The following is a 144,179-nucleotide window of genomic DNA, read 5'->3' as shown; positions in this document are numbered from 1 at the left end:
CGAACTGTAACGTTCTCTTTAATTCGTCGAGAATTAGATCTCGTTCGAATATGTCTTGTGTAATACACGATGTGTCGGCTTCAGTATTGCCGTCTGTAGGGTTAGGAACCATTTTGCGAGACAAAGATGGCGACAATGACAATACTAAATTGAACTACAAACGTGTCTAAACGAAAAAACTGGGTACGAAATACCGCAAAAATCGCAAAATACAAGAGCAACACAACCAGAGAAAGAAAAATCCGGATCGAACGGATCAAAAAACTATGTAGCCGAGATAAATTGAGAGCAACTTACATAAATCCAGCAGCACCTTGGCGTACCACGTGGTGGTCTATGTATGATGATTGGGAAATCCTCTGCTTTATCGACAGCTGCATATATCCATAAGGGGCACTGGGTCACTAATTAGTCTCTGGTTGATTTTCACTTAGATCGCAGCGACGGGAACCGATATATGAATTATTTTAATCGGAGCGCGGATCGAACGCGGCCATTTAGTTTTAACGGCAGGCGAAGAGTTTTTTATCCTCGCTAGGTGGCGCGGTTGTGTCGCGCCGGAAGGGCTTTTGAGATAAATGCAGTTGCCAGTTCAAATAACTACTACACGAAAATATATTCTTTCCTAATTGTGTTGCTTTGTATGTAAGAAAAATACCTATTTACATATGCATAGAAAGTAATTAATACTAATCTGTTCCTCTACGGAACACACTAATTTATACGAACGAAGTAGATATAAATGAGTTTTACTTTGAAAATACTGACGTTTATAAATTATTATTTTTTTATGTTAAAAATATTAAATTTGATTAATTAATTTATTTATTTAAACTTTATTGCACAGTAAATGAAGAGTACAACTGGCGGACTTAATGCCAGAAGGCATTCTCTACCAGTCAACCATGGGCTAAACCGAAAGAATGTAATAATTTAATAGCCGTTTAAAATATTTTACGAAATTTAAAAGGAAAATAGGTAACAACAGGCGGTCTTATCGCTAAAAATTATATAAGTATACATTCTATTCATATAGACTATCGCTGGTTGAAATATACACGTTATATTTACAAGACAGCGCCATCAAATTAAAAGTTCCCGGCCCCGTTTAATCAGGGCGTCTTCATCGGCGCGCGATTAGCAAACTCGAGACATTTGTATGCTTATTAGAGCGGACACTTGACGGCTCCCCTCCTTGTGTGGAACTGGTCATGGGAGACAGCGGGGAGCCACGGGAGTCAGCGGAGAACCATATGAGCCAGCGGGGAGCCATGGGAGCCAGCGGAGAGCCATGGGAGCCTGCGGAAAAGTTTATAGCCTAAACTCGTTCAACTTTGATGCCAAATATCTCGAAGACATGAGCGGTATCCTATTTGGTGTAATTATTATTACTAATTACTTTGCTGTAATCGTGATTCATGTAAAATAATGTCAAATAAATGTTTTATATTCTATTCTAACTTAGAAGTAAATATATACTACCTACATTCGATTCGATTCCAATTTTGCTCAGGAAGCTTGAACTGTCAGGTATTCGAGGTACGGTACTCCAATGGTTTAAAAGCTATCTAACAAATCGTAGCCAATGTTTAAGGTTGGGTGCCTTGGTCAGCTCTCAGAGAAATATTCCTTATGGGGATCCACACACAGGGAAGCATTCTCGGTCCAACGCTATTTTTGATTTATATCAATGATTTAACAGACATTTTCATACGACGACGACACTGCCCTCATTTTTCACGAATCGTCTTGGGAAAAATGTTTCGCAGCTAGCAAGAGGGGGCTCGCTATAGTAACTAACTGGCTTGCAAATAATTTACTTACTTTAAATATCTCAAAAACCAAATATCTATGTTTTCATAAGACTGTAGCTTCATGTCCAAGCCACCGCCCCGAAATTAAATTAGTGACAGACCCCTCATCTAGTGGCCCGAGGAGTACGAATAACAATAGTGTCAATAACTGCCGCACAATAAAATACTTAGGCGTTACCCTTGACGAAAAACTTAATTTTAAAGCCCATATAAATTCCGTGTCCGCTAGGGTTAGAAAGTTAATAAATATTATGAAACTACTCAGAAACGCTGCCGGTAATAAAGATATACTTAAATTAGTATACACAGCCATTTGCCAACCAGTGGTCGCGTACTGTATCACAGTTTGGGGAGGAGCTGCTAGCTCGTACCTTATAACCTTAGAAAGAGCTTAACGTTTCATCTTAAAAGTAATGCTTAGAAAGCCTCGGCGATTCCCTACTGCTTCTCTGTATAAAGAGTGGAAGGTATTGTCAGTTCGGCAACTTATGTTTCAAAGGGTTACTCTCATGGTACATCGAAACACCATTGCTTCCCAAAATTATCCATACTTGTTAACCAGAAGAGTGTACAAAATTCCTGTTCCGAGCACCAATACCAGTTTTGCAAAACGTTTCCCCAGTCACCTCCATCCATATATATACAATGTGATCACAAAATATTGTTACATTAAGAACGCATCCCTGCCCGAAGCCAAGAGAAAACTTTTCAACTGGTTAAATAGTCTAAACTACCATGAAACTGAGCAAATAGTGAAACGAGTTATCTAAAAAGGTTGCATTGGTAACGCCGCTTCCTAAAACAAATAATGTCACAAGCTTTAAAGATTTAAGGCCGATTAGTATACTTCCGTGTCTGTCTAAAATACTTGAGCGCGTGGTATACATGCAATTGTCAGCATTTCTCGAAACAAATAAAGTTCTCCCAACCCTGCAGTCTGGTTTTCGCAAATCTCGTAGCACGACGACGGCACTCCTAGATGTAGTTGATAATATTCTGTCAGCACAAAACGAGGGTCATAGTACGATAATGGCACTTTTAGATTTTTCACGTGCTTTTGATGCCATAAACACCCAATTATTACTATCCAAAATGAGATACTATGGTTTTGAGTCAGATACGGTCGCATGGTTTGCCAGTTATCTTAGTGGCCGCACGCAAGTAGTTCAAATCTCAAACGATACTAATTTATATGCAAAATCAAAGCCATCTGTCGTCTCCAGAGGTGTGCCGCAGGGCTCAATCTTAGGTCCGCTCCTTTTTATTCTCTACACAGCTGATGTCAGTGGTATTATTAGGAATTGTAATTTTCACCTTTACGCTGATGACATCCAAATTTACATCTCTTTCGACCCAATTGACACTGGTTATGCCGTTGACAAATTAAACAAAGATCTTGAGAATATTACAGCCTGGTCCGAGTCAAACTGTTTAGTGTTAAACCCTAGTAAATCCAAAGTTATGTTTTTTGGTTCCAAGAAACAGATTAAACAGGTAGAAAACCATCAACCAATTATCATTATCTCGGGAAATGTGGTAGAACGTGTATCGGAGGCGCGAAATTTGGGAGTATTGATGGATGAGTCATTGCGTTTCGAAGGTCACATAGCTCAAATTGTGAAGAACACATTTTACAGACTTAAAGTACTTTATCGGATTCGCGATTTCCTAAGTGTTGACTTGCGAATTAAGCTTTGTTCTTCATTAGTACTCTCTAAATTTGATTATGCTGATGTCGTTTATGGCCCCCGTTTATTAGCTAGTACAGACCGGATGGTGCAAAGAGTGCAAAACGCCTGCGCACGTTACTGCTTTGGAGTCGCACCACGAGAGCACGTGACGCCATATTTGAACTCTGCGCGTATTCTTAAAATGTCACTACGCAGAGAATTGCATCTTTCATCTCTGTTATTTGGTGTTTTTAAAACGTCTAAACCAGAGTATCTGTTTAATAAGTTTAAATTTCGCGGTAGCAGGTCAAGCTTGTATGGAATCAGATCAGTTTGCAATGATTTGTTGTTGCCTCGTTGTCACTTCGCCGTTTTCAAAGGTAGCTTTAAATACTCAGCAACAAAATGTTGGAATAACATACCGCCACCTATCAAAAACTTAAATACAATTGGCACTTTTAAATTAAAACTCAAACAACAACTTCTAGAATTTCAAAGCACGCTACCTTCTGGTACTAGAGTAAAACCGACGTATCTGTAGTGGTCGAAATCGTACTTATGCGCCGTTCAACTTTGTTAATCTCAGTACCTATACATATAGTAATATTATTACATTCATGTATTTCCTCAATATATATTTATTACCCAACGTATTTATTAAACCTAAACATTAAACCTACCTTCACATATGTCATAGTATCATACAGTATAATCTTATAAATGTATCCACAAACAATCATATATACACATAACTATATTATCTTCTACACAATCTAAAATAGTGTTAGCCATAGTTTCCGACAAGCAGCAAGCAAATTCATATTGTACGAAGGGTCGGCCTGAAAACCAGCGTTGTAGTAGGCAAGCCTGCTGCAACACATGCTGAGGTTCGCTCCTTTTTAACATCATAATTTAAAAAATTATATCTACATGTAAACATAATATTTTTTGCCTATTTAAGTTTAATTCTAAGCTTATAATGTTTTGTAGCATTGCCTGTAAATATTTTTCAATGTGGTGTTAAATAAAATTTTTCTATGTCTATTCTATGTCTATGTCTATGTCTAAATTCTACACACAGTACAATTACTTTTTTCAGGCTCGCTCATACAGGTACTAAATCACATCAGACACAAACACTTCACATTATACTCACACACACATTACACACATCACGACTTTCTAGTACACACTTGAAATTGTAAATATAATATAAAAAAACTTTTACAAAAAGAAAGAAAACCGACTTCAAAAAGGATGAAATAAAATATTATCCGTTTTTAAGTATATGCGTTACCAACTGATATGTTTGAAGTCGGTGCCAAGCCAAATTTGAAGCATACCATGATTTTAGGGTGACTCGATAAGAATGTACGTGTAAGAATGTATGTGTGTATGTACGTTGGATTACCTACCTTACACCACACGACAGCAATGATCATACTTTCTGTAGATACCTAAGAACACCGTCAAGCCACCTTGGCGCAGTCCGTACCATGTTTGTCGGTACTAGTATAAAACCAATGCGATTACCGATATGTTTTTTAAAGAGCAATTTTTACAAATTTTCGAACTGTCCATAGTACTCTGGTGTGGGATTGGGACTGAGTTATTTCCCGCCTCTTATCCAGAAAACTTGATTTCAAAATATAAAACAATCCAAGGACCATCTACAGGGCTTTAACTTTTTACCTGCATGGCAAATTTCACCAGTTTACATGGCAGTTGTTTAGCCGAAAAGGTGACAAAGAGACAGACAGAATTACTTTCACCATTATAATATTAGTAAAGTTGTAATGTGAATTATAGACATAAACCTGATTATTTTTGACCGGTATTGTTACTATTTGTCGTGGCACCGACTTCAAATATATCAGTTGGTAACGCATATACTTAAAAACGGATAATATTTTATTTCATCCTTTTTGAAGTCGGTTTTCTTTTTTTTTGTAAAAGTTTTTATTTATCAATTTTTAGTTTTAAGGCATTGTTAAAAGCTTATGAGTGACTTGTGACGCATGAATGAAAAGCATAATAATGCGTATCACTAAATTCGAAATTATTCCTGTCACTACACAAACACAAAATCCATCCTCCGCCCCGCCACTGACCCAATCCCTCAACCCCCCAATCCCTCAACCCCCCGATCACTCAACCTCACAGCACATCAACCCCTCACCACGGAACCCCTCGACCCTGAACCACCAACCTTTCAACCGCCATTTCCCGACTCCTCAGTAGCCTTACCATAAGTCTTACACTGACATATTCGCTAGCGTGTGCGTAACTTACTTTCTATGCGTCGTGCTGGCATCCTATTAGTGCGAACGAGATAGTTACGAAGACGTTAGCGAATATATAGTAGTGTCAAACTCTTGGTAGGGCTACAGTTCTACTTCATCAAATTGGTGATTTTCGGGGGGAAATGCTTAAGTTACTATAGAAAACAACGATGTCGCCATACTCGTGCCTTTAAAAATTGAGGAGTTCCCTCATTTCCTTATGAATTCCGTCATCAGATTAGAACCAACAATGTTATGGGAACACCTTAGAGGTAACTTCGTTCAAACGAAAAAAGAATTACTCAAATCGGACCACGGGTTTCGGAGTAATCTACATTTATAAAATCATCATTATTATCATCAACAATCATCATCATCAGGTCCACTCTATCAAATTAGTGATTTTCAAGAGGGAATGCTTGATTTGTTTAAGACAATACCTAAATTACCATACATGTGCCTTTAACAATTCAGGAGTTCCCTCAATTCTTCATGGATCCCATAATCAGAACAGCACCAGATTAATGTGGGACCACCTTGGAAGTACCTTCTTTCGAACAAAAAAAGAATTTCTCAAATCGGATCACGGGTCTCGGAGTAATCGCTGAACGTCCTACATTTTAAGAAATCGTCATGATTATCATCAAAACAATCATCATCATCAGGTCCACTTCATCAAATTGGTGCTTTTCGAGAGAAAATGCTCAAGTTACTTAAGAAAACACCCAAATCACCATACATGTGCTTTGAAAAATTGAGGAGTTCCCTCAATTCCTCATGGATCCCATCATCAGAACAGCACCAGATTAATGTGGGACCACCTTGGAAGTACCTTCTTTCGAACAAAAAAATAATTACTCAAATCGACCCACGGGTCTCGGAGTAATCGGTGAACATACATAAAAAAAAAAAAAAAAAAAAAACATAGCCACAACCGAATACAGAACCTCCTCCTTCTATGAAATTGAAGTCGGTTAAAAATGAGCCTCTTAACTGCTCGCTATACTCTTAAGACTTAAGCCAATGACAGGGCATTAAAGTAAAAAAATACGGCCGAACTCTAATTAGCAAATCGCTTTATGTGCCCTCGGCCCTCCGCGTTATGGCGCTCAAACTTTACACAATGTCTAAAGTTTGGGATGCTGGTGCTGCTTGGAAAGTTGGAAAGAGTTTTAAGATACACATACAAGATGTTGAGCCAATAACACTTAAGATAGAGTCAGGCCAAGCTAACTACGCATGGCCTAGCCAACTGACTATCGTTATAGAAAAGTCAATAAAAACATAAATGTATGGAGATGATAATGTGGCTTTTTGTCAGCAATTTTGTCATACTCATATCAACACATTTTCACTTTTCGTTTGGCATTTATCAATACGACACGCGACGTGGGTTTCGTCATTACCAAACTAAAGTGTCATTCTATGGAACTTGCTAACTATGTAAACAAACCGCCATATTGAAACTGTCACTGAATGATGATTTCAGTATGGCGGTTTGTTTATTAGTTTTATTACATAGTTAGCAAGTTCCATAGAATGACGGCGCGATTCGGGATTATGGCGGTTGGCGCTTACGCTATTATTAACGCCGCTCGTTCCAATATTATTGCAGCCTTAAGGTACCTTTTGCCGTGGAACGTCACATATCTTTACTATTTCATATCTAGTGAATCTCTAATTCATTTCCCGAATCGCGCCGTGACACTTTACAATGGAGTTGGGCGGGACATGTTGCTAGGCAGAGTGGCAGGTGGACTAAAATGTTAACAGAATGGTGGCCGATTTCAGATGAAAGAAGCGCCTGGCGTCCGTTGGCTCGTTGGGTGAACGACAGCCGGAAAATTGCGGGTCACGTCTGGATGAGATTAGCTCAGGACCGGGACAAGTGGCGTTCTAGAAGAGAGGTCTATGCTCAGCAGTGTGGCGATAAATGGCTGATGTAATGATGATTTATCAATAACAGCTACGACCCCTGCGTACATCGACAACAATGCATACGCCAAACGAAAATAAAAAATATATCGGGTTCAACCGGGCTAGCACATGATTGGCGCGACAGTATCTCGCCGCGAGATAGACTACCCGTCCCTCTTTAATGAGTACAGTTAGAAAAAGACGGGTTGTCTATCTCGCGGCGAGATACTGTCGCGCCAATCATGTGCTTGGCCTACAGGTGCTACGAAAAGTAACAATCATTGATAAAAAAAGCCAAAAGGGACCGTGCGCGTTGGAGGGTCAGCCATCTTGTAGCCTGAATCGGAAACATATGTGCACATGTACATTGCCAAAGCAAGTGCTACTATCTACCGTTCTCGTCGGTACTTTTCCTTGTGCATAATAGGTTCTGCCATCTTGTAGGCTACATCGGAAGCATAAACGACACAACGCCTCGCGCCAAAAATCTGACGGCTCCTATAGTTCATGCACGGGGCCTATAGAAACTTAAAGGTTAGCTGGAAGAGATACCTTAACGGGATAAGTTCGCCTTTGTACACATTTACTGTTTTCTCTCTGTGTTATGTACTTGTTTTGTGCAATAAAGTGTTTACTACTACTACTACTTAAATAATGTATGGAAATTGTTACGTGACTTTGCGGAGCATCTGTCATCCAGATAAATTTTACCTTTTTGTTTGGCGTTTGTCGATGTGCGATTGTCTTAGCTAGGCCCCCTGGTCGCCTGCCAAAGGTCCCTTTTCCTAGACACATATAGCAGGATGTGTGGGATCACCATAAATCTATCGCCCGCGGACTACACCGATACGCACTTAAGGTGGAATTGAAGCGATCGCAGTTGGGGTTGAACGGACGGTACTCGTAGTTTCGAATGTGTTTAAATGTTTTGCAATTAATGTCTAACTGTGGCTGTGTGGTGTGGATGTGTGTGTGTGTGCTCGAGATATTATCCGAATAAGAGTTAGCTTAGACCATAGACTAGGAATCCTCTAGACCGAGTTTAGAGCAATTATTTCATGCAACCGATGATGCCAAAAATGCGGGGGTGCGCGGGAGGAGGTGAGCGAAGTCCCGTGCCGTGATTGGTCCGTTCAAACGACGAACGAGTTCACGGACGTCACACAAAGACACTTTCGACTCGAACATGGAGTAAAATTACCGTATGCGTGGCAGAGGGGGTAGCGCGGCTATGCTAAGTCTGGAGGATGTTTTGTCTGTGGCTTAGACCTGCCTCCTCTACACTATCGGCGATGATCGTTGATAGTATCATCGTCTATCATCGGCAAGATCATCGTGCGAGCAACCACACTATCGCCTGTAGCAACCACCCGGCCATTCCGTTTGATATGTGCCCAAAAACCGATAATTCACGGGTCGCAGGCGATGATAGACGATGACTGGTATGTTGGTAGGTAATTTTCTGGTAAGTTACGAAAACACCATACGTTTTCGTAATTAGAGTAAGATATTGTACGGCATACGTTGAAATTGCGCTTATATTAGGAACAGTGAACTCTAATTTTATCAAAATCTTAGGAAAAAAGAAAAACTTTAACTAAAAAAATGACCCAAAACAGACTAAGTTAAATAAAACCTGGTAATAAATACCATCTTCAAAACGTACTCGCAATAAATGTAGATTCGTTTCTTCCGCCATATATTCGGCGCGCACTATAATTTTATTCATGGCCATGGGGTTTCAATTTTACATACGATTATACGGGGCCTTTCCGATTACGCTTGGAAATGTATCTATTCTAAAACCTACAAAAACAGTTTGATGAACTAAATGGTTTAAAAATAAATTCCGTCCTGATTTTATCGTTTAAAACTGTCCCTTTCAAATATTATTGAACATTTGCATGGATTGAACTGGAGTTGCCTTTACGAGTAAGAGCTTACCCCTCTGCCGAAAAACTTGCAGAATTGTGCAAACTTTTGTATGGACTGACATGGCTATTTGTACGTTACGTAGAAATCACATGATTTGTACTAAAATACAAATAGCCATGTCAGAAATAGCAATACATTTCACGTCCCCTCCCCCGCAATAATCGGCAGACTGTTTCGTACAGAAAATTACAACCTTGACGTCTCCAGTTACTAAATTTAGAGCATTCAAGTAAAATATAGGCATCAAAAACAAATATGAAATGAGAGCCAAGTTTAACATGAAGAATATGATATCTATAAGTAATGAGTGCCAACTTCTTGTTCACTTAGGCTGTAATTAAAGTTCAGGTACTGACTTGGCTAAAAATTACAAAACTACGCTCATTTAGTTAAGGCTAAATTCAAATGTCTTTCAAAATCGTTTCATAGCTTAACTTAAAGTCTACGTCTCGTTTTTTGCGGTCGTATTGTTAATACACACTGGTATATAATAGATAGAGATAGACCAAGATAAGTCTGCAACGATTTTGATAGCACACGCAGTGCAAGTGTTATTTATACGTCTTAATTTCATAGAAGTTTGACGTTTAAAAGAATATATATGCTGTTTGTTTCCCTAATCAATAAAAAAACAACACTTGCCTGTGTAAAGCCGACAACTGATTAACAGTCCGCCGGACGATATCGGCCGGTCAGTTGTTAGGAACTGTCAAATTTTTGTTCTAGCTGACAGGCTGATATCGTCCGCCGGCCTGTTAGTCAGTGGTCGGCTTTACCAAAATCGTTGCAGACTTGTTTTGGTCTGACTCTAAAATAGCCACACTTGAGCGTATTCGTCTTGCAGATGGTACCGGATTGATTTATGTGAAACCGGTTATCCGGCGTCCGGATCCGGAGATAGTGGCCCGGAAACAGGAAGGCAGGGGTTGTAATGTATCTGCAGCGACACCGTCTTCAAGGTCTGTGGCTAGGAACTGGTTTAGATTGAGTGAAACGTTTGAAAGCGATATAACCTTTCATAAGTGTGTGCTGGCAGGGCCGTCTTAAACTATGCTGGGGCCCTTGGGCACATAAGAATCTGGGGCCCTTGGCCAGATAAGAATTTGGGGCCTTTTTGAAAGTAAAGAAAACAATTTAAACTAAGATTTTTAGGGTTCCGTACCCAAAGGGTAAAACGGGACCCTATTACTAAGACTCCGCTGTCCGTCCGTCCGTCTGTCACCAGGCTGTATCTCACGAACCGTGATAGCCAGACAGTTGAAATTTTCACAGATGATGTATTTCTGCTGCCGCTATAACAACAAATACTAAAAAGTACGGAACCCTCGGTGGGCGAGTCCGGTTTTTCTACTATGATCTTATGGGTAGTCAACTGTATAATACAGTACTGGGTAATACTGTTCCTGTCTGTCCTTCGGGGCCCCCTGAGGATGGGGGCCCTAGACACGGGCCCTGTGTGCCCTTATAGTAAAGACGGTAATGTGTGCTGGTCAAAAATCGTGGGTTAAAACTAGGAGATGCCACGAATGTTTGGCAACTATTCGGTATTCGGCCGAATAGTAGGCAACACTAGGCCGATCGCATCTGTATCTAAAAAAATTACCAAAAACTTGGTACATATATTTAATATTTAAAATGTATTCTTGAAAAATTGTTAAATACGAAGACCCTTTTCCACTTCATGGACCACTCGCTACGCTCGTTTTCAATCTTGGGGTATTAAATATATGTTTATGTATTTTCGTTAATTGCTTCAATAAGTTAATTTATTGACGAAATACCTATAGGTAGGTGGTACCTATAGCGCTGGTGGCCTAGCGGTAAGAGCGTGCGACTTTCAATTCGGAGGTCGCGGGCTCAAACCCCGGCTCGTACCAATGAGTTTCTCGGAACTTATGTACGAAAGATCATTTGATATTTACCAGTTGCTTTTCGGTGAAGGAAAACATCGTGAGGAAACCGGACTAATCCCAATACGGCCTAGTTTCCCTCTGGGTTGAAAGGTCAGATGGCAGTCGCTTTCGTAAAAACTAGTGCCAACGTCAAATCATGGGTATAGTTGTCAAGCGGACCCCAGGCTCCCATGAGCTGTGGCAAAATGGCGGGATAGCGCGAGGAAGAAGAAGAAGATACCTATAGATATATGTATATAGGTATACCGCAGCAAAACGCTACGAGTAGGTAGTGCTATCTGCTTATAGGTATGGTCAGGAAAGGACCATGGGCAACTTTGTATGGAGCCTTGCCCCAAAACCAACAGAGTCGAGAGTTAGGTCATTAGATAGGTATTTCTATGTAGTTCATTTCGTTCTATGGGCACCAAGCGGAATTCCATTGCAGAACTGAGATATTGGTATTTTAGCCAAAATGTCGTCACCCTTATTACCTAGGCAATAGGGTCCAAGTAAGTAAATTAATTGCTGCAGGGTAGATGTTCGATTGTTCGCGCACCGCCGGGCGAGCACACTGAATGATTTGCCGCGCTCGCCCTGCGGTGTACTCTACTTATTGCTTAGGTAATAAGGGTGATGACATTTTGACTAAAATACCATATCTCAGTTCTGCAATGGAATTCCGCTTGGTGCCCATAGAACGAAATGAAGTACAGAGAAATATCTATCTAATGACCTAACTCTCAACTCTGTTGGTTTTGGGGCAATTTTGACCCATAGTCCTTTAATTTCAGTACCATTTAGTACCTTGTCACAGTGACAATTGTCATAAATATACTTTCATAAGTGTGGGTACATGAATAAAGACTGTGTCTTACAACCAGTCTACGTGTTTTATTTATTCCTCCGTCACAATCTCACAATATCTAATCTATCTAATACCTATAAACGAGACATTCTTGTTTATTTATTTATATATATATATTGTGGGGATCACGGAAACGGCTCTAACGATTTCAATGAAATTTGCTATATGGGGGTTTTCGGGGGCGAAAAATCGATCTAGCTAGGTCTTACCTCTACGAAAATGCGCATTTTTGAGTTTTTATATGTTTTCCGAGCAAAGCTCGGTCTCCCAGATATTCTTATTTTATATGGCGCAGTCGGTAGGATCTTATTCCGAAGGACTATGTTTTCTATAATCCCACTTTTTCTGTTAAATGTTCATTCTAATTTTGAATATCGCGCCTTATTTGAATCCGTCTCGCACTTGACCATTCTTTTTACCCGACTACGGCAACGCAAAAGGAGGGTTATGATTTTGACCGGTATGTTTGTGGGTATGTATGTATGTATGTTCATCTGTTCCCTCATAACTTCTAAAGTACTCATTGAAATTTTACAAACGACATGTCATTCGAATCGTCTTAATCGTCCGCTGGTTATAGGTTATATGACGTCACAAAAAAATAAACACGGCGCACTCTAGAGGTCATAAAGTCACGAACCAAAAAAATAAAAATAAGTAATGATGACGTGTTGTATATCATTTGAAAGAGCTCAATTAGCACATTTCAAATATATACATATTGTTAGCTTTTGCACCCGGCTTTGCTTGCATGCACCCGATAAAACATTAATTTATCTGGTAGGTAATTCGAACTACGAATCTACAATCGCTCTGGATTCTATCTATCCGCGTGTTACGCGACTACGGCGATACAAGAAGGATTTTTCAAAAGAAATTTGTTTGGCCGCTATATACATGTTAGCGGCTTTCCAAAAATAAGAGTAATAATACCGCATTCTTATTTAAGACTTGTGTTCATTTATAAAAAGTAAGGTGATTGAACTTCCCAATTTTACTTTAGTTAAAATAATTAAACAATTGTGACGTCACTACCGGTCAGCCCACCTCACCTGACGAACAGGTGGAAGTGGTCGAGATTGGAGGGGCGATGGTCTAATAAAAGGCCTTGCACCTCATTAAAGCGACCATTATTATCTGAGCAACCTTAGGAGTAAGACCTTAACAGCCTATGCTGACAAAAAGTGTCCTAAAAATGTATTATTGTCATTTATTGTACGATGGTGCTACTAATATTACTGTAAATAGCTAAAGTGCTGATAGTTTAAAAAGTGTGCTGTGTAAAGTTATAAATAAACGATAAATATGAGTATTTTACAACGAAGTTTCTTTTCTACAACGAAGACCTCAGCCTTCCTACTACGAGTTACCACGATTAGCGCTCAAAAGGAAGCCGAGCCCTAACATACATGGTGTTTTTTAATGACCTGCAATATTTTATAACGTGAATAGGTATACAAGTCCAGATCAGCAATTTTTTTTCGAGAATGGGTTGGTCCCATGGTAAAAGTTGCTTAGTAATCTTAGTATATTCACCTCGTTCAAATTCGCAGTGGTCAGGCGAAGCATACTTAAACGTACCTATGTGAATTGTGACGCACCGGACTCGGTCCTAACGGCGACACTAAAGGGGTCAGGCGTAGCCCGATGTACGTGGCGCGCTGTACGCGGTCCAAAGCCGGGCGCCTTCGGCACCCTCATACTAAAAGAGTCGGGCGTAACCCAACGTACGAGGCCTGATGTACGCGTTCCAAAGCCGGGCGCCTTCGGCGCCGTCATACTAAAAGAGTCGGGCGTAGCCCAACGTACGAGGCTTGCTGTACGCGTTCCAAAGCCGGGCGCCTTCGGCGCCCTCATACTAAAAGAGTCGGGCGTAGCCCGACGTACGAAGCACGATGTACGGGTTCCAAAGCCGGGCGCCTTCGGCGCCCTCATACTAAAAGAGTCGGGCGTAGCCCGACGTACGAGGCACGATGTACGCGTTCCAAAGCCGGGCGCCTTCGGCGCCCTCATACTAAAAGAGTCGGGCGTAGCCCGACGTACGAGGCTCGCTGTACGCGTTCCAAAGCCGGGCGCCTTCGGCGCCCTCATACTAAAAGAGTCGGGCGTAGCCCGACGTACGAGGCACGATGTACGCGTTCTAAAGCCGGGCGCCTTCGGCGCCCTCATACTAAAAGAGTCGGGCGTAGCCCGACGTACGAGGCACGATGTACGCCTTCCAAAGGTTGGGCGCCTTCGGCGCCCTCATACTAAAAGAGTCGGGCGTAGTCCGACGTACAAGGCTCGCTGTACGCGTTCCAAAGCCAGGCGCCGAACGCGCCTTCATGCCAAAGGTTGTCGGGCGCAGCCCGATATATGCGACGCTCTGCGTGCATTTCTGTACTGAGGACGCCCTCGCAAAAGTAATATAAAGTGACTTCAAATATTATTGTAAGTAACGAAATCCTGACCCCAAAATTAATTAAATAAAAAATAAGTTCAGAGGATAGCCATGGTCGTATGCCACTTTACCTTAAAGTTTATAATCGTGGCATACGTCCACGGCGATCCTTTGAATATCTCTGTAAATATATAAAAAAATTAATTAATTAAAAATTAAAAAACACGACTGCGAAAAAGCGAACTGAAAAGACAAAAATAATTTTTAGTTGTGTTAGTTACTCAACTTAATGAATGTAAAAAATTATTAGAATATGAGTGTTTAGTGAAGGTTATAAACAACAAACGCAAAAGTTTTATGCTCATTTAGGATCGTGGCTGTGCCTGTGTATTTTATTTCAATTGCAGTCGGGGACCTTTTAAATGGGAAAATGTCAATACATCAAGGTCCCCGACTGCAATTGAAATAAAATACACAAGCACAGTCACGATCCTAAATGAGCATAAAACTTTTGCGTTTGTTGTTTATAACCTTCACTAAACACTCATATTCTAATAATTTTTTACATTCATTAAGTTGAGTAACTAACACAACTAAAAATTATTTTTGTCTTTTCAGTTCGCTTTTTCGCAGTCGTGTTTTTTAATTTTTAATTAATTAATTTTATTTTATACTTTCTAGATTTTTTTTATTTTATACTTTTTAGAATTTTTTTATTTTATACTTTTTAGAATTTTTACATTCATTAAGTTGAGTAACTAGCACAACTAAAAAATATTTTTATCTTTTCAGTTCGCTTTTTCGCAGTCGTGTTTTTTAATTTTTAATTTATTTAATTAATTTTGGGGTCATGATTTCTTTACTAACCATTTGAAGTCACTTTATATTACTTTTGGGAGGGCGTCCTCAGTACAGAAAGGCACGCAGAGCGCCGCATATATCGGGCTACGCCCGACTCCTTTGGAACGCGTACAGTGCGTCACGAACGTCGGGCTACGCCCGACGCTTTCAGTAAGAGGGCACTGAAGGCGTCTTGGTAAGCGTACAGCGTGTCACGTACGTGGGCCTACGCCCGACACTTAGTATGAGAGAGTCGAAGGTGCCTGGCTTTGGACCGAGTGCAGCGCGCCACGTACGTCGGGCTACATCCGACTCTTTTACTATTAGGGCGCCGAAGGCGCCCGGCTTTAGAACGCGTACAACGCGCCTCGTACACGCTCGACGCTTTGAGTAAGAGGGCGCCGAAGGCGCCCGGCTTTGGTAAGCGTACAGCGTGTCACGTACGTCGGGCTATGCCCGACATTTAGTATGTGTAGCAGCCAGTTAGCCGCTACACTAGTAACTTCAGGTGGGCTGGACCCTCGGGGCCGAATGTGGTTCCGAGGGTCCATGCTTCAGGTGGGTTGGTGGTGATCAGCACAGCAAAGAGCACTTGTAGTAATGACGTAGATATACTGTAAGTTAAGATACAAGTAAGTAAAGTGACCCTCCTTCTCAGGAACCTAAGATGCGTCTATATCTCTCTTGTCTGGACAGCAGTTTTTATATCGTTGACTATCTTGTTTCCGCCATTAGAGTTGCTGTTCGACAAGACGTGAAGAACGTGCGACTCTAATACGGATGATAATCACGTAATACCATGTACGATATGTACGTGCAGCTAATTAGGTAGATTCCGAAATGCATGTACAGTGATAAGACTGTACAGTATGAGAGAGTCGAAGGTGCCTGGCTTTGGACCGAGTGCAGCGCGTCACGTACGTCGGGCTACATCCGACTCTTTTACTATTAGGGCGCCGAAGGCGCCCGGCTTTAGAACGCGTACAACGTGCCTCGTACATGCCCGACGCTTTGAGTAAGAGGGCGCCGAAGGCTACCTTTGGTAAGTGTACACCGTGTCACGTAAGTCGGGCAAGCCCGACACTTTTAGTATGAGAATGTTGAAGGCGACTGGCTTTGGACCGCGTGCAGCGCGCCACGTACGTCGGGCTACGCCCGACGCTTTGATATGAGGCCGGCTTTGGTAATCATACAGCGTGTCACGCTACGCCCGATACTTTTAATATGAGAGAGTCGAAGGCGCCTGGCCTACGCCCGACACTTTTAGTATGAGAAAGTAGAAGTCGCCTGGCTTTGGACCGCGCACAGCGCGCCACGTACGTCGGGCTACGCCCGACTCTTTTAGTATGAGGGCGCCGAAGGCGCCCGGCTTTGGAACGCGTACAACGCGCCACGTACGTCGGGCTACGGTCGACGCTTTGAGTATGAAGGCACCGAAGGCGCCCGGCTTTGGTAAGTGGTGTCACGTACGTGTGGCTACGCCTGACCCTTTTAGTGTGGGGGCGCCTTTGGCGCCTGGCTTTGGACCAAGTGCATATACTTGGACAAGTTGCAGGAAGCGCACATCTTTCTTAAGCTCTGAGCCGTAGGCCCTACGTGGAGCTCACCCTTCGGCTTTAAAAAAATGTCATCATTATAAATGTTAAAATTAAATCAAACCTCCTTCTTTCTTTCCCCTGCCCTTATCCCACGTTATGTGGGGTCGGCACAACATGTTTTTCTCTTCCATTCTCCTCTGTCTTTCGTCTCCTCAGCACTCACTCCTTTCTTTCTCATATCCTCTTTCACACAATCCATCTATCGTTTTTTGGGTCTACCATACGCTCTCCGTCCATCAACATTCATCCCTAACATTATTTTGCCTATATGGCATTCATCCCTCCTCATTACATGTCCATACCACGCTAACCTAGTACTCCTCATTTTCTCCGTTACTGGAGCTACTTTCAAACTTCCTCTTATATAGGTACTTATGAAATTTTGAAATTGAACAACATTTGAAAATTAAATCAAACCATACGGTTATAATGATACTTTCACGATTTGTTCTGCCAAAGTCGGTGCAGAGTTAGCTTAGACGGACTCTGCATCGTATCTATTAATAAATAAAAGTTATATTTTAAACTTTTCGATTCCATAAGCGCAATTACGAACATGTTTTAAAAACTGTGAGTAGTATGTACCTAATATACATAATATAATTATATTTTTTTATGATCAGCGGTCAAACCCTTTCCTTTTATTTTAATAAGTACCTATCCCATTCAATAATAATATTTGGTTTTATGAGATTAGCTTCTCTTAACATATTTTGTCAATTCTTACTTTCTCAAAATGATACTTAAACCCACATGTTGCATATATATTATCAATCGGCTTTCAAAGCCCTTCATTTTGATACCCTACTCGATAGGTTTGGACGATATTTTTTTCTAAAGGTTGCGTAATATGACGTATTAAGTCCGCCATATTGTTTTTATAATGACGTCACATAGCCTATGTTTATATGTGTTGGAGGTCGAATGTTGCTTTACGTCCGTAGGAGTAACCCTAGAAACCCTACACGTGACCTCCGGGTGGTGCTAAAAGAGCAACAAACCTGGCAGCTGCACTGTTCCTTCTGAATCTCGCAGCACACACACACACACAAGTTAGCGAATATGAATAATAGGAATGCGAAAGGAGTGGCTACAAAGAGCCCTCAGACAAGAGATGTCGGACCTTCAGTCCGCATCTGCCAACTTAATATAGAAGGCATAAGCCAATCCAAATCTGACTGTATGTCTAAAATCATTAACAACTTGGACATTGACGTAGTACTGCTACAAGAGACACATACTGCAGATGCAATACAACTTACTCGCAGGGGGGAACTCTCTGGATACAACCTGGTAGCAGCCACATATCACGCTAAATATGGCACAGCAACATACGTTCACCACTCAATTGCGCAGTCCACTACTGTTATTTCCAATAACGCGGACCATGAGAACATTGCCACGACTGTAATCGAGTTAGGCGAAATCAAGATATGTAATATTTACAAACCGCCGAAAAGCCGATGGCCAAAGCCCGCACTACCAGAGCTGCAACACCCGTCAGTATATATGGGAGATTTTAACAGTCACCATACCTCCTGGGGCTATAAAGAAATTGATGAAAACGGCAAAGACGTTATGGAGTGGGTGGACAAAACTAATACATTTCTGGTCCATGATAACAAAACGAAAGGGTCTTTCAAGTCTGCTCGATGGGGCCGAGACTACAACCCTGACCTGATTTTCACCTCAAAGGATCAGAACGACATCCCAATACCCGCAAAGAAGTCAGTCCTCCACGATTTTCCGAATAGCCAACACCGACCTATTCTTCTAGAAATTGGGTTGAAAATTCCATTAGTCCAATCCTACCCAGGCCCACGATGGAATTTTCAAAAAGCCGACTGGAACCAATATGCTAAAAAACTGGACGAGAGGATTAGGTGGATCGAACCCGTAGCCAAAAATTACGATCGTTTTAAAAAGCTAATTATCTCGACAGCGAAACAGTGCATCCCTCGAGGGTACAGAAAACAATATGTTCCATGCTGGAACGGTGAGTCTGAGGAACTGTGGAAGGAATTCCAGGAAACGGCTGACAGAAACACGGCTCAACAACTGATAAGGGCTCTGGACGAAGCCCGTAGAGAAAAATGGGAACGGACAGTCGGAGAGATGAACTTCACGCATTCAAGCCGCAAAGCATGGCATCTTCTGAGAAGACTAACTGCTGGCCAGACACCCAAAAGCTGTCAACCGAAAGTTAGCCCAAATGCCATTGGAAACCGGATAATAGAGCTCTCTAAAGCACCGAGTCACAAACTTCACACTCGTGAAATCCGCAAGATGCTAAAACTTGAAAAGTCCCAGGCCATCCCGGATGACAAATATAGTGGCCCGATAACCATATCCGAGATTAAATCTGCAATCGCAAACATCAACGTAAACAAGGCCTGCGGAGAAGATGGCATTTTCCCCGAATTCCTAAAACACTGTGGTGCGCGGACCCAATTGTGGCTGGCGGCTTTCTATACAAACATAATTCAACTTGGAAAAATACCACCCAAAATGAAGTCATCTAAAATCGTTGCCCTCCTCAAGCCGGAAAAGCCCAGTGACAGGGCAGACAGTTACCGCCCAATAGCCCTACTTAGCGTTAACTACAAACTACTGGAACGCCTGATCTATAATCGTATATCGGAGACTATCTTCACGAAAATCCCACAGGAGCAAGCTGGCTTCAGACCGAAACGAAACTGCTGTGACCAAGTTCTTGCCCTCACAACACACATCGAGGCCGGTTTTCAATCGGGAACAAAGTCTTCTGCAGTCTTTATTGATCTAACGGCTGCATACGACACCGTGTGGCGTCAGGGTCTGCTGTATAAACTTTTGAAAACTGTTCCATGCCTAAGAATATTCAGACTAATAGAAGACGCCCTCACAAATAGACCGTTCCAAGTACATCTGGGCCAACAGTCAAGTAAAATAAGGATTCTCAACAATGGTCTGCCCCAAGGATCTGTGCTCGCTCCTCTGCTCTTCAACCTTTACATTCATGACTTACCTGCCACGACCTCGCGAAAGTTTGGCTATGCTGACGACCTGGCCCTAGTAACTCAGACAAAGCATCTAGAAATAGCAGAAGTCATCTTGGAAAGAGACCTGGAGGTGATGGACGAATATTTCCAGCGCTGGCGCCTGTGCCCGAACTCCAGCAAGACAGAAGTCTGTTGTTTCCATCTGTCAAATAGGCTAGCGAAAAAGCAACTGGAGGTTAGGTTCAGAGGTACAGTCCTACGGCATGATTTCTGCCCGAAATACCTCGGAGTAACCCTTGATAGGAGCCTAACATATAAGAACCACCTTGATAAGCTGTCTGGAAAGCTCAAGACTAGGAACAACATCATCCAGAAGCTCACAGGAACGTCATGGGGCGCCAGCGCTGCCTGCCTAAAAACCACTGCTATGGCCCTCGTTTATTCGACGGCAGAATACTGTGCACCTATATGGATGAACAGTGCACACGTGGCCAGAGTTGACGTCGAGCTCAACCATACGATGAGAATCATCTCGGGCTGCATCATGCCAACACCTACTTTCTGGCTACCGGCTCTAAGCAGCATTACACCACCAGGAATACGCAGACAAAAATGCCTATCAAGAGAGATCACCAAAATGTCTGGAAACTTATTGCTGCCCATCCATCAAGACCTGGACAACCTAAAAAATAGCCGACTCAAGTCCCGAAATCCACCAGCCAAAACCTTCCATACACATGACCTAGCATGGAATGATAGGCAAGCATGGGAAAAAGATTGGGAATCCCAGCAGCACAATGTAGACAAATCCATCTTTGAGTTTACCACACAGGAACGGCCCAAAGGATTTAACGAAAGCCGACAAATATGGTGTGCACTGAACCGTCTAAGGACTGGTATCGGCAACTGTGCGTACCTCTGGCACAAGTGGGGGTGGAGCGAGTCGGCGGCGTGCGAGTGTGGAGACCCAGAACAGACCATACATCACATGGTATTTCAGTGCCCTGTTACCAGATATAATGGCCCAGTTGAGGATTTTAAAAACCTGACAATAAACGCGAGTTTGTATCTGCGGAATTGTAAATTTTGATGTTAAGTGTAAATTTAATAAGTGTGTGTACCTATTGCCATACGATAAATAAATAAAATAGCCTATGTTACCCGGGATGACGTAAGGATTCTAATGATGTATCATACGTCTAAATCGGTTAAGGCATTCAGAAGTTAAGGTGGAATAAAGAAACTCACATACATACAAACATGAACGCTGAAAACAATACACTCTTTTTGTTTGGGCAGTCGTGTAAAAAATGATAACTCTTATAATTTTCCTATATGATAATTTCAGATAAGAATTCTATCTTGTTTCATACTTTTTAGAGCGCTATTTGCAGTAGCCGGGTTTTAGTTTTTGAACTTATTTTTTATGTCAATGTCATTTCATACTCCTCCGTGACCCATGTATTTTACGAGTGTTTTTTATAGAAAATTAAAGCAATATTTACTAGATTGCTGTTAATTTTCGTTTCATTTATCAGGTTATGGACCCAGGAACATTTTCCATAGGTCCACATTGGTCAGATAGTAGCAACAGGCACTCATATCAACAACATGTACCGGCTACTTCGAGCAACACCGGCTTCCGACACATCGGAAGGGAGGGGCCCAAGCGATATCTCACCGTACAAATCTTTCTGCCATTTTTCGCGGGGGGGAAGGTGCACACAGTCGCACTTCTCACACACTTACATACAAAATCCAATCTGTAATGACGACACAAATACATAGAAAATGACACACGTCAAAGACAAATCTTGCAAACCTCGATCTCTTTTTGTGTACGGACGAGTGACAAGTGTCACAACACATATATTATTGTATTCTGAGAGATGAGAAGTCGGATTTGTCGCTCGACCGATCCGCAATTTGTACTGAGCGAGCAAAATCGATAAATCCAACAATTACATGAGACTAAAATATAATAATTGTGTTTGAATGTAATTAAACGTATGATATGTAAAAAAAAATATTACATGTGAAATGTAACACTTTCTTTTTGTAAATTTGATGTCCTCGACCTCTTTTTATAACAAAAAACCGAGCAAACAGGCATTTTTGTGCAGCAGTGTTCACGCGCGCGTCTGGACTCGGTCTAGTGAAAAATCCAAGTGCAACTAGTTTTATTACCCGCGCTAGATTAGATTGACGCGCTAATCTTGTACCTCGGCAGAGGGGAAATAGTGCGAATGCCGCCTCCCTTCCGTGTTGCTCGAAGACCGGCTAGATATACCTGGTAAAGGCTATGCAAAAGTATTCGATCAATTAAGTTGAAATTTTGACAAATATGTAACTTTGTGACCCAAAGACGCACATCTAACGTAAACAAATAAATTTTAAACATGGAGCCCACTTTTAGGGGGTAAATGAGAAAATAAAAAAATAATGTTTTTTAAACCATAACATATAAAATACAACAAATAAATTTCGCTGTAATTTTAAAATAAATAGTTTAGAAGTTATTTAAGAAAATGACCACCCCCCTGCCCCTCCTTTACCTCCGAAACTACTGGGTCTATAATTTTGAAAAAAATCTACTAAATATTTCTTTACCTATAAATGACAGGAAACCCTATTAGAGATATGCAGTCAAGCGTCACAGGTGGTCATTTCCATATAATTATTAAACGGTTAGTTGAGGTCACTGTGGACAAAAGGGCTGAAAGCTTCCTTGTTCAACGAATAAGCGTCGAGATTCAGCGAGGAAATGCTGCCAGTATCCTTGGCACTATGCTCCAGGGGCCCTCTTCAGACATAGATTTTAAGTTTTTTTAAGTATTAGTTATAGTTTTGTAGGTAATTTAATTTTAGGTTACTAAAAATTGGTTACCCTTTTTTCTGCAGATTTTCGTTTCACAAAAAATTTTTCAAGTAATTTCAAATCGCAAAATAATGTTTACTTAGAATAAATATTTAGTTCAAATAATTTTAATTCTGATTAGGTAGGTTTCACCAAACATTTAAAACATTAGTTTTGTTCATGTTATTTCATTTGACAGAATCATAGATCTGCAGAAAAGTCACTTCTTATAAATACGGTTCACCAAAAATTTATATACATTTAGTCGAATTTTATTTATTGAGTCGTTAATTTAACGCAATCGGCTTCTCTGGAAGGAATTCGATTTTAGGGGTTGCCGTTCTAACCTAACCCACTTTTCTAGCAACAGTTCGTTTTCTTGGGGGTCGCAGTTCTAACCTAACCTAACCCACTTGTCTGGCAACAGTTCGTTTTCTTGGGGGTCGCAGTTCTAACCTAACCTAACCCACTTTTCTGGCAACAGTTCGTTTTCTTGGGGGTCGCAGTTCTAACCTAACCTAACCCACTTTTCCAGCACCGGTTCGTTTTCTTAGGGGTTGCAGCTCTAAAGTAACCTAAACTCCTTTTTTAGCAATTTCAATGAATACTACGAGTATGTGAAAGGTAATTTAGTAAAATAATAATTGTTGAAATTAATATTCTGTGAACTGTAGTGTCGCACAAATAATATTCAATGAATAATAATTCTACAGTCAGTCTTTAATTTTATTTAAAAATCTTTGAATAAATATTATGAATTTTAATCAAGTTACAAAATATGTTTTTTTGAAATGAATAATCGAAGAAACAGAATTAGTTGTAACAAAAATGTACGATTCGATTATTCTATGAATAATTTTCTGTATAACAAAATTCTGCAAAATAATTGGCGGTAAAATAAGGGCACACCGTAAAAATTAAATTTGTATTTGCAATCATATATTGATAAAATTTAATAACCTAGAAACGCCAAATCTCGCTAAATTGTAAACAATCAACAAACCTGTAAGAATGTGTACCTATTTGCAAAAAAAAAAAAACAGAAAAAACACGGAAAAACTCACCTTCTCGTGTGTTTTGACAGGCGGCTTGACAATATACGGGAACCCCGGCATGCCCCCAAATATGGAGGGCATCATGGCCGGCGCGAAAATCACTTTGACAGCCTGACAGCTACACTTGTCAACCACTTCCTCGCGCTTACAGCAGCATTTACAGCACTCAGTTTGTATGGATGTGGTTTTCATAGTATTGTCATTGGTTTCAGTTTCGGTTTCTGTATCGCACGTCACTACTACCTTTTTCACCGGCGTCGGTAAAGTACTTGAATCAACTTTTTTGGTTACCGTTTTGGTTTCGATAAACGGTTTTGTCGCTATAATGCTTGAATCAACTTTTTTGGTTACCGTTTTGGTTCCGATAAACGGTTTCGTCACTAAGCTTGAATCGACTTTTTTGGTTTCAATGAACGGTCTTGGTCTTTTAGTGAAGTCTTTAGGTATTTCTAGTAGAGGCGTTTTTCTTTTCAAGTCCTTTGGCAGTTCGAGTAAGTAGTTTTTTGTGCGTTTGTCTGTTTGGTTGTTGAATGGATGCACTAGGAGTGTTTTCGGCTTTGAGGGTTTAGGATTAGAGGCCCCTAATAGGGCCTCCGAGGACCTTAGTGCATCCAATTTGATAGTTTTTCGAAAACTTTTGTGGAAAGGAACATTTGCTTTTAAATAGGTGGTATTTTCGCGTTATTTATTCACTATGTCCAAATATAATGTGTTTTAAAAGTTATAAAAGTCTTTTTGTAGTTTTAATACACTTTTTTACTAGCGACGGCACCAAAGTTCTCAGATCATAACAATGCAATATTGTTAAATATATTGCTTTAAATTATTTCACTTACTCAATAACTTATTTTTTAAGCCAAAATATAATTAAATTATTAGTAATGAATAATTGGTCATCCCAATATTTTAATAATAATAGTTTAGTTTTATTTTTATACACACTTTTATTTAAAAAGTTCAATTAATTGTCTTTTTTTTTTTCACTTTAACCACCGCATTACTTACTCACTATGACACTTATTGTTTACACACACAAGTACATTTTAACACATACAACTACGTACGCACATATACCTAATTACGTACATTCAAAGTCAGAGTTCAACGACCTCTCACGTGCGCTTGTTGACAAACAAACAACAAACAAATAAAGATTTAAACCGAAAAAAACGCCCCAATCGGTTCCAATATCACCGCATCACTACAACTGTCAATCTGACATGTGTTTACGCGCGAAACGACCATAAACAAACAACTTTTTTTTACTTTTCGGGACGAAGGCAGCGCGCATACGTCCGCGCGGTATGGAGGGTCGTGTAACACTAAAATGGGAGGTAACGGTGGGCGTGGGTGGGGGCGTGGTGAATGCACGCCCACTGAGCATTTAGTTTTTTAAATTATTTAACGTCTAGACTGTAGAAGATGGCTGTGAAATCTAGATATTATGAATAGAATGAAGTGTAGGTAGGTCTTAACTTGACCGAAGGTAACTCGGTGGATTTACTTGATACACCGGATACACGTAGTAAGATTTTATAGAAACATAGCATACATACCTACACTGTTAAAAATTATGTAATTTTACATGCAAAAAAATTACATAATCCTTTAAAATTCCCGAAAAATCTGGGAAATTTACGGAAAAATATGACATTTTACGTAATTCTCGTAAAAATTTACGAGAATTACGTAAAATGTCATATTTTTCCGTAAATTTCCCAGATTTTTCGGGAATTTTAAAGGATTATGTAATTTTTTTGCATGTAAAATTACATAATTTTTAACAGTGTATAATATCTATAGAAACAACATAGATTAACTATGTATAACTACGTGCCTTCATAAGCAGGTACTATAGTCTATAGGTATGTAGGGTAGACCGAGGCGAATCGGATCACGATAAAAAATCCGTTAATATTTCAAATAGCGAGGCCACAACAGGCGAAGAAATATTTTAAATATCAAAGATCATTATACAATTAGCATCACATATTTAATTACACAAACGGGCATAATTATCGTCTACTTGGGGACCAGTGATTCAAATGTTGAAACCAGCGGATATATCTTCGGACCAGTGTACGGATACTGTGAGTGTTGCGTGTCGTGCCGTGGACAATAAACATTAAACTTTAACGGGTAGCTGCAATTTCTTTGTCTACCCCGAACATTTTTATAAACTAATTTCGGGTAGTTTAGTGGTGTTTTATTAATATCTCCGTTGACATTTGTTGGGACGTCAGTCTTTCCGTGACCACAGCTGGTGCAACTCAGCTGAAACGTCGGAATTATAAAGGTAAAAACAATGAAATTATATCGCGGTAGACCCGTTTGTGTAATTAAATATGTGTACAAAACGCGAGAGTTTAAAGTGTTATAATTAGCATCACTTCGATAATAATACAATATAAAATATAAAATATCCATAACTCAGGAACAAATATTTCTGAGACACACACAAATTAAATGCCCTACCCAGGATTCAAACCCAAGACCCCCTGCTACGTGGGCAGGGTCACTGCCGCCAGGTCACTACATAAGGCCTGTCACACGAGAACAATTTTTCGCCAATCTGATTAAATTGTCCGATCAAATCAGGTGGTGCGGACGCAAACGCCAATTTGGCCATTTTCACCAATTTTAAATCTAGCGTCACAAATTGGTATTCTTGCGTCCGCAGTCCGCACCTCATTTTATTGATAATATCGGTCATAATCGGCGGTTGAATTTGGCGAGACAAATTGGCGTTTGCGTCCGCACTGCCTGATTTGATCGGACAATTTAATCAGATTGGCGAAAAATTGTCCCCATCTGGACACGCCTGTACCTACATATATGCTTGGAGGCCGTCAAAATCCGTAGGTACATATTTATCACGGAAATCATCGTTCTACGAAGACGAACTCGCGGGCTCGTACTAGTCTTTGCTGATGGCGAAGAGGTTTGATTGGGAAATTAACCGTTATTAGCCTACCTGGACGGGCCAAGGGTTAACTTAATCAACGGTAAGTGTCCCCTAATTGTGCCCGAAATGGACAGGGTTTAACCCTTCATCCGCCGTGTAATGTGCAAATTTACGATATATTTATGTCTGGACCTGGTTATATCGATTTTGTTACTAGGCGCTTGCTGGTGGTATTTTTACGCTTTTTATTAACTTGCTACGTGTAGGTATATATCTAAATGTTTGTACGGGTCTAATTTTGCAAGATGACCCACTTTCCGACTTCCAATGAAGCTGAAAATTTGCATATGTAAAGGGGCCCAATGCCCATGCACTGATTACCAGTCCGCCGGACGATATCGGCCTGTCAGTTAGAAGCAAAATTTGACAGCTCCGAACAACTAACAGGCTGATATCGTCCGGCGAACTGGTAATCTGTGGGCCCCTTAAGTCGGGTAACAATGCAATATTATGGTACCATCGAGCTGATCTGACGATGGAGACAGGAGGTGGCCATAAGGCACTCTGTGATTTACACATGCGTTGTTTTAACAATGCAACCTAATTGTGCTTGGGGTTTTTAGAATTATCTCGAAGTGGAAAGCCAGCGATAAAAGCGGAATGATATTTTTACCAAAAACTTATTAACTTTTATGATATTTTTGCCAAAAACTTAAACAGACAGAAGTCTGATTAGGTCTCAAAAATGATACCACAGGAATAGTGCATAATTGTTTTCCATCTTATTTTCTCGGAAACGTTCGCGCGTTCGTATTTGTCATGCTATTCCAGTCAATGTCAGTACTACAGTACCGAGACTGACTGAAATAGCAAGACACGTTCGTACGTTTCCGTGAAAATACGACGGGAAATCTGTAATTTCTTTGAGTTACACTTATGTTCGTAAATAATTTTAATGGCATAACAAACTATTTTGTGAAGTTTTTTAGGGTTTCGTACCTCAAAAGGAAAAAACGGAACCCTTATAGGATCACTCGTGCGTATGTCTGTCGACCATTCCCCCTAATCTCCGCAACTACTGGGACTAAAATTTTGAAAAAAATACACAAAATAGTTCTTTACCTATAGATGACAGGAAAACCTGTTAGAAATTTAATGTGCAGTCAAGCGTGAGTCGAACTTAATTACTTAGATTTTGATCCGACCCCCTACGGGTTTTTTAAAGACATTTCATTCACGATCCACATAAAAAATACATTGTTAAAAATTGGGTACCTAATGTACTAAACCCTTGGAACGCGAGTCCGACTCGCACATGACCGGTTTTTTTTCTATTAAAGATTCTACCGGAAATGGTTGATTAGACTTTCGAAACCAATTTTAAGCTGCACTAATTGAGTGGTAATTTTTCTCCGAATCAATTCCCTCCCCTCGTCAGATCAGTATGCGGCGCGCGAGCCGGAAAATCAACATCAGTTAACTAGGCGATTGATTTTGCAAATCCTCTTTAATTTAGGGAGTTTCTTTTGTCATTCGAAATAAGACAATTTGAAGCTTTCGTTTAGATAGCTTTTTCACCGTAGAGACAAAGTATATGGAGATGAATATGGACCATGGGTCATCCATTAATTACATCACACGTTTAGGGGTTAGGGGGAGGGGGTCAAGAAAATGTGACATGTTGTGACAAGGGGGAGGGGGAGTCACGAACTTTGTGACGCCACTTTAACTTCGGTATAACAAATAAATATTTAATTTAATTTATTCGCTGTACGGTTAAAAACAAGCTTTTGGAACGATAATCGTTTTTATTCGTTTAATTTTCTGTCCCAATCAGTTGTGGGTTATAAAATTACTAATATTTCTACATCGCAAATATTTTGACATAATAATAAATAAATATTTGGCGATTAGGTATATTGAAAAAATGTGACGTCACACCAGGGGGGAGGGGTTTGCCAAATGTGAACAAGTGTAACAAGTGTGTGGGCGAGGGGTCAAAAAACCTAGAAATTCGTGTGATGTAATTAATGGATGACCCCTAATGTTGTCTTTAAAATGTTTGGTACAAGTCTTTTTATGAAGGAACTTAAAATTAAGACTAAATTAGATACAATTACCTACTTAACTTATTACTAGTATTACTATATTTCATAAGAAGCTAGGAACGGCGCAGGTTCGACCAGTTTTGCGACTATCGAGCCTGAGCAATGCCAGAGACTAGGGAAAAGCACCTACCTACTTATACTGTCGTATTCGAACTTCAAGATATGCACAAGAGACGACACGTACTAGATCCATTCTAGATACGTTATACATAGTTTAGATATCAACTAGTTCTCTTTTGCAGCGCAATTCGGCCAAGCAATGTCACTTTTACCTTAGATAGAGTAAGATATCTATTAGATGTGATTGGATCTCTAAGTCATATCCTGTGGAAATCGTTCAAGAGTATCTCCAGAATCGCGCAAATGTCAAATTTGACAGGTTCGATCTTAAACATATCGTTATCGTATCTTGGTGATGTCTAAAAGATATCTAATAGATGTCTATTGCAAAATCCGAATCGGGCCCATATCCTCTTTGGCAATGCTGAGCCGAACGGAGCCGAGTTAGCCCGAAGGGAGGAGTTTCGCACCGCTACGTAAAACTAAAAAGGCTTGTACCTACTTTGTAGAACTTGGGAACCCTTAATAGATTGGCATCGTGAAAGTTTGGTGAAAAGGGTACGCTTGGCGATGACAGCCTGCTTATGATAAGACGGACAGACAGACAAAAGGATTCTAATTCGAAAGCTTGATACAACTGATATCCGGAGCTGACAGCAGTTAGAAAATAGTTATTTAATTTCTCATGCTCTGAAAGAGGGTCAATTGTTGTTCTAGAAGGTGTGCAGAAAATGATATGATGATGATGAAAAACACCTGGCAACACTCGCCGGGACCAAACGTCAAAATTAGCTTTGCGTATTTAAATAAGTAATATAATTATTATAATGGAATAATTAACAAGTTATGGTGATAAATAGAACCTTCACATTGCAATTAAAGTGCTGTATTGTTATCTAAAGTGTTACATTAACATAAGAAGAAATATATTGACGACAAAAAATAAGGAAACTGTCAACGATGTAACGTTCCAGATTTAAAAATTACACCGTATTTGCCTGTATTTCACCGAAGATTTTTACAGATGAGTATTGTTTTCATAATTTATAAGCCTAGTCTTTAGTTTATTTGTCCAGGAATTTTAATTGTCATTACTTCCTTTTGCTACCTTTATACGTTTTGAGGAGAACTTTGTTTAAAACATAACAGGATTTTAACCTATTTAAATATCTTAATTCATTTTCAATCACCTCAAGAACAATAAAATCATACCCTGCGGTAAGCAGTTAACTTACAAAACAGTGAATTATAAAGTTTATTGTATAAAATCTAAGAAGCTTAACACTTATAAATCAAGTCAGTGTATTCATGTTAACATTTTTTAAATCACTTTATTCTGTCAGAAGCATTGAAATTCATTCATCTTTTTTGCTCAGATCTCATACACTATGAATATGTTTACAGCACAAACTACTAAGATGACTACACGCAGGGATGTCCTGGTTGCTAAAATGCAGCAATTACAGAAAGAATTGAAAACAGCCGATGAATTGAACAAAAGACTCCTTCAAGAACAGGAAGAGAGTGCAGAGCAATTTGAGCAAGTTATTAGAACAAACACAACCCTCAAGGCTCAGCTCGCTAACCAGGACGTTGAGTTCGAAGACATGCAGGGTCAGCGGGATGAACTTCAAACTGCCGTTGATCAGTTCAAGAATTGTCAGGAGATACATGAGCAGGCATTACAACGCATCCAGGACTTAGAACAGCAGCTGGAGGAGTCAGAATCAAAACATAGTTGCAAGTATTGTTCCGGCCACTCCGGACAGCCAGATAATAATTTAAGTATTTTTGCTGAAATTAATAGTTTTGATGTAGATTTAGTGGATGATAGCATAGGGTTCTCCCCAATGGTAGAAACAGTAGATTTAAAAAGTTCTGTGCACATTGAAGGCAGTAGTGATATTAAAGTCGCACTGAAAGGATCCAAAAAAATTAAAAAATATTTAAAACTTAGTAGATTCATAAAGAAATCTAAACTTTTGCTAAAACGCCATAATTCAATATTCAAAACAATACAATCCAAATGTAACAATGTCGCCTTAAGCGATGAACTTCTAAACTGCCAATACCAACTAGACCAGGCAGTAGAAGAATTGAATAATCGCTCCGATGAATTACAAAAATTAGAATTAAAGTTGAAAAACTTAAACAATAGAGACGAACTGTCAAGTAAAGCGTTACAGGAATACATAGCCTTTATGAATAATGTTCTAGAACCGGGGAGCGGCTACACTCTGCGTATGGACTCGCCGCGGCCACCGACCCGCCCCGCCGCGCCGGCGCCGGACTCGCCCGCGCTGCGCGCCGCCCTGGCCGCGCCGGGCTCGCCCGCGCTGCGCGCCGCCCTGGCCGCGCCGGGCTCGCCCGCGCTGCGCGCCGCCCTGGCCGCGCCGGGCTCGCCCGCGCTGCGCGCCGCCCTGGCCGCGCCGGGCTCGCCCGCGCTGCGCGCGCTGTTCGCGTCGCGCGCCGCCCGCGCGCCCGAGCTGCGCGGCGACGCCGAGCTCGCCGCCAGCCTCGGGGACCCGGCGCCCCTGCCGCCATCGTCACCGACGAGCCTCGTCGAGCAGGTTGCATCGGGGCCGGGCCTCGCTGAGCCGACTCCATCGCTGCCGTGCCGCGTCGAGCCGGCTCCTTCACCGCCGAGCCTAGTCAAGCTAGCTCTATCGCTGCTGACCTATGTCGAGCCTGCGCCGTCCCCGCCTCGCCCTGTCTCGCCAGCGCCATCATCGCCTCGCCTCCCCTCGCCGCCGCGCCGCCCGCGCACGCCCGGCCGCCGCACCGTGCTGTACTCGGACGAGGTGGGCGCCGGCCTCGGCGTGCTGCTGGCGCAGCGCTTGTCGCAGGGCGTCATCAACGACTGTCACCCGGGGGCCTCTGTCGATCGTCTGATCGAATGTATTTCTGCGGGCGAGTTTGACCGCGACTCGACGCTTGTAGTTTTATTAGGGAATAGTGTAGACTGTACTAAGCGAGATATCTTAAAATTATCCGCTACGCTGTCGGCGATTGACCGGGGAGAGGTTGCTAAAATAATTATCTGTGCGCTCCCTTATAGAATGTCGAGCAAGGTCAATAAGAGGGTATTTCATTACAATTCTTTATTGTATAACCTTTCCTTGTACAGTAGTACGATTTCGTATTTTGATACGAATAAATTTATAGAAGATTTTGTTATGCCCCATAAAAGAACCTACCTACCGAGAAGATGTCTAGTAGAGTGTGCTAACCTGTTAGCATATAATATTGAAGACCCCGTCGTGGCTAGCACGGCGTCTAATAGCCTTAAGTCACGTAGTATTATACGCCTTGGTAGCGTAGGGTTTGAAATGGAGCCGCCTGGTGATTTGAATTTAAACTAACCGCTACGACAACGTGTGCACCAGCCGGCTCCGTTCCTATTGATCACTGTGATGCTAGTATGTTTGGTAAAACCAATTTATTGAACTTAGTTCATCAAAATATCCAAGGATTTACCTGTAAGGAACACGAAATTGATTTGTTTATACAGTACTCGAATATTGACATTCTCTGTATAACTGAGCACTGGCTTAAAGGTCATGAATTTATGTTTAATTTCAATAATCATAGTATAGTAAGTTCATTTTTTAGGAGATCTTGCAATCGCGGCGGGTCATTGATAATGGTAAAACATAATTTAAAAAGTAAGGAGCGTAAAGACATTGTTGACATGTCTGTGGAACGCCTTATAGAACTTTCTTGTGTTGAATTGGAACAATTTATAATTATATGCGTGTACAGGCCCCCATCGGCAGACTATAACTTATTCGAATCAGTCATAGATGAAGTACTTAGTAGTGTTTTTGGAAGTCATAAAAATATAATTGTATGTGGTGATTTCAATATTAATTTGCTAGAAAATTCGTCATTATGTGGAAGGTTACTAAATACTTTCAAATCCTTCAATTTAGTCAATTTATTTTGTGAGCCCACTCGAGTCACAGCAACCAGTGCTACATGTATAGATAACATCTTTAGTAATAATGACGCGATTAGTAAATCTGTTATTAACAACCTATGTTCTGACCACTGTGGACTAAAAGCTTCTTTCAGCGGGAAAACTGAAGAAATTCCTCAAGACACTTTGTGCAGGCCGATTTCCGAAAGTCGCCTAGGTTTATTCAATCGTAATATTACTAAACAATTATGTTGTCTTTCATGTACCCAGGAAAACCCTGACTGTTTGAGTTCCGAGTTGTTTAATTGTATTAAAAAGGAATTTGATGCCTGTTTCATTCAGAAAAAGGTGCAAGGCAAGGCCAAGACTAAATTTAGCGACTGGGCTACACCGGATATTCACGAGAAAAGACGCCGGCTCTACGACTTATATGATTTAAAGGCAACTGATAAAAGACCGGAATTTCTGGAGTACGTCAAGAATTATTCTAAATCTTTTAAGATGTTGTGTGTCGCCGCTAAAGTCGATTATTTGTCGAAAAAGATCCTAAATTCCAGCGATAAAGTCAAAACTGTATGGCAAGTTATCAGCAATGAAACTGGAAAACGTAAACTGAAGGATCCGCACTACAACCTACGAATTGCTGACACTTTAGTAAGTTCCGACCGTCAAGTGGCAGATCATTTTGAGCGGTTTTTCTCGAATATCCCGGTAGAAACAACAAGATCCCTTAATTCATCGCCAGACGTCGCTGAAGAAATTTTGAAGACAAATGTGGCAGAATGTACAGAAATCTTCAAATTTTCGTATGTCTCTCCGAATATAGTTCTTAAGACTTTTAGGTCTTTAAATTTAAAGAAAACAGAAGATCTTTGGGGCCTGTCTGTCAAAGTATTAGATTCCATTATTGAGTCAATTACACCATACTTAGCTGAGATTTTCAACAGATGCATTGATGCTGGAATTTTTCCAGATATTATGAAACATAGCAAAATTATCCCTCTGTTTAAATCAGGAACAAGAACAGATCCCACGAACTTTAGACCGATTTCAATACTACCGGCATTAAGCAAAGTGTTCGAGAAACTTATTCTGAATCAACTATTGTCACATTTCAACAGAAACAAACTGCTTGATAGCAATCAATTTGGTTTCACCAAAGGTCGATCAACTACTGACGCCGGTGCGGTACTTCTAAAACACATCTTTGATGCCTGGGAAAAAGCTCAAGATGCTGTTGGAATTTTCTGTGATCTGTCAAAGGCATTTGATTGCGTTGATCACGAAAATTTAAAGAGAAAATTAAGCCGCTATGGGATAAAAGCTAGTGCCCTTGACCTGGTCTCATCGTACCTTTCGGATAGAACTCAGCGAGTAGTTATTAATGGAACTCAATCGGCGGGGTCCCCGGTAGCCCTCGGAGTGCCTCAAGGTTCAATTCTTGGTCCCTTCCTGTTTTTGGTATACATTAATGACTTACCAAAAGTTGTGCAAGATAGACATGATATAGTGTTATTTGCAGATGACACTTCCCTTATATTTAAAGTGGACAGAAAGGAAAATAGCTTCGAGAGCATTAATGACGCGCTATCTACCATAGTAAACTGGTTTACGGCAAACAATTTGCTTTTGAACGCCAAGAAAACCAAATGCATCAAGTTTACGCTACCTAACGTCAAGCAGGTAAATAACAGCAAGATTAAAATAAAAGGTGATACGCTGGAATTTGAGGATCGAACTGTTTTCCTGGGAGTCACTCTAGACTCCAAACTGCAATGGCATGCACATATAGGCACTCTAGCCGGAAAACTTAGTTCAGCAGCCTATGCAGTGAGGAGAATCAAACAGCTAACAAACGTAGAGACGGCCAGGCTGGTATACTTTAGTTACTTCCATAGTGTTATGTCATATGGAATTCTGTTGTGGGGAAAAGCGGCAGATATTCAGACAATATTTGTGCTGCAAAAACGAGCTGTACGTTCCATCTATGGACTGGGCGCTCGAGTATCCCTAAGAGAGAAATTCAAAGAAGTTAACATTCTTACCGTTACATCTCAATACATACTAGAGAATATTATGTATGTTCGGAAAAACATCCACGAATTCAAGGTTAACAGTGATATCCATAACTATAACACTAGAAACAAACATAAGCTTGCCGTGCCCGCCCACCGCCTCCGTAAGGTTAGTACGTCTTTCGTCGGGAACTGTACACGTTTTTATAACAAAGTCCCCACTGATGTAGTGAATTTACCACTTCACAAATTTAAGTCGCACATTAAGCGCTCCTTGTTAAGTAAGGCGTACTACACTGTAAATGATTTTATAAACGATAGAGATGCCTTTAAGCAGGTAGCTTGATTTCATTAGTATAATAAGAGCTAAATAAATATTGTTTTTTTTTTTTTACATTGTGAATTAAATATGCTAGTGTCCAGTAGAATTGACACATGAGACAATGATGTTCTCGCTTGATTAAATTGTTTAATTTAATTTTAGTTTTGGACACTTGGAGACCTTATACATCTCTAAGTATTTATTTATATATTTTATTTTTGATTGTACATACCTATATTTTTAATGTTTCTGACACTTAGAGACCTTTACATCTCTAAGTCAACTTAGGCTAGTAATTATGTGAAGCTATACTGTCTTTTTATGTAACATACGAGCACAAAATGCCGTGTCTTACAGCTACTCGTACATGTTATTACTATTTTAATATTATTATAGGCCGGTAGCTTGAACATGTCATGCTCGCTTAAAAGTCTTTGCTTACGGTGGCGTCGTTGATCGGGTCGCCACTTTCCCGAATGAAGGTTGAGGGAGGCGATGGCTGAGATACGCGTCATACTCGTGAACGGGTGCTGTTTGTGGAGACTGGTCTGTTTAAGCTAACACAAGCTATTATACTTAGTAACTTTATTTTTATTAATTAATTACAGTGAGACGCCTCATTCTGCTCTCGTATGTTTCTTTTCTCTTAATGAATGTATTAATTATACAGGATATTGACTCTTGGAGACCCTATACATCTCTAAGGATAACTTGATAAACTATATAATCTTATAGTTCTGACACCTAGAGACATTTACACCTCTAAATATTATAGTTTTTTTTTGTATTTTGTATCTGTATTTTTTATGTAATTCGACATTAAGAGACCATATACATCTCTTAGTAATTGTAATACGTTAGATTGAATTCTTAGTTTTATTTTATAAAATTGTTGATGTTATTATTTTTGCATGTATGTAAATTCAATGATGACGTGTAAAAGTGCCCTTGTGGCCTATTTCCTGAATAAATGTTGATGTTTGATGATGTTTGATACGTGCACTAGAGCATTTTAGGTTCCAAGTACGATTTTTTTTTTACAATAAGAAATTGAAATTTGAGTATAAGTTTATTTGTTATACAATTTCCATTCTGATATTTGACTCCCCACTCCATAAAAATAACGATACTTTTGCCTAAATTATTAATTGAACGTACCCTCAAAAAATACTATCAAATTTTATACTTAGTCATGCTTTTTACTTTCCTGGTATTCGAAATGAAAAGTAGAGTTTAATTCGGGTGAAAGCCATCATTTTCAAACTACCTCGGCAGAAATGAGTGCCTTTCATCCCTTGGTTAACAATCTACTATTTTCACATCACCTATTCGGAAAAGGGCTTACTGCTGTATTCGACCTTCAAGATATTCACAAGAGACGACACGTACTAGATCCATTCTATAGATCGTTTTTTTTAGCATTAGATATTAGGTAAACAATCTTGATGTGTCTTTTAATTGAAAAACACATTTTAAAAATAAGTTACGGCAAATATGTAACAATTATGAATCTAATACGATCATTTATATTCTTATGCTTTCATAAGTAATAGTTAATGATTTTTAAAAAGCGTTTTTCAATTAAAAGACATGTCAAGATCGCTTACCTTCTTGCAAGTTCTTTCTAATGCTAAAAAAAACGAACTATAGATACGTTATAGTTTAGATATCAACTAGTTCTCATCGTTATCGTATCTTGGTGATGTCTAAAAGATATCTAATACATATCTATTTCAAAATCCGAATCGGGCCCTTAGGGAGCGTTCAAGTATTACGTAACGAATTTGGGGGGGAGGGGGGTCTTGTAAAACGTTACGATGCGTTACAGGGGCGGGAGGGGGGGTTTGAACTACGCGTTACGTAACATTGTTTTTTAACCCTTCAGAACGGTCGCGTAGAGATTCTCTCACGCATTTTTTAAAACGTGATTTTTCTCAAAATGTTAGACATTTCAAATGTTAATTAATAATATTAACGCGATTAAAACAATAACAAAGGTATTTTAGCGACTTTCCGGTACTTTACACCACATAACCCAGGTAGGAAGGGGGGTGGTCAAAAATGTCCAAAAATTGCGTTACGTAATACTTGAACGCTCCCTTAGTCTCCCTGCTAAATAGTAGGGATCAAAGTGGCACTTTTCTGTTCTAGAACACATTTTTTGCATAACATTTTTTAGCTTAAATAATATTTCGAAACATAATAATTTCCTCATAGGTGATGCATGTGAAAAGCACAGTATGTGTCACATGGCAGCAAAATTATACGTTTCTATAGGGACCGTGCGCGTTGGAGGGCCTGCCATCTTGTGGCCTGAATCGGAAACATATGTCCACGTACCAATGAGTTTTTCCTAACTTATGTACGAAATATCATTTGATATTTATCACTAGTTTTTCGGTGAAGGAAAACATCGTGAGGAAACCTGCATACATCTGCGAAGAAATTCAAAGGTGTATGTGAAGTCCCCAATCCGCATTGGGCTAGCGTGGGGACTATAGCCCAAACCCTCTCGATCTTGAGAGGAGGCCTGTGCCCAGCAGTGGGACGTATATAGGCTAAATTATTATTATTTATGTGCACATGTACATTGCCAAAGCAAATGCTACCATCTAGCGTTTTCGTAGGTACGTTTCCTTGTGCATAGTAGGTTCTGCCATCTTGTGGGCTACACCGAAAGCATAAACGTCACATTTACGCCTCGCGCCAAAAATCTGACGAATCCTATGCCCCCTATAGTTCATGCACGCTCCCTTCTCACCTTGTGAGTTACCACTTGAATAATCATAGGTACCTTCATTACCTACATTACGCTCGATGCTGTTTTAAAGAATCCTTCACTTGGGATCATCGATTAATTACATCACACGTTTAGGGAGTGGGAGGGGGTCAAAAAAATGCGACGGATCGCTAGTCAATATATATGATGTAGATTTGGTTATTATGCATAGGAAAAAAAAAACTTTATTTAAATAAAATAGTTTATTCAATAATAAATACAGCAACCATAGCGCAGTCAGAATTGACTCAAATAGAATCCTTATCACTAGGACAAAAATAAGTGATTTTAATAAGACTAGTTAAAAACAACTTATATAACGTATTTTTTCATCACAAGGTACAGATGAAGTGGATAATTATTTTCCGTCGTATTTTCACGGAAACGTAATATACCATGTCAAGTAGCTGACGGTCTTTCCACCGCTATACAACCGGCTGACGATTTTTTTAATTTATAAAAGTATCTAAACTGTCATCTGACAAAGTATCAAATGATATTTGCTCCTGGCCAACTCCCGGCCCGCGGCCTATAAAGGGGCCCACTGATTAACAGTCCGCCGGACGGTATCGGCCTGTCACTTGTTCGGAACTGTCAAAACTTTGTTCTAACTGACAGGACGATACCGTCCGGCGGACTGTTAATGAGTGGGCCCCTTAAGACGTGTCTTGCTATTTCAGTCAGTCTCGGTACAAGCAGCAGCACTCCTAACTGTACATCCGTGGACCTATTACAGAAGGCGTAAGGTCCACCGATGTACAGTTAACATTGTGGGCGATGCTACAAGTACTGAGGTTGACTGAAGTACCATGACAAATACGAACGTTTCCGAGAAAGCACGATGGAAAACAATTATGCACTAGTTCGTTTTTTTAGCATTAGAAAAAGACTACGCGATCTTGACGTGTCTTTTAATTGAAAAAACGCTTTTTTTAAATCAGTAACTATTATACTTATGAAAGCAAAAACATATAAATAATCGTATATGATTCATAATAATTGTTACATATTTGCCGTGACTTATTTTTCAAAGGTGTTTTTCAATAAAAAGACACGTCAAGATTGTTTACCTTTTTTCTAATGCTAAAAAAACGAAATATAGGTACATCTGTATAAGATATTTTCCTATATAAAATACATAGCTGTCATGTTATAAGTAATAAGAACTATCTCATAATAAATGCAAAATTTAGTAGTAAAATACATGTACTAATTAAGTATATTGTTAATTGTCCTTAATAGTCGTTAAATTGAACAATTAGTAATCATAATAGCAGTTTATGTGACTGCTACATGGTTTATGAAACGAACGAAGTGAGTTTCATAAAAGGATCAGAGTATATCATTAAGTGTGATGATGACATAACATTGATATTAATTATATATCTAGTCGTGCCCTAAAGCGGCGAACTTATTAGCAACAGCGATGTCTTCCACCCCGCTGCTGTCGCTATCATCCGCGTCTGTCTGTGTGTCCGTCTCGTCCGAGCTCTCGCTTGTCGCGGGCTGCGGCTGCGCCGATTCCGATGTTAGTGCTTGGACCCATTTCACGTATTTCAGCTCGTCGGCGGTCTCGAACGATTCTGGAGATCAATTAAATAAATGTATTCAGAGTCACACGAACCCACAAATAAAAGCCGCTCCCATATAATCGAACTTACGATATCATTTTAAAACGGCATGCTTAAATTACATGAAGGCATGAACATTTACGTAATGGTAGAAGAGCCGACCGCAAAATTTCGAACCGACTTGATACTACGATGATGCGCAATGGTTTCCCATAAAAGTGATGCTAAGTCCGAATTTGATAGTCTGCCACGGCGGAACTTGCGAAAGTACGAAAAAGAAGGCCACTTCCGGTGTGACAAAAGGGGGGCTGATTTAACCCATCTGATACCGAAATAATAGTTATGGCAGCAGTTAGAAACTTATTGGTAGACGCAGAAAAGCGAAATCAGTCAGTATTTTTTTTGCCGGAAGTGCTTGGCAGACGCTCTCAAATGTGACCATATTTAACCCATCTGATACCACCATGAAACCAATTCCAGTCGGTAGGTATAAATCCTCATTTCAGCAATATAAGTCTGCCAAGGCTTTTCCTAACGAAACACCTTGACAGACGTGATTATCTTATCTGTGGTCGTGCACGCAAAAGGACGTCAAGTGGTGCCAACCCTAATAATTGCTCGGAGCAATGCTTAGCCGAACGGAGCCGAGTTTGCCCGAAAGGAGGAGTGTCTCCCCATTCCCCACTGGTATAGATAGGGAAATAGTGTATTGTATACCTTTATGAGCCGTGTAGCCGGGCGGGCGCAGCCACAGGCAGATCTTGCCGTCGAGCGCCATGCGCAGGAGGCTGTTCGCTGCTCGGTACGTGTCCAGTCTGAAAACAACAAGTCACAACCACACAGTAATTCACATGTGAGCGCAAAGTAATCAAATGCAAATTTTGAGTTGTTTTCTTATGTTTGCTGGTAGAATTGACTTTTAAATGATGATTTTGGATGATAAATATTTATTAACATTCATTTGAATTTGATTTGGTTTGACTTTGTTTCATATATTACATTTAATATTTGCTTCGGGTTGGTCTGGTGAAAAATATTGTGTTTCACTCGGGGGCAAATTTTGTTTAACCCTCGTGCTTTGAAACCCTCGCAACGCTCAAGATTCCATTTTTCGAACCACTCGCTACGCTCGTGGTTCAATTTTGGAATCTTTCGCTTGCTCGGGTATCAATATTAGCACGAGCGGTTAAACAACAACTTTGCCCCCGAGTGAAACAAATAACTATTTATTCTGATTTTAGTATTTGTTGTTATAGCGGCAACAGAAACACATCTGTGAGAATTTCAACTATCTAGGTATCGAGGTTCATGAGATACAGCCTGGTGACAGACAGACAGACAGATGGTCAGTGGAGTCTTAGTAGGTAATAGGGTCCCGTTTTACCCTTTGGGTACGGAACCCTAAAATAGTAGAATTTGAAAAAATGGCCGCCATCTTGAATATCTTCGCTTTTGTCCCGATCATAATGAAAACTGATGTATGGGGATCTGAAACGATTTTTTACACAAATCCAAAGTAAAAATTATAAAAAAACGGCAGCCATCTTGTATTTCCACATTTTTTATTCAATCGCGTCGAAAATTAGTTTTAGGCGAACCGCGAGTTCTCAGTTTGAGGTGAACTACTAGTTTATTTATTATTTTAATAAATATTTATTTTCCAAACTTCTATGAAATTATGACGTATAAAAACACTTGCACTGCGTGGGCTATCAAAATTGCTGCAGACTTATCTTGGTCTAACTCTTTGTTCCTGTGCGGTGTCGCCATTTACGCAAATAGCAAAGGCGTCGGTCCACTGTTACTTTTTACACTGTGAAAACGCTAAGGGCATACCTGGCAGCTTTAGCGGTGAGATAGCCCTTCTTCTTGGCCCACCCGTCGCAGATGTCTCTCGGAGACCACGTGTCATCGTTCTCTGGGTGGTCTATGCGGAGCAGCGATGGGAGGTCTAGCCTTTCGCCTAGATATCTGGGGACCATCGTAAAATACAACACATGATAAGTATTTGAGTGAATTTAGCAAACAATTTAGAGCATTAAGTCCGCATTTAATAAGATAAGTATTTCTTTTGTGCACTAAAAATTAAATAAATATTTTTGCGTTTGCAGCAAGATTGTAATAGTACATTACGATACACGTGCGAAAAGTAGGAAATTCGTTGCAACGAGTGGCTATAAATTAAAACACGACCGAAGGGAGTGTTTTAAATCGACACGAGTTGCGAATTGCCTTTTCGGACGTGTATTGTACGTTTTACTTTACATATGGCCCTTTAGATTTTTGACATAGGAACGTATTGTCCTTAATCCCGCCCTAGGGCGGTAAAGTAGCACCATATGTACTGTAATCAAATTAGCGCTGTTATAGTTCGTTTTCTTACTTAGTTAGAAAAAAGACTACCACCAAAGAGTACCATTAGGAAAAAGGTAAACAATCTTGACGAGTCTTTTTATTGAAAAACACTTTTGAAAAATAAGTCACGGCAAATATGTAACAATTATGAATCATATTATTTTTATTTTGCTTTCATAAGTAATAGTTACTGATTTTTTTAAAGCGTTTTTCAATTAAAGGACAAGTCAAGATCGCGTAGTCTTTTTGTAATGCTACATAAACGAACTATAGATATTTCAGATGATCATTATACAACCATTTAGTTAACTAAATGGTTGTATAATGATCTATGCGAGAGGCAGACCAAACCTTGGGCATGCTCTGCCATACTGGCTTCCACCGATGAACACCTGCCAGATGTTACTAACCTAATGGTGGTATAGGGTTCCCGCAACTGCGCGATGGGATACGCGCCTAAAGAATCTAATCAAGGGTATCTGAACGAAGGGAAGGCCTTCACAACCCTCCACCGACGAACAGCTGCCAGATTACTGTTACCTGATGGTGGTGTAGGGTTCCCGCAACTGCGCGATGGGATACGCGCCTAAAGAATCTAATCAAGGGTATCTGAACGAAGGGAAGGCCTTCACAACCCTCCACCGACGAACAGCTGCCAGATTACTGTTACCTGATGGTGGTGTAGGGTTCCCGCAACTGCGCGATGGGATACGCGCCTAAAGAATCTAATCAAGGGTATCTGAACGAAGGGAAGGCCTTCACAACCCTCCACCGACGAACAGCTGCCAGATTACTGTTACCTGATGGTGGTGTAGGGTTCCCGCAACTGCGCGATGGGATACGAGCCCATAAGTATCTGAACGGGCCGCGGCACCAGGGATGGAAAGACCAGACCGGGACAGTCGCACAGACGGACCTGGGGAAAGTTCAATTATTATTAGTAATTCAATATACATTACCTGTGGCGTAAGTTATGTGGTCTGAAAATGCTACGAGTCCCGGAGACCACCTTACGGCCCGTGATAGCGTTCATCAAGGAGGACTTTCCAACGTTGGAAAGATGGATGGATGGATGGATGGAAAGGTGGTTACATGGATGGAGATCAAAGATGGCGGCACTTTATTCAAACAGCTTGAGTATTGATCAAGTCTTACTCCCAATATTAAGAAGGTAATTCGCTTTTCATGCAGTGTGTAAGAAATATATCTCATATAAAGTTTCTGGAAATGCTTCGTGTGTCCCGGGGTCTTGGACACGGAGACCACCTTACGGCCCCTGACCGCCTTTATCAAGGATTTGCCTACGTTGGGCTATAGTTACCTACCTGTGGCGTCAGGACAATGGTCTGGAAATGCTTCGTGTGCCCCGGTGTCTTGGACACGGAGACCACCTTACACCCCATGACCGCCTTTATCAAGGATTTGCCTACGCTGGGCTATAGTTACCTGTGGCGTCAGGAATATGGTCTGGAAATGCTTCGTGTCCCGGGGTCTTGGACACGGAGACCACCTTACACCCCATGACCGCCTTTATCAAGGATTTGCCTACGCTGGGCTATAGTTACCTGTGGCGTCAGGAATATGGTCTGGAAATGCTTCGTGTCCCGGGGTCTTGGACACGGAGACCACCTTACACCCCATGACCGCCTTTATCAAGGATTTGCCTACGCTGGGCTATAGTTACCTGTGGCGTCAGGAATATGGTCTGGAAATGCTTCGTGTCCCGGGGTCTTGGACACGGAGACCACCTTACGGCCCATGACCGCCTTTATCAAGGATTTGCCTACGTTGGGCTATAGTTACCTGTGGCGTCAGGAATATGGTCTGGAAATGCTTCGTGTGCCCCGGTGTCTTGGACACGGAGACCACCTTACGGCCCATGATAGCGTTCATGAGGGACGATTTGCCCACGTTCGGCTGCCCGACGCAGCCGATGGTTAGGATTCCGCTTTTGTACTTCTCGTGCTTGTAGTATGACGTGTCAGCTTCTTGGAGGATTGTTTCGCCTGTGGACAATGAGTGGTAGAATAAATTAATATAATAATAATTTCAACTTCTATTTTTCACTACATGAGACAGACATAATAAGAATGCATCACCGATTTCGGCATGGTTGTTATTAAGCCATGACGCACATATGTCGTTATTGCTATAAAACTCGTGACGCATACGTGTCGTGATTGGCGTCTGGCTGTAATCTCACCTACTTCGGCCTTGTCATTGCAGAGCCATGACGCACATGTGTCGTTATTGGCATCAAACTCCTGACGCATACGTGTTGTGATCGGCATTAGACTTACCTACTTCGGCCTGGTCGTCATAATCGAACTCCACATCAGTCTCCTCGCGTATCTTCTTCTCCCAAGAGCTGAGGTCCACATCGGAGCCGACCAGCTCCTTGCACGCCTCCAGGAGTTTGGTGGCGCCTTCAGCGCACATCCGTTGGCGGCCGCGCCTTCGACGCACTTGGAGGCCTGAAAACAAATCCATACTAATCCCTACTAATATTATAAATGCAAAAGTGTGTCTGTCTGTCTGTTACCTCCTCACGCTTAAGCCGCTGAACCGATTTAGTTGAAATTTGGTATAGCGATAGTTTGAGTCCCGGGGAAGGACATAGGATAGTTTTTATGTCGGAAATCCCTGAAGAGAGTGCAAAGGGGGGTGGAATTGAAAGAGTTAATGAATTGCCTAATAATTGAAGTAAGCAATGCGCGAATTGAATGATTGCTATTAGCACTATCGAGGCGCTATACCTACTTAAGCTGCTGTTACTAATTCCACGCAGACGAAGTCGCGGGCAAAAGCTAGTTGTAAAATAAGTTTAAGTGACTCTTAACACTATCAGTGTCATGAGCTTCATTTGGAGTCCCTTTGTTTGACTATGATATGATAATACATTATGACTTAAAAATTTTTGGGAAACAACAGGGACCGTGCGCGTTGGAGGGTCTGCCATCTTGTGTCCTGAATCGGAAACATTTGTGCACATGTGCATTGCCAAAGCAAGTGCTACCATCTACCGTTCTCGTCGGTACGTTTCCTTGTGCATAGTAGGTTCTGCCATCTTGTGGGCTACATCGGAACCATAAACGACACATTTACGCCTCGCGCCAAAAATGCTGTCGGCTCCTATGCTGCCCCCTATAGTTCATGCACGGGGCCTATTACCAAATGAACCCACCTATCGGGTTCTTGACAGTGAATGTGTCAACTTACCCGCCTTATCACTAGTGGCCCCGTTCAAATTGTACCCCGGACACGAAGTGAAGTACACAACCCGGAGACCGGGGCACGTTTCAGTGAGGTACTTCTTCCAGGCGACCACCGCAGCCGCTGGCACTAAGTCCACCTTGTTGAGGACCAGGATCATGTCCTTCTGCTGATCCATCACGTGTTTGTAGAGGGAGGGGGGGAACATCATGCCCTGGAGGGGAAATATGAATGAATGAATTTATTACAGACAACATTAGGTACACATAATATGTGGTATTATCTATGAAAAGGGACCTTATTGTCGATGGCGCTTACGACACTAACATCGATGAGCACTAAACGTAGTAGTTTAAAATTGGTGATTCTGGCCCATTTTAGTTATTTTGATTTCCAATTTAGCAATTAAGTTTCTTTGATTACCACCACCATATTTACAGACTTTTACAAGGATTTCATGCATTATTTTCTAGTATGTATAAGTCCTTGAACTACGTTATTGCTTGTCAGAAACACGACGGCTCATTATTTTCTCGATAGAATCTTAAGTTGAAAACATGCCTAACACTGTCTTTATTTCCTTATGTTAGAAGTACTAGGACGATAATGTATATGAAACTTACTTCAGTCGATAGCTTTTAAGTAAATCTTCATTATTGCTTGTCCTTTTATCGATACGTTAATTTTTTCATTCATCATTTGATGAATTCAACATTTTGCCTACTAAATTACACCCTACGCGGCAATACCAAGGTATTCCTCACGCCAGTACGCCCGTGACCACTGTCAGCGTCGGACCTGTGCTAGTTTAGCGGACGTTTCATAAAATGGGTAATCACAGTATAAATATGCAAATATGTTATACACACAATGTTTTTCAACATACTTACGAAGAAAAGGAAAATAATTCTTAAATACGGTGACATTTCAGACATTCGTCCGTCATATTGTCATTTTATAACAAGTTGGGCAGCAAAGGCACACACCCATCTAACCAATCCGGAATTCAGTCACGATTGATAAATTGTGTAAACATATTTTAAAAGGCTATAAAATTAATCAAATTGAATAATTTAGACTGGTCACATTTTTGTAAAAATCGATTTCTACTGGCAAAACATATTACTTTTTGGCAACCGGGTTTTTTAACCTAATTAGACCCCGCTGAATCCGAATTTGCCGGTTGCTTGATCGAATTCTTGACTGGAAGTGAGATATGTGATATTAAAGGTCCCTTTTTTTAGTTTTTCGTAAATAACTCGTAAACGGTGGCCAATATAAAAAAAATGAACTAATAATCTACACAAAATTTTCAATAAAAAAGATTCAGTACATTTTTAGCAGGGATCAATATTTAAAAAGATAATAAAGAGGGAAAGTTAATTATAATAAATTCTAAGGTTCCTTGTTTTTATTTTTTCGTTAATAATTTGAAAAGTATGACTCATAGCAAAAACAAATCTTACACATAAATCATCATCATCATCATCATCTCAGCCATAAGACGTCCACTGCTGAACATAGGCCTCCCCCTTGGACCTCCATACGTGCCGGTTGGAAGCGACCCGCATCCAGCGTCTTCCGGCGACCTTAACAAGATCGTCTGTCCATCTTGTGGGTGGACGTCCTACGCTGCGCTTGCTAGTCCGTGGTCTCTACTCGAGCACATTTCGACCCCATCGGCCATCTTCTCTGCGTGCAATGTGGCCTGCCCATTGCCACTTCAGCTTGCTAATCCGGTGGGCTATGTCGGTGACTTTAGTTCGTCTACGGATCTCTTCATTTCTGATTCGATCACGTAGAGAAACTCCGAGCATAGCCCTCTCCATAGCTCGTTGAGCGACTTTGAGTTTTGAGATGAGGCCGGTAGTGAAAGACCACGTTTCGGAGCCGTAAGTCATCACTGGTAACACACATTGATTAAAGACTTTCGTCTTGAGGCACTGAGGTATGTCGGACGAAAAGACATTACGTAGTTTCCCGAACGCTGCCCAACCGAGTTGGATTCGGCGGTTGACCTCTTTCTCGAAGTTGGACCTACCTAATTGGACTACTTGTCCTAGGTAGATGTACGAGTCAAAAACTTCGAGTACCGAGTTCCCAACAGAGACTGGGATGGGCACAACATTGGCATTTGACATAAGTTTCGTCTTGTCCATGTTCATTTTCAAGCCCACCCGATGTGAAACTCGGTTGAGGTCATCGAGCATCATGCTGAGTTCCTCCATCGACTTTGCCATGACTACGATATCGTCGGCAAACCGAAGGTGAGTGATGTATTCGCCGTTGATGTTGATGCCAAGTCCTTCCCATTCCAGGAGCTTGAAGGCGTCTTCCATTACGGCAGTAAACAGTTTCGGAGAGATAACGTCTCCCTGCCTTACGCCTCTTTGCAATGGAATCGCCCTCGTGCTCTGCTCCTGTACTCGGACCGACATGGTGGCGTTACTATACAAACACTTCAACACTTCGATGTACCGATAGTCAATATGGCATCGCTGAAGAGACAAGCACCGCCCATGTTTCCACCGGATCGAAGGCTTTCTCATAGTCCACAAACGCTAAGCATAATGGCAAGTTATACTCTTCGGTCTTCTGTATAACTTGCAGCAGCGTATGGATGTGGTCTATGGTACTATAGCCTTTTCGGAAACCGGCTTGTTCGGGAGGCTGGAAGTCATCAAGTCTGTGTTCGAGACGGTTCGTGATGACCCTTGAAAACAGCTTATAGACATGGCTCAGAAGCGTGATGGGTCTGTAGTTCTTCAATAGGTTGTTATCACGTTTTTTGAAGAACAACACCACCTCGCCTCTATTCCATGTTTCAGGCGTTATGCCCTCGGACAAGGCGGAATTAAAGAGCTTCTGGAGGACTTTAAGTACCGGTGTTCCACCCGCTCTCAGAAGCTCTGAAGTGATTTCGTCTTTGCCCGGCGCCTTGTTGTTCTTAAGCTGCTTCAGGGCCATCCTAATCTCGTACAGACTGATGTCCGGGATATCTTCGGTATAATGTCGGGACAGCTTGGCTCTTGGACCTCCTACCAAGCTGTCAACGGGCTTTGCGATCGAAGTGTATAACTGTCCATAGAACCTCTCGATCTCACCTAAAACCTCCGCTTTGCTCGACGCTATGCTGCCATCTTCCCGTTTCAGCTTTGTCAGCTGGCTTTGCCCAATAGACCCTTGCTTTGCTTGCGTTGCTTTGTCCTTTGCGAACACTTTGGAGCCTTGGTTTCGCTCAATAGTCTCTTTAATACGGTTAGTATTAAAGAGACGCAGATCATGTCGCAAGGACTTAGATATACGTCTATTGAGCTGCCTATATGACTCCGCGTCATCGGGAGACTGCAACTGTAGCGAGCGTCGTTCAGCCATGAGGTTTAAGGTTTGCTCGGTCAATTTCTGAGGTCTATCTTTACGGCGGGGTCTAAAAAACTTAGACCCTACTGTGTGGATAGTTTCCACTAGCCCGTCGTTGATTTCGTCCACTGAAGCCAAGTTCTCTAGGCAAGCAAAGCGGTTAGAGAGCTCGAGTTGAAAGCTTTCGGGGTTTTGAACATGGGCTCGAGTAGGTCGGAGCGTAGACTTCATCAGGCTGGACCTTTCAAGTTTAATATTGATATTCAGTGTGCCTCTTACGATTCGGTGATCACTACCGGTCTTTACCCTGTTGATCACAGATAAATAATAAACATAAAATTTCCTACAAGAAACATGTAGAACACTTTTCGCTAGGATCAATATTTAAAAAGACAAAGCAGCCGGTAAGTTAATTACAATCAATTTTAAAGTCCCTTTTTAGTTTTTTGTAAATAACTCGTAAACGGTGTCCCATAGCAAAATAGGTTTTATGAATAAATAATCTACATAAAATTTCCTGCAAAAAACATCTGAACACTTTTCTCTAGGATCAATATTTAAAACGATATTAAAGGAAGAAAGTTCATTACAATCAATTCACATGTCACTTTTTTTAGTTTTTAGGGTCCCGTACCTCAAAAGGAAAAAACGGAACCCTTATAGGATCACTCGTGCGACTGTCTGTCTGTCTGTCCGTCTGTCACAGCCCATTTTCTTCAAAAGTACTGGACCAATTAAGTTGAAATTTGGTACACACATGTAAATTCGTGACCCAAAGACGGACATCTTACGTAAACAAATGAATTTTAAACATGGAGGCCACTTTTTAGCCAAGGGGGGTTAGTTAACATTAAGATCCTATTTTGCTATGGGCCACCGTTTACGAGTCATTTACGAAAAACTTAAAATAGGGACCTGGAAATTGATTATAATTAACTTACCCCCTTTAATACCTCATTAAATATTGATCGTAGCGAAAAAGTGTACAAAACCTTTTTTGTGGACAATTTTATGTTCAATATTTACGTATAATATTTTTTACAACTGCCCCCGTTGCAACCGTTTACGAGTTATTTACGAAAAAAAAGCGACCTGTGAACTGAATGTGATTAACTTTCTTCCTTTAATATCGTTTTAAATATGGATCCTAGAGAAAAGTGTTCAGATGTTTTTTGCAGAAAATTTTATGGAGATTATTTATTCATAAAAACCTATTGTGCTATGGGACACCGTTTACGAGTTATTTACAAAAAACTAAAAAGGGACTTTAAAATTGATTATAATTGACTTACCGGATGCTTTGTCTTTTTTAAATATTGATCCTAGCGAAAAGTGTTCTACATGTTTCTTGTAGGAAATTTTATGTTTATTATTTGTGTAAAAGTTGTTTTTGCTATGAGTCATACTTTTCAAATTATTAACGAAAAAATAAAAACAAGGAACCTTAGAATTTATTATAATTAACTTTCCCTCTTTATTATCTTTTTAAATATTGATCCCTGCTAAAAATGTACTAAATCTTTTTTTATTGAAAATGTTGTGTCGATTATTAACGTTTAACATTTTTTTTATGTTGGCCACCGTTTACGAGTTATTTACGAAAAACTAAAAAAAGAGACCTTCAAAAATTGATTATAATTAACTTTCCCGCCTTAATATCTCTTTGAATATTGATCCTAGCGAACAATTGTACGGAATCTTTCTTGTAGGCAATTTTATGCAGATTACTTATGTTTAAGAAAATTTTTGCTATGCGCCACCGTTTAAGAGTTATTTACGAAAAACTAAAAAAAAGGGACCTTTAATATCAACTATCTCACTTCCAGTCAAGAATTCGATCAATCAACCGACAATTTCGGATTCAGCGGGGTCTAATTAGGTTAAAAAACCCGGTTGCCCGGTTAATATGTTTTGCCAGTCGAAATCGATTTTTACAAAAACATGATCAGTCAAGTATACACTCATATTGTATACATATAATTAATAATTATTTAGGTACACTCACCGACCTCACCGTCTTACCTACCATTTTTAGGGTTCCCTACCCAAAGGGTAAAACGGAACCCTATTAGTAAGACTCCGCTGTCCGTCCGTTCGTCCGTCCGTCTGTCAGCTGGCTGTATCTCACGAACCGTGATAGCTAGACAGTTGAAATTTTCACAGATGATGTATTTCTGTTGCCGCTATAACAACAAATACTAAAAAGTACGGAACCCTCGGTGGGCTCAGTGGGCGAGTCCGACTCGCGTTGTCCGGTTTTTAATTTCATTAAGTACTCATCAAAATTCGAATTTACTAATAAATCTTTTTCAATATTAATTGCCGAACTAAAAATCCCGGAACTGACGATTCAGAATACCGATGTCGTCAGAATAAGGACGTAGACGTGCTGCGCGGGAATGGTGCGGTGCGCCGCGCGGGGCGCCCGCCTGCCCTCTTCTACCACTCGTCTGCTTCACCCCCTTGAAAACGTAAAACTCGAGTATAAGAGCGCCTTAAATATTCTATACACTTTTTCGCTAGGATCAATCTTCTTCTCCTTCAACCTAGCGTTTTAGCTAAGCGTCCGGTCTTCAGCATCCTCTGGTGTGAGTAGATTTTAAGTAGATTACTTATGTATCAGAACATTTTTTGGTACAGGCCACCGTTTACGAGTTATTTACAAAAAATATTAACAATTGATCATATTTAACTTTTTACCTTAAATATTTTTTTAAATACTGATCCTAGCGAAAAAGTGTATAGAATATTTAATGTAGACAATTTTACGCAGATTACTTATGTATCAGAACATTTTTGCTACAGGTCACCGTTTACGAGTTATTTATAAAAAACTACAAAGGGACCTTTAAACCCGATGACTGATAAGTTCATCAGCGTCACATAACATAAATTGACCTCCGCATTGGATAGACAGCAACATTGAATGTTCCAGTAATCAAAGAAACTTAATTGCTAAATTGGAAATCAAAATAACTAAACTGGGCCAGAATCCCCAATTTTAAACTACTACGTTTTGTGCTCATCGATGTTAGTGTCGTAAGCGCCATCGACAATAAGGTCCCTTTTCATAGATAATACCACATATGTCATTGTTAAATAATTAATTCAAATATCATCATCTTATTCGCGTTATCCCGGCATTTTGCCTCGGCCTGGGGTCCGCTTGGCAACTAATCCCGAGAATTGGCGTAGGCACTAGTTTTTACGAAAGCGACTGCCATCTGACCTTCCAACCCAGAGGGGAAACTAGGTTGAGTAACTAACTACACTCACCGCGAACCGAACGTCAACTATGAGTCGAAGTATATCGCACATCTCGAACACCCTCCACAGCTGCCTTCAGGTCTCCAGGTTGAGTAACTAAATAACTACACTCACCGCGAACCAAACGTCTACTATGAGTAGAAGTATATCGCACATCTCGAGCACCCTCCAGACCTGTCTCCAGGTTGAGTAACTAACTACACTCACAGCTAACTAACTACACTCACCGCGAAACGAACGTCAACTATGAGCAGAAGTATATCGCACATCTCGAGCACCCTCCACAGCTGTCTCCAGGTCTCCAGGTTGAGTAACTAACTAACTACACTCACATCTAACTAACTACAGCTCGAAGCTAACTAACTACACTCACCGCGAACCGAACGTCAACTATGAGCAGAAGTATGTCGCACATCTCCAGCACTCTCCACAGCTGTCTCCAGGTCTCCAGGTTGAGCTCGAAGTACGACATCTGCTTCCAGTACTCGGTGGCTTGGAGACTGTTTATATACTCCTGAAAGAATGACAAAAAAAAAACTCCGTGAAACGGATTGAACTGATTTTATTTATTTTATAGAAGCAAACAAGACTGGCCGCTAAAAATACTTCAGTCTTTTAAGTCCCGAGTTGAGTCCTATATTGAATCTTTTTAAGCACAAGTGAAAAAGACTCAAGCCTCTTAATAAAGTCTCCATCAATAATTTTGTATATTTTATAATTTTTATCTACATGCTAGAGTTAGACCAAGAAAAGTCTGCAGCGCTTTTGATAGCCCACGCAGTGCAAGTGTTATTTATACGTCATAATTTCATAGAAGTTTGACGTTTAAAATAACACTTGCACTGTGTGGACTATCAGAAGTGCTGCAGACTTTTCTTGGTCTAACTCTAGTAGCAGTAAAAGGAAATGAGCCCATAAATTTGAATTAAAAAAGTGAGTCGAGTCTTAAAGTAGAAGACTCAAGAACTCGAGTCTAAACTAGTGAGTCTTAAGAGCAACTCAAAAGGACTCGAGCCTCTGAATAAAGACTCTCAACTATTTTATAGGTATTTCCTAAATAACAGTAAATAAATTAAGCGTTATTGTATGATTTGTGGACGTAAACCACAAATTTTACATAATAACAATGCATTTCAAAATTGTAAATCAAGAGTTTTCTGAAAAGGACTTGAGTCTCTACAAAAGACTCGGGTCTGTAACAAGTTGAAAAGAACTCGAGTTTAAAGAGTCTGAAAAACTGAGTCGAGTCTTGAAGCAGAGGACTCAAAAGACTCTAGTCCCTAACCAACAATAGCCCAGATACATTGTCAGTTTTATTCCTTTATTTGTTCAAGGTAATAAGTCTCACCGTAAAATATAGTTTGTCAAAGGACTGTCTTATTTCAAACATAGACAGAGAGAATCATACTATCTTTGTCTTACACTAGGACCAGCACCCAAAAAAAAAGAAAAGTATAGTTTTTTTGTTCTTGTTTACTGACAATTTGGTTTGACCAACTATACTTATATTTACAACTGTCCTTTTTCGCCAATAAGAGTAAAATTTACAAAATGGCGGAACCGTCACAGAACATCAGAGCACTTAGTTAAAGCAAATACCGTAAAATATTTATGCTCCTGAGCGTCCAGCTGTGCAGGAGACATGCTGAAGTCCCACGGAGGCCGCTTGGGGAAGGCCAGGTCCTCAGGGAAGAAGACATGGGGGTCCACTTCCAGCTCCGACTCCGGGACGGGGTTCAGGGCTTTCCTGATGCAATAAGACGGCTTGTTAATACATTTATATGATACTAGGTTCTGCCTGCGACTTCATCTGCGTGGAATAATGATGATTATTGTCAAAAACCGGCCAAGTGCGAGTCGGACTCGCGCACGAAGGGTTCTGTACCATTACGCAAAAAAACGGCAAAAAAAGTTTGTTGTATGGGAGCCCCACTTAAATATTTATTTTATTCTGTTTTTAGTATTTGTTGATATAGCGGCAACAGAAATACATCATCTGTAAAAATTTCATATGCCTAGCTATCACGGTTCATGAGATACAGCCTGGTGACAGACAGACGGACAGCGGAGTCTTAGTAATAGGGTCCCGTTTTCGGCTCAACTGGCTTAAGCAGCCATTTGAGGGTAGATTTTGTAAACTTTTATTTAAATACCTAAAGATACAGAATATAGTTTCCTACCCCTGGCTAGACCGTACTTACAAAGCATCCTCCTTCTTCATCTTGAGCTCCGCATCACTCTCCCTGAAGAACTTGAGAGCATATCTGTTGCAGTTCCTGCCGCCCCTCGACGGCTGGTAGTTCACAGACATCACATCCTGGCCGGACTCTCCTGATGTGGCTGGAGGAGAGAAAAAAGTTGCAAAGGGATTCATCAGAAAACTTAATATTACGTAGCAACAGGCAGTCTTATTGCTAAGAAGTGATCGGACAATAAACTGTTTAGACAACAATGGTTTCAATCACTTGAATTTTTTTGTCGCTATTGGCGACATGTTTCGGGCTTGTCTGGGGTCCTTCTTCAGGCTTGAGTGCTTGCAGTGGCTGCACTTTGTGCACTCAACCGTTGTCGTCTAAAGAGTTTAAAATATGTCTCACGAAAGTTTAATTTCGATGATCTGACAATGTTTCATCCAATACAGCTTGTAATGTAACATATACTTTTGGTTGAGTGACCTGCTCTATAGCTATAGATATTTAACTTTTGTAAAGCTAGCACTTTTTTATCCACTGCGCATTGTTTGGTTTTGCTATCTTGTCCTATATGTGATAAATAGTGTAAATGTTTCTACTGTCCTTAGCTAGATACAAATACAGCGGTGGCAGAATAACAGCGTCCGTTGCTGTAAGTCTTTAGGGCCGCTGTGCCCCGAAGCCTTTTGGCACAGACATAAGCTGAGCCACTTTCCATTTCAATTAGTTTGTAAGCATTATCGTGTACTTTTATTATGTACCTATGTTCAAACTTCTTGAATAAACGTCTTTTATTATTATTTATTAATATTAATATTTATTTATTTATTTATTTATAGCCTTATTTCAAAAAAGGTACATTTTTTTATACTATACCTACAGTTTTCCTTATCTACATTCTACGGTAACCGCTTCTGTGTGCCTTTGGGCAAAGGCCTCCCCCAATCTTCTCCACTCTTCCTTATTATGAACTAATCTGGTCCACGTTTTTGTTTTTAATAATATTAATAAATGTAATGTAAATATTTGTTTCTGAGTTATGGATGTATAATCTATGTATCCAAGATGTATTTATCTACATAACTATGTAAGTATATAGTCACCTAGTACCCATAATACAAGCTTTGCTTAGTTTGGGGCTAGGTCAATCTGTATAAGAGTGGCCCCAAATCCTTATATATAAACGCGAGCGGCTTTGACGGTAGAAACAAATTAAATTATGCTCAATCGAAAGAGCTTGAAAAAATATCATTTTTGAATCGAGAACATGTATCCGCAAAATTCGTATTGTCGCGTATTTTGCATTTAAAAGTGAAAAAATTTCGACTATCAATGCTAAAGGCTCAATTTGTTGGTTGAGATTTGACAGCTATGGATGCGTTCAGAATTCAGTTCAGAATATGTTGCATGTTAGTTAGCTGGATTGTAACCGCGAACACCGAAGTTCGCAAATTATCTCTGTCATTCTTTCTAATTACGCCTAAAAAGGCATCGACGGGATGATCAAATCGACCGAAAAGAAATTGGCGTCAATCTCATCTTGCACCCATCCCATTTATTGTGACATTGAAGCGCTCTAAAGAGGAGTTTGAGTTTCCGAACGGTCTTCTGTCACGTCAACGTCATTACATTGTGTTGAATAATTGAGTGTTGAAATGTTGAAATCTAAACTAAATAAAATCAGTTAGGCCTGAAATCACCCTGAAATGTGTAGTTTGAAGTGTAAAAATTGTATAAATAACGATAAACAGTGATTTACATTACGTTTTGTACTTACCAGCCTTTGTAGAAACCGAAGTTACAAGTTTAACGGATGTTAAAATTTGGATTTAACCTGGGCGAGTAAGTATGTATTTGTTTTATTATTTTGTTAGTTTATAAGACAATAGTTCTCATTGTATTGCATATGTGAGACACATTAGCATTACATGTTACAAAGTTCATAACTTATAGCGTCGTGAGCAACGTCCAATTTCTCTTTACTTAACGTATGAGATAGTTTACACCTACATACATTACCTTATAATCAGTATTATGTATGTAGTGTCAACACTTTAAATATATTTGACAAATAAATAAAAATAAATATTATAGGGACATTCTTACACAAATCTCAGTCTCTTTGGAAGTACCTACTTAAATACATAGAAATATCCATGACTCGGGAACAAATATCTGGGCTCATCATACAATTAAATGCACTTACCATGATTCAAACCCAAGACCATTGGCTTCATAGGCAAGGTCACCATGCACTAGGCCAGACCGGACAAACATTTTATATTGAATATGTCTACTAAGTTGTATTTAATTTCAGAAAGGCTTCAAACATGGCACTGCTAGCCACCTGGACGGAAAGCAACCTTGAAGGAGTTTGCATGACAAACTAATAAGTGAGCGAGATGAAAGTGAAGTGAGAAGAAGTCACAAAAGTAATTCAAAGAAAGTCTCGAGTTAAAGAACCGGCTGACTCCACTCTGATTATATGGACAGTGTAAAACAGTGTGAACAACTACAGTGTATGGTGGACATATTTGATATGTGTGCTTTAGACTAGCTTCAAAGAATCAAACTTGAGGCGTATCAGTGAATCGGAAAGTGAATTGAATGAAGCTAATTTATTAATAAGTGATCTCCGGAGACAATGTAAGTTGAATATAAGGTTAAAAGATAATAAGATATATACATAGATAGTATATATAATAAGATATATTTTATGCTTATTCAAATAAAAGTGTAAATAACAACTTCAGAGTTTGACTTTAATAAATAGTCAGGTGACAACTAAAACAATATACTGCTAAAATTTCAGAGTCATAGTGAAGCTTAGTACATAGTAAACAAGGTTGATTTTTAGAGTTCTGTACACAAAAGGTAAATACGGGACCCCCCGGGAGACGGGACGGGGAGGGCAATGGGACGGGACTAAGACTTCACTGTCCTATTAACACAAAACAAATTATTTTCAGAAAATATTTAATTTAGGCTCAGGGATGGCCAGGGGGCACCATAAGCCTTCAGTAAGTAGTGCATATACTTGGAAAAATTCGACCTATGCCGCTGGGGCCCGGTGGCCGAATGGCACAGGCACCTGCTGCTATAGCAGGGGATGCTGGTTCGTTTCCAGCCTGGGGCACTGGAGGCCATGATCACTTTTTAGGGTTCCATACCCAAAGGGTAATAACGGGACCCTATTACTAAGGCTCCGCTGTCCATCTGTCCATCCGTCTGTCTGTCACCATGATCTCATGAACCGTGATAACTAGACAGTAGAAATTTTCACAAATGATGTATTTATGTTGCCGCTATAACAACAAATACTAAAAACAAAATTAAATAAATATTTAACCGGGGCCAATGCTAGACTGGATATGACAAATGAAATGAGTAAGTTTTTATTCATATGTTTTAAAATGCCATGTTGGTGGCAAACAAGCATACAAGGCTGTTAGTGCCGATGGTAAGTGGGACTTTAGACTAGATCTCTGCATCTCCAAGGGACTTACATTGCTGACGGGTTACAAATCTATACACTCTTATTAGGGTTCCATACCCGAAGGGTAAAAACGGGACCCTATTACTAAGACTCCTCTGTCCGTCTGTATGTCATCAGGTTGTATCTCATGAAACGTGATAGCTAGACGGTTGAAATTGCCACAGATATTGTATTTCTGTTGCCGCTATAACAACAAATACTAAAAACAGAATAAAATAAATAAAGTGGGGCTCTCATGCAGTAAACGTGATTTTTTTGCCGTTTTGTGCGTAATGGTACGGAACCTTGCGTGCGCGAGTCCGACTCGCACTTGGCCGGTTTTTCTTAATAGGTATATGACATTTATTCAGTTTACTTCACTGTCCGTCTGTCTGTCTGTCACCAGGCTGTATCCCATGAACCGTGATAGGTAGCTAGGCAGTTGAAATTTTCACAGATGATGTATTTCTGTTGCCGCTATAAGAACAAATACTAAAAAGTATGGAACCCTTCGTGCGCGAGTCCGACTCGCACTTAGCCGGTTTTCTTAGTATATGACATTTAAGGCTCCGTCACACAGGCGCGTTTTGCGGGCGGCGCATGAGCGGGGCGCGCCGCTTTTTCATATAAAACGCTCACGCCCCGCCTGGAAAACGCGCCTGTGTGACGGAACCTTTATTTCAGTTTACTCCACTGTCCATCTGTCTGTCTGTCTGTCACCAGGCTGTATCTTATGAACCGTGATAGCTAGACTGTTGAAATTTTCACAGATGATGTATTTCTGTTGCCGTATACTAAAAAGTACGGAACCCTCCTCGGTGGGCGAGTCCGACTCGCACTTATCCAGTTTTTGTTTATTTTTTTTTGTAATCGAATTTAATATTTAACGGACAGGCTTTAATATTAAAGAATGAAATCGTAGTCATAATTTCCATATGTACTTTTATTTTAGTGCCATGAAGGGTAGGTACAAAAGGGTTCCCTCTTTTGAGATTGGAAAGTGGGTTAGGTTATAAATGCGGCTTTTACAGAACCGATCTGCGATCAGAACAGTGGGTCAGGTTAGAGCTGTAATCCTTATAGAACCAAACTGCAACCAGAAGTGGGTTAGGTTAGGTTAGAACTGCGACCCTTACAGAACCGAACTGAGGGGCTACCGCGAAAACCGAAATTCGCAAATTGCGGGGATCTTACTCTTTTACTCCAATGAAGGCGTAATTAGAGTGACAGAGAAAAATGCCCGCAATTGACGATTTTCGATATTGGCGGTAGCCCCCCTGTTACCAGAAAAGTGGGTTAGGTTAGGTTTTTTAATTACATATTTGTTTTTAGATATATCGAAATAGTAAGTTTTTAGAGTTATAACTGTATGTTACGGATTTAAAGTTTTCTGAGATGAGATAGGTATGTAACCGCCATGATGAAGGTTTGAAGTCTAAAAGTAAATAATTACTCAATTCAAAATGAGTATCTATTATTATTATTTATTTTACCCGAGCGAAGCCGGGTTTTCATCTAGTATTTATTTATTTGTAAAAGAACTACATACAAAAGTAGCTGAATTTGTAAATGTTATCTATGTATCCAAGAATGAATTTATATTCATAAGTATATTTATCGCCGCCTAGTACATTCGACGACTCTACTCTTTCCAAACAGACTCTACCCATACTACAAGCATTGCTTAGTTTGGGGCTAGGTCAATCTGGGTAAGATTGGCCCCAAACATTTATTTATTTATAAAAGAACAGATGGCTCCACACATAAACAAGCTCCACGCATTGCCACACCACCACCTCGTCACCACCGAGCTACTTCGCGCGGCAATTTCCTCGCGAGGCGGCTCGTAATGGACCCGCCTAATTACGTACAAAAGTAGCTACATTTCTAAATGGGAATCTACTTACTGGAGAGTAATAGCGTTTTATTCTGTTTCTTAGACTGCAGTTGCTGCTTCTTCGCTTTGCCGCTGAACGGCGTCTTCCGACGCGCCTGAGGCATCTCGAAACTTCCTCTGAAAATACGCCAAATTACTTTTCTTAACCTTGAAACAAGCCGGACTGGGCAATGAAATGCCTGTGTGCCCGGTATTAGCGTGTCTGGATGGCTAATTTACAGTTAACACGCGAAAGATAAGTATAAAAAGTATAGTAAATTATGTTAATACACCGCGTGGGATTTGGCGGTTAAACGAATAGATGATGATGTTTAAGACTATAATATAGGATATAAAAGAATCAAGAAGTTGATTTAAAAGAAAACACATTGTACTCACTCTAAGTAATTAATTTGTACAGTTATTAGCTCAATGCGGCGAATTCTCGAAGTATATGGAAAGGGATAAACGTCAAAAATTTGACAACACAACTGTCATGTTTTTCATAACATTTGTTTGAGCTACATGTATAAACGCTGATTTTTGTTATCAGAAAAACGTAAATTGCGAAAAACGCTTTAAAGATGTCAAACTTTAAATATTAAGTCATTTATAGGGCCAATATTGCTAAATATATATTAAACAAAATATAAAAAACCCTTTTTGATTAAGTAAATAAATTATAAAAAATACTCAGTGCTACATACATATATACAATAATTTCAAGTAATTTAACTTAACTTTTAACTCAAAATATGCTACGTCAAAACAATTAATTGTTCGCGTTAAACCGATCACAGTTGCCGCTCCTATTAAACACCTAAATTTCTAACCTATTTTAATGACGCTACGTTTCAACTGCGAAATTTAGCATTGTATAAAATTAGTAAATTTATCTGATCTAGGAAATTCAACGGTACCTTGCTAAACTAGACCTTTCAAAGCTATCAAGATGCTTCCATTATCGTTACTGCGGACCGCTCAAAACCATCCAATGCTCGTAGAACTTAAAAATGGCGAGACGTACAACGGGCATCTGGTTTCTTGCGATAACTGGATGAATATCAACTTAAGAGAAGTAATTTGCACATCACGAGACGGTGACAAGTTCTGGAGGATGCCAGAGTGCTATATTCGCGGTTCTACTATCAAATACTTACGTATTCCTGACGAAGTTATTGATATGGTCAAGGAAGAGACGCAAGTAAGTTTTTACTATATATCGTAGTAAATTTAAATCTGAAAGTTAGTTTAGCCACTACCTACTATAAACTAGTTAAGAATTTAAGATATTGTTAAGGTAAACTCTCTTATTTGTATGCATAATTGGCTCAGACACAGAAAGGAAGAGTTTCGCTCCTTCTGATCTACCGACCGTCGGTAAGTAGAGTATGTGAACAGCAAACGCAAGAGTTAGTAGCAACAGAATAGCTCATATATCGGATGTTCCTAAAACCAACACCAAGACTCATAGTTTTTGAGATATTGGGACTTTTATATACCATTTATAACCAGGATTCTTATAAAAGTGCCAATATCTCCAAAAAATTAGAATTTCATTAATAAGGGTAAATTTGCTTAATGTTGCCCATCAGCTGATAAGCCCATTAAGTCTTGGCATTGGTTTTAGGGCCACCCTGTAACACTTTAAACTCTCGCATTTTGTACACATATTTAATGACACAAATGGGTATACTTATTTAATTATTATTTGTGAAGCAGGCAGGCAGTTGAAATAACTGATAATGCCTGTATCTAGAGCCATCAACCGAGTTTTCAGTGTTGAGTAGATTTTGCATTGTGCTTGTCTAGTTTATTCTTAAACCACAGAACACCGCCTCTAGAAACCTAATATTGGCCATTTTGTTCCCGACGCAAATCACCAAACTGTGAGGTGCGGGAGGGGTGCTCACGGCATTGCGATTGGTCGATCCAAACATGGCGCGCTGACACGTGTAAGCGTAGGGATGGGACATGTTCATTACAGGTAGTGGGTACTGCTACCAGTGATACCGAAATTTACTGTGGTAAAATTGTTACCAATTTAGAATACTTAGAGTAAACTTACTTAATAATTATATTGATTAATTTAATATTTCATTAAGTAATTTAACAATGTACCTGAAATGTTTACTTAACATATTAGGGCATTTCTGTTTAAAGTACCCAGAACATGAATTTTAAAGTTTAGAATTTTTATATTATTTCCACTCAGAATCGCAACCTCTTTCGATACGAGAAAAGGTGTCGCCAAAATCTCATACAATTATTTTCTTTTGTCCGTTTTATTAAGGTCATAGAAGGTTGTATTGAAAACATATTCAAATGGACCAATAACATATGCCTATTACAAATCAACTCCGAGTTCTCTCGCACTTCTTTGAAGTTCATCATCAGGTCCATTTCGTGACATGAGACCTAACTGCTCACCTAGAGGATTCTAAAAAACCCATACAACATATGTCTATCACATACCAACACCGAGTTCCCTCGCACTTCTTTGAAGTTCATCATCAGGTCCATCTCGTGACATGAGACCTAACTGCTCACCTAGAGGATTCTAAAAAACCCATACAACATATGTCTATCACAAACCAACACCGAGATCACCTGCACTTCTTTGGAGTTCATCATCAGGTCCATCTCGTGACATGAGACCTAACTGCTCATCTAGAGGATTCTAAAAAACCCATACAACATATGTCTATCACAAACCAACACCGAGTTCCCTCGCACTTCTTTGAAGTTCATCATCAGGTCCATCTCGTGACATGCGGCCTAACTGCTCCGCTGGCCTAGAGGATTCTAAAAAACTTACACAACATATTACCTATATATTATGTCTAAAATGGTACAATACGGTACGACGAAGCACGAAGTTTCCGCAACTGAAAAACCATCATCGTCACATCACTAGTCGAAAGGGAAAGGGATAGCGCATTGCATTTTCAAGTTGACGAAAAGGGACGGACATACTTCGCCTCTGCTTACGACCAGTATAAAATGAACCCCGCGGACAAGAAACATTATTCAATGAAATAATGAATTTGACTTTCCTGTGGGATGTTATTCCATCTGTTTCGTAAGTAGATGTCTTAGATGACTTGCCACACCATTTTACGCTGCAATATCCCATGGTTTCCCAACGAATTCAATAGTTTACGATTTATTTTCTTAGTCTCGTGCACACTGCCAACAGGTCGTAACCTTGGGCGCAACTGATCGGAGCGGCGCGCGAACAACCTTATATTTGACCTATACACCATACGGGCGGTGACCGCGAGTCGTCCTATAAGCTCGGTCTATAGGGGTTGGTCGGTGTCTTAAACTCATTGACACTTTGGGCTGATACTACATCCTCTGGGAGTTTGTTCCAAGCTTTGACCACTCTGTTGCTAAAGAAGTGTCTATGAGGATTATTGTAGGACCTGCGTGACACCAGCTTATACTGATGACCTCTCAGACGGTTGTTCTTATTGCGTTCTAGCATTTTATGGAAATCTTTGAGGTCATAGTGTTGGGTTAGTATTTTGTATGTCTCGATCAGATCTCCACGCTCTCTGCGCTCCTTCAAGGTTGTGAGCTTTAAGAAGTGTAGTCTTTCTTCATAGGACATGTTTTTGAGTTTCTTCGGTATCTTGGTGAAACTACGTTGAACTTTCTCCAACATCTCAATATCCTTGATAAAATAAGGGCTAGGTTAGGTTAGGTGGATTTTTAGCATCATATCTGGCGTCAGATTCCCAAAAGCTTTTCTTATCAGGTAGATAAGGCTCTGCTTTCTTAACAATTGTAGTTATATGTTCTTCCCATTTCAGGTCCTCAGTGATTTTGACGCCCAGATCGATTTGTAACTTGACAGCGTTTAAGGGAGTGTTGTCCAAATTATATGTGTAATGAGGGTTGTTAATTTTTACCTATACAGTACATTTTGTGGAATTCAGGTTTATGAGCCATTCTTTAGACCAGTTCCATACTTTGTTCAGGTCGTCTTGTAGCAGGTTATAGTCAAGCAATGGGTTGGCAAATAATTTGGTGTCATCTGCAAAGGTACTGATGTTGCAGTTTAAGCAGTGAGGCAAGTCAAAAGTGTATATTATATACAGAACAGGGCCCAAAACTGACCCCTGTGGAACTCCGCTGTGTATGACTCGTTGCATTGACATTGAATCACCCACTCTCTTCTTCTTCTTCTTTATTAGGGGCTATATAAGGCTCCAAAGCCTATGTATCACTGCGACCATTTCTGATCTATTGTGATCGCCACCTATTACAACTCTCGATCCAACCCTGCAACTTCGAATAGCTGCAGGATCCTTTTGGTCTCGAGAGACTTTACCTCCTCCGGGCGTAATATGTGTCCGCCCAAGATTAGGTCACGAGTACGCATTAGGCAAGGGCACTCTGTGAGGATGTGCAAGGGCGTCTCCTCCGCCTCCATGCAGAGTCTGCACCGCCCTATGTCACGTTTCCCCATGGTGTGCATGTGCTTATTTAGGCCGCAATGCCCGGTAAGCACCCTTACCAAGTTGCGCAGTTGGTTCCTAGACAGCGCTAAGGCGTTCGAGGACGCCTTTTTGCTGAAGGCCTTGATAAGCGCTTTGGAATGGTTCAAACCTGTTGTTTCTCTCCAGAGTTGAATGGTTTTGTAGTGACAGTAGGTCTTTAGGGTGAGCCGCGTTAGGCTTTTGGGGATACCACAAAAGGGCTCAGGACTGTAGTTCTTCCCCTTAGCCCCTGCTCGCGCGAGTTCGTCGGCCTTCTCGTTTCCTACGATACCCGCATGCCCCGGGACCCAACGTAGAACAACCTTGTTCCTGGCTCCAAGGTTGTTCAATAGTTGCCTGCAGTTCTCAACCAGCCTCGATGTGGTGACATCGGAGGTTAGAGCTAAGAGTGCCGCCTGGCTATCCGAATGGATATAGATAGTATGGTTGCCGTAGTTGCTTTGCAGATTGATTGACGCACATTCTAGAATGGCGTATACCTCTGCCTGGAATATAGAGCAAAAACGTCCTAGGTTTAAGCTGATGCTTTTCCTAGGCGCTTCACCGTATACTCCGCAACCTACTTCAGATCCGGATTTGGAGCCATCAGTGTACCACCTCGGGCTTCCTTCTTTCCACTTAATTTGACTGTTTGACCAGTCCTCCCGTTTGGGGATTTCCACTGAGTAATCACCCACTCTCACTTTGAGTGTTCTATGACGCAAAAACGCCTCGATCCACTGTAATAGCTTTCCTCTAATGCCCAGGTGTTCCAGTTGAAAAGAAGCCTTGTTATGGCAACCTTGTCGAAAGCTTTTTCGTAATCTAAGTAGATTACATCAGTAGGCTCTCTTACATTAAAGCTATTTGTCCACGAGGAAAGGCAGGATAGTAAATTGGAGACAGTCGAGCGGTGAGGACAAAAGCCATGTTGTTGGTCGCCTATAATAATGTGCTGGGTAAGGAAGCTTCTGATATGTTTAACTATTAATTTTTCCATGACCTTGCAGATTACGCTGCGTATTGGTCTATAATTTGACGGTTCCAATTTGTTCCCTTTCTTAAAAATCGGGGTCACGTTAGCCGTTTTCCATTGTTCCGGTAAGATACCAGTATTGTACGATAGCTTAATAATTATATTGCAGTAGACCTATGTAAAATGTATGAATATAGGATAAATGTATGGCACCATCTTTTCAAGCATACATTTTTCTTGTTTTCAGAGGCACGTTTATTTCTTAGACTTTATTTATCCTATACGGAGTTATATATATATTTGGTGTTAGACAGTCCTTAATCTTCCACAGGTGAAGTCCAGAGGCCTGCGCGAGGTCTCCAAAGGCCGAGGAGGCGGCAACATGCGCTCAGCTCGCGGCGGCGCCCGCGGGGCCTTCGGAGCGCGTCGCCCCGCCCCGCCACCGACCCGGCAACCGAACCAGCAACCACGACCCATGAAGAAGAAGTAGATAAAATCTAAACTAGTTTTCCATGTTTCTTAAGTACGGAACAGATTAGCTCTGACCTGGGGGCCTAGCCAAGATGACAATTGCTGATAGAAAAATACATCAATCATTGATATGTACAGTCAGGAGCAGAAGTTGCTAAGGGGCGAGGTGATCAAAATTGCCTTGAAACACTCTTATTCTCTTTACAGTAAAGTCGCGTCAAGATCATTTTAGAACACCTCGCCCGCTTAGCAACTTCTGCTGCTGACTGTACAGTCGCCATCAGATATATCGGAGCGGCCAAGGTGTTCACAATATCTGAACACGCGCTCTAACGCCCTGACAATAGAGGCGTGTTCCGATATTTGTGAGCACCTTGGCCGCTCCGATATATCTGATGGCGACTGTACTTATGCATATAATGTGCCGAAAGTCACCAAATTTTTTGGATGACTTCCTATTTCTTTTCATTTGGCATTTGTTGATATTATGATTGTCGTTTCCTTGGCTAGGCCCCCTGATATCTCCAATGCAAGTCCAAAATCCAATGCGAATGTAACCATTTATTAAATGCAAAGTTATGATATATTGTGATCTTGTAAGTAAGTAACTGTTAGTCGACTGGTTACAATTTTTTTTGGATTGAGTTAACTTTGCCTGGAATTTGCAATAACAAAGTGTAATAATGTCATTCTATGAAAATATGATATTTATAATGGCATTCTCTCACTTCAGTGCAAAGAACAATGTGACGTCATTCAACTGACTATAGAGTTTAATTAAATTATTAATATAAGGTTTTTGATTATTACGGTAGTTTTATTCGAGTTAAATATACTTTACAGTACATATGGTCCTATTTTCCCGCACTAGTGCGTAAAATAGCACTTTTCGTGCGTATGTCAAAAGATTAAAGGGCCATATGTACTGTAAAACTTTGTACGATACACGTGCGAAAAGGTAATTCTCAACTCGTGTCGATTTAAAAGACCACCTTCGGTCGTGTTAAGTTTATCGCCACTCTCTCGTCTTTTCGCACTTGTATCGTAATGTACTATTTCATTTCTCATGCTCTGAAAGTAGCTCCTTGTTTATCTGTGAAGCGGGTTGAAAGTGATACCTACGTGGTGAAACTAACAAAGATTTTTTAATTGACTACGTACTCGGACTAGACGTGTGCGCCGCGCCGGCGCGCCGCCGCCGCCGGGCTTTTTTGCCACGCCGCCGCCGCCGATAAATGATCGGCGTGAAATCGGCGTGACCTTGAGTGTTGTTAATTAGCTATTCCAAGTTGGTATTTGCATTACAATATGGATATTTTGTATTATATATGTTACGGTTGTCAAATATACATCAATTATTAATTAAATGAAACAGAATAGCCTGTTGCACAAACTATTTGACACACCAGTTAAAGTAACGGAGTATCCTAAGTATTCACCGTCAAGAAAGATAAGGAAGCGATAATATGAAGTAGGATTATTTCATGTTATTGTGAATTCACATTGCCTCACATACGAAGGCAGAATGCTTCGTCATGAAAATACTTACAGTTAACTAGACAACTAAAACACATGGCTCAAGTAGTGGAGTTCGGTATAAATTTGAGAACATTGATGTGCGAAAACTCTCGAGACCCTGACTTTCCTAAAAAAAATCTTGTGCCAAAAATGTCGAAGTACAAACATTCGTGTAAAAAACTGTGCTACTATTGTCGCCTGCCTGACGGGAATAACAAAAAGAAATACATCGAAATTGCGGCTCTTCTAAAGAAAATTGAATATGAAAGTTCTAGAGAGGTTTAAGATCAACCATTCCAAGACCAAAGTAATGGTTGTAAACAGGGCAAACATACACCCAGTTACCGACGCACTCAGCGATTATACGAAAAAGCGAGCTAGTTTGCTTAACTTGGGTTGATGCACTGGAGTGCCGGTGGTTGCACCGCCGAGATACGCCGCAGAGCTGGCTTGGCGAAGAGTGCTATGGCTAACCTCGACAAGATCTGGAAGAACAGAGGTATTCGGCGGGCAACTAAAGTACGCTTGGTACGAGCTCTCCTCTTTTCAATATTCCGGTATGGTGCCGAAACGTCGAGCCTCAAAAAGGGTGAAGTGGCAAAGGTTGGCGCTTTTGAGATGTGGTGTTAACGACGACTGCTGCTTATACCTTGGATAGGTAGAAGAATAAACCCATCCATTCTCAGAGAGCTCAATATCGCCACAGCTCTTCACAACATGCCATGGGTGAACCCATAGATTCTTCGGACATATTATCCAACGCATGATGTGGAGAAACACATGAATTTAGGCCGAATTAATGTTTGCTAGTGCTCGAGTTGGAGCATGTGGGCTTGCGGCAGTCTGCACTGTGCAGTCCACACGGCTTAGGAGTGACCGCACGAAATGAAGCAATAAGCCTGGCGCTTGTACGACTAGAAAACCCTTAGAAGGAAGCCATAGCAGTCCACTATGTCTAGCAAATTTCAAGGATATTTGGAGTTTTATTTTGTTAAAGTACGTAATTTTTAATAGGATAAGCCATGGAAATCGTCAGAAAATTGAGAGTTACCGATCGGATCCAGTTACTACGGAAATCAAGCTATTTTACCTGTCCTATATTCATTTACAAACCCCTTTTTTACTCACAGCCTATTCAAAACTATAAGTAGTTCACTGACCAGCAACCTAGATTGATCAAATTTTCAAGAAAAAGCACAAATTAATGATTTTTCTTAAGAAACCCGAAAGTCAAGGTCACGCCGATTTCACGCCGAAAACACGCCGCCGCCGCCAATTTTTTGGCAAACGCCGCCGCCGATCATTTTTTAATCGGCGCACACGTCTAACTCGGACATACTCGGAAGAGGAATTATTTTCGCTGTTTCATAGTTGAGCAATTCTCAAAAAGTTTGTACATTTCGATCACATCTTAGATTTCTATAAAAATTGGTATGCTGGTAGAGTATACGAAGCTGAACAACTTCCACCACATTTCCCAAAATGTCCCAGAAAGTTTCTAAGAAACATTCCTTTTTTGTTACCAAATGTGTAAGGAAATCTGGTAACAAAACAGGAAAGTTTTATAATAACTTTCTGGGACATTTTGGAAGTTGTTCAGCTTCGTATACTCTACCAGCATACCAATTTTTATAGAAATCTAAGATGTGATCGAAATGTACAAACTTTTTAAGAATTGCTCAATTAATTATCAAACAAGAATTTATTATCTGTTTTCGTAATCCAACAAATAAAAGTAGTCGATTCAAATAAAAAAAAACTTTTAATTCATTATATACACGACAAATTAAAATTTATTTATTTTATTATGCTTAGGTATTTATTACATTAACTTAAATATATTTCAGTCTGATGAATATCAATAAATAATCATCACAATTCGTAATATTACAACTATTACTAAAGTAAAGACGCGAAACACAAAGAATTTCGTAGTTTGACCGACCCGTTCCTAATAGGGGATATTACTGCAATGTTCTGCCGCCAGAGTGCAGCACTACCGACTCTAGTAAATTCATAGACTAACTTATACATACTGTGCCTTAAACTGTTTTTTGACAAGTTTTCACAGACAATAAAATATGATATTGATGCACCATGGCGGTTTGTTAACAAGGGCCTACCGGTAAGCGCGAAAATCGAAATTTAGTTATCTGCCTCTTTATCGCTCGAATATGCAAGAGTGATAGAGAGGCAGAAACCGAACTTTCGATTGTAGTGTTTCACGGTAGGCCATATGATTGACATAGTGACGCATGATGTGTCATTGATGTTTGTTTACTGTATGTGTACTAGTTTAGCGAATGGTAGCAAAATACACAAAGGCCCATTGTTGGGCATCAGTGCCACTGCCAATGTTTTTAAATGCGATATATGTCATCATTGGGCCAGCGAATATTATCGTTGTTTAGCCAACGGTACTAAAATACACAAAGGCCCATTTGTTGGGCATCAGTGCCACTGCCAATGTTGGTAAATGCGATGGTGGGCCAATACAAATTTTAATGTTGGCTACGGAACGAACCTCATCCCCACGTTTTCCCTACCGTTGGCACGTGGGCCCCAACGAAAATGCTACTAGGGACGCAGAGCTTTGCCTAATATTCCCTATTATATTACATACTATCCCGCCCATGATGCCGGCGGTCAATGCCGCTGTGCGAGCATGACAGCAATACAAAGCGCAAGCGATAGAGATAGAAAATGGCGGGGCAATGTACGAAATTATTTGTGTTATAAAACTGTAGTTACATTTATCACAATAATAACTGTAGTTAGACCAAGAAAAGTCTGCAACGATTTTGACACCACACGCAGTGCAAGTGTTATTTATACGTCATAATTTCATAAAAGTTTGACGTTTAAAATAACACTTGCACTGCGTGGGCTATCAAAATCGTTGCAGACTTATCTTGGTCTAACTCTACGAATAGTTATTACATCATATTTTTCCAATAATTATTAAACACAAAGGTCTGTTTACAACCAAAAACATAAAAAATACAAAGACTCATAAAATAATAAAGAATTGGCTTAATTTTACCAAATTAATTGTCTGTCTGCCTGTCTGTCTGTATGTAGGTATGTTTAAGCGGGCCCGGGCAGCGGTGGCATCACATCCATATCTTCTATCTTTTTTCCCTTCTTCGACTTCTTCGGTTGCACTTTCATCTGAAAAATAGTTATTTTTGTCAAAAATTTAATTTTTGATACAAGTTTTTATCGCTGACTCTACTTTTCTTTCAACATGACATTACAGATCTAATGTCCAATCCAATCTACGATGAAATAAATGTTTTATTTTTATTTCAGGCAACTAGTGGCCCATACATAAATACCTTAAAACTAGCATACATATTATAAAAATATATTTACAATGTCCATAACTGGTGTTTGTCAGTGTCCATCACTGGGTGTAACGTTGCCTTATGCAGGACTGAGGTGCAGACTGGAGTACCACCCGAAGGCGCCGCACTGGTAGGGGGTGTCCATAACTGGTATGTGTCCATGACTGGGTGTTACCTTATAATGCTCCTCGCGGATGTGCCTGTATAAGCTAGAGTACCACCCGAAGGCGCCGCACTGGTAGGGGGTGTCCATAACTGGTATGTGTCCATGACTGGGTGTTACCTTATAATGCTCCTCGCGGATGTGCCTGTATAAGCTAGAGTACCACCCGAAGGCGCCGCACTGGTAGGGGGTGTCCATAACTGGTATGTGTCCATGACTGGGTGTTACCTTATAATGCTCCTCGCGGATGTGCCTGTATAAGCTAGAGTACCACCCGAAGGCGCCGCACTGGTAGGGGGTGTCCATAACTGGTATGTGTCCATGACTGGGTGTTACCTTATAATGCTCCTCGCGGATGTGCCTGTATAAGCTAGAGTACCACCCGAAGGCGCCGCACTGGTAGGGGGTGTCCATAACTGGTATGTGTCCATGACTGGGTGTTACCTTATAATGCTCCTCGCGGATGTGCCTGTATAAGCTAGAGTACCACCCGAAGGCGCCGCACTGGTAGGGGGTGTCCATAACTGGTATGTGTCCATGACTGGGTGTTACCTTATAATGCTCCTCGCGGATGTGCCTGTATAAGCTAGAGTACCACCCGAAGGCGCCGCACTGGTAGGGGGTGTCCATAACTGGTATGTGTCCATGACTGGGTGTTACCTTATAATGCTCCTCGCGGATGTGCCTGTATAAGCTAGAGTACCACCCGAAGGCGCCGCACTGGTAGGGGGTGTCCATAACTGGTATGTGTCCATGACTGGGTGTTACCTTATAATGCTCCTCGCGGATGTGCCTGTATAAGCTAGAGTACCACCCGAAGGCGCCGCACTGGTAGGGGGTGTCCATAACTGGTATGTGTCCATGACTGGGTGTTACCTTATAATGCTCCTCGCGGATGTGCCTGTATAAGCTAGAGTACCACCCGAAGGCGCCGCACTGGTAGGGGGTGTCCATAACTGGTATGTGTCCATGACTGGGTGTTACCTTATAATGCTCCTCGCGGATGTGCCTGTATAAGCTAGAGTACCACCCGAAGGCGCCGCACTGGTAGGGGGTGTCCATAACTGGTATGTGTCCATGACTGGGTGTTACCTTATAATGCTCCTCGCGGATGTGCCTGTATAAGCTAGAGTACCACCCGAAGGCGCCGCACTGGTAGGGGGTGTCCATAACTGGTATGTGTCCATGACTGGGTGTTACCTTATAATGCTCCTCGCGGATGTGCCTGTATAAGCTAGAGTACCACCCGAAGGCGCCGCACTGGTAGGGGGTGTCCATAACTGGTATGTGTCCATGACTGGGTGTTACCTTATAATGCTCCTCGCGGATGTGCCTGTATAAGCTAGAGTACCACCCGAAGGCGCCGCACTGGTAGGGGGTGTCCATAACTGGTATGTGTCCATGACTGGGTGTTACCTTATAATGCTCCTCGCGGATGTGCCTGTATAAGCTAGAGTACCACCCGAAGGCGCCGCACTGGTAGGGGGTGTCCATAACTGGTATGTGTCCATGACTGGGTGTTACCTTATAATGCTCCTCGCGGATGTGCCTGTATAAGCTAGAGTACCACCCGAAGGCGCCGCACTGGTAGGGGGTGTCCATAACTGGTATGTGTCCATGACTGGGTGTTACCTTATAATGCTCCTCGCGGATGTGCCTGTATAAGCTAGAGTACCACCCGAAGGCGCCGCACTGGTAGGGGGTGTCCATAACTGGTATGTGTCCATGACTGGGTGTTACCTTATAATGCTCCTCGCGGATGTGCCTGTATAAGCTAGAGTACCACCCGAAGGCGCCGCACTGGTAGGGGGTGTCCATAACTGGTATGTGTCCATGACTGGGTGTTACCTTATAATGCTCCTCGCGGATGTGCCTGTATAAGCTAGAGTACCACCCGAAGGCGCCGCACTGGTAGGGGGTGTCCATAACTGGTATGTGTCCATGACTGGGTGTTACCTTATAATGCTCCTCGCGGATGTGCCTGTATAAGCTAGAGTACCACCCGAAGGCGCCGCACTGGTAGGGGGTGTCCATAACTGGTATGTGTCCATGACTGGGTGTTACCTTATAATGCTCCTCGCGGATGTGCCTGTATAAGCTAGAGTACCACCCGAAGGCGCCGCACTGGTAGGGGGTGTCCATAACTGGTATGTGTCCATGACTGGGTGTTACCTTATAATGCTCCTCGCGGATGTGCCTGTATAAGCTAGAGTACCACCCGAAGGCGCCGCACTGGTAGGGGGTGTCCATAACTGGTATGTGTCCATGACTGGGTGTTACCTTATAATGCTCCTCGCGGATGTGCCTGTATAAGCTAGAGTACCACCCGAAGGCGCCGCACTGGTAGAGGGTGTCCATAACTGGTATGTGTCCATCACTGGGTGTTACCTTACATTACAAACTCGAAGACCGCGCCACACTTGTATTACTCGTGTCAATAACTGGTATGTGTCCATGACTGGGTGTTACCTTATAATGCTCCTCGCGGATGTGCCTGTATAAGCTAGAGTACCACCCGAAGGCGCCGCACTGGTAGGGGGTGTCCATAACTGGTATGTGTCCATGACTGGGTGTTACCTTATAATGCTCCTCGCGGATGTGCCTGTATAAGCTAGAGTACCACCCGAAGGCGCCGCACTGGTAGGGGGTGTCCATAACTGGTATGTGTCCATGACTGGGTGTTACCTTATAATGCTCCTCGCGGATGTGCCTGTATAAGCTAGAGTACCACCCGAAGGCGCCGCACTGGTAGGGGGTGTCCATAACTGGTATGTGTCCATGACTGGGTGTTACCTTATAATGCTCCTCGCGGATGTGCCTGTATAAGCTAGAGTACCACCCGAAGGCGCCGCACTGGTAGGGGGTGTCCATAACTGGTATGTGTCCATGACTGGGTGTTACCTTATAATGCTCCTCGCGGATGTGCCTGTATAAGCTAGAGTACCACCCGAAGGCGCCGCACTGGTAGGGGGTGTCCATAACTGGTATGTGTCCATGACTGGGTGTTACCTTATAATGCTCCTCGCGGATGTGCCTGTATAAGCTAGAGTACCACCCGAAGGCGCCGCACTGGTAGGGGGTGTCCATAACTGGTATGTGTCCATGACTGGGTGTTACCTTATAATGCTCCTCGCGGATGTGCCTGTATAAGCTAGAGTACCACCCGAAGGCGCCGCACTGGTAGGGGGTGTCCATAACTGGTATGTGTCCATGACTGGGTGTTACCTTATAATGCTCCTCGCGGATGTGCCTGTATAAGCTAGAGTACCACCCGAAGGCGCCGCACTGGTAGGGGGTGTCCATAACTGGTATGTGTCCATCACTGGGTGTTACCTTACATTACAAACTCGAAGACCGCGCCACACTTGTATTACTCGTGTCAATAACTGGTCTGTGTCCAGTACTGGGTGTTACCTTATAATGCTCCTCGCGGATGTGCCTGTATAAGCTAGAGTACCACCCGAAGGCGCCGCACTGGTAGGGGGTGTCCATAACTGGTATGTGTCCATGACTGGGTGTTACCTTATAATGCTCCTCGCGGATGTGCCTGTATAAGCTAGAGTACCACCCGAAGGCGCCGCACTGGTAGGGGGTGTCCATAACTGGTATGTGTCCATCACTGGGTGTTACCTTACATTACAAACTCGAAGACCGCGCCACACTTGTATTACTCGTGTCAATAACTGGTCTGTGTCCAGTACTGGGTGTTACCTTATAATGCTCCTCGCGGATGTGCCTGTATAAGCTAGAGTACCACCCGAAGGCGCCGCACTGGTAGGGGGTGTCCATAACTGGTATGTGTCCATGACTGGGTGTTACCTTATAATGCTCCTCGCGGATGTGCCTGTATAAGCTAGAGTACCACCCGAAGGCGCCGCACTGGTAGGGGGTGTCCATAACTGGTATGTGTCCATGACTGGGTGTTACCTTATAATGCTCCTCGCGGATGTGCCTGTATAAGCTAGAGTACCACCCGAAGGCGCCGCACTGGTAGGGGGTGTCCATAACTGGTATGTGTCCATGACTGGGTGTTACCTTATAATGCTCCTCGCGGATGTGCCTGTATAAGCTAGAGTACCACCCGAAGGCGCCGCACTGGTAGGGGGTGTCCATAACTGGTATGTGTCCATGACTGGGTGTTACCTTATAATGCTCCTCGCGGATGTGCCTGTATAAGCTAGAGTACCACCCGAAGGCGCCGCACTGGTAGGGGGTGTCCATAACTGGTATGTGTCCATGACTGGGTGTTACCTTATAATGCTCCTCGCGGATGTGCCTGTATAAGCTAGAGTACCACCCGAAGGCGCCGCACTGGTAGGGGGTGTCCATAACTGGTATGTGTCCATGACTGGGTGTTACCTTATAATGCTCCTCGCGGATGTGCCTGTATAAGCTAGAGTACCACCCGAAGGCGCCGCACTGGTAGGGGGTGTCCATAACTGGTATGTGTCCATGACTGGGTGTTACCTTATAATGCTCCTCGCGGATGTGCCTGTATAAGCTAGAGTACCACCCGAAGGCGCCGCACTGGTAGGGGGTGTCCATAACTGGTATGTGTCCATGACTGGGTGTTACCTTATAATGCTCCTCGCGGATGTGCCTGTATAAGCTAGAGTACCACCCGAAGGCGCCGCACTGGTAGGGGGTGTCCATAACTGGTATGTGTCCATGACTGGGTGTTACCTTATAATGCTCCTCGCGGATGTGCCTGTATAAGCTAGAGTACCACCCGAAGGCGCCGCACTGGTAGGGGGTGTCCATAACTGGTATGTGTCCATGACTGGGTGTTACCTTATAATGCTCCTCGCGGATGTGCCTGTATAAGCTAGAGTACCACCCGAAGGCGCCGCACTGGTAGGGGGTGTCCATAACTGGTATGTGTCCATGACTGGGTGTTACCTTATAATGCTCCTCGCGGATGTGCCTGTATAAGCTAGAGTACCACCCGAAGGCGCCGCACTGGTAGGGGGTGTCCATAACTGGTATGTGTCCATGACTGGGTGTTACCTTATAATGCTCCTCGCGGATGTGCCTGTATAAGCTAGAGTACCACCCGAAGGCGCCGCACTGGTAGGGGGTGTCCATAACTGGTATGTGTCCATGACTGGGTGTTACCTTATAATGCTCCTCGCGGATGTGCCTGTATAAGCTAGAGTACCACCCGAAGGCGCCGCACTGGTAGGGGGTGTCCATAACTGGTATGTGTCCATGACTGGGTGTTACCTTATAATGCTCCTCGCGGATGTGCCTGTATAAGCTAGAGTACCACCCGAAGGCGCCGCACTGGTAGGGGGTGTCCATAACTGGTATGTGTCCATGACTGGGTGTTACCTTATAATGCTCCTCGCGGATGTGCCTGTATAAGCTAGAGTACCACCCGAAGGCGCCGCACTGGTAGGGGGTGTCCATAACTGGTATGTGTCCATGACTGGGTGTTACCTTATAATGCTCCTCGCGGATGTGCCTGTATAAGCTAGAGTACCACCCGAAGGCGCCGCACTGGTAGGGGGTGTCCATAACTGGTATGTGTCCATGACTGGGTGTTACCTTATAATGCTCCTCGCGGATGTGCCTGTATAAGCTAGAGTACCACCCGAAGGCGCCGCACTGGTAGGGGGTGTCCATAACTGGTATGTGTCCATGACTGGGTGTTACCTTATAATGCTCCTCGCGGATGTGCCTGTATAAGCTAGAGTACCACCCGAAGGCGCCGCACTGGTAGGGGGTGTCCATAACTGGTATGTGTCCATGACTGGGTGTTACCTTATAATGCTCCTCGCGGATGTGCCTGTATAAGCTAGAGTACCACCCGAAGGCGCCGCACTGGTAGGGGGTGTCCATAACTGGTATGTGTCCATGACTGGGTGTTACCTTATAATGCTCCTCGCGGATGTGCCTGTATAAGCTAGAGTACCACCCGAAGGCGCCGCACTGGTAGGGGGTGTCCATAACTGGTATGTGTCCATGACTGGGTGTTACCTTATAATGCTCCTCGCGGATGTGCCTGTATAAGCTAGAGTACCACCCGAAGGCGCCGCACTGGTAGGGGGTGTCCATAACTGGTATGTGTCCATGACTGGGTGTTACCTTATAATGCTCCTCGCGGATGTGCCTGTATAAGCTAGAGTACCACCCGAAGGCGCCGCACTGGTAGGGGGTGTCCATAACTGGTATGTGTCCATGACTGGGTGTTACCTTATAATGCTCCTCGCGGATGTGCCTGTATAAGCTAGAGTACCACCCGAAGGCGCCGCACTGGTAGGGGGTGTCCATAACTGGTATGTGTCCATGACTGGGTGTTACCTTATAATGCTCCTCGCGGATGTGCCTGTATAAGCTAGAGTACCACCCGAAGGCGCCGCACTGGTAGGGGGTGTCCATAACTGGTATGTGTCCATGACTGGGTGTTACCTTATAATGCTCCTCGCGGATGTGCCTGTATAAGCTAGAGTACCACCCGAAGGCGCCGCACTGGTAGGGGGTGTCCATAACTGGTATGTGTCCATGACTGGGTGTTACCTTATAATGCTCCTCGCGGATGTGCCTGTATAAGCTAGAGTACCACCCGAAGGCGCCGCACTGGTAGGGGGTGTCCATAACTGGTATGTGTCCATGACTGGGTGTTACCTTATAATGCTCCTCGCGGATGTGCCTGTATAAGCTAGAGTACCACCCGAAGGCGCCGCACTGGTAGGGGGTGTCCATAACTGGTATGTGTCCATGACTGGGTGTTACCTTATAATGCTCCTCGCGGATGTGCCTGTATAAGCTAGAGTACCACCCGAAGGCGCCGCACTGGTAGGGGGTGTCCATAACTGGTATGTGTCCATGACTGGGTGTTACCTTATAATGCTCCTCGCGGATGTGCCTGTATAAGCTAGAGTACCACCCGAAGGCGCCGCACTGGTAGGGGGTGTCCATAACTGGTATGTGTCCATGACTGGGTGTTACCTTATAATGCTCCTCGCGGATGTGCCTGTATAAGCTAGAGTACCACCCGAAGGCGCCGCACTGGTAGGGGGTGTCCATAACTGGTATGTGTCCATGACTGGGTGTTACCTTATAATGCTCCTCGCGGATGTGCCTGTATAAGCTAGAGTACCACCCGAAGGCGCCGCACTGGTAGGGGGTGTCCATAACTGGTATGTGTCCATGACTGGGTGTTACCTTATAATGCTCCTCGCGGATGTGCCTGTATAAGCTAGAGTACCACCCGAAGGCGCCGCACTGGTAGGGGGTGTCCATAACTGGTATGTGTCCATGACTGGGTGTTACCTTATAATGCTCCTCGCGGATGTGCCTGTATAAGCTAGAGTACCACCCGAAGGCGCCGCACTGGTAGGGGGTGTCCATAACTGGTATGTGTCCATGACTGGGTGTTACCTTATAATGCTCCTCGCGGATGTGCCTGTATAAGCTAGAGTACCACCCGAAGGCGCCGCACTGGTAGGGGGTGTCCATAACTGGTATGTGTCCATGACTGGGTGTTACCTTATAATGCTCCTCGCGGATGTGCCTGTATAAGCTAGAGTACCACCCGAAGGCGCCGCACTGGTAGGGGGTGTCCATAACTGGTATGTGTCCATGACTGGGTGTTACCTTATAATGCTCCTCGCGGATGTGCCTGTATAAGCTAGAGTACCACCCGAAGGCGCCGCACTGGTAGGGGGTGTCCATAACTGGTATGTGTCCATGACTGGGTGTTACCTTATAATGCTCCTCGCGGATGTGCCTGTATAAGCTAGAGTACCACCCGAAGGCGCCGCACTGGTAGGGGGTGTCCATAACTGGTATGTGTCCATGACTGGGTGTTACCTTATAATGCTCCTCGCGGATGTGCCTGTATAAGCTAGAGTACCACCCGAAGGCGCCGCACTGGTAGGGGGTGTCCATAACTGGTATGTGTCCATGACTGGGTGTTACCTTATAATGCTCCTCGCGGATGTGCCTGTATAAGCTAGAGTACCACCCGAAGGCGCCGCACTGGTAGGGGGTGTCCATAACTGGTATGTGTCCATGACTGGGTGTTACCTTATAATGCTCCTCGCGGATGTGCCTGTATAAGCTAGAGTACCACCCGAAGGCGCCGCACTGGTAGGGGGTGTCCATAACTGGTATGTGTCCATGACTGGGTGTTACCTTATAATGCTCCTCGCGGATGTGCCTGTATAAGCTAGAGTACCACCCGAAGGCGCCGCACTGGTAGGGGGTGTCCATAACTGGTATGTGTCCATGACTGGGTGTTACCTTATAATGCTCCTCGCGGATGTGCCTGTATAAGCTAGAGTACCACCCGAAGGCACCGCACTGGTAGGGGGTGTCCATAACTGGTATGTGTCCATGACTGGGTGTTACCTTATAATGCTCCTCGCGGATGTGCCTGTATAAGCTAGAGTACCACCCGAAGGCGCCGCACTGGTAGGGGGTGTCCATAACTGGTATGTGTCCATGACTGGGTGTTACCTTATAATGCTCCTCGCGGATGTGCCTGTATAAGCTAGAGTACCACCCGAAGGCGCCGCACTGGTAGGGGGTGTCCATAACTGGTATGTGTCCATGACTGGGTGTTACCTTATAATGCTCCTCGCGGATGTGCCTGTATAAGCTAGAGTACCACCCGAAGGCGCCGCACTGGTAGGGGGTGTCCATAACTGGTATGTGTCCATGACTGGGTGTTACCTTATAATGCTCCTCGCGGATGTGCCTGTATAAGCTAGAGTACCACCCGAAGGCGCCGCACTGGTAGGGGGTGTCCATAACTGGTATGTGTCCATGACTGGGTGTTACCTTATAATGCTCCTCGCGGATGTGCCTGTATAAGCTAGAGTACCACCCGAAGGCGCCGCACTGGTAGGGGGTGTCCATAACTGGTATGTGTCCATGACTGGGTGTTACCTTATAATGCTCCTCGCGGATGTGCCTGTATAAGCTAGAGTACCACCCGAAGGCGCCGCACTGGTAGGGGGTGTCCATAACTGGTATGTGTCCATGACTGGGTGTTACCTTATAATGCTCCTCGCGGATGTGCCTGTATAAGCTAGAGTACCACCCGAAGGCGCCGCACTGGTAGGGGGTGTCCATAACTGGTATGTGTCCATGACTGGGTGTTACCTTATAATGCTCCTCGCGGATGTGCCTGTATAAGCTAGAGTACCACCCGAAGGCGCCGCACTGGTAGGGGGTGTCCATAACTGGTATGTGTCCATGACTGGGTGTTACCTTATAATGCTCCTCGCGGATGTGCCTGTATAAGCTAGAGTACCACCCGAAGGCGCCGCACTGGTAGGGGGTGTCCATAACTGGTATGTGTCCATGACTGGGTGTTACCTTATAATGCTCCTCGCGGATGTGCCTGTATAAGCTAGAGTACCACCCGAAGGCGCCGCACTGGTAGGGGGTGTCCATAACTGGTATGTGTCCATGACTGGGTGTTACCTTATAATGCTCCTCGCGGATGTGCCTGTATAAGCTAGAGTACCACCCGAAGGCGCCGCACTGGTAGGGGGTGTCCATAACTGGTATGTGTCCATGACTGGGTGTTACCTTATAATGCTCCTCGCGGATGTGCCTGTATAAGCTAGAGTACCACCCGAAGGCGCCGCACTGGTAGGGGGTGTCCATAACTGGTATGTGTCCATGACTGGGTGTTACCTTATAATGCTCCTCGCGGATGTGCCTGTATAAGCTAGAGTACCACCCGAAGGCGCCGCACTGGTAGGGGGTGTCCATAACTGGTATGTGTCCATGACTGGGTGTTACCTTATAATGCTCCTCGCGGATGTGCCTGTATAAGCTAGAGTACCACCCGAAGGCGCCGCACTGGTAGGGGGTGTCCATAACTGGTATGGGTCCATGACTGGGTGTTACCTTATAATGCTCCTCGCGGATGTGCCTGTATAAGCTAGAGTACCACCCGAAGGCGCCGCACTGGTAGGGGGTGTCCATAACTGGTATGTGTCCATGACTGGGTGTTACCTTATAATGCTCCTCGCTGATGTGCCTGTATAAGCTAGAGTACCACCCGAAGGCGCCGCACTGGTAGGGGGTGTCCATAACTGGTATGTGTCCATGACTGGGTGTTACCTTATAATGCTCCTCGCGGATGTGCCTGTATAAGCTAGAGTACCACCCGAAGGCGCCGCACTGGTAGGGGGTGTCCATAACTGGTATGTGTCCATGACTGGGTGTTACCTTATAATGCTCCTCGCGGATGTGCCTGTATAAGCTAGAGTACCACCCGAAGGCGCCGCACTGGTAGGGGGTGTCCATAACTGGTATGTGTCCATGACTGGGTGTTACCTTATAATGCTCCTCGCGGATGTGCCTGTATAAGCTAGAGTACCACCCGAAGGCGCCGCACTGGTAGGGGGTGTCCATAACTGGTATGTGTCCATGACTGGGTGTTACCTTATAATGCTCCTCGCGGATGTGCCTGTATAAGCTAGAGTACCACCCGAAGGCGCCGCACTGGTAGGGGGTGTCCATAACTGGTATGTGTCCATGACTGGGTGTTACCTTATAATGCTCCTCGCGGATGTGCCTGTATAAGCTAGAGTACCACCCGAAGGCGCCGCACTGGTAGGGGGTGTCCATAACTGGTATGTGTCCATGACTGGGTGTTACCTTATAATGCTCCTCGCGGATGTGCCTGTATAAGCTAGAGTACCACCCGAAGGCGCCGCACTGGTAGGGGGTGTCCATAACTGGTATGTGTCCATGACTGGGTGTTACCTTATAATGCTCCTCGCGGATGTGCCTGTATAAACTAGAGTACCACCCGAAGGCACCGCACTGGTAGGGGGTGTCCATAACTGGTATGTGTCCATGACTGGGTGTTACCTTATAATGCTCCTCGCGGATGTGCCTGTATAAGCTAGAGTACCACCCGAAGGCGCCGCACTGGTAGGGGGTGTCCATAACTGGTATATGTCCACGACTGGGTGTTACCTTATAATGCACCTCGCGGATGTGCCTGTACAAGCTAGAGTACCACCCAAAGGCCGCCCCACACTGTCCGCACTCGTACGGCGTCTCACGTGTATGCATCGCCACTATGTGGTACTTTAATTTCGCTGCGTTCTGGAAATGGAAATAAAAATAAGAGTAGGACCAAGTTAATTCTACGTGCCATGATAAAGTATGGCAATGTCATTTATGTCAATTCTATGAAAATATTAATAATGACACTCCCTCATTTTGTTCCATTCAAGTCGATGCAAATTTAGCTTATACGGACTCTACATAAATACGTAAAAGATCTGCAAGGCTCGTAACCGGTTTAACAAATACCGGTTAATTTCGGTTTTACTCCAAACTTGCATAGAATGGGAACGTTTTAAGAACTTTGTTGTAAAATAATGACATTTAATCGCGTTAGACCCGTTAATGACATTAATTAACTTTATTGTAACCTAAATAAACCGGTTTATTCGACGAGCGTCGAGATGTCCGGGGGTTACCGCGTAAACAAAGATACCGTGCGTAGCAATAAACCGGTTTAAAAATAAAGGTTTTGCGCCAAGTACAATAACGGTTTGGAAATTTAACCGGTTTCCGAGCCCTGCTTTATAATACCATTGATGAAAAGACTGCCATTTTTTCTTGTACGGTGGGCCGCTAGGCGTCTACAGACCTGATAAGATTTCCCGCAGACGTGACACAAGTTGTCCTTCTTCTCCTTATTGCGGTGGACGTTCTGTAGGTGCACGTACAGCGACGTGTGACATTTGAAGGGCTGCAAACATAATATTTGGGTCCAAATCTTTTCTTAGTATATGACAGCGCGTAGCTTGAGTTATGCGTTTTTTCTGTGGTCATTACAAAATAAATCAACTTTAAACCGGTCCCTTATAGAGTTACAGCAAAGAGAATTTAGTATAGAAACGTATTGTCAAAGTAAATTTTGTAGTCACAGTTTTACTGCCATCTTTCGACACATGATGAAAAGTTTTAGAACGACATTTGACTTCGATCCTTGTTTTTACACTGACATGTGTTAAATTTGTTAACTATCAAAAGGTGTCGCCATCTACACGAGTATAATCCAAAAAAATATATAAGTACAGTCGCCATCAGATATATCGGAGCGGCCAAGGTGTTCACAATATCTGAACACGCGCTCTAACGCCCTGACAATAAAGGCGTGTTCCGATATTTGTGAGCATCTTGGCCGCTCCGATATATCTGATGGCGACTGTACCTACAGTCAAGTGTACAAATATGGGTGCATACAACTTACTCAAAAAGATGTCCCATAGTTCTTAATTCGCTGACATAAGAGCTATGGGACATATTTTTGAGTATGATGAGTGCACCAAGGCTCGGAACCGGTTTTTTTTTTTAACTCCGAAATAGTCCAATATTTTTAATTACCTATTTTATGCTCTTTACGTAGGACTGAATTATGTATTTAGGTAACAACTTTGTATTATTAGATTGTCCCATTAAAAATGGAATAACCAAAGAACGTAATAATACCGGTATTTTTTGTATGAAGAAAAAACCGGTTCCGAGACTTGGAGTGCCCCCATATTTGTACCCTTGACTGTACCTTATTACAGAGCTGGCACCGGAACTTGATCTTCTTGAGATGCTCCCAGTCCACGTGGTCCCTCAACCGGGTCTTGTTCACAAACTTCTTACCGCACTCGTTGCAAACGAAACTAGAGAGAAGTCGGGGCCTGCTACAAATCGACAGAGTATACCTTGTTACAGAGCTGGCACCGGAACTTGATCTTCTTGAGATGCCCCCAGTCCACGTGGTCCCTCAACCGGGTCTTGTTCACAAACTTCTTACCGCACTCGTTGCATACGAAACTGGAGAGAAGTCGTGACCTGCTACAAATCGACAGACTATACCTTGTTACAGAGCTGGCACCGGAACTTGATCTTCTTGAGATGCTCCCAGTCCACGTGGTCCCTCAACCGGGTCTTGTTCACAAACTTCTTACCGCACTCGTTGCAAACGAAACTAGAGAGAAGTCGGGGCCTGCTACAAATCGACAGAGTATACCTTGTTACAGAGCTGGCACCGGAACTTGATCTTCTTGAGATGCTCCCAGTCCACGTGGTCCCTCAACCGGGTCTTGTTCACGAACTTCTTACCGCACTCGTTGCATACGAAACTGGAAAATATAACAATTCAAAAAACCGGTTAAATGCGAGTCGGACTCGCCCACCGAGGGTTTTGTTATAGGGGCAACAGAAATGCACTGTGAAAAATTCAACTGTCTAGCTATCACGGTTCATGAGTTACAGCCTGGTGACAGACAGACAGACGGACGGACGATAAAGTGATGCTATAAAGTGTTCCGTTTTTTCCTTTTGAGGTACGGAACCCTAAAAAATACCTACAGGCTCTATAACATATGCTTAATCTTGGAAGCTAAATTTGACCCAGTTCCCGATTTCCGATTAAGCTCAAAATTTGCATGACACACATCATTTTCATTTCATTTCATTTATTTCAGCATATATAAGCATTACAGTGTCATACCAAAGCGCTTACATACTAGTCACGTCAATTTACTTACATAAAAAATAAAAACATTTAATACACATTATCAAGACACCAAATTAATTCGATAGCAATTCCATAATAAATCCCATAATTTCATGGTACCATCGAGCTGATCCGATGATGGCCTCAGGAAGCGGCCATAGGAACCTTGATTAAACAAATCAACCTAATTGTGTTTGAGTTTGTTAAAATTGTTTCGATGAGTACTAGTTGCCTGTTGAATGAAAAGTACAGTCAATGACAAAATATTGTATGAAAAATGAAATTTTTGACAGAAAGATTTTATTTAAGTACCTGTACTCGCTCTCGGACACGTGTCGCCGCGACACGCGCAGATGTTGTCGGTACGTCGCGACGGACGCGACCCGCTTGTCGCACAGCGCGCAGTACAGCCCGCCGTCGTCTCGAGCCTGGTACACTTATGAAGCGTTATATATCTGATAGTGACTCTACCTGAACTCGCTCTCGGAGACGTGTCGCCGCGACACGCGCAGATGTTGTCGGTACGTCGCGACGGACGCGACCCGCTTGTCGCACAGCGCGCAGTACAGCCCGCCGTCGTCTCGAGCCTGGTACACTTATGAAGCGTTATATATCTGATAGTGACTCTACCTGAACTCGCTCTCGGAGACGTGTCGCCGCGACACGCGCAGATGTTGTCGGTACGTCGCGACGGACGCGACCCGCTTGTCGCACAGCGCGCAGTACAGCCCGCCGTCGTCTCGAGCCTGGTACACTTATGAAGCGTTATATATCTGATAGTGACTCTACCTGAACTCGCTCTCGGACACGTGTCGCCGCGACACGCGCAGATGTTGTCGGTACGTCGCGACGGACGCGACCCGCTTGTCGCACAGCGCGCAGTACAGCCCGCCGTCGTCTCGAGCCTGGTACACTTATGAAGCGTTATATATCTGATAGTGACTCTACCTGAACTCGCTCTCGGACACGTGTCGCCGCGACACGCGCAGATGTTGTCGGTACGTCGCGACGGACGCGAACCGCTTGTCGCACAGCCCGCAGTACAGCCCGCCGTCGCCTCGAGCCTGGCACATTTAGTAATATATCTGATGGCGACTACCTGAACTCGCTCTCGGACACGTGTCGCCGCGACACGCGCAGATGTTGTCGGTACGTCGCGACGGACGCGAACCGCTTGTCGCACAGCCCGCAGTACAGCCCGCCGTCGCCTCGAGCCTGGCACATTTAGTAATATATCTGATGGCGACTACCTGAACTCGCTCTCGGACACGTGTCGCCGCGACACGCGCAGATGTTGTCGGTACGTCGCGACGGACGCGAACCGCTTGTCGCACAGCCCGCCGTCGCCTCGAGCCTGGCACATTTAGTAATATATCTGATGGCGACTACCTGAACTCGCTCTCGGACACGTGTCGCCGCGACACGCGCAGATGTTGTCGGTACGTCGCGACGGACGCGAACCGCTTGTCGCACAGCGCGCAGTACAGCTCGCCGTCGTCTCGAGCCTGGTACACTTATAAAGCGTTATATATCTGATAGTGACTCTACCTGAACTCGCTCTCGGACACGTGTCGCCGCGACACGCGCAGATGTTGTCGGTACGTCGCGACGGACGCGAACCGCTTGTCGCACAGCGCGCAGTACAGCCCGCCGTCGTCTCGAGCCTGGTACACTTATGAAGCGTTATATATCTGATAGTGACTCTACCTGAACTCGCTCTCGGAGACGTGTCGCCGCGACACGCGCAGATGTTGTCGGTACGTCGCGACGGACGCGAACCGCTTGTCGCACAGCGCGCAGTACAGCCCGTCGTCGTCTCGAGCCTGGTACACTTATGAAGCGTTATATATCTGATAGTGACTCTACCTGAACTCGCTCTCGGAGACGTGTCGCCGCGACACGCGCAGATGTTGTCGGTACGTCGCGACGGACGCGACCCGCTTGTCGCACAGCGCGCAGTACAGCCCGCCGTCGTCTCGAGCCTGGTACACTTATGAAGCGTTATATATCTGATAGTGACTCTACCTGAACTCGCTCTCGGACACGTGTCGCCGCGACACGCGCAGATGTTGTCGGTACGTCGCGACGGACGCGAACCGCTTGTCGCACAGCCCGCAGTACAGCCCGCCGTCGCCTCGAGCCTGGCACATTTAGTAATATATCTGATGGCGACTACCTGAATTTGCTCTCGGACACGTGTCGCCGCGACACGCGCAGATGTTGTCGGTACGTCGCGACGGACGCGAACCGCTTGTCGCACAGCCCGCAGTACAGCCCGCCGTCGCCTCGAGCCTGGCACATTTAGTAATATATCTGATGGCGACTACCTGAACTCGCTCTCGGACACGTGTCGCCGCGACACGCGCAGATGTTGTCGGTACGTCGCGACGGACGCGAACCGCTTGTCGCACAGCCCGCCGTCGCCTCGAGCCTGGCACATTTAGTAATATATCTGATGGCGACTACCTGAACTCGCTCTCGGACACGTGTCGCCGCGACACGCGCAGATGTTGTCGGTACGTCGCGACGGACGCGAACCGCTTGTCGCACAGCCCGCAGTACAGCCCGCCGTCGCCTCGAGCCTGGCACATTTAGTAATATATCTGATGGCGACTACCTGAATTTGCTCTCGGACACGTGTCGCCGCGACACGCGCAGATGTTGTCGGTACGTCGCGACGGACGCGAACCGCTTGTCGCACAGCCCGCAGTACAGCCCGCCGTCGCCTCGAGCCTGGCACATTTAGTAATATATCTGATGGCGACTACCTGAACTCGCTCTCGGACACGTGTCGCCGCGACACGCGCAGATGTTGTCGGTACGTCGCGACGGACGCGAACCGCTTGTCGCACAGCCCGCCGTCGCCTCGAGCCTGGCACATTTAGTAATATATCTGATGGCGACTACCTGAACTCGCTCTCGGACACGTGTCGCCGCGACACGCGCAGATGTTGTCGGTACGTCGCGACGGACGCGACCCGCTTGTCGCACAGCGCGCAGTACAGCCCGCCGTCGTCTCGAGCCTGGTACACTTATGAAGCGTTATATATCTGATAGTGACTCTACCTGAACTCGCTCTCGGACACGTGTCGCCGCGACACGCGCAGATGTTGTCGGTACGTCGCGACGGACGCGACCCGCTTGTCGCACAGCGCGCAGTACAGCCCGCCGTCGTCTCGAGCCTGGTACACTTATGAAGCGTTATATATCTGATAGTGACTCTACCTGAACTCGCTCTCGGACACGTGTCGCCGCGACACGCGCAGATGTTGTCGGTACGTCGCGACGGACGCGACCCGCTTGTCGCACAGCGCGCAGTACAGCCCGCCGTCGTCTCGAGCCTGGTACACTTATAAAGCGTTATATATCTGTTAGTGACTCTACCTGAACTCGCTCTCGGACACGTGTCGCCGCGACACGCGCAGATGTTGTCGGTACGTCGCGACGGACGCGAACCGCTTGTCGCACAGCGCGCAGTACAGCTCGCCGTCGTCTCGAGCCTGGCACAACATATGTCAAGTGATATAAGGGTTCATCCACATATTACGTCATAATACGTGTGTGGCGTTATGTTGTGGGTACTAGGTGACGATATACAGGGCGTTTTTGAACAACTAGCCATATTGTGCAAGGTGATTAGGTAGGTCATACTGAACAACTTTTTCTAACCACCCAAATCCAAAAAAAAATTTTGGCGCTCCCATAGAAAACGTCGACATCTACTTGACCAAAATCTATGAAACGGCCAAAAAAAATTTTGTGATTTCGGAGTTGGTCCCATAGAAAAAGTTGTTCAGTATGGCCTACCTAATCACCTCTCACGATATGGCTAGTTGTTCAAAAATTGCCCTGTATTATAACAGATCTAAATAAATACTTACACATAGCAAAGAGGATTTGAAGAAGAGAGTTACTGTCATGGTAAATTATGTAGCTACAGTTCATTTACTGCCATCTTTCGACAGAAGATTAAACCTGTTTGAACGCCATTTGATTTTGATACTTATTCTATAACTGATATGTGTTAACTTTTTAAATATTAATATTCACGCCATCTACTCGAGCATAGGCTGAAGGTTGTGGCGCCATCGCTCGAAAACATGGAACTATACCTTTGGCCTATAGTCGAGTAGATGGCGTGAATATTAATATTTATAAGTTAACACATATCACTGAAAGAATAAGGATCAAAGTCAAATGGCGTTCTAACAGTTTTATGTTCTGTCGAAAGATGGCAGTAAATTTACAGTGGCTACATAATTTACTTTGACAATCCGTCTCTATAGACTTTATTCTCTTTGCACATAGAAATCATGCATAACTCAGGAACAAAATGTGTGATGTGAACACACAAATTAATGCCCTTACCGGGATTCGAACCCGGAAGCTCCTGCTTCGTGGGCAGGGTCACTACCGACTAGGCTAGGAGGCCGTTGTGCTCCTTATGTGTCCTAAGATGGCGGTCATAGGTTACTTACTCTTCCACTGGTACACCTTCACAGCGAACTCTATCTAATATCTATTGTCCTTTAATATAGCACACTGGAACTAATCATTTGTGACGTTCCACGGGAAAAGATACCTTATGGCGGCTGGCGCTTACGTCGCATAGCACTGTAATAATAACGTAAGCACCATAAGGTGCCTTTACCCGTGGGACGTCACATCTAGTTGTGTACCTTATGTGTTCGAAGATGGCGGCCGAGATTGGACTTCCATTGATACACTTTACCGCATCGCGGACACGGGTATCGGTTCTGTCCTTTGTGCAGCACACTGGAATATAAAGCGATGTGACATCCCACATCCGAACCATCCATACTTCCGAACGTTACAACTGGTTTGTCTTACAGATGACAGAAAGTTACCAAAAAGCTGAGTTATTGGAAATTTCATGAAAAATTCACAAGAGATAAACAAAGTGGAAATTTCGGAAATGAACTTTCATATCTCATGCAAATTTGTTAGAAATTTTTGAGTTTATTCCATGTGGAAATTTCACAATATTGGAAACTTCCCGACAGTGTATCTATGTACACAACACACGAGACATCGTAAATTTTATACCATTTTTGGTGCAGCGGAGTGGTGTTAACGGAATTGGTATAGATAATTCCAACTGAAATGGTAAATTAAGGTTAATATTAACGTAATTAACGCTAATTAATCATTAGGGTTAAAATTGTTTATACCAATTCCGTTAACACCACTCCGCTGCACGAAAAATGCTATGAAATTACGATTTCTGGTAAACACACAAATAAATGCCTTTACCGGGATTCGAACCCAGTAAGTACCTACCACTAGCAGGCCCCAATTTCACATCGGTGACAGGTGCGACGAATTGTAAAATCACTGTTGCTGACGTCACAGGCATCCATGGGCTACGATTACCACTTACCATCGGGTGGGCCGTACTCCTGTTTGCCACCATCATTGTATTATTTAAAAAAAACTTTATTATATCGGATAAAAACAGATATTTCTCCTGCGAAGTTTCTGACAATTGTCAAAGATTTAGAAGAATTGTAGGTAATTCTTGACAGGTAATGAGTTATATGTCGGAATTTCGTGACAATTGTAGTGTTTCTTGTGACAATTGTCATAAACTTAGCAAGAGAAATATCTGTTTTTTTCCGATATCATAAAGTTTTTTTTAATAATACAATGATGGTGGCAAACAGGAATACGGCCCGCCCGATGGTAAGCGGTAACCGTAGCCCATGGATGCCTGTGACGTCAGCAACAGTGATTTTACAATTCGTCGCACCTGTCACGTTGGTGAAACAGGGGCCAGGAGCTACCGAAAACTTCTATAAAATAGTTTTTCTTAGCTCTTATAATAATAAAAAAAAATTAACGAAGGGGTATAGCCATAGTAAACATACATATGTATATAAAATCGTGCAAAAAATCCATAATGTCAATATCCAGAGAGGAAAATGGGGTATACGTTTGTATGTGGAAGCGGTTGTCCTAAAATGTTATGTACTCACTTTAGATGGTATCTGTAGGTCTTTCTAGAGCTAAACACCTTTCCACACTCCGCACACGTGGGTTTCTCTGCCAACACCTCTTTACTCCGGGTCCTAACTTTCCCCGTCACACCCTCCTCCTAGTAACAATAAGACACCTTCAAAATATATTCTTCATTCAACCATTTTTGCGTACATAAATAAATAAATAATTATTTGAGGGATAATCTTACACAAATTGACTTAGCCCCAAACTAAGCAAAGGTTGTACTATGGGTACTAGGCGACGATATACATATTTACATAATTACATATATAGATAAATACATACTTATATACATAGAGAACACCCATGACTCAGGAACAAATATTTGGTCTAAAGCATTTGTAAACTCACCTTTAAATGTTCCTTTTTAACATGTAAGTCCATCTCTCTTCTGGTATCAAAGGTAAGACCGCACTCAGAACACATACATTTAGCTTCTATCACATTCTCACCAGGTTTGTCAACATTGTCAAAATTGACAACTTTGTCAAAATTGTCAACATTGTCAAAGTTGGCAACATCTGCACCCACATTGTCAAAGTTGTCAACATTGTTGGCGACATTGTCAAAATTGTCAACAATGTCAATTTTGTAATCACAGTCTCTGTCGCTAAATCCATCTGACAATGGTTCCTCTAGTTTCTTTTTCTTCTTTTTGTTACCTTTTAACTTTTTCTTCTTTTTCTTGCTTGGCTGTAAATAAAAGAAGGAATATAACTACTACTAGCACCCTGACTTCGCACGAGTTACACAGAACCTTAACAATTATATACCTAAACCTTCCTCAAGAATCACTCTATTTATAGGTGAAAACCGCATAAAAATCTTTTCAGTAGTTTTTGAGTTTATCCCGAATATACATACACACAAACAGACGCGGCGGGGGATTTTGTCTTATTTATAAGGTGTAAATAAGGATTCCGTTTCTGCCATTTTGGAGTAGGTATCTCATTAAATTCTAAATTTAGTATTTCAGGTGACAATGAAAATTACCTTCTTTAAATCCTCACTCTTCTCGAGATCCTCAGTTTTCTTCAAATCCAGATCATTCACAAATGTCTCTGGTTCACAATGCTCTATGGTGTCATCTACTTCCACCTGAAAAAATTTACCCTCCCATAGAAAACGGACCAGCCAAAATGTGAAAAAAAGCCAAATTTTTTATCGCGATTTCGGTGTTGGTCCCATAGTAAAAGTTGCTCAGTATAATCCCAAAACCTCCCTGGCAACGGAAATGCAGTTATTTTTTAGCCACCGCGTATATCTAATATCAATGGATTAACAATAATACTATTTTATACAATTGTTATATAATGGAGAGCTTTTCAGTAGAGTACCGCGTCTAGGCCAAGAAGCGTGCTAAGTGGCCTAAGTAAGGTACGAGATTGAAAAGCATGATTAATTTATCGAATCTATTTTTTATCAAGCAGGTATGTCTGCAAGCAAAGTTGTGATTTTTTTTTTCTATTTCTCCATTAAAGAAACATTGCATTTAAAGGCGGGATTCCACCAGTGTGCGGCACTGTGGGGCACAAGCATTATTGTACTGAATATGCTTGTGCCGCACAGCGCCGCACACTGGTGTAATCCCCCCTTAACTAGCACATTGTTACTGGTGAATTCTCAATATATAACTCGAGACTCCAGTGCCGTTAAGATAGAACATTCTTACAGTAGATGTCACTAAGCACCACTCTAAGGTAAACAAAAGGAATGAATGGTATAAGAATCGCACGCTTCTGGTAAGCATCGGTAGCTTAGTTGCTTAAGATCGATCGGATTGCTGTTCTGAAGTATCTCATATTCTGTCGTCTACCAAGCTGTCAAAAAAAGCGCGCCTCTATCGGCCCCGGCCGGATTTCTCCGTCAATTATTCTGTACCCCATATTTGTTACGGACAGAGATGTCCGGCCATTTTAACCCCAGTCGAAAAGCAGTTTTTTTAAATGAAATTAAAGCTTTTCACCTGCTAATTATCTCGGGTGCAAAAAGAAATCGATCGTAACAAAAGGGTATGTCCCTACTAGTCAAATCAGTTACTTTTTTAGAACTGTCAAAACGATTTGCTAATATGGAATTTATATGAAACATTACATCGTGACGTCACGGTCAACTCGCTCACTTTTTATATTTCTATCCGATTTATTAAATTGAACTTGTGTTTAAAAATAACTTCTATCTGTGTTTTTCTAATAATTATCTGGTGCTTTATTCCATGCATTGTGTAAAATAATTTATTTTAAATACAGTATAATACCCTAATACGGGGTGTCCGGAGACTGTAGGGAGCGGGAGACAAGGGTAACGAACAATTGGCCGGAGATCTCCGGCCTGGGTAGACAGGATATTCGAGTGATTTTTTTCCATTTTTCTTTTAATATATAATAATATATTATTTAGACTTCAGTATTTTAAATTACCTTTATGTTATCAATAATCTCCACATTGGTTGTGTCTGTGGGCTCAGCTTTCACATCTAGCGGATAACTGATGGTGTTCACGGGTTGAATACTTAACCGAGGCGGTTGGCAGAGTGCGTATTTTGGAGTGCCCTGAAAACACAAATAATAGTTATTACAACAAATAATACACACAACAAATAATAGTTGATACAAGCGGAAAAGAGGAAATTCGAAACGAGTGGCGATAAATTAAAACACGACTGACATTATGTATGTACTTTACAGTACATTATGGCCCTTTAATTTTTGACATATGCACAGAAAGTGCTGTTTCCCACACTAGTGCAGGAAAGTAGCACCATATGTACTGTAAATAATATTATAGGACAATTATACAGATCAACCTAGTCTCACAGTAAGCTCAATAACGCTTGTGTTGTGGGTACAGTCTGCATCAGATATTTCAGCAACCAAAGTGCCCACAAATTATATGAACACGCTTCTATTGTCAAGGGTGCATGTTCAGATATTTTTGAGCATCTTGGCCGCTCCGATGTATCTGATGACGACTGTACTAGATGACATATAATTTAGAGATGCAATGGATAGTTGTTTGGCCGGATACCGGATATTCGGCCAGACCATAGGCCGAATATTCGGTATCCGGCCGCCGAATATTCGGCCTGCGGAACTATACCTACATTTCGGTTTTTCAGGTGCGCATTGTGCACCTGTTTCGTAGTGAACGTCCGCGCGGACTCATTTCTAGGTTCGAAATGAGTGCACATGCAAGTGAGTGGGATGTTTAAATTGTTTTAAAATAATAAACGAGTACGATTACGACCGACACTGTTTCTTATTCCAATTTTGTTTACTCCGAAATCAAGCAATGTTACTATCCGGTATACGGCCGGATAGTAGGCCACTATCCGGTATCCGGCCAGATATCAAAATAAAGGCCGGATAGTCCGGATACCGGATAGTAACCGAATATCCAGTGCATCTCTAATATAGTTATTGACTAAGCGTTGGTGTAGTTCTCCAATTCAGCTTGGACAAAAATCCTTTTGTATGACCGGTTATCATCTACAGGTTGTATTTCTCAACTGATTCTGGTGAAATTTTGTGAGCAGGTTCAAGAATTTAATAGAATTGCCTTGTGATTAATTTTTGGAAAATTTTCAAATTGGAGGGCTAGGGGCAAGGTCTACTAAGCTACTGTTTACTTGCTTGTTCAGTCAGAAGCAGCTGGCAGCGGCGCGCCTGCCCCTTGAACTGCTGGAAGCGACGCAGCAGTGCACGGCACTCCCAGCAAATGCGGACCCGCAGTTCCGGCTGCAACAAATATTAGGTGGTGATGTCACACTCAGTCAAACTATGAGTCTATCCAAAATATATTTTATATTACTTCGACTTTTCTTTCAGTTATTCTTATTAGTTGTAAATGGAGATGGACAGGGCATATGTTAAGGGAAAGAACAGAAAAGTGGACAAAAATAATAACGGAATGGTACCCGAGGGACGGGACAAGAAAAGAAGGAGGACAATTTAAACGTTGGGAAGACGACATAAGAAAGATAGCTGGCCCTACATGGAGATGAGCTGCAAAAGACAGGATTAAATGGAAAGGTTTAGAGGAGGCCTATGTCGAAAGACAAGCTGTAAAAAGGAAGAAGCGAAAACCGGTTGCCGATTCACTTAGTTAAGGAATTAGATATATAATTGTGGTATTTAGACTAGGAATCGATATAGAAACACGGAGCTCACGTTAACAGTTTAATCTCTAATTACAGACTGCCTGAGGGTAGGTGGTACAAATCCCAACTACCGACAACATATACCATAATCCCTCCACCAATAGTTACAAAAATAACAAGTTACAGGAAAACAAAATAACTAAGTCTTATAAACAGCGTTCCTATTTCTAGTGGATCGCACACCCCGTCCACCAGCAGGCTCGGGTGGAACGGGTACCGGTCCGCTCGTGGCGCTTCCCGCGGGCAAGGCGCCGGGCTCCTCGCCCCCTTCTGCCCGGGACAACTGGCCCTCAGGGCGGCCCTCAATGACCTCATTGTCAAACTGAGCACTTCCTTCCATTACTGCAGGGGTCTGTGGTGATGCAGGTTGGCCATCATCTGGGAGTGAACAGAATGAATCGTTTTCATTGAGTCCTTCGAGCTCGGAGTCACCGTCATCTTCGTCTCCGTATAGGCTCAAGTCGTCCACGTCAATTACAAGCGGAGCCCCTTTGTATGCCAACAGCTGATCTATGTGTTTTTTTATTGTTATGTTTAAGTCCGGCACACATACCTCGTATATACTTGACCCCAGTTCCTTAATAATAATCCCTTTTCTCCACTCATGTTTATTTCCATTTGAAAATATGTGTTTCACTAATACGGTATCATTTCTATTAAAATTACATTTACGCATTCCACCATAATGTTTACTGTGTAAGATCTGTTTCGCGCACACATTAGTCAGCGGATTAGGCGCTGCGGATGAGGACGACACCGCGGCGTCGGCGGCGGCGCCGGCGCTGGCTGCGGGCGGCGGCTTGCGCAGCAGGTCGAGCCGGCAGCGCAGCATGCGACCCAGCATCAGTTGGGCGGGCGCGTAACCGGTCGTGCAATGCACTGAGTTTCTGTAGTCGAATAAAAATTTGTTAAGTTTCCGCGTTATTCCTTGCTGGCTATTATTCTGCTGCATTATTATTTTAACGGCCCGTTTTACAGTTTTTACTGTATTTTCTGCCTGTCCATTTGATGCTGGATGGTAAGGCGCGATAGTAACATGTTGCATGCCGTTTATGTTACAATATTCTTCAAATTGACTCGAACAAAAATTACTCGCGTTGTCGGTAACTATGGTTCGCACTAAACCGTACCTACTAAAAATTTCGCATAATTTATCTATAATGGCGCTAGTATTTGTAACCGTTAACAAAAAGCATTCCACCCATTTTGAGTGAGCATCAACCGCAACTAAAAACTGTTTCGCTTGCCACGAAAACAAATCCAAATGCACGCGCTCCCAAGGGCGGGCCGGGTAGGGCCACGGTGCTAGCGGCGCGCGGGGAGGATCACTGCGTAATGCAAGACAAATACTACATGTACCTATTTTGTCCTCAATATCCCTATCTATATGTGGCCACCACATTCGCGCTCGGGCTTCCGCTTTAGTTTTTACGATTCCGAAATGGGAGCTATGCAATTCTGACAGTAATTGCTCTCTGTATACCGAGGGAATTACGACCTTATGGCCTCTTAAAATACAACCATTTTCCAATGACAGCTCTAAACGACAAGCGAAATATGGTTTTAAATCAACATAAGGCATCTTAGCCGGCCAACCGTTAATTACGTAATCTTTTACCTTATTCAGAACTGCATCGTTCGCGGTTTCTTTTTGAATGTCAACAACACTAAGCGGCATTAAAATGGAGTCCGATATAAAATTGATGTACATTGCATTATCATGTTCGTTTTGGGGTTCTAGGTTATCCTGGGCACAACTGACTGAGCGGGACAAAAAATCGGCTACATTTTGTTCTCCTTTAACATATTCTATATTAAAGTTATAGGCAGATAAGAACAACGCATACCGCTGCAAACGGTTTGCCGCTAGTTCAGGTACGCCCTTTTTGTTACCAAAAATTGATAAAAGCGGTTTGTGATCCGTGCGTAAGGTAAATGGAACCGATCGACCATATAAATAATGGTGAAATTTCTTGATTGAAAAAACGAGAGCTGCGGCCTCTTTCTGAACCTGAGCATAATTACGTTCTGCTTTACAAAGCGAACGCGAAGCGTACGCCACTACACGCTCGGTGCCGTCGCGCTGACGCTGCGCTAGCACGCCGCCCAGGCCGCGCGGGCCCGCGTCTGCGGTCACCACGGTAGGCAGGTCGGGGTCGTAGTGCGCCAGCACCCGATCTGACGCTAATTCGCACTTGATTTTGTTAAAAGCGTTCTGTTGCTCTTGGCCCCAATTCCACTTTTCGCCTTTTTTTAGTAATAAGTGTAAGGGGTCAAGTATACTGGACGTGTTTGGAACAAAACATCTATAAAATCCCATCCTCGTCGCCAAATTGTGGTATTTAGACTAGGAATCGATATAGAAACACGGAGCTCACGTTAACAGTTTAATCTCTAATTACAGACTGCCTGAGGGTAGGTGGTACAAATCCCAACTACCGACAACATATACCATAATAATATATAGTGTAGTATAAAAGAAACATAGTGCAACTTATGACGACCGGTCTGGCCTAGTGGGTAGTGACCCTGCCTACGAAGCCGATGGTCCCGGGTTCGAATCCCGGTAAGGGCATTTATTTGTATGATGATACAGATATTTGTTCCTGAGTCATGGTTGTTTTCTATGTATTTAAGTATTTATATATTATATTATATTATATTATATTATTATATTATATATCGTTGTCTGAGTACCCACAACACAAGCCTTCTTGAGCTTACCGTGGGGCTTAGTCGATTTGTGTAAAAAAAAATGTCCTATAATAATATTTATTTAATATTAATATTTATTTATTTAACTTAATACTTATATGTATGTCTTTCCCATCACGGAACAATGGTGTTCCGGACCTTTGGGAGGCATGCGCGGAGCCGAAGCCAACACGTAGAGGCCCTTTTGACACTTTAATGAAATGTAAGGGGTACACCGAGCGGATGCTGCCCTTGCCCGTGTCATGGGACGCACGCAGAGGCAGCACCCGCTAGGGTGTAAGGGCTATTGAGAGTTGATGGAATCTAAAATGAACTAGGTTATTGGGTGAAAGCGATGGACTAATACTGAGCTATGGGGTAAAAAAACCGGACGCCTGCCTAATAAAACGGTATGCAATTTTATTTCCGGCAGACGGTGACTCGCCCTCACAAGATGGGCCCCCACAAAAAGCGACATCTAGGATGGCTCAATACTATGTTATTCTTATTATTATGTTACACAGCAATAAAGGCTTATTTTATTTTATTTATTTTTATTTTATTTATTAGTTGTAGATCAGTCAGCTTTATACCATGTAAACGCTTTGGTTGTAATTACTGTGCTAGCGCAACTTGCACCATCCCACTTAGCTCAGGTTAACCAGTTAAACCGTTAACACAGTGTCAAACTGTACTTGTAAATATGGTAACTCCTGGTTTAACCGGTTAACCCTGGGTTAGTGAATGTTACAATCAAGTGGCCCTATGTCAAATAAATAACTTTGAAATTTTAATGTTTGGAGTTCCAAAACGATTACATAGTTCCAAGAAGAGTACGGACATATAAAGCGCCCTGACGGGATGTCCCCTGGCGGTTGGGCCGCGCACTGGTGTGGGACGCCACCTGCGCAGATACGCTGGCGGCATCCTACATTTCAGCCACCAGCAAACAGGCCGGGGCGGCGGCTGACGTCCGAGAACGTTACAAGGCTAACAAATATAGTTGTCTCCACGCACACTACGAATTTGTAGCCTTCGGCGTCGAGACACTAGGTCCGTGGGGTAGAGGGGCTCGGGGGCTCCACAAGGAGCTCAGCAAACGCCTAAGGCAGGCCACGGGTGACCCTCGCGCGGGCAGCTTTCTCGCGCAAAGATTGGCCATAGCAATCCAGCGCGGGAACGCTGCCTGCGTGATGGGCACCTTACCAAGGGCGCAAAATTTTGATAGGTATTTTTAATTTTTTAGCTTTAGTTTTTAGTTATAGTTAATTTTAGTTTTGTATTCATTTTATACACTTATTATACAATAAATGAGTTATAACTATAAAGTCCCACTCGAATTGAGGGGAACCTAAAGTTTATTATAAATTTAAGTAAGGTACGTATTATTTTCTATAAAAAACAAGATGGTACCAGAATACAAAATATAGAATTTTGCACATCCGATAAATAACAGTTACAGTATAAACTTAGTTAAAGGCAGAAATCACTACACTTACTTGTATTTCGTTTAATATCTGCAAATACATGTGATAGTATTCCGTGTCCTCAAGAAAATGAAGGCTTCGCCCAGGACACAGGCAGGTTGTGCACAAATCGTCCATATTTGAGCCTAAAAATACCTTCGTGTCTGTTCTTTTAAACTTTTTAGCACAATTTTGTAATTTTATTGATTATCGTTTTCAATAGTGCATCAAATCAAAGCTGGAGAGCGTAGCGTCTCTTTTGAGAAGTTGACACATAGTTGACAATGACATTTGACTGACATCTGACATACGTTTGACAAGACATGGGAGCCCATAGACTACAGAATACAATGATACCATAGATGGTAGGATCCTATGGAAGTGCTATATGCGTACCTCCGTGAGGGACAAAACATACGCAATGCGACGCTATGATTGGTCGAATTTATTTGTTGCCTACCATGATCCATACTAAATTTACGGTGGGGAATAAAAACAATATGAGACTGTGACAAGGATAAACAATAATAGCTCTTTCGCTGCTACTCCTACTGAAAGATATGAGATAGAGATGGTCAAGCAAATCTTGTCAGTAGAAAAAGGCGCGAAATTCAAATTTTCTATGAGACGATACGACGATTGAGATTCTGGGAAAAATAGTAAAAAAAATATAACATCGATTATTACTGCGAAATCAGTGTTAGACTTTGCATAAGCTATATGTAAATCTCTCTCTTCTTCGTCGTAACCTCATGACTGAGGGTCGTGACCGCCATAAGTTGCGTTTTCTTGGATTGCTCTCCAACCTGGCCGATCTTCTGCCTTCCGCATAGAGCCCTGGAACTTGACGCGTGTGACTGCCTCAATGGCATCAAACCAGCGTGTGGGTACTCTGCCTGTGCCTCTTCTGCCCTCAACCTGGCCACCGATCATCAACTTCTCTAGACTGTCGGGTTCCCGCCGGGCCAAGTGCCCAAAGAACCCGAGAATTCTCCTGAGACAGATAGTAGATAGACTGGTTTTTATGTTGAGCTCGTTCAGAATAGACACGTTGGTGCGATGCGCTGTCCATGAGATGCCCAACATTTTGCGCCAGCACCACATTTCGAACGCGTCTATTCTTGCCCTTGTGCGAGCTTTTAGGGTCCAAGTTTCCGCTGCATAGAGAAATATGGAGAAAACGAGAGTGCGCATGAGGAGTATTTTTGTGTTGCGCTTGATGTTTCTGTTTTTCCATATTTTCCCCAGCCGGTTGACAGCTGATTTGGCCATTTGCCCACGCCTTATCACTTCCTTATCGCAGTCCCCGTTATTACAAACTAGTGACCCCAGGTACACAAATTCCTGCACCGTATCCAGGTCACGCAGTTCGTAAGTCCTCTGCATCTGGTCTGCTCGGTCCACAAACATAAGTTTGGTCTTGCTCCTATTGATGAGAAGTCCATATTCTGCGCTGACATCCTCGATCCTGCGCAATAACTCCGAGAGTTCGGCTTCATTGGTGCCAATAATGGTGGTGTCATCGGCAAACCGAAGGTTGCTTATTAATTGGCCGCCAACCCTTACACCTCTCTTCCAGCCGTCCAGTACACGGCGCATTATATGTTCTCCGACCAGATTAAAAAGCTGAGGGGAGAGTATGCAGCCTTGCCTGACGCCTCTTTCTGTTTTGAAGGGATGGGAAATGTCGTCATCTAACCGCACTCTAGTGCTACCGTTCAAATAGAGGTTCTTGTGCAGAAGCACAAGAAATACTAGGTGTTCTGGTATACCCATTTCCTTCATTACTCCGAACATTTTGTGCCAGCTGATGCAGTCGAAGGCTTTTGCGTAGTCGATGAAGCAGAGCACCATCGGTACATTCAATTCTCTGCATTTCTCTATGAGCTGCCTTATGTTCAAGATTTGCTCACGCGTCCCTTTGCACTTAACAAACCCGGCCTGTTCTTTCGCGATTTGTTTTTGAATGAAGTGCTCCATATATGTAAATATGTATATATAATTGTCAGTAAGAGATATATGAAAAATCTTACTACCATCAGAAAGGTGCACTATTTGTGATATACCTATGATAAAGTTTATAAATATAAAACAATTACAAACTCCGAAAAAAACGCCCAAAATCACATACTAAAAATCATCAACTGCTGGGTTTTTCCAAATTTTCCGATATTTAGTCTTTAAACAAATGTGAATTTTATAAATTAAAATACTGCGTAAATTTAAATAAAAAATCGGAAAATGGATAAGTGTTGAAGGTTGACAGCCTCAAAAATAAATATCAATCACCTCCAAAAGTGCCTTTAATTCGTACAGACAATGTTGTGGTGGAAATTTCCATCACCATGCAAAGAAGGGTTAAACTATATTCGCGCTCGCGAGCCAAAACCACCACCAGTCCACACCGAACGAGCAGCGCACACCGAGGCACCTTTGAGCATGTTGCATTTACCGACAGCGGACGGCTCCACCCCGAGGCACGCTCGGCCGAGCCAACGTGCGCCCGAACGGCCCTGAGGTCCTTCCACACATACCGATCATTTGGCTCGCGAGGCTGCCTCGCGGGCGCGTGCGCTTGGTGGAGACGCGGCTTTATGTATCTTTCAGTAGGAGTAGCAGCGAAAGCGCTAATATTGTTTGTCCTTGTCAGAGTCTCATTTTTTTCCCCACCGTAAATTTCGTGCCACGATTCGCGCAAGAGTGTGGAGCGGGCTTAAGGTACGTTTAAAAACAACGAGCTGTTAAACAATTCATAATTACAATAAAATTGCTGCATTATTCGGATGGACACTATACTATTATTAGAAAAATAAACAAAAGAAGAATATTCAATGTTTACTTGGCCTAGGTATAATAAGGGTAGGTACAGCTTGGCAAAAAAGAGTAGAAATAATTAATTGTACAAAAATAATGTCTTATTCTACAAGGACGTAAAAATTCAAATAGGCAGCACAGAAAAACGGGAAGTTCCGGAATCGAATCTATGCCTGCCGCCTGCGTGGACGCACTTACTTGTCACTTCATTGAATTGATGTTGTATTTTACTTGCCTGCCGTCTTTGGTTAACGCCCCACGTACCTAATATACTTACTATATTTGGCCCCACGCCAACAGCAATTTTGTTCATATACTCTAAATCCTGTACATTTTTGACCGTCATAGTATTCCTCATTTTAGTACAAAAATCAGTACCTACGTGTTTATTATCCACCGAGAAGCGAATTAAACAATGGAAAACGCTGTACGACACATGAGAGAAGGTCCGGAGAAGGTATGTTATATATCTAGCACAAAATAAATATTTTATTTATAATTATACGAATAAGACAAATAAATAACTTATGAACTAAAATATCTATGAATAAAACTAAGAACCCTAAATATAACTATCTAAAACTTAACAAAGAATATATAAACTACTGAAAGAGGCCTCCCCGCGCTAGCACAAATGATTTTTCACCTCAGCAGCTCGAACAAGGGTACTTTGTGATACATAGAAACGAAATACCAAAGGAAATTGGCTTTAATTAACTAGAAGTATGCATAAGATAATTAGACATATAGGATAGACATTAGGTTTCTAAAACACGTATGTCAATATCATAGACAATATGTAGAAGGCAAAAGGAGATTATATGTCATTCTCCCCCTCTATGATTTCTTCGTTCGGATCCAGGATGTAGTCGTTAAGATGTTGAGGCATCTTCTTAGACCTCGTAGATCTACGGAAGATCCGTGAAGGCGGAGCTTCTTGTGGTGGAGTACTGTAGATCTCTTGGTCATTATTAAGTGTACCTGCATCAACAGGATTTTCTTGTTCTTCGTCTAATGTGGGAATATCAGATCCTCCATCAGCAGCCGTTCCGTCGGGTATAGAGCCTTCATCATCCGATAAGGGAAGAGGCGCTAAGTGTCTGTTAGATACGGTAGACTCCTGGCCATTACGTCGTCGTACATACGAGTAGTTCGGATTACTGTGTAGTAACTCGACTTCTTCTACGTAGGGGTCTGTTTTCGATCGAACAAATTTCTTAAGTAAGACAGGTCCCGGAACGAGCCATGATGGAAGCGACTTGCCGACTGGTGTCCTCCTAGGGAAATTAAATAGCTTCTCGTGTGGAGTGGCATTTATCGAAGTGCAAAGGAGCGATCGTACGCAGTGGAGAGAAAGTTTCAAGACTTGTTCCCAGTTTTCGATGGGCAGGTTCTTCGATTTTAAGGACAGCTGTATAGTTCGCCAGAGGGTGCCGTTAAGCTTTTCCACTTGCCCGTTACCCTGAGGGTTGTAGGGAGTAGTGCGAGAAGTGGCAATGTTACATTTCTTGAGGAAACTTTGTATTTCTTCCGACATGAAGCAGGATCCTCTGTCACTATGTATATATTAGGTCATTACCTATGAAATTGGCGTTTTGTTCGGAGAATTTCAACGAAACACGAATTTCCATACAATTAATTTTGCGGATATTTTTTTGATGGCTAATTCAAACCAAACAAAATTTTTCCAGTAATTTTTGACACCTTTAAGGTATGTTTTCAATATCTCCATTTCTTGAAAATTGGTACCATTAGAAAAATATAAGTAATTTTAATACTCGAACCGACAGCACATGAAAAGACCTATTTTCAAGGCTTAATTCTGAACACTTAACAATAAAAAATAACAATTAATTGCTGTCAAGCAGTTTGGCGAAATCATATTGTAGTTTTATTGTAATTGTGTATGTACTTTTGTAAAAAAAAAAAAAACTAGGATCAGACTTATATCTATGAACAAAAACGCCAATTTCATAGGTAAGGACCCAATATTATATAAGGGCTGGCCATATTCGAAGAAAAGTTCTTTGAAGCACTTGATGACAGTCGCCGAAGATGTGTCAGGACATGCGTATGCGAAAGGGTAGCGTGAGAATTCATCAATTATTGTTAGAATATATTTTTTGTTTGTGTTTGAAGGCAAAGGTCCTTTAAAATCTACATTCAAGCGTTCGAAGGGCGATAAAGCTTTAATCAAAGTGCCATTTGCTTTGGCAAAGCGTGGTTTGATTTCTGCGCATACGCGACATGAAGCAGTCATCTTTTTGACATCGTCTAAGTTGTATGGTAAATTCTTTAGCTTGATCCAGTGATACATTCTAGAAATCCCAGGGTGAGAAAGCGCATCGTGCAATTCGTATAGCTTATTATTGTTCATAAACGCGCAAACTCTTGAAAGAGCGTCAGCAGCAGTATTCTGAGCCCCTGGTCTGTAAATAATATCATACTTATAGCATGACAGTTCGAGCCTCCATCTTTCAATCTTGTCGTTTTTGATTTTGCTAGTATGATTTTGGTCGAAAATGTAGCTTACGGATTTCTGATCAGTGATAAGGATAAAATGTCTGTGAATAAGGTAGTGGCGCCATTTTCTAAGGCATTCGACGATAGCACAGGCTTCCTTTTCAACGGAAGCATGTTTACGCTCGCTGTCCGACAAAGTTCTCGAGAAGAACGCAACCGGTCGACCATTTTGTGATAATGTCGCGGCTAGAGCATAATCTGATGCATCAGTCTCCACCGTCAAGGTTTCTTTGTCGTCAATAGCAACCAATGCTGCCTTTTTAATATCAGATTTAAGAAGTTGAAAACTACGCTGTGCATTTACGTCTAAAGGGAAGTTGGAATTGTTAATCAAAGGTTGAATCTTTTCCGAAAAGTTATGAACCCATTTAGCGTAGTGAGCAAATAGCCCTAGAGCTCTCTTCAATTCTGCAGTATTGCGCGGTAACGGTAGTTTTATTAGAGGCTCCAGTCGGTCTTTATCTGGTTCAATAACGTTGTCCCTGACAGTGTATCCAAGGAGGCTGATGGAACTTTTGCTGAAATTACATTTTTGTTCGTTTAGTGTGAGGTTGTACTTCTTAGCAGCGGCCATGAATTGTTGTAAGTTTTTATCGTGCTCTTCTTTGTTTTTACCGCAGACTGTGACGTCATCAAGATAAGTAAAGGTGCCTTGTAAATGTTCTTTTTCAATTATGTGTTCGAGAGTGCGTTGAAAAGCCGCAACTCCGTTAGTGACGCCAAATGGAATACGTTTAAATTGCCAGAGTTTACCACAAGCTTCAAATGCGGTATATATTTTCTCTCTTTCAAGTATAGGGACTTGATGGTATGCACTCTTCAAATCAATCTGGCTAAAGTGGTTGAATTTCGCTACTTTCGAAACTATCGACTCAATGTGAGGCAGAGGATACGCATCCAGATATGCGAACTTATTGATAGTTCTAGAGTAGTCGACGACCATTCTTTTTCGATGAGATCCACCTCCAGCAACTAGTACTTGAGCGCGCCAAGGAGAGACGCTTGGCTCGATAATCCCATCTTTTAAAAGTTTAGATATCTCGGCTTGAATAAATTCTTCATCATCTTTGTTGTGACGTCTAGATTTAATAGCGATGGGCGTAAGATCAGCAGATAAGTGCGTAAAGACAGATGCTGGCGGTACTGATGCTTCCATTACGCAAATATGTAAGGGTTCTCTGGTCCCTCCGAAATCGAGCTCGACTTTGGAGTGAGTTTTGAGTATGTCATGGCCGACGATGACGTCCGCGCATAGGTTGGTTACTATGCGTAGAAGGCGTTGCTTATATGTGTGATTATCTATTTGGAGCGTAGCAAAACAAATGCTTTCTACTTGTGACGTGTTGCTTAGAGATGCTAGATTAATCGCTTCTTTGTGCGGATATTGCTGTAATTTCATTAATTGTGCTATGTTTCTATCAATGTAGCTCTTGGAGCTCCCGGTGTCAATCAGAGCGTCGGCGCGAATGTCGTTGATAGTTATGGCGACCGTAGCTTTTCGTAGGCTCGACGGGCTTGCAGCAGAATATTCGGTTTCGTAGGAATCTTGAGATGGTAAGCTTCCGATGGAACTCGGGATGGCATTGCTCGTGGAGGGAGAGCCACGAGACCGGCAGACTGACGCAAAGTGTCCCTTCTTGGTACATAGTTGACAGTGAGCGTGGAAAGCAGGACACTTTATTCTTTGGTGTACCTTACCACCGCAAAAGAAACAACGCGGTATTGGTGGTTGAGGTACAGGGACAGCAGGGACAGCAGCATTGTGAGTAATTGTAGCTTCTTGTGAAGGCAGTACTGACAAGGCATTCAATGTACTTGGGATGTTAACACCCATAGTTTTGGAGTCCTTTTCGGCTGTTTCGAGGGTTACTGCCTGATTATAAGCTTCGTCCATTGATAGAGATGATTTTTCTAACAAACGTTCCCGTATTTTAGGCGACAGAATACCAGATATAAAGGCGTATCGTACAGCTTGTTCTTTATGTTCTTCAGCTGAGACGGACTTGAAATTGCACTTTTGCGCCAGAAGATGCAAGGCGCGGCAATATTCAGGAATACTTTCGTCTTGCTTTTGTTTTCTTGTCCCGAGGACGTGGCGAGCCAATATTTCATTTTGGGGTTTCACGTAGGCTTTGTCTAAGAGAGCAATAGCAGATTCATAGGTTTGACAGTCCTTGATGATGATGAAAATACTAGATGACAAATGGTTCGCTAGCAGTTTTAATTTTATATTATCCGTAGCATCGGTGGAAGTATGTTCGGTGAGAAAGCTAGTGAAGGTGTACAGCCAATGCAACCACTTATCTCCAGCCGCGGGGGCCGTAGGTTCAACGTCAAACCGTTCCGGTCGAAGATATCTCGATAATAAATGCGATGACTTATCATCTGATTCTTTCTTCGGATCCGTCATTATTTTTCTAGTTAATTAAATTGATACATAGAAACGAAATACCAAAGGAAATTGGCTTTAATTAACTAGAAGTATGCATAAGATAATTAGACATATAGGATAGACATTAGGTTTCTAAAACACGTATGTCAATATCATAGACAATATGTAGAAGGCAAAAGGAGATTATATGTCACTTTGCTTCTTAAAAACAGTGAGCAAAATGCGATATTGCTCACTAAGTCATTTTATAATCGCATTTTGCTCACTGAGTGAGACAAAATGAGTGAGCAAAATCGCATTATGCTCACTGAGTGAGACAAAATGTCATTCAAGTGACCTTTATAGTCAAATGTCATTTCAATATGCGGGGTCTAATACAAGTTCGATATACTTGGGTTCTATTATCTCTGTCCCTCTAGGTATGTTCTCACTGCTTAGGGTGAAAATTTTTGTGTACTACACGAGATCAAAGTTATTTACATCTCGTGCGCTTTTGAATCCCTTACTACGCTCAAGATTCTAAATTCGCTCGTGAATCTATTATAGAATCTTTCGCTTGCACGGGACTCAAAATAAGCACTCGAAAAAATATCAAACTTTGATCTCTTGTTGTACAAATAACTATTGAATTAGTAAGGTAAGTACCTAGTAAGGGGTCGTCCAGTAATCATGTGATCATATTTGGCCTATTTATGAATGTTTTAAAGTTGGTGCGATGAATGTTTTTTATTGGGTTAATACGCATATAATATAGAGCGGATTATTTTGGTCTGATTAAATTTTTGAGTAATATTGCTGTTTTTGGCTTTCCCGCTTTGAAAAAAAAATTACACGTGATATCATCTCTGACCCCCGCTCCCCCATCGTCATCATTCGTGATATTTTTCTTACCCCCCACCCCCCCTCTATGCTCTAAATCATAATTAGATTCCAAAAAGTAAGAAAATGTTGCCACTTTTTACTAGCGCGTCTTGGTAGGCGTAAAAATACCAATAAATAAATTATCTTAGCGTATTTATTTATAAAAAGGAATTTACTATTTTACAAACAAATTATTACAGTGGCAAAATTTTTTGGAATCTAATTATGATTTAGAGTTTAAACGATCACATGATTTCTGGACTAAAACGTAGTGGTTATATTCTCAAGAACCTGTGGTACAGTCAAGGTTGCCCTATCTAGACGGCTTCGTCGAATGACTGTACTTATTGTTTTATAGACTGTGCTGCTGACTGACAACCTTTGTACGTTATCAGCTTTTGTTTCATAACACATACACACATACATATATGTGCCTCTGAAGTATCAAGTGTATATTATATATACACTTGATATCGCTGTGACTGTGAGCTATATGTAGTAGTAGGATGTTTTCTATTATTATTATACAAGTATGTTAGTTTAGTTTAGTTTATTTATTTCATAATGAATAAATTACAGTATAAATTATTCTTACGCTAATCTATATGAATTTACATTATGATCGTCAATAATTTAGCATGCAAACGTAATTATACAATGTCAACAATGATAATCAAATTACAAATTTATAATTTAAAAAGAAATTTGAGAACTATCGTATATAAAAAAACTCAATAAATAACAAAATACATGTCTAATATCTCATACATTATTTCGTCGCCTAGTACCCACAACACTAAGCCTAATTATGTAGGACTAGGTCGATCTATGTAAAATTGTCCTATAACATTTATTTATTTTATTTATGCTTCTGATCCACAGGAAGCGCTGGTGAAGAAACTCAGAACAGTAAATCGGCTGCAGAAGGCCTTTGACGCAGCGATCACAAATTTCCAGTTTAATAAAACAAATTACGAAATTCTAAAACTAATAGCTGACATGTTGCTGCCGCTGGAACTTGATATTTTCAAGATGGCGATTTTTTCTGACGATCTGAATATTAATAATGAAATTTCTGAAATAGTGTACAAAGTAAAGAGTTATAGGAGGAAATGGAACGACTTGAATGAAAATTATAAAACTCTGATAGATAAATTGAACATTGCCCAGCAAGCTATACCTGCCTGTGGCCCACCATGCAAGAAAACGTGGCTGTTGAATTTGGGTCAATCACTACACCTTATAGGCTTATAAAACAAAGTCCCCCGCCGCGTCTGTCTGTTTGTTTGTATGTTCGCGATAAACTCCAAAAGTATTGAATGGGTTTTCAATATTTCTATGCGGTTTTCACCTACCAATAAAGTGCTTCTTAAGGTTTAGGTATATAATTAGTTAACCCATGCGAAGCCGGGGCAGGTCGCTACTAGTATTATAAAATATAAGGAATTCTGTTACATTTAATAATGATTTTCATATATGTATTTCATTGGGGGTAATTACCGTAAAACGGGGTGAATAGGTGCAAAACTGACATTCAAACCTCGATAGCATTTTATTTTTACATATGCAAACTGAATGGTGTATACATATAATAAGTGTTCCGGACGTTTGTATTTTAGTTTTTATTTTATTTTGGGTAGTTCCATTTCAAAACTTTGACGATAAACGGGAAATCCCACCTCACCCCGTAGTCCCTTGTATTTGGGGTGAGTTGGGTTTTCATACAAAGGTGATTTTGGAAGATTGTTGGATCGATTTTTTTTTATTATGAGTATTACTATAGCTCCTATAGCTATAATTTATTAAACTGGTAGACAGGTTTTAGGAAGGGAAGGGAAGGACAAATAAATATATGTTAGTGACAATTAAAATCTCAGTCAGTGTTTCCCTTCATGCAATATTAATATTTCTTCTCAACTTATGTTTGCTATCAATAAATCATTTTTTTATATATTTGAACAGTCGAATTTACTGTGTATAATCTCATGCCTGCGTAGTCTTCACATAACAGGTTCGGAATTCACAGTAAGTACCTACACCTCAAAGGCTTCCCAGTGAATCCTCTGGTGCACGTATAAATTTGTATTCGCATTGACTACACTGAAAAGGCTTTAATTTATGTATCGCCTCGTGAATTCGTAAGCACTCTTGACAGTACTTTCACTTGAAAGGTTTCACGCCAGTATGATTTACCAAGTGATACAATAAGCTTTATTTTTGCCTGCATTTGTATTCGCAATAACTACATTGAACTTGCTTTTCTTTGTGTACCTACCATTTGATGATGATGATGACGTAGTTCTTTCCTGGTTTTGAACTTGCAGTCACAGTTACTACAGTCATAAGGCTTTTCCCCAGTGTGTGTTATCTCGTGAATTCGTAAGTTTCTCCTTCCCCGGCACCTGAAGTCACACTTGCACTTGAACGGTTTCTCTCCAGTGTAGGTATCAGGATGTAACTGTAAAGCTGTCACTGTGCCAAAGTACGAAATGGGTCAGAAAATAAATTCTTTGACTATACTCGTACCAAGGATGCTGGCGGTATTTATTTATTTATTTAAACAGTTCGCTCCTTCAGAAAGACAGTGCCATTAAGCGAAAAACGTGTTTTTTTGGGTACAGAGCTTTAAAATTTTCGAAATCTTCAAACATCTAAAACTGCCGTACTAGTGATAAAAGTAAGATTTTTTTGCTATGTTTTGTTAGATTTTTAACTAAGCTTGTTAGCCATGAGAGTAAATTGTGTTTTTTTTGTTTAATTTCTAAGATAATTCAATTAAAAGAAAATTTTAATGTCACTTTTCCGTTTATTTTTGCTTAATGTCACATGACGTATTCGCAATATTGATTCAATTTCTGGAAAAGTGACACTATATCCAGTTATTTGAAATAACTTAACCTTTATTTCAATGAAAAGCGCAAATAGAACCATTTTACATGGATGTCAATTAATATTTATTAAAGTAAGCGACCTTCAGTCCCAAAAATTAGCAAATTAGACTATTTTTTTCTTTAAAACTAGAATATTCTTAGCTTGTTTTGTTTGGCCATATTTTTATGATCTAAAATTACCAAAGTAAATAAACAAAGGGGAGGATAATAATTGGGGAATGGGTTGTAATGGCGTTTTTACCATAAGAGCACACGGGGCCCGTGCCCAGGGCCCCCATCCTCGGGGGGCCCCGAAGGACAGACAGTAACGGTATATTTGATTACCCATAATAAATAGAAGGTCATAGTAGAAAAATGTTAGTTTAATTGGCTTTCTTTACTTTCCAAAAGGGCCCCAAATTCTTATATGCCCAGGGGCCCCAGCATAGTTTAAGACAGCCCTGTGTAAGAGGCCCGCCATGCCATGTTACGGATCCCAAACCAGCCTCTCCTGCTCGTGGTCACCCTGTTGAATAACAAACGAGCCTCTGGCGATCAAACAACCCGCACTGGACCAGCATGGTGGGTTTATTATGGTCCAATCTCATTTGACATGCAGGTACGACTCCTCGTTACGGCGCTAAGTGCCCTGTAAAAGTGGTGCTGAGAATCCCCAGGCGGAAGATACCCACAAAAAGATTTTACTAGCCCATGTAAGAAAAAAGAACTCCAATACCTATAAAGGCCGCACTTTGATTAACGAAGAGCGTCTCGATCACTGAACAGAAACACGGCGTAAAAGAAATTAATGGGGTTGTCAGAAGTTCGACGAGAAGGCGTGAACCGTTTACCATTTTGGAACAGCCAGCGGACAATATGGAGTAGAAGAGGCTTTGTCGTCAAAAAGAAGTGGAAGGACAACATTTTCGGATTATCAAATTACTCCGACAAGGTGGCTGTGTTGACGTTAAGTATATCCCAAAGTCATATGCATTACCCCAATCAAAACCTAGGCATCAACATCTACACATTACGATGATAAGATTGAAGAATATTACGAGATTATGACCCCCTAAATAAATCTAGCGATGAAAAGCAGGAAACATGGACCATTGTTCAACACCATAGTCTAATAAAACATGGTCTTCCATTCTCAGAGTGACACGGGCCTACGTCACAACAACATGGCCGCTATATATAGCGCTATCGCATATTATCATATAGCGCTGTCGCATGATGACGTAGGCCCGTGTCAGTTAGGTGACCTAGAAAAGACGGGAATGGAGTACCAGGCGGAGTATATTATTATACCATGGTTCAACACTAAAGTCCAGATTGGATAATGCCGACATAGTTAGACCACATAGAGCCTTGGCAGCAGAAACGACCGTAGGTCTCGGTAGTTCAGTAACTAGCTAGCAAATTGACACTACACAGATAATAACGATCGACTTGCTAAAACTCCTGTCAGCTTCTTAAAATCACAATGACACTTAAAGTAAAATAACAGTACGTTTTTATTTTTAGTCAGCATTATGGCTTTGAGTTTTAAGTAAAACCGTCATTATAGGTATAATGTCACTTTACTTATCTCAAAATGTTAAAAAATGCAAACGTACAAGTGTCATTAAAGGGAAAAGTACAATATTGCTTTAAATTGAGTTTTGATTTTGATACCATATTATAAGTTCAAAGTGACATAGTACGTATAGATACACTATTTCTTATGAAAATTGACGTACTTACCATTGAATATCATAGATAACCGTCACTGAGCAAAAAAATACAACTTACTTCCCTTTAATGACATTGTTCCCATGAGGCAGGCGCCTATTCCCTCTATTCGCCATAACGACATTAGCGCCCTCTGGCGGTTCTAATAGAGCTAGGGCGATAGGTGTCTTCGTATTGCGTGCGTTACGATTATATGAGCTAGATAGCGTTACTAACTCAAAAAACCCATTTTTTGGATAATGACGTTATGTTTCTCAAGGAGCGAGTTATTGTAGGATACCTATAACCTAGCCTGTAGTTCGTTTTTTTAGCATTAGAAATAAGTAGTGTCCGACCGAAGGTTCGGTTTCGGTTTCGGTTTCGGCCAGTTTCGGCCAAAAAAACATGTTTCGGCTGTAGTTTCGGTTTCGGCCAAAAAACGGCCGAACCTTTCGGCCGGGCCGAAACTTACGAAATGAGTACCATGAAACTAAACTATGTGACAAAGACCAAAAGTTGAGGAATAAGTAGGACAACAATATTAATATGTACCTACATATACTGATTCAAGTACAAATACAAATACAAATAATACAAATACAAATACTTTATTAATAACGCCAAGTTACATGTCAGGTACAGTCTATATCTAATTTAAAATTAGATAAATTAAATTGAATTGTATCATTATTTGATTTAAATATTACAGTAAAACATTAAAATACTGACTAGAAAGTTATATAGTAGGGAGTTGGTAGAACTCGTTTACAGAATAAAATATATGACTAAGAAGCCACTTGCGTAATCTAGCTTTGAAGACTACCGCAGAAGTTGCATCTCTTTTTATTTCGTTAGGTAGTCTGTTATACACAGACGGGCCCGAGATGTATACCGACTTTTCTGATTTGCGCAGTTTGTGTGCGGGAGTGACGAGGAGATGGGCAAGCTTGTTGCTACGCATCGCGCGGGATTCGTTCACACCTCGTTGTCTAAACGCATCGTATTGTTTATATGTAAAGAGAGCAACTTGGAAAATGTGCTCACAGGGAAGAGGCAAAATATCCAATTCTTTAAATAACTCCCTGCACGACACGTCATCAGGCACACCCACAATAGCGCGTACCGCCCGCTTCTGCATCCTGAAGACTCGATCGGCATCGGCAGCACGCGCCCACAGCTCCACACCGTAGGTGATGAGGCTGTGGACGGTCGCAAAGTAGCACGATAGCACGACGCTACGGGACGCGGTGCCCGCGAGGCGACGGAGCGCAAAGCATGCTCGGCCAAGCCTAGAACATATCTCATCGATATGTTGGTCCCAGATGAGGCCGCTATCTATTTGGAAGCCTAGTAGTCTAGCCGATTGGACCATCTGCAGGGCGGTTTGTTCAGCAGTGACTGAGTACGGCGACGGCGCCGTGCCATTGAGCTGGAATGTGAGGTAACAAGTTTTATCTCTATTTAAGGCTAAGCCGTTCAGTCTAAACCAAAACTCAAGCCTCTGGACTACGGAGTTTAACTTGTGTTCCAGTTCTCGCGTGGTCGGCGCAGTAACTATGGCGGCGACGTCGTCTGCATACATATATATCTCTGCGTCGTGTATTGCGGTGGGCAGGTCGTTGAGTAATAAACTGAACAGAGTGTTCGACAGGCACGAGCCCTGCGGCACGCCCATCACATTCGTCATCTCAGATGATGTGATCTTTCCGTTTTCCGCAACAACGACTTGGGAGCGGTGAGACATGAATGATGTTAGCAGGGACAAGGCCGGGCCGCGAATACCGTAGAAACTCAGCTTGTCGGCTATGAGCTGGTGGTCTGCGGTGTCAAAAGCGCGCGAGAGGTCGCAGCATAGCAGCGCTACGTGTTGGCCCGCTTCGCGCGCGCTCAGCACGCGCCACACCACTTCGCGCACCAGGTCGGTGGTGGCGCGCCCCGCCCTGTATGCGTATTGTCTCTCAGTCATCACGTTGCACTGTTCGATAAAGGATAGCAGCCTTTTGTTTAAACCTACCTCTAGAACCTTACTGATGGCAGGAACCAGGGATATCGGCCTGTAAGACTTCATATCGAACTTTTTCCCTTTACCTTTGTAAAGGGGCGATATTTTAACCTTTTTCAGAGGCATAGGATACGTACCCTCTCTGATGCAGGAATTAAATAGGTAGGCTACGATTGGTGCAATAGGTAGTACGGCTGATCGAAGTAGGTTAGGTGATATGCCATAGACGTCTGTACTGTTTTTAGGGGCTATATGCTTGTTCAGTAGTAATACTATTTCACCTGGGGAGAACAGTGTTAGCCGCAGTGATGCATCGGCTGCGGGCGCGGCGGCCCGCAGTGCGGCGTGCGCGCGCGTCACATCGGCCGGCGGCGCGCCGCACCTGCTGGCGGCTGTCGTGAACTCGATGTTCAGTGCATCGACCAAAGCCTCCTTGGAACTAAAGTCCTTTCCGTCGGTGTCTCGCAGCAAGTCTGTAAAGTCAACCCTAGCGCGGTCTCGACGGCCGAGTTCCGTAGATATTATATTCCACATGCATTTAGCTTTGTTCGGGTGGTCACGAATAATATCAGAATAGTAATTAGTCCGTTTGTCTTTGAGCATTGCATTATATTTTTTGGAGTAACTTTCGGCAACACTAGTAAGATCCGCGTTATCCGGGAATAATTTTTGTATATGTAGTATATCGAATAGTAAATTTTTAAAATTTAATATATCGCTGTCGTTCCAGGTATTACATTTTTTGAGATAGGGTTGTTTTTTTACTGGGAAACATATATTAAATTTGTCGACTATAATATTTAATAGTGATTTCGCAAGCGCATTACAATCCTTCGCCGACCGCTCCACCACCGCAGTCCAATCGATTGATTCGAGGGCGGTTACGAAATTAATTTTATTAGCGTTAGTAATGGATCGTCGCTCGACAAACCTCGGCATAGGCGCCGCGGCGCGCGTTATTCGCACACGCTGCGCGTCGTGATCGCTGAGATGCGTCGCGACGCCTGCAACGCTCACGACGCGCTGCGCGGGGAGGTTAGAGTACACATGGTCTAATAGTGTCGCTGTATCTCCTGCCACCCGTGTCGCGAAATCGACTAACTGATAAAAATTGTGTCTAGGCAATGTATCGACTAATTCTTTTTGTGATTTAGTGTTTTTAAGTAGATTTATATTAATGTCACCCATTATAATTGCGTCCAAACCGTCGTTAGATATTTTTGTAAGTAATTTGTCAAATAGTTTCAAATAAGCCATATCGTCGGTTTGGTTCGAGTGATATATTGCAACTATTAAAATATTTTCTGTAACGAGCTGTACGGCACAGACGTCAAATAGTTGTTCTATCGATAAATCACAATACTCTTGTTTGTTTACAACCTTAATGCCGGTACGAACGTAAATGCAACTTCCGCCGTGGCCTACTGTTGACCTACAAAAATGGGATATTAAATTAAAATTATTAAGTGTTACAGATACTAATTCCTGGCCCTGGAGCCAATGTTCAGACATTACAAGTACATCACAAGATAAATCAGTTGTTAATAGCACTTCTAACTTTTTGGTTTTGTTAGTTAAGCATCTAATGTTCTGGTGGCATAAGATCAAGTGGTCTTTGTCATTGTCGGCGGACTGCGCGCGGCGCGGCGGCGGCGGCATCGGCGTCGGCGTCGGCGTCGCGGCGCCGGCGGCTGGACGCGGCCCTCGCGCGCCCGGCGCCGTGCCGAAACCACTCGCTAACTTCAGTACCCAGTGGCCAGTTTTCAGCTAACATAAAATATTCGAATAGGCTACACGGTACTGTAATTGAAAAGGATGCGTAATGTTTATGTGTTAGCTGTAATTTATTTGCGTGATAAACGCCTGGTCGTTTTTTATTCATAAACTGTATAATAGATTCCGGCGTAGTATCTGGCTTAAAAAAGCAAGCGTATAGGTACAGAAATTAATTGCTTTATTATAAAACACAATTCCACTAATGAGGGCGCCACTACACGGTCGACGCAGTCTTAAGAGGCTGTTAATACCTATAATGCGCACACTGTCTAATTGTATCGGAGTAAATGAGATAGTACTGTCGCATGTTACCGGGCCTGAGCAAAAGAATAATAAGAAAACTCATCATCTTCCTCACGTAATCCCGGAATTTTTGCCACGGCTCATGGGAGCCTGGGGTCCAATTGACATGCAACTAATCCCAAGAATTGGCGTAGGCACTAGTTTTTACGAAAGCGACTGCCATCAGACTGACCTTCGAACCCAGAGAGTAAACTAGGCCTTATCGGGACTAGTCCGGCTTCCTCACGATGTTTTTCCTTCACCAAAAAGCAAATAGTAAATATCAAATGATATTTCGTATATAAGTTCCGAACAACTGCGACCTTCGGATTGAAAGTCGCACGCTCTTACCTAGCAGAGCCTAGCGGCTACCAGCGCTCAAGGAAATATCTCGCTTTTTAATACAATGGACATTGGTTGGAGTCTGTGCTCAACTACTTATCCTGAAGCCTGAAGCACGGCTTTGATTTCGCATGAAAGTTCGCCTCACTGGGGCACTTCGGACGTTTAGGCCCAGGTGAAGATCGGTACCCGGCATTGCGATATTTTCAACAACAAATTCTCGCTCGCTGCGCTCGCGTTTTTGATTGACCATGTATCTACATGTTGGCTTGACTGGTGAATGAATAGAGCTAGACCAAGAAAATTCTGCAATTACTTTGATAGCATACGCAGTGCAACTAGTGCTACTGTTATTTATACATCATAATTTCATAGAAGTTTTGACCTTTAAAACAATGTGTTATCAAAATCGTTGCAGAATTATCTTGGTCTAACTCTAGTAATTTTCTTAAAAAACTGCTTAAGTAACATCAATTTCAAGGACATTGGGTGTTTGACAGCCCCATAATATGTGTGTAAAAGCGGTTTTATGACATTTTTTCAACGATTTTAACAAATCTACAAAAGGTTCGGTTTCGGTTTCAGTTTCGGCCGAAACTAGAGCCAAAGCCGAACTTTCGGTTTCGGCAAAAAAACATGTTTCGGTCGGACACTAGAAATAAGGTAAACAATCTTGATGTGTCTTTTAATTGAAAAACACATTTTATAAATAAGTTACGGCAAATATGTAACAATTATGAATCTAATACGATCATTTATATTCTTCTGCTTTCATAAGTAATAGTTATTGATTTTTAAAAAGCGTTTTTCAATTAAAAGACATGTCAAGATCGCTTACCTTCTTTCAAGTTCTTTCTAATGCTAAAAAAACGAACTATACTTACCTACAGGAATTAAGTTTAATATAATAACAAAACATACAAAATTATAATACATTTATTTACACATCGATCTAATCCTTAAAATAACAGAAAGGAATATCAATAAAATCCTTAAACCGTTACTGGGAATATAGCTCAAATATATAAAATAAAATTGTACAGTTAGACCAAGAAAAGTCTGCAGAGATTTTGATATCCCACGCAGTGCAAGTGTTATTTATACGTCATAATTTCATAGAAGTTTCACGTTTAAAATAACACTTGGACGTGGGCTATCAAAATCTCTGCAGACTATTTTTGATCTAACTCTATCAAAACCGTCTTTGTAGTTCATTCAATTTTTCTAATAAAAGTTTGACAGTTGTCTATGGAATGACAACAGCCGCCATTTTTAATTTTAACGTTGTTGATTGGTTGATTGTACGTGGTACAACTGACCATAAATTTGGGTCAATTTTTAACTGATGTTAAGTTTATCCTCGAGAGAAAGGCGAGGCAGTGTTCGTCTGCAAGTAGTAGATGCCGGAAGATCTGTAAAAAAGAGTATGATTTAATTAATTATCAATTGGATCATATTTTAGAACAAATGGCACACTAAGGCCCACTTTCACCATCACCATACCACTAACCCGGAGTTAACCGGTTATACCGTAGACCCAGTATCAAATTGTACTATAGTAACTCCAGCTAAAATCGGTTTACCCCGGGTTAGTGGAATGGTGCAAGTGGCGCTTAGATTAACGCACGTACAAGATGGACGCATGGTCATAGTCATAAATGTTACTAAACATGACACAGTCATGAAGAAAGGGGAAAGCAGAATCTTATTTACCAAACTCGGTCCTCAACCATTCCATTTGGAGGGCAGGAAGGGTAGGCTCCTCTACACGATGGCCCAGCGCTGGACCAGCAAGATGCACGATGGTTGAGAGCACGCACTATGGAATGGGCCACGTGTAGATGCGTACGCACCATCGCTAGCCCACTACCTTTGATGTGCGGACGAAAAACCGACACCATAGCCATCCCATCGCCATCCCACCGCGCCATAAGCTATCCGACACCACTACCCTATCTACACGCTGGCCCATCGCACTCGCACTGGCCCATCGTTTAGAGGAGCCATCAGAGTTCCAATGGCCATCCCCTGTGTCCATAATCAGATCAGGTCGATGGTACCATAGTTACCATACACTGTATTGTCACTCAATTTACAAGTGTGAAATTTCAGCTCAATCGACTAATTAAATGGAAACTATAGGTCTAATTTAGCTTGGAAGATTTGACCCGACCATACCTATGTCGGAGTGATGATTTATCGGAGTGATAACAATACTTAAACCATGATTAATCGATTTGTAACCTAAGAAACGTTAGGTAGTTGACAGGGTGAAATCAGAGATGGCGTTGCGGAGCTGTCAAATGGACAGTGACAGTTGATTGGCTGTTATATAAGGGGCGGGAAAGACCGGCCCGGGATCATTATGATCATGGTCTAATAAAACATGGTCTTCTATTCCCAGAGTGACACGGGCCTACGTCACAATAACATTGCTACTTTATTTCAACATAACATGTTACATGGGTACATTATACCTATGGTTAATAAGTTAAAATATTTCATTATAATTTTATAATTTTCATTTATATGTATTTTAGCTTAAATTTTACAATAACACGTGATTTTTAATTATTCGTTAGCAATATCTTCCGATTCACGAAAGAAATTTCAGACGTTCGGGTAATTCTGTTAACATTACTGGCAACACAGGATAGCGCTGTCACATTTGACAATTCGGATCTAGATAACTTCATGCCCTGACCGTCATCCTTGTCGAACGCGTGTTAATTGTTATTTCCTTCTCGCTCAGTGTCAGCAGTCGCAGTGTTTTCCAAACTTTTCACGTCGTAAGCTTGGTAATTAATGTGTAACTGTGAATTGGTTTTTCAAACGTTTGTCTTGTATAGATAAATTAAGTTTAATTTAATACATTAGATTTGTTTTATTTTACTATTTTTCTACATGAATAACTTAAAATTAATGCCGTTAAAATAATTTTCACCGTTGGTTAAAATTCTCCCACATTTTAAAGTTTGAGAACCTGTAAACAGCATGATGACGTAGGCCCGTGTCAGTTAGGTCATACGCGAATCTCGGAATAGAGTACCAGGCGGAGTATATTATTATACCATGGGCTGTTATATAAGGGGCGGGAAAGACCGGCCCGGGATCATTATGATGGAGGCGATCGACCAGAGCGGTGGTGACGTGACGTCATCTCTGGGATCGCCACGTTTCTTTATAACTGATTTTTATAATCCATTTCAATCGAAGTGATCTTAAGTTATTTTGATGTATAATCGGTACTGTTAATTAAAACCAACTATCGGCTATCTCGACGTGTTATTATTTCATCGCTCACTTGTGAATCTACCCTCAAATAGGGACTTTCATGAAAATACAAGTGCAACGTTGGAAGATGATCCTGGCGATCTACCAACGGTTTTCCTATCCTATTCTCCACTGGTCGTTACATACAAACATTGCAAGTTAAATAATAGCTTGTAAATAGAAGTCTTACCCAGTCTTAGGTCTCAGTCCTCCCATCTGTAGGGATCCCCACAGAATGCAGTTGCCAGTCATAGCTCCAGCGTAAGTGGCGCACCTGGTGCCAGTGAAGCCTCCAGTATAGAGTGATTCAGCGAAGTAGTGGAAACATCTGCGAATAAATTACATTTTTGTAAGGTTACTTACCTAGGTTTTCTGAAGTTTACTCAATAATGTTTAAAAACCGGCCAAGTGCGAGTCAGCGCGCACGAATGGTTCCGTACCATTACGCAAAAAACGGCAAAAAATCACGTTTTCACCTCAGCAGCCCGAACAAGGGTACTTTGCTTCTTAAAAACAGTGAGCAAAATGCGATTTTGCTCACTGAGTCATTTTGTCTCAATCAGTGAGCAAAATGACAGTCAAGTGACCTTTATAGTCAAATGTCATTTCAACATGCGGGGTCTAATACAAGTTCGATATACTTGGGTTCTATTATCTCTGTCCCTCTAGGTATGTTCTCACTGCTTAGGGTGAAAAATTTTGTGTACTACACGAGATCAAAGTTATTTACATCTCGTGCGCTTTTGAATCCCTTACTACGCTCAAGATTCTAAATTAGATTTACTCGCTACGCTCGTGAATCTATTATAGAATCTTTCGCTTGCACGGGACTCAAAATAAGCACTCGAAGAAATATCAAACTTTGATCTCTTGTTGTACAAATAACTATTATTGCACACTTCAAGAAAAGAAAACAATACAAAAGAATATATGTATATTAGTATATTAGGGTTTGAGTGCTGGTGGCCTAGCGGTACGAGCGTGCGACTTTCAATCTGGAGGTCGCGGGTTCAAACCCCGACTCGTACCAATGAGTTTTTCGGAACTTATGTACGAAATATCATTTGATATTTACCAGTCGCTTTTCGGTGAAGGAAAACATCGTGAAGAAACCGGACTAATCCCAATAAGGCCTAGTTTACCCTGTGAGTTGGAAGGTCAGATGGCAGTCGCTTTCGTAAAAACTAGTGCCTACGCCAATTCTTGGGATTAGTTGTCAAGCGGACCCTAGGAGCTAGGGTTCCATTTTTACCTTTTGGGTACGGAACCCTAAAAATGTCTGGCTATGTCTAGCCAGACATTTTCGTCCTGGTTCAATAAGATTTCCTACCTGTCATGGTCGCAAGTAGGTGAGCTGCACCCAGGCATATTAATGCCGCCGTTGGGGTAGAAGTCCACTTGTGCTAGGTTAGCGATGTACCCCAGCAAGCCCGCGTTGGTGTGGATAGCCTCGGTGTAGGTGCCATCGTTGGCCTGGAAGCGGTTGTCGTTGGATATCCAGCCGGGGAGGGCCGGGTCCAGGGCTGAAGAAGATGGGATGTTAGTTGTGATTGTACACGGAGCAAGGGGCTTGCACAAGTTGTGGCACTTGGGAAAGAAGCGCTTAAATATAGTCCGGCAAGAAATTTTTAAAAAGTATTGAGGGCGCCACTTCCTACGTAACTGTCACATTTTTGACGTAAAATGCTTAATACTGCCTGATACTGCTAATTGACAATAGATATCGCGGAAAACGAAAACTCTAAGGCCCCGTTCGCACGGCAGCTTTTTTAACGCGCGTTAAAAAAGCGTTTGAATGACACAAATGGATAACCATGTATGTATTCACACGACAGCGGTGGCGCTTTTTAACAAGCGTTGTTGGATTTTCGACTTTAAACCTTGGTCGTTAAATCGAATTTAGAGTGCGGACAGATTCAAGCGCTTTTTTAACGCGAGTTGAAAAAGCTGTCATGCGAATGGGGGCTAATGCTCAACAATTTTCAGCTAATATTATAACCGGATTAACCGGAAGTCTATTTTCAACTCCTTGTGCTTTAATATTAGTTGTAAATTGTTTTAGTAGTACATTTTTCGTCAGTAGCGACACTTGTGACATCTGGTATCATGTAGCAGTACTGATAGTTCCCCTACCTGACGTTAGATGTCGACTCGCGTTTCGGTAAGAAAACTGATGTATGGCTCGGAACTAACCAGTAATGTAAGCGGCTTTGCCGTTGAGGTTTCTGCCGACGATGCCAGACTGGTGACCACCCAGCGAGTGTCCGATAATGTGGATCTGCTCAGGAGTGGTGCCAGTGGAAGCCATCAGCCAGTTTATGAAGCGGGCCACACTTTCACCTGAAATATGGACCAAAGAAGTTATTTGCAGCCAAGGTGACATTTGTTAATTTTCGTCAATCGAAATAGCATTTTTTCTGCTGCGTCACCAGAGGGCCAAGCCGAGATGATAATCGTACAAACGCCAAAGCGAAACCAATAAACAATAATGCGATCATGAGGAAGCGCTGCGCCTCATTGTTAGAAAGGATGCGGGGGAGCCCTAGCAGCCTTCTAAGGGTGTTTGCCGACAGGTGGGATTCACCCATGCTTAAAAGATGGATCGGCCTTCATTCGACATTCGTAAATTATAATTGGTAATTTTTAAATTTTAATTGATGACATGTTTTTATTATAATTGCTATTTAATATTTTTTTATTTATTATTGTCGATCGATTTTTTACATTTATTGTTATTATTTTAATGTTTTTAATTTAATTTATTTCTGTAATTCACAATTCAATTATTTAATTTTATTTTTACATTTATTTTATTGACTGTTTTAATGAATTTATGCTCATCCGGTTGTGTCTGTGTTTTGTGACTCTGTATTTTATTAACAATAGTCTTAAGTTTTGCTTTGTACAGATACTAACATTTTTATGGGCTTTGCCTGAAATAAATGATTTTATTATTATTATTCTCTTTATTCAATTAGGGTCTTAGGTTAGGGTTTTACAATGTGAGTATAAAAGTAAAATATAAAAACACTTACAAAACATAACAAAAATATATAAACACATTATAAAAAACCTAACCTAGGGTGCCGCCGGCAGCGGGGCAGGGTCCAAGCTGCCGGTGGTCAGGGCCGCAGAGTGAGGAATCGACGTACTATTATTATTATTATTATAAATCCACCCGGATGACAGATGCTACGAAAAGTCATGTAACTTATTCTATACATTAATTATTTTAGTTTCCATTGGCATTTGCTGTTGGCGGCGCTCATGTTTATTTGCTTATGTTACATACTATGATTCGCAGATCATTTCCTAATGTAAACGACCCTGTGTACGGTTACCTTTGAGAATGAATATTCAGTGTTCCAACTTACCTGAAGTGACAGTGTTGGTGACGGCGGCGAGGTAGTTGATGGTGCCGGCTCCCACGCTCCAGTCCACTGAGATCACGTTCAGGTCCTCGGCGGCCAGGAAAGCTGAAACATACGTCGCACGACACGGTCAGAAGGAAGGGCGTCACTCCCGCTTTACCAATATTCTGGAAGTGAAGTATGTCTATAAACGCAAGAGTTAAAAACAACGAAAGCCCTTGTATAAATCTAGACGGTCTTCGTCACATAAAGGATGACTCACGTTAGACCGGACTTGGGCCGGACGGGAGCTTACGGCGCTTCGTTTTCTATGGAAAGCACCACGTGATCACCGACCGATCAGTCATCATAGAAAATGACGTGTTGGACACGTCGGCCCGGGTCCAGCCCGGTCTAGCGTGAGTTATCCTTTAAGCGACGAAAGAGAGAGCTAGAACTTCTACCGACGCTTCGTTTTCTATGACGGCTGATCGATGATCACGTGATGCTTACTATAGAAAACATGTCGGATGCCTCGGCATGGACCCGGATCAGTGAGTCAGAATAAAGCTAAAACTAACTAACCAATATGGCTCAGCGACCCAAAGAGGGTCTTGGCCTCCGAAACGAGAGCACGCCACTTTTCCCGATCCTGCGCCATTTCCTGCCAATTATCGGCTTGAAGCTGACGCAGATCCGCTTCCACACTGTCTCTCCAGCGGTATCTGGGCCGACCTACCGGCCGGCCACCAGTCGGTCTTATCTAGCCAAGGTGACAATCGCTATCGCTTCGACAACGAAACGCTTTGTGTCTCTCTATCACTCTTCCACAATAGTGCGACAGTGACAGTTGCCTTTCGATCGCTACGGAGCGTAAGCGATTGGCATGTTGGCTACGCGGCCTGGTACGTTCTCTTGGCAGCTCGATCCTCTCCCATTCTTAATAGGTGACCGAACCAGCGAAGTCTGTGAGATTTCGTTTCGCCGATGATATTGGGTGATTCTCGGCAGAGTAAAGCTGATGATAAATGTTAGCGACGAGCTCAAAATGGGTTTTTTGGTTTATTTTTAATTTTGTTTCTTGTTGTGGTCCTCCGATAATTTGTACAACTTTAGTTTTAAGCTGAAATTTGGAGGTAGATATACGTGTGACGCAGCGACAAGGTTCCAACGGTTTTTGTTTTTGACCACGGGGCAGTCGGCTTGTCTATCCGCGCGCGACACACGTATACATACTGCTCTCATATAAAAATCACGTGGTGTCTGTAACTTTCGAGAATTAAACTGTTTTTCGTATCCCGTACTTCGCGTTTCTATTGTGGAACACCTTCAACATCAAGAATAAATATAGATTATACCTGGTATGAGCACAGAATTGACGTTGCCAAGCACACTGTCGGTCCAGCCGTGGAGGATGAAGATGGTACGTCTGTTGCTGTTGTAGTTGGTGCTGCCGAGAAGACCGTCGGCGCCGAGCAGCAGCGGCTGGCTTACAGTGGGATTGTTTCTGTAAAACAAACGGCCTCTTAGCCTTTTCTGAAAGAGCTACGTATTTATTTTAATTTTTAACAAGCAGAAACGTCTGCGAACGATGCTATTAAGCTTAGAATAAATTTAAAAGTGGAAAAAATACTGCCTTGGGTGAGACTTGAACTCACGACCCCTGGATGAGCTACGTATTTGTATGATTTGATGTACATATAAATAAATAAATATTATGACGACATTCTTACACAAATTGACTGAGCGCCACGGTAAGCTCAAGAAGGCTTGTGTTGTGGGTACGCAGACAACGATAGATATAAGTAATATACAAATACTTAAATACATAGAAAACATCCACGACTCGGGAACAAATATCTGTGCTCATCACATAAATAAATGCTCTTACCAGGATTCGAACCCAGGACCATCGACTTCACAGGCAGGGCTACTCACTATGGCCAGACCGGTATTCAAACAAGAGTATATTTTTAAATCAAATTTCTATAAAGGAAAGTACCTACTGTATGTAATTGCATGAATTCTATAGTAATTTAAATTGTATGTTTTGTTATTTATTCGTAATGCATGTTAATTGTAAGATGTAATGTTTTAAAAAGATGTGTCCCGCCGAGTTTGTTGCCGGTCCCATATTTGAATACCCTCTTCCAATTGCGGGGGGTTTTAAATCTTCTCGAGGCAGAGGTGTAGGGTTAGACCCGGAGTAGCTTTATTTGACGTTCATAAATAATACCTACTGCCTACTTGAATAATTATCTTTATCTTATCTTTATCTAGTCGGTAGTGATTCTGTCTACAAAGCAGGAAGTCTCGGGTTAGAATCTTGATAAGGGAATTCATTTACGTGTTTATCTTATCAGTTATCACAAATCTAAGTTTCTTAGGTATAGATGTTTTCTATGTATGTATACTTAAGTATTTATATATATTTAGAGTCTGTGCGGAAAGAGAAGAGTCGTTGAATGTATTGGTACTTACCCATACATTTCACGACTCTTCTCTTTCCGAACAGACTCTATATATATATATATATATATATATAATACATATTTATATATATATATATATATTAATATGTATTATGTACTCCCTGTGAAGCCGCGGTCCTGGGTTTGTTCCTGAGTCTTGGGTGTTTTCTATGTATTTATTTGTTTGTATATTATATACATCGTTGTCTGAGTACCTACTACAACACAAGCCTTCTTGAGCTTACTGTGGGACTAGGTCGATATGTGTAAAATTGTCCTATAATATTTATTTATTTATTATCTAATCTTATTAGGACCAAATGCCAAAAGCAATACAATCGTCTAGTACCTACCCGTCTTGAACAGCTGCCAAACACTCCAGTCTAAAAAACCGGCCAAGTGCGAGTCGGACTCGCATTCAAAGGGTTCCGTACATTAAGGCCGACTCACGCTTGACTACACATTTCTAATAGGTTTTCCTGTCATCTATAGGTAAAGAAATATTTTGTGTATTTTTTTTTCAAAATTTCAGACCCAGTAGGTAGTTACGGAGATAAATTTTAAAATTATAAAAAAAATATATTTGAAATTCTCAAAATGGGTTCTTTCATTTGATATATAACACGGTATAGTTTGAATTACTTTATTTTTTATCTTTCTCATTTACCCCCCAAAAGTGCTCCCCATGTTTAAAATTCATTTGTTTACATTAGATGTCCATCTTTGGGTCACTAATTTACATATGTGTACCAAATTTCAACTATTGGTGCAGTAGTTTCCGAGAAAATAGGCTGTGACAAACCGACAGACAGACAGACGCACGAGTGATCCTATAAGGGTTCCGTTTTTTCCTTTTGAGGTACGGAACCATAAAAAGTGATTCAATTACCTGGTGAAGAGATGGTAAACGTTCTGAGTATCAGGCTGGAACCTGGCAGCCTCCGTCAGATCGGAGACCTTTAGCCAGGTGTCCACCATGTGGACCACACCATCACCACCCCGCATGGGCTGGTAGCGTTCGCCATCTCCGCTGAACTTCATGAGAACTGGGTCCGAGATGTCGGTGGGCAGAGCTGGAAGTTAAATTAAAATTAGTACCATCATTCTTCCTCGCGTTATCCCGGCATTTTGCCACGGCTCATGGGAGCCTGGGGTCCGCTTGACAACTAATCCCATGATTAGACGTAGGCACTAGTTTTTACGAAAGCGACTGCCATCTGACCTTCCAACCCCGAGTAAACTAGGCCTTATTGGGATTAGTCCAGTTTCCTCACGATGTTTTCTTTCACCGAAAAGCAACTGGTACATATCAAATGATATTTCGTACATAAGTTCCGAAAAACTCATTGGTACGAGCCGGGATTTGAACCCGCGACCTCCTGATTGAAAGTTATAGAGTAATATCAGTAAGAAAGAGTAACGTGGTAACTGCATACATCAGTTTTCTTACCAAAACGCGCGTTATTTCGTAGTTGACATCTAGCGTCAAGTAGCGGACTATATCAGTACTGCTAGTTGACAATAGATGTCGCTACGAACGAAAACTCTAATGCTCAACAATTTTCAGCTAATATTATAACCGGATTAACTGGAAGTCTATTTTCAACCCCTTATTAGTTGTAATTTGTTTTAGTATTTCATTTTTCGTCAATAGCTATACTTGTGACATCTGGTGTCAAGTAGGGGTACTGATAGTTCCACTACTTGACGTCAGATGTCGACTACGAAATAACGCGCGTTTTGGTAAGAAAACTGGGTATCGTCTTGGGTCGTCCCATTCGTTTTTCGTCAAGTTCTTAAATTAGTCCTATTCTGCTTTCGTCACTCATTCTACATTCGTCACAATCGTCGGTGGCTTTCAATGTAGAATGAGTGACGAAAGCAGAATAGGACTAATTTAAGAACTTGACGAAAAACGAATGGGACGACCCAAGACGATACCGAAAACTGATGTATGGAGTTACCACTCTTTCTTTACTTATCTCCATTATGGTACCATCACGCTTCGCGATTGTTATGCCATTTAGGGTCCTTGCTAAATTGGTTTCCATACTTACGCTATGGAAAGTCTAATTTAGTTAGAACCCTAAGAGGCATAACAATCACGGACTATCACGAAGCGTGTACTAAACCCCCAGCGGGCTGAGCACGGTCGCATTTTTATCGCCTGTCACGATCTAACAAGTATGTAAGTATGAAATTGACATGCATAGTGACAGGCGATAAATATGCAACCATGCTGCCACCGCAGGAAACAAACCGGTTTTTTAAGCACTATTTAACTTCGCAAGTATATTTTGACAGAGTTTGTGCGGAAGGAGAAGAGTCGTAGAATGTATTGGATCCCATACATTTCACGACTTTTCTCTTTCCGCACAGACTAGAAGAAGTTTAACTTTTTACAGATTTAACCGTTTTTTGACCTTTCCGAGAGCCGGAGCGGCAACGTGTCAATTGACAGAAATTTAAAATAATCGTTTTATAATATGAAGTCGGGAGGGTATATGCAAAAATTCGGGTGAATCCCGCCAAATGCGCTGCTGGCAACCCTATAAATACACTCCGCGGCGCGAAATTGTAAATGTAGGATCCCACACCCGTTATCAGATCGTACAATGTGAAATCTCTCTTAGAATAGGCTGAAACGAGGGAGATGATAATAATATGGAAAATAAAATGTTAATATTATTTTCCTTTTTTATTGTGGGACGTACCACATTATTACAATCTATAAATTATAAATACAGATTATTAAATTGTACAACGGGACAAGTGTCTCTTGATCGCGTATTTAAGTTTTTTTACCTCCGACGTTTCGAGGACGGCGTTGTCCCCGTGATCTCGGAGCCAACGCATTGGACCGGCAATCCCAGGATGTGGGTTCGAGTCCCGAGTCCCACGTTGGGCAGAGTTGATCATCGTTGATTTTTTCATTGTGATTGACATCTGTATTGACAATTTATAGAACATGAAACTAACCTGCTGCAGCAGCTATGGCGCCCAAAAGAACCGCTAAGAACTTCATGTTTTCCTACCGGAAGATCAACTTGGTATGACGATCAAAGAATTGACACGTCTATATATTATTAAAGCATCAGATTATAATGCTATCTTTACGGATATTAATTAATTAATCAAATTCTATTGTTTTTATCGGATTAAAAATGGAAATTCCTACATGAGACAGATGTATTTTATTGTGTAAGTGAGAATGAATAGGCATTATTTCGGCAATCTAAGATATGATCTTTTAAATATTTGGTGATAAATAATGATAAGCAGGTGTTTTCCCGTGTTATCGATGAACTTGTTTTTTCTAGATTCTTTTTGTACCTAAGCCGCTACGGAGGTACCTAATACAGTGTGTAAATCCAATACGGGCAATAAATTAAACCAGATATAGAATATATCCGCCAACGAACTGGCATTGTACAGAAGTTTTTGACGTAAAACGTAGGTGAACGTCTTTAAAAACCCGTAGAGGGGCTCGGATCAAAAACCGATGTAACGAAAAAGTGTTATGGCGCGGCGGCTTATATCTCCGAAACTATAATACCTGTAAACATATTTTTGATATAGATAAGTATATAGAATAAAGTAGCCATTACTCGGAACAGCACGTGCCGCTGACATAGATGGCGCTGATTCTGCGCTAGACACGACGTATTCGGAGCTAAAATGACCCCTGTTTTCAGTGTTCATTTAGTAATGACTCATCAGCCCATTAACCGATTTCGGTATAATTGGTTTCATTTGATAGATCTTATTTTATTTTAATGATAAAATGAGTAAAATAAAGCACGCGAAATTATAATAAACTGGTATAAAATAAAATTGTGACAGTTTTTACGGCATTTTTATCACTGCTCTTGTTTCAGGCCACCGTGTGCGAAAATTAAGGCACAAAACTGACGCAACATACTTGCAGTAGTAAGATAAAGCAAAAACGGTTCTTTACTTACCACTTTTACCCTAGTAAAACTACCTAATCTCCTCAAATAATGCATTAGAATCTATGGCGGTGCGGTGGCGCGAGTTACTTTGAGAGAACACATAGAACGTATGACGGCTGCTTGACAATCTCGAGTTCCTATTGCTAATTACTATCTTAGTTGGGTACTTTCTGATGTACCTATGGGTAAAACATATTTTAGAAAAGGTCACTTCTGTGGACAATACTATAAAAGGTAACGACTCTGGTACATATATATCCCGTTCTTCTCATTTGAGTCTCAAAGTACCTACTGAAAAAAAATATTCGGCCTGTAAAAGTGCTGCGTAAAAAATTGCTTTTAGATTCCCTTAAATTTGCGATTGCTACAGGAAAAACACGAACGAGTTTGCTATAAAACGTGTATTACCCGTATTAAATATCTATTCTCGTAATTTTGGTGTGTTATTTACAAAGAAATAGTACCTAATCGTTACATTCATTGGGTGTCCTTCTGAATCACTAACAACGTTTGTCCTAAAGTCACTTGCCCTAACTGGTTTGTCCTAATGGGCACATGCCCTAACGATCAATTGTCATAACGATTATTTTCCATAATGTAACGGTTAGCCTAAGACTCATTTGTCCTAAGCATTTGTACCATAACTAGCAAGATCCCTAATGTTTTTACCACATTCTTCGAAATCCCTAACAATGTTTGGCATAAAATAATATGCTCTAACTGTTTTGACCTAATGGCTAGTGCCCTAATTATCAATTGTCATAACAGTTACTTTTCCTATTGATCAATTATCATAACAATTACTTTCCATAATGAATGGTAACGAACTGTTGCCACAAAAGTGGGTTAGGTTAGGTTAGAATTGTGACCCTCACAAAAACGAACTGTTGCCACAAAAGTGGGTTAGGTTAGGTTAGAACTGTGACCCTCGTAAAAACGAACTGCTGCCACAAAAGTGGGTTATTTTAGGTTAGAACTGCGACCATTGTAAAAGCGAACTGCTGTTAAAACTAGGTTAGGTTAGAAATACGATCCTTGCAAAAACGAACTGCTGCCACAAAAGTGGGTTAGGTTAGGTTAGAACTGTGATCTTCGCAAAAACGAACTGCTGCCCCAAAAGTGGGTTAGGTTAGGTTAGAACTGCGACCATTGTAAAAACGAAACGAAATAGGGAAATCAAAATTAGGGCATACGAGTGTTAGGTCAAGCAACGATAGGCTAAGTAAAATTAGGTAACTTGATGGTTAGGATATATAATTTTTAGGCCTAACAATAATTAGGCAAAAAAGAATTATGCTACTTAACATTAGGATAAATACTCAATATGGAAAGTGCCATTAGGGAAAAACATATGAGGACAAAAAAAAATCGGCCATTCGATAATAGGGAAACCAAAATTAGGGTATACGAGTGTTAGGACAACTGATCATTATGACAAACAATATTAGGGAATGCAATAATAGGAGAAAAGACTTTAGGGATTCTGATATAGATCCACATTCATTACTCCAAAATGAATATATCATATAATTAAATAGGTGTGACGCTGTAATTAATTATTTTAAAATTACCCATCAAATACTGTATTCAAGTTCATTTAGAAACAGTGAATCATTATGACCCCAAATAATCTTTACAGATAAAAGTTAAGATAATACTCAAAATTATTATAATACATCAAGCATTACCGAGATGCGCGACTTCGGTATTCAAACACAAATAAATAGTACAAGAGTCTAACTAAATGCAAAGGCCAAAGGCTGAGCCCTGCGTAGGACTCCCGTAACTTTTCCAACTATTTTAAAGTACAAGTGTCTAAATCGCAAGAACCAAAGGCTGAAGTGACGCCCAAAGACCGAAGCATCCAGGAAGTCAGTTCTAAACACAGGTCAATAGTATAAGGGTCTACATGCGAAGGCCGAAGGCCGAGCTCCGCGTAGGGCCGAAGGCCCGAAGCGTCCAGGATGTCAGTGGTTAAACACAGAACAGACAGCCTGGACGCTTCGGGCCTTCGGCCCTACGTGGAGCTCGGCCTTCGGCCTTCGCATTTAACACTTGTAATATTGTTCTGTGTTTAAGCACTAACATCCTGGACGTTTAGGGTATTCGGCCCTACGCGGAGCTCGGCCTTCGGCCTTCGCATTTAGACACTTGTACTATTGCTCTGTGCTAAAGCATTGACATTATGGACGCTTCGGGCCTTCGGCCCTACGCGGAGCTCGGCCTTCGGCCTTCGCATTTAGACACTTGTACTATTGTTCTGTCTTTAACCACTAACATCCTGGACGCTTTGTAGCCTTCGGCCCTACGCGGAGCTCGGCCTTCGGCCTTCGCATTTAGACACGTACTATTGCTCTGTGCCAAAGCACTGACATTATGGACGCTTCGGTCCTTCGGCCCTACGCGGAGCTCGCGTTTAGACACTTGTACTATTGTTCTGTGCTAAAGCACTGATATCCTGGACGCTTCGGGCCTACGGCCCTACGCGGAGCTCGGCCTTCGGCCTTCGCATTTAGACACTTGTACTATTGTTCTGTGCTAAAGCATTGACGTCCTGGACGCTTCGGGCCTTCGGCCCTACGCGGAGCTCGGCCTTCGGCCTTCGCATTTAGACACTTGTACTATTGCTCTGTGCTAAAGCACTGACATTTTGGACGCTTCAGGCCTTCGGCCTTACGCGGAGCTCGGCCTTCGGCCTTCGTATTTAGACACTTATACTATTGTTCTGTGTTTAAGCACTGACAGCCTGGACGCTTCGGGCCTTCGGCTCTACGCGGAGATCGACCTTTGGCCTTCGCATTTAGACACTTGTACTATTGTTCTGTGTTTAAGCACTAACATCCTGGACGCTTCGGGCCTTCGGCCCTACGCGGAGCTCGTCCTTCGCATTTAGACACTTGTACTATTGTTCTGTGCTAAAGCACTGACGTCCTGGATGCTTCGGGCCTTCGGCCCTACGCGGAGCTCGGCCTTCGGCCTTCGCATTTAGACACTTGTACTATTGTTCTGTGTTTAAGCACTGACAGCCTGGACGCTTCGGGCCTTCGGCCCTACGCGGAGCTCGGCCTTTGGCCTTCGCATTTAGACACTTGTACTATTGTTCTGATTTTAAGCACTAACATCTTGGATGCTTCGGGCCTTCGGCCCTACGCGGAGCTCGGCCTTCGCATTTAGACACTTGTACTATTGTTCTGTGCTAGCACTGACATCCTGGACGCTTCGGGCCTTCAGTCCTACGCGGAGCTCGGCCTTCGGCCTTCGCATTTAGACATTTGTACTATTGTTCTGTGCTTAAGCACTGACGTCCTGGACGCTTCGGGCCTTCGGCCCTACGCGGAGCTCGGCCTTCGGCCTTCGCATTTAGACACTTGTGCTATTGTTCTGTGCTAAAGCACTGACATTCTGGACGCTTCGGGCCTTGGGCCCTACGCGGAGCTCGGCCTTCGGCCTTCGCATTTAGACACTTAAGCCCCCCATTCACACTCCTACCTTGTAGTCCGCCTCGTAGTCCGCCTCGTTGGGTAGGATTGTGTATGGGGGTTGCGGACTACGAGCCTCCTACAAGCCCAAGTAGGATGCCGCTTGGGTCCTACAAATCCTACAAGCCCCGCCCACCGCTGTAGTCCGCCGCGTAGGATTGTGTGTGGCTTGTCGTCCAACGTTGCGGACTACCATGTTTGACGTATGACAACAGTGCGCGCCATTTTTTTGAAATTTATAAAGGAAATCGCTGTTTTTGGGATCAGAAATCACCCAATCACTCCAACAAACAATGGAGGAATAGGCATTGCAACAATTATTACCAATACTTAAGAATTATGACGCTCTCTTGCGAATTTTTAGCAGTTTCTTTTCCCACACTCTTTTTTATTTTTATCCAATAACAAGAAAATACATAGCAGAATAGCCATTTTCTTTTTTTTTTATTGCACGCAACATTTTCAAGAGTAAGTAGACCGACACTTGTGAGAAACGAAGCAGTACTGGTGATGGACGGCAAAACATTACCGTGTGTGAGCTATTTCTTGCTCCGTAGTCCTGCGAGGCGGACTACAACGTAGGAGGGTGTGTGAGCTATATCCTACGCCGTAGACCTGCGAGGCGGACTACAAGGTAGGAGTGTGAATGAGGGGCTTTATACTATTGTTATGTGTTTAAGCACTAACATCCTGGACGCTTCGGGGCTTCGGCCCTACGCGAAGCTCGGCCTTCGGCCTTCGCATGCACACACACAAAGTGACTGCCATCTAACCTTCCAACCCAGAGGGGAAACTAGGCCTTATTGGGATTAGTCTGGTTTCCTCACACGATATTTTCCTTCACCGAAAAGCGACTGGCATATAGTATGATATTTCGTACATAAGTCCGAAAATCTCATTAGTACGAGCCGGCGTTTGAACCCTCGACCTCCGGATTGAAAGTCGCACGCTCTTACCGCTAGGCCACCAGCGCTATGTGTTGTATTACATTGCGGGCCGAATTAGTATGTACCTATGTTTAAAATTTCATTGTATTTCTAAGCAAAATCTATCTCAACATACTTCTTAGGTCCTATGCTAACCACCGTTAGATAACGCCGCAAATATACTGGTCTTACAAACAACCACATATTTGCGGCGTTCGCGGTAGAGACCCTGAGGCCATGTTGTCGTGACGCTCACTATCTTTTTAAGGGCCTAAAAAAAAGAGTATTTGTAACCACGGGTGACCCTAGGGCTGGCTCATTCCTAGGCCAAAGAATAGGCATAGCTTTTCAGCGTGGCCAGCCTTATGGGCACCCTTCCGCAGGGGACAGATCTCGGGGACCTAAGATAGGTGGGTAAATTTTATTTATTTATTTTATTAGATTTAATTTATTTCGTTTAGAGTCTGTGCGGAAAGAGAAGAGTCGTGGAATGTATGGGGCCCAATACGTTCCACGATTCTTCTCTTTCCGCAGACTAACAGACTCTATGTTACTTAATTTTAGTATTAGTTTCTTCGAGCAACACCGGCTTCCGACACATCGGAAGGGAGGGGCCCAAGCGATATCTCACCGTACAAATCTTTCTGCCATTTTTCGCGGGGGGAAAGGTGCACACAGTCGCACTTCTCACACACTTACATACAAAATACAATCTGTAATGACGACACAAATACATAGAAAATGACACACGTCAAAGACAAATCTTGCAAACCTCGATCTCTTTTTGTGTACGGACGAGTGACAAGTGTCACAACACGCACACTAACACATTTTCGTTGAAGTATGTTATTGTATTCTGAGAGATGAGAAGTCGGATTTGTCGCTCGACCGATCCGCAATTTGTACTGAGCGAGCAAAATCGATAAATCCAACAATTACATGAGACTAAAATATAATAATTGTGTTTGAATGTAATTAAACGTATGATATGTAAAAAAAAATATTACATGTGAAATGTAACACTTTCTTTTTGTAAATTTGATGTCCCCGACCTCTTTTTATAACAAAAAACCGAGCAAACAGGCATTTTTGTGCAGCAGTGTTCACGCGCGCGTCTGGACTCGGTCTAGTGAAAAATCCAAGTGCAACTAGTTTTATTACCCGCGCTAGATTAGATTGACGCGCTAATCTTGTACCTCGGCAGAGGGGAAATAGTGCAAATGCCGCCTCCCTTCCGTGTTGCTCGAAGATTAGTTTAATAAGTTTTGTTATTGAACAAATCTCCTTAGTAATAACCTCTATTGAGACAGTAAACTGTCATCCATGTCATAAAAGATGTACAAATCAAGCAAAAAATGTGTTTATAAAACCAAACAATAAACCATGTAGGGAACTGCCGCAAACCAAAACACCTTTATTAATTTAAAGATACACCAAAATACCGCTTTCATAATGTCTGAAAGGATTAAAAACCCATGCATGGTTTGCAAGCGCCAAGTTACGGCCAAAACGGGCCTGCAGTGCCAAGGGTCTTGCAAATCCTGGATCCACTTCTCTTGTTGCAATTACACCCCTGGAAAAATTAAAGATATCAAGGCCAAAGTTATTAAAGTTCGATGTCCATGCCCGGACTGCTCTACACAAGGACCTAAAGAAGTTATCATGAAGGACAATAACTTCACATGCGTCAACAAATCCTGTCCCATGAACATGCCGCCCTCATGTAAGAAAGACAAACTGAATAAAATGAACCAGAAACCCTCGCCATGTACATTCTCATGCAAGGAGTGGCCGGGTGTTGCGTGTAGCGGCAAAGTCTGCAGTGAACATACGCAAGAAGAATGCTGCCCTCCTCCGCTCGCGTATCCTATTCCGGGCCCACCACCGACACCAAAGTGTCCGCCGCAGGTGCCGGCGCCGTGTATTCCAGCGCCGACGTACTGTCCGCCACCCACATGCTCGCCGGGGGCGGAGCCATGTCCACCGCCGAAGCCATGTCCAACCATGCAGAATAGGACACCTCCGATGTATTCGCCTCAGCCAATAACGCCGCCCCGTTCGAACTGTCCATCGCCGTCTCCAGCTCGTCGTATATCACCTGCGGCTACCCCAGTGATGCCTTCTATAAGTCTCGTGGAAAACATGTGCGAGACCGTCGGGATGTTGAGTGACCAGCTTAATCAGTTGATCTCTAAGATGACCACCGTTTAAATACTTTAAATAATTGTACGTATTGAATTTACACACTGTATAAGGAAGTTTAATTTATAGTTCATTTTAATATATTTTGTATAGACCATGTACTGTAATTTATTAATTATTGTAATCTATAAAAAATATATTCGTATCTAATATATTATCAGTTTTGATTTTCGACGTTGCAATCTACTTTATCTTGAAATATAATTTCCTGCATACCTACTTATTGAGATTGAGATTGGGTATATATTGATAAACTTATAAATTATTTTACATGTCACAGGCATATACAATACCTATACATATAAAGTAAACTAATATAATAAAATTAATCTTTTTAGGCTTCCGTAGTCAACTAGGAAACAATATAGTTTCGCCATGTCTGTCTGTCTATCCGTCTATACATGTCTATATTTGTATGTGATTTAAACAGCGCGCCAAGCGGGACGTTTTGTAAACTCAAGATCCCTAACAAAATGACACTTAACGCAAACGCATACGTCACGTTACGCTATCGAATGAAATTTACACTAGGGGTACAGGTAGTTCATCATCATCATCATCATCATCATCATCATCATCATCATCATCATCATCATCATCTTCATCATCATCATCATCATCATCATCATCATCATCATCATCATCATCATCATCATCATGATCATCATCATCATCATCATCATCATCATCATCATCATCATCAATTCTAGCCTTCATTCGCCAACTGCTGAGCATAGGCCTCTCTTCGTGTACGCCACTTATCCCGGTCCTGGGCTAGTCTCATCCAAAAGTGCCCCGCGATTTTCCGAATGCCATCCACCCAACGAGGTACAGGCACAGAATAAATAATAGTACTAGGACTAGGTACAGAAGATTTACTCTCTAACAAATCGCGTCTGTTACGATTAGGACAGATATGAGTGATATGACCGCTAGGTGGCGCAAGCGCCACGCGCGGCCTATGGCTAGCCACCAAAATTGGTGTGGAACGGATGTACTTGTAGCTACTTGTTGCGACGCGACGAAATCGCGGAGTGAGGCACTCCTGGTACAGGTAGGTAAAATAAAATAATAAGAAAGTGGAGCCCGGGTTTGGTGCAACATAGACACACGCTGTTTTGGACATCCGACTCGTCATGATGATCACTTGGTAGAGTAGTACCCAAGATAGAGCTGATGCTGAACCCTAGCTATACATAGTATAACTCAGGTTTGGTGCAACATAATTAATGCACACACTGTTTTAGTCATTCGATACTCTTGATGAGCACTTGGGAGAGCAGTACGCAAGATAGAGCTGGCCCCAATTTCACCAGGGTGACAGGTGCGACAATTGTAAAATCACTGTTGCTGACGTCACAGGCATCCATGGGCTACGGTTACCACTTACCATCGGGCGGGTCGTATTCCTGTTTGCCACCATCATTGTTTTATTAAAAAAAAACTTTATAATATCGGAAAAAAACAGATATTTCTTTTGTGAAGTTTCTGACAATTGTCAAGATTTAGAAGAATTGTAGGTAATTCTTGACAGGTAATGAGTTATATGTCGGAATTTCGTGACAATTGTAGTGTTTCTTGTGACAATTGTCATAAACTTAGCAAGAGAAATATCTGTTTTTTTCCGATATAATAAAGTTTTTTTTAATAAAACAATGATGGTGGCAAACAGGAATACGGCCCGCCCGATGGTAAGCGGTAACCGTAGCCCATGGATGCCTGTGACGTCAGCAACAGTGATGTTTTACAATTGTCGCACCTGTCACCCTGGTGAAATTGGAGCCTGATGCTGAACCCTGGCTGTACCTAGTGGGACTCGGGTTTGGTGCAACATAGACACACGCTGGGTTGGACATCCGACTCGTCACGATGAGCGACTGAAGTCTTAGGGCTCATAGATACCTACATACTGACGTTTGCCGCAAACATTGTACGGCGGTTCGAGATATATGCTACTTTTTATAGATGATTTTCGCGTAAAACGTTTAGTTATTTTATTAAAACGAAAGATGAAGTTTTTAGTACATTTATTGAATTGTAATCATTGTAATATGCCTATGCTTTGAATGAAACCTGTCCATCGATAACTAAAAAGTAAAAAATAAATTATAAGTAAAAAAAGTTATTTAAAAACAAGCTTTTATTTAAATGCGCTAAAAAGAATAAAATAAATTTACCTTTAAAAAACTTACTGTCAAGATTTAACGTCATTACACAATTTATATGATACTAGCTTTTGCCCGCGGCTTCGCACGCGCAGGAGAGTACAGTGACAGTGACTGACCTTAGTCTCACCTGCTGGAAAGTGATGGCAAGGCCGAAGGTGTAGCTCACTATTTCAGTAAAAGCTTATTCACAGTATTCACTCTTGACTTGAAGACACCAGGCCCCAATTTCACCACGGTGACAGGTGCGACAATTGTAAAATCACTGTTTGTGACGTCACAGGCATCCATGGGCTACGGTTACCACTTACCATCGGGCGGGCCGTATTCCTGTTTGCCACCATCATTGTTTTATTTAAAAAAACTTTATTATATCGGAAAAAAACAGATATTTCTTTTGCGAAGTTTCTGACAATTGTCAAGATTTAAAAGAATTGTAGGTAATTCTTGACAGGTAATGAGTTATATGTCGGAATTTCGTGACAATTGTAGTGTTTCTTGTGACAATTGTCATAAACTTAGCAAGAGAAATATCTGTTTTTTTCCGATATAATAAAGTTTTTTTTTATAAAACAATGATGCTGGCAAACAGGAATACGGCCCGCCCGATGGTAAGCGGTAACCGTAGCCCATGGATGCCTGTGACGTCAGCAACAGTGATGTTTTACAATTGTCGCACCTGTCATCGTAGTGAAATTGGAGCCAGTACGGTTACCATCAGTTTGTCACTGACATAAACGCCGTCGAGGACGTAATTTACTTTCTATACATCTCGCTCGCACTCGCATATTAGTGCAAACGGGATGTATGGAAAGTAAATTACGTTCTCGACGGCGTTTATGTCAGTGACAAACTGATGGTAACCGTACTGAATTGTAATTATATCGATTAATCGAGCTCGACTTATTTAATATAATCTAATGTACGTTTTGTACCTAACACCTTTTAATTTATTTTTTTTATTTATGTAGTTGTAGCCTTTTGTACCTATAGCACCTCCTTATACACTACATTAGTGGTTCTCCCTTGGATTGCTAGAGGACGATAAACATTGGGACTCAACTTTAGAGGAAGCTGCGTTGTGCGATTCTCCCTTCAAGCTGCGTGAACTTTTCATAATAATGTTAGTTTTTTGTCAACTTACTGACCCGTTAAGTCTCTGGGAAAAATATAAGGACAGTTTTTCGGACGACATTAAACGGCAACTTGAGAGAGAATTGCAAAATGGTGCGGAGTTTTACATGGATGAAGTGTATCAGTGTGTGTGATTTGCTGATACCTAGCGGAGGTGTCACGGTTTACCTCGGGGTGGGTTTGCTGATACCTAGCGGAGGTGTCACGGTTTACCTCGGGGTGGGCTTGCTGATACCTAGCTACTGCTTCTCTGTGTACATCAGGGTTCATTTTTTGGTAATTGCTTACGGCAGCTTGGTGATCTGATGATTTGTTTTGCATATATTTATTTGCGGCAGCTTTTAGTTGTTTGTTCCGTGTAGTATTCGTGAACCTGGCACGGCGTTTTTTAGTAACTGTTTTGGTAGCGGTAAGAGATAATGATGAGTCTGATTCTAAATGGGGTGGTGGGGTGGTAATCTCTTCATTCCTTCTCGTGGTAATCTTCTTGGCAACCACAGAGAGGAGTGAAGAAGGGGGCTCTGATATTGTGGGTCTTACGAGTAATTCACTGCGAATATATACGTCAAAATGACCGCTAGACAAATCACTTGAAAATTGCCCCACCGGATTACCCACAGTACCAACTCTCATATATAGCTCATTGTTGCGGTAAACTTCGAAAACCCACGGAAACAGTTGTCCTGCCGCTACCAACTCGCAGAGACTACCGTAAGTAAACGGGCGCGACATTTCAAGGCAGTATTCAACGGAGCTGGAGTAATTATCACCGTTACTGTTATGAGACATAATAACAAACTCCTCCCAGTTGGCCACCACGTGACTAACGATTTGCTCGCGCACCTCCCTGGCCATCACCTGCGTATCATACAGAAGATAGGAGATGGCGCGAAATAGCCGGCCTAGCTAAGGTTACAATCGCTATCGCTTCGACAACGAAAAGCATTATGTCTCTCTATCACTCTTCCATATTAGCGCGATAGTGACAGTTGCGTTTCGATCGCTACGGAGAGTAAGCGATTGGCATCTTGGCTACGCGGCCTGACAGGCTCCATCTCCAATTATAGGTACTACGGTGTGAGCCAACATGGTCCCATCAATATTCAACGATTCAACAGCCATTGTAGGTATTAGTGAAATTTTCCCTGAGCTAATAGCTAAAAAAATTTACTTTAAGGCATTGCATTCTCAAAAGTCTGGATCACGTGTGGCTGTAAATCAGCGTGTATGTTACAACCGTCTATGCTATCTTCGTAATTAGCATTCCCCACCAGGGGCCATAGTTCACGTCGGCTACGTTATATTTTAATTTTGATCCCATTTTTGTAATTAGCGTCCCACAAAACCATGGAAATGATACCCATATTGATATTTTGAAATTTCAACCCCATTGCACCCCCACCAGGGGGATGATTGTTCACTTCGGCTACGTTAATTTTAATTTTGATGCCATTTTTGTTATTAGCGTCTCAAAATACTATGAAAACGATACCCATATTGATATTTTGAGATATCAACCCTATTGGGGACTTTTCCCCCTCTTAGGGGTTTAATTTTCAAAAAACCTGAAACACGTGTTTACTCATTTATCTTTAGGAATACTCCTGTGAAATTTGGAATAAAATAGTCTAACTAATCTTGTTTCCCCATACAAACTTTGGACCCCCATTTCACTCCTTTAGGGGATGAATTTTGAAAAATCCTTTCTTAGTGGACCCCTAGACCTTATAAGGAATCTAGTTGCCAAATTTGGACTTTCTAGTCCCAGCGGTTTGGGCTGTGCGTTGATTTAAGTCAGTCAGTCAGTCAGGTCTTTCACGTTTATATATTTAGATAAAAGCTTGTCGCGAGATTTAAGTACTCGTATTTACTTCATATGAAATTTTTGAAAATTAAAATCCATCAGATCAAGTTATTTATTTAACTTGTTTATCTACAAAGGTTAATCTTCTTCAGCTTTTGTAAAAATTCAATTATTGTCCATCAGACCCAGAATATACCTAATCTAGAATCAAAATACTCATCGAAACCAATTAAACAAGCCCAAACTTGAGGGTTACGTCGTTTTACTACAGAGTTCACATAGCCACCTTCCAGCTTCATCATCAGATCAGCTTCATGTCATAATATGTAATATTGTGTCCAATATCCATCACCTTCTATTCATCGGAAACCGGAAAGTGGGTCAAATTTAACTTGTACCATAATATTGCATTGTTATCCGACTTACATATGTATGCAAATTTTCAGCTTTTGTAAAAATTCAATGATTATGATACTAGTTTTTATCGTTGACTGTATTTTTCTTTCCACAGTCAACTAATACTCATCGAGGCAATTCTAATAACCCTAAACACAATTACATTGCGTTATTTTATCACCGAGTTCCTATGGCCACCTCCTGTCTCCCATAGATTTATAAGGCATAGATCGAGTGTTCGTACATCCCTAGTGAAGCCATTTCAAGTGCGACGTCACGTCGCACTCGTGTCACCATATTCGATCGGCCCGGGCAGTACTCAAGGTCACGTCGGTTTGTGTACACCTCTCGTTTAAAAATCAAAAACACAGGAAAAATGGTTGTTTGTGCATTGAATGGGTGTCACAACGCATCATATCATAAAAATAAACCGACTTACGTTACATTTCACGCGGAAGTAGAGCTTAATGTGATATTTTTACGTAATCGTAACTATAAAAATCCAATTTTCGTCAGCCGCCATTTCTTATAAATGTTGCCAGTGTAGTGAATATTTTTTCCTCAAAATGGGACATGACGTTTACATTCTAAAATGAATACGCTTAATTGAAGTTCCTTGTATAATTATATATTTTTAAATATTTCATTATTTCATTTTAAATTATGTAGTAATTTTATGCACATTTTAAATAAAAAAATGTAAAAATGTATCAATTTTTTTATTTAAACCTTATTTCACAAAGGACAGAAATGCAAAATTCCTTAAACAAACATAAAAAGCTTTTGCTATTAAATCTACACACAAATTATTAATAACCAAGTGTTAAGGATGTTGTTAAATCCCCCATTTTGAGGGAAATATCTATATACTGGCATCACGTTTTTGTATATGTGTGTGTGTGTTGCTGAGCGTAAAACACGAGCGTTCCACGCACACATCGATCGTGTTTCGGCTTCACTTTTGACAGATTAGCCGTAAGGGGACTATCTGTCTATGCGTTATTAGTTTAAGCTGTCTCCATCATCAGATCAGCTCGATGGTACCATAATATTGCATTGTTATCCGACTTACATATGTATGCAAATTTTCATCTTTTGTAAAAATTCAATTATTATGATACTAGTTTTTATCGTCGACTGTACTTTTTTCCACAGTCAACTAAATTTAATACTCAACGAGACAATTTCTAACGACCCTAAACATAATTACCGTTGCGTTATTTTATCACCGAGTTCCTATGGCCACCTTTTGTCTCCATCATCAGATCAGCTCGATGGTACCTATGCAAATTTTCAGCTTTTGTAAAAATTCAATTATTATGTAACTACACTGATTTAAACTTTCACGATTATTAAACATTATCAAAACTACACAACGGGACTTAATCGCGTATTTAAGTTTTAAGATTTACCTCCGACGTTTCGAGGACGGCGTTGTCCCCGTGGTATCGGAGAAGACTGGCTCAAGTTGACATCAACATCTTCTAGCCGCGCGAGTTTTTCGAACTACCCGCACTTGGTCTTGTTTATCAGTTTGAACGTTTTGCGCACTAGGGATGTCACTCTGTCGACACACAACACTAACGATATTCGATTTATCGACTGTCGATATTCGTTTCCGCTTACATTTACTAATGACTAGATTCCATGTGGATGAGATCTTAAAACCCTCGTCCCGATTAAAATTGCAATGTTTTTTTATTTCAACGGCTTCCCGCACTTTTCTACTTTAGAAATGCTATAGAAATGGCGATCCGTGGAAAGGATTTTAGGGTTATGCAGCTCAATCCAGTGGTTTGCTCCTGACTCCAGCAAATGCTCAGCCACAGCAGACTTGTTCACCTAACGATTTTTGACAGCTGCGATATGTTCCTTAACTCTTTCTGCTATGCTGCCGTCATAGTCTAAAAGGCAGTTTTTCGACATTTTGCCAAAATTGACTTTTTGTGATATTCGTAATGTAGAGATCGAGATGCATCGAGCATCAACCACTTTGGCCCGATTTCCGATAAGTGGCTTAGTTTTCGAGAAAAATATCGTAAAAAGACCGTATTTGCACTAATGTTCTAAGCGTTCCTAGTCTAAAAAGCGACTATTTGACAAAGCCAGGCTAAAACAACGTATATGAAGCTATACGTTTTTTTACGCTCTGGTTTGCGTAAAATCTTATCCACCATGTCTAGCCTAAAATAACGTATAAGCCAAAAACTAGGCTAAAAATACGTAAAAGACGCTATACGCGCTTTAAGATTAGGATCTTTAGCAAAATTTTAGATCTGATACTAGTATAAAAAATCGTATAATATTTTTTTTTGTTTAAATGTCTCATACGTCATTTAAGCGTGTGATCCTCCACAGCCGGACCACCTCGCCTGATTGCGCTCAGTTTTTAATGGCGAAACGTACCTCTAATGTACTTCATGTACCTAAATCGTTTTTTTATTTAAAAAATGGTCTCATAAATGAATTTTCATACATTTCATTTTTTGAGTATACACGTAAGCGCCTGTCAAAAAATAATAGCAACATAGTAGAAAACAAAAGTATTCAATTCGGGCAAGTCGTCTAACGTGTCAACTGGATACAAATGTGGGTGGTTATAGGGAGTGTTTTAAACTGACACGAGTTGCGAATTACCTTTTCGCACGTGTGTTGTACACCGTTTTACAGTACACAGTTGAAATTCTCAGAGATGTTGCCGCTATAACAACAAATACTAAAAAAAGAATAAAATAAATATTTACGAGGGGCTCCCATACAACAAACTTGATTTATTTTGCCGTTTTGTGCGTAATATATAAATAAATATTAGGTATACGGACAGGACATTCTTATAGTAGACCGGCCAGCGAAAGAAAAGTCTTCTAGAAATCGATTTTCTCTCATGTCGTCCAGGATATGGGTGAATATGGTATCGATACATTCTGTGTAATGCCTTGAATCCAAATATATGAGATGACAAGCGCGAAAGTGGTGGGGATAGTTTCCGTGACGTCATAAATTCCGCAGTACAAACTTTTTAAATTTTCGTTTAAGCATACCATGTGGGGTACCAAATGAAGGGGCTTTGTGAGTAGCTCACAAATATGTAACATACTGTAACATTTTCAATACTTAGTCTACCAAATTATTAGAAAACTTT

At 41.9% G+C, this 144,179-nt stretch overlaps 4 protein-coding genes and 1 pseudogene across 4 annotated transcripts; 2 read left to right on the top strand and 3 right to left on the bottom strand.

The window, feature by feature from the left end:
* Positions 1-39,462: 39,462 nt before the first annotated feature.
* LOC134802367 (guanine nucleotide-binding protein-like 1) lies at positions 39,463-59,832 on the bottom strand. The gene is made up of 11 exons (XM_063774998.1): positions 59,538-59,832; positions 54,165-54,303; positions 53,563-53,710; positions 52,337-52,477; positions 45,343-45,550; positions 44,424-44,597; positions 43,927-44,129; positions 42,924-43,039; positions 41,605-41,739; positions 40,486-40,583; positions 39,463-39,780 (listed from the first exon to the last, which is right to left on the bottom strand). The coding sequence occupies exons 1-11, from the start codon at positions 59,629-59,631 to the stop codon at positions 39,584-39,586; spliced, it is 1,653 nt and encodes a 550-aa protein (XP_063631068.1). The 5' UTR covers positions 59,632-59,832; the 3' UTR covers positions 39,463-39,583.
* Positions 59,833-60,326: 494 nt separating this feature from the next.
* LOC134802467 (U6 snRNA-associated Sm-like protein LSm4) lies at positions 60,327-65,588 on the top strand. Its single transcript, XM_063775146.1, has 2 exons — positions 60,327-60,710; positions 65,301-65,588. The coding sequence occupies exons 1-2, from the start codon at positions 60,459-60,461 to the stop codon at positions 65,457-65,459; spliced, it is 411 nt and encodes a 136-aa protein (XP_063631216.1). The 5' UTR covers positions 60,327-60,458; the 3' UTR covers positions 65,460-65,588.
* Positions 65,589-68,706: 3,118 nt separating this feature from the next.
* On the bottom strand, positions 68,707-98,554 carry LOC134802513 (zinc finger protein 33B-like; annotated as a pseudogene).
* Positions 98,555-117,142: 18,588 nt separating this feature from the next.
* Positions 117,143-128,055, bottom strand: LOC134802508 (pancreatic triacylglycerol lipase-like). Its single transcript, XM_063775187.1, has 8 exons — positions 127,958-128,055; positions 125,868-126,051; positions 123,866-124,014; positions 122,532-122,633; positions 121,351-121,497; positions 120,488-120,680; positions 119,348-119,485; positions 117,143-117,296 (listed from the first exon to the last, which is right to left on the bottom strand). Exons 1-8 carry the CDS (start codon positions 128,001-128,003, stop codon positions 117,239-117,241), a joined length of 1,017 nt encoding a protein of 338 aa, XP_063631257.1. The 5' UTR covers positions 128,004-128,055; the 3' UTR covers positions 117,143-117,238.
* A 6,586-nt stretch (positions 128,056-134,641) lies between these two features.
* Positions 134,642-135,664, top strand: LOC134802266 (keratinocyte proline-rich protein-like). The gene has a single exon (XM_063774849.1). The coding sequence runs from the start codon at positions 134,789-134,791 to the stop codon at positions 135,545-135,547; it is 759 nt and encodes a 252-aa protein (XP_063630919.1). The 5' UTR covers positions 134,642-134,788; the 3' UTR covers positions 135,548-135,664.
* The last annotated feature ends 8,515 nt before the right edge of the window (positions 135,665-144,179 follow it).

Source organism: Cydia splendana, chromosome 24, assembly GCF_910591565.1.
Source record: "Cydia splendana chromosome 24, ilCydSple1.2, whole genome shotgun sequence".
NCBI classification, from domain to species: Eukaryota; Metazoa; Arthropoda; class Insecta; order Lepidoptera; family Tortricidae; genus Cydia; species Cydia splendana.
Note: the sequence above shows the minus strand (reverse complement) of the source record. Positions and strands in the feature narration are given on the sequence as shown.

What these genes read in the sequence shown, in the direction of transcription:
- LOC134802508 (XM_063775187.1), bottom strand. Translation starts at nt 128,003, where the DNA reads ATGAAGTTCTTAGCGGTTCTTTTGGGCGCCATAGCTGCTGCAGCAG. An exon ending in CAATTCTGTGCTCATACCAG is followed by an intron (nt 122,634 to 123,865) that starts GTATAATCTATA and finishes CGTATGTTTCAG; the next exon opens with CTTTCCTGGCCGCCGAGGAC. An exon ending in CACCAACACTGTCACTTCAG is followed by an intron (nt 121,498 to 122,531) that starts GTAAGTTGGAAC and finishes TCCATATTTCAG; the next exon opens with GTGAAAGTGTGGCCCGCTTC.
- LOC134802266 (XM_063774849.1), top strand. Translation starts at nt 134,789, where the DNA reads ATGTCTGAAAGGATTAAAAACCCATGCATGGTTTGCAAGCGCCAAGTT.
- LOC134802367 (XM_063774998.1), bottom strand. Translation starts at nt 59,631, where the DNA reads ATGCCTCAGGCGCGTCGGAAGACGCCGTTCAGCGGCAAAGCGAAGAAG. An exon ending in AGGAGCATAAATATTTTACG is followed by an intron (nt 52,478 to 53,562) that starts GTATTTGCTTTA and finishes TCATTCTTTCAG; the next exon opens with GAGTATATAAACAGTCTCCA. An exon ending in TGACGACCAGGCCGAAGTAG is followed by an intron (nt 44,130 to 44,423) that starts GTAAGTCTAATG and finishes CATTGTCCACAG; the next exon opens with GCGAAACAATCCTCCAAGAA.
- LOC134802467 (XM_063775146.1), top strand. Translation starts at nt 60,459, where the DNA reads ATGCTTCCATTATCGTTACTGCGGACCGCTCAAAACCATCCAATGCTC. An exon ending in TGGTCAAGGAAGAGACGCAA is followed by an intron (nt 60,711 to 65,300) that starts GTAAGTTTTTAC and finishes AATCTTCCACAG; the next exon opens with GTGAAGTCCAGAGGCCTGCG.